The 117,081-nt window shown below is 40.0% G+C and overlaps 3 protein-coding genes and 1 long non-coding RNA gene across 4 annotated transcripts; 1 reads left to right on the forward strand and 3 right to left on the reverse strand.

Moving 5' to 3' along the window:
- Positions 1-5,863: 5,863 nt before the first annotated feature.
- On the reverse strand, positions 5,864-16,721 carry NUP43 (nucleoporin 43). The gene is made up of 8 exons (XM_090280691.1): positions 16,561-16,721; positions 16,142-16,264; positions 15,199-15,276; positions 13,646-13,826; positions 12,112-12,247; positions 11,208-11,359; positions 7,382-7,504; positions 5,864-6,867 (listed from the first exon to the last, which is right to left on the reverse strand). Exons 1-8 carry the CDS (start codon positions 16,678-16,680, stop codon positions 6,638-6,640), a joined length of 1,143 nt encoding a protein of 380 aa, XP_090136817.1. The 5' UTR covers positions 16,681-16,721; the 3' UTR covers positions 5,864-6,637.
- A 2,118-nt stretch (positions 16,722-18,839) lies between these two features.
- PCMT1 (protein-L-isoaspartate (D-aspartate) O-methyltransferase) lies at positions 18,840-68,490 on the forward strand. Its single transcript, XM_090279972.1, has 8 exons — positions 18,840-19,098; positions 37,311-37,415; positions 38,540-38,571; positions 48,150-48,254; positions 50,305-50,425; positions 52,482-52,567; positions 56,559-56,775; positions 67,694-68,490. The coding sequence occupies exons 1-7, from the start codon at positions 18,870-18,872 to the stop codon at positions 56,736-56,738; spliced, it is 858 nt and encodes a 285-aa protein (XP_090136098.1). The 5' UTR covers positions 18,840-18,869; the 3' UTR covers positions 56,739-56,775; positions 67,694-68,490.
- Positions 68,491-76,698: 8,208 nt separating this feature from the next.
- On the reverse strand, positions 76,699-107,153 carry LRP11 (LDL receptor related protein 11). The gene is made up of 7 exons (XM_090279971.1): positions 106,523-107,153; positions 101,697-101,854; positions 92,656-92,797; positions 88,827-88,952; positions 87,716-87,922; positions 81,961-82,056; positions 76,699-77,309 (listed from the first exon to the last, which is right to left on the reverse strand). The coding sequence occupies exons 1-7, from the start codon at positions 107,151-107,153 to the stop codon at positions 77,155-77,157; spliced, it is 1,515 nt and encodes a 504-aa protein (XP_090136097.1). The 3' UTR covers positions 76,699-77,154.
- A 4,957-nt stretch (positions 107,154-112,110) lies between these two features.
- On the reverse strand, positions 112,111-113,219 carry LOC150007944 (uncharacterized). Its single transcript, XR_016511659.1, has 3 exons — positions 112,773-113,219; positions 112,330-112,382; positions 112,111-112,177 (listed from the first exon to the last, which is right to left on the reverse strand). It is a non-coding gene; the product is annotated as an uncharacterized LOC150007944 (long non-coding RNA).
- Positions 113,220-117,081: the final 3,862 nt, after the last annotated feature.

The following is a 117,081-nucleotide window of genomic DNA, read 5'->3' on the forward strand; positions in this document are numbered from 1 at the left end:
TCCTCCCCTCCACACCCCCACTCTTATTAGGGATTTCTGGACCCCAAGGTAGATAGGATGACGACCATGACCAGCTTGAAGCAGCTAGAGAAGCACGAGTCCTTCACCCATGTCCTTTATAAGATTATAAAGGGTCTTAAGTCTGAGAGGGGGGGATTGTTATTTTTTATTGTTATAAAAAATTAATTAAAAAAATAATATAGGAAAGGGTGAAGCCAAAGAACTTATATGCATGACCCATGGATATGAACTAAGGGGGGGTGGATTGCTGGGGTAAGGGGGGTATTGGGCAGAGGGGAGCAAAGGAAAAATTGGAACTATTGTAACAATATAATCAATAAAATATACATTAAAAAAAAAGATTACATTCTAATGGTTGAAAATCTAGGTTCCACAAGCACAGAGTTTATACAAGATAGAGGATTTGACCCAAGGTGGGTCACTTAATAGCCTTAGTTTTTACTTTCTTCAACTGGAAGATTAACCTCTAGGGTCCCTTTCAGCCTTAAAGTTATATGAATCTCATGTTCACTGGCCTGCTTGCCCTTTCCAGAAAGATTCTGTGTTTGGAAGAGCATACTACCCAGAGTCTTGTCACCTCTGTCACCAACACATGGAACTACTTAAGTTTCTCAATGCTCTCAAATCATAAAGGCAAGTATCTCCATGGACTACTGTCTTTGGGACAATTCCTAGATAATTCAAGGAGCTGAATTGCTCTTTCTGAGACTAGGAGGTTGACACCTATGAAGTAGGGAGACAGAAGGGCAGGGAAAGGAGTGGGGTAACCCAGAGAGGACCTACAATAAAAGATTAAAAGCAATTTAGACTTCAGGTGGGACTGGAAGTGACAGACCAGGGAGCAGCTTACAAGGGGTGCTAGACAGTCTGAGGATGGCATTACCTGCCGTTCACTTGAAGGTATTTGGAAAACCCTTGATCCAGCTTCCATTTACTCAACTCTTCAATGCTTTATGGAAGTGGCGATTTTTTGTTTCATTTATATATATATATATATTTAGGGGCCAAATTTCATACTTGTGTGAATGTAGGAACGTGGGCAGTACACATGGAAGAACTCTGGAGACTAGAAGTCTGAGAGCATTACCCCTCCCAGGAATTCAGTGTTAGGAGAAGAAGGCTCTGGACTACAGCCAGCCCACACTTAAGGAGTAGAGTTGTATTCTATAATACCTCCTTGAGTGCAGAGAATCTATATAAAGTATTTGGACTTCTGATCAGATTTGTCTCTTCTCCCCACTTAGTCAAGCATTTTTTAATCAATGTGGACTCATGGATATTTCAAATTGTTCCAACTTTGGCTATTGGGAGCGTTTCCAGTTGGCTTGTGTCCCTTTGATGTACACCATTATGTGCTTTTATTTCTCTTTAGGACTTCCTTACTTTCTGGCACTGCAAGATGCTGCAAGCTACCTTGTCCGTTTCCCACCACTCCAAGGAGCCCTCCTTCTTTTTATTGGAGAATGGTACTAGAAACCAAATCTGGGGTTCATTGCTAGTATGACCTTTCTGGAAAAGAGATTTTAAAATTTGTTCATTCCATACTATGTGCAGGGATAAAAACTGTTCGGATTTGTTGCAGCTATTACTTTATAGTCCAGTGTTACTTTCAGTTCAGTTTCATACACCCATGACCTGAATAAAAATTTTCGACAGTAAACACATTTCTGATGGCTCTGTTAGGCTTGTCTGTCAGCTACTGTCCTCTGAAGTGGTTAAGATGGTTTGGAACGGAACATTCGTTTATTTATGGGCTCTGACCAGTGTGGCTGAGTTGGTTGGGCATCTTCGTGTAATGTGAAAGGTCACCGGTTCACTTCCTGGTCAGGGCACATGCCTGGGGTGTAGGTTTGGTCCCTAGTCAGGATGTGTAGGAGAGGCAACTGATAGACGTTTCTCTCCCTTTCTCCCTTCTTTCCCCTCTCTCTAAAAATAAATAAATAAAGTCTTTAAAAAATTCTATGTGATCAGCTAGATTCTAGTCTTTCTTCCTTGTCACCATGCCCATCCCTCCATGGTTTCTTCCCTCTGTGCACTTCTGATATAGTCAAATGTTTTCTGGAATTGTTTTGTTGCTAAGATGACTGCAGTCCAGAATGTAGCTGGTAGTTGTTCTACACTGCCACTTAACATTAGTCATGGTTGAGAATGATGTCAATGAAATAGTTTAAATACTTGCATGTCATAGTTTGGATTTCTGTAGATTTCATATCTGTAAAAAAAAAAAAATGGAAAAAGAGCATTGCTATTGCTTCAGACCATCTAATTAATTTGATCTAGGCAGCACATAAGCTTGATACCGTAAGCTTAAATAATACAAACTATACAGCAGTGAAATTAGTACACTTCTTGGACAAGATTCTGCAATGGATTATTAAGTGGATATTTCCACATTACTATGAAACAGAAGTGTTACAAAGGATAAGGAACTTTTCAATTATGCCAAATTTTTGATAGGTCAGCTAGAGCAGATATTTTCTCACAATAGTCTTGTGAACAAGAGAAACAGGGCAGAATGTCAACAAATTAGGTTGGTTTATAAATATTTCAGTGACTGTAGCCAAATACCAATGATTCACGTGTCACTGATAATTGACTCCAGGAGTGGGCCTAGGCACTTCAGTCCATTTAACCTATTTTCTAATAGGATGAGAAAGCATGCTGGGCAATTCTGAAAATAATTTGCTTCTCAAGAAGACTCAGAGGGGGTTGTTCATGCTTTCCTATACTGAAATAAAATTTATCGTCTCAGAACTAGAATGATGGGCCTATAGGAAAGATCAAAACCATTTGCATTAACTCAATATGGGGAAGTATGGCTTAGGATCACAGGTGAAAACTTAAGGGTTTAAATTCAACTACTCAACAGTCTAATTGAACAAATGTCAGAATTATTAAAATAAACTAAGACAACATTACAATAGAGTATGGCTCCCAAAATCAGGATAAGATTTCTTATATTCTCAAGTGAGGCAGATACCACCTAGAAACTGTTCATTTTGTAAGTCACATTTTAAAGATAGCCTCTGGGAAAGGGGAGTATTTTTTAAAGGGAAAACAAGTTCGTGACTTCAGTCTGCACTGAGTCAGTGCTTACCATGGATCAGACATTGTATTAAACGTTGTCAATGCAATGCCAAGACTAGGGCTCTGCTCTTAAGCTTGTGGTCCAGCAGAGGGAGACAGGGTGCTGGACACACTGCTCTAAGCACAGTACCAGCTGCTGCACAAAGGGCTTCTGAAGCAGAGAACAATTGAGCCCAGAGTGTAAGAGGCCAGGGAAGGCTCTCTTGAGAAAACGACACCTAAAAGCAGTCCAGAAGGGTGAGCAGGATTTAGCCAAGTAGGGCAAGAAAGGCTGGGAAGGGAACTCTGCCCACAAGAAACCACTGAAAGGGTGGATTAAGAAGTTTTATACCAAAGAAAACAATATGTGCTTTTGAATATGAAAATTAAGTGTGTCTCTGTCTCCTGAGAAAAGAAATGGAAGCACATTTCAATTTAGTATATAAAAACTCATTTATTTAGTGAAACTTTATAGTCACTACCCCAACAGAATGCAAATTCAGTAAATGGATTAGTGATGGGCTGTCTCCTAGCAGGTTCACATGATCATTTTATTGACCCACAGCAACATTTATTCAGCCTTTTTTTTTACAGGACTCTGCTGAGTCTCACTCAGACACTAAAACGCTGCCATCATGCTGGACAACTAGAGCTGTCCAAATGAGAGTATATTTTCAAATATATGGATGAGGATTTGTTGGGAATGAATGCTGTGGAAGGGCTGATTAAATTCAGGATGGAGATGCTCTCCAAGGTGCCTTCCACCTCTGAGATCTTGCAGCCCTCCAAAAAACTATTTGATAGTTCCATGAATAAAGGCAGTGACAATGAGCAAATTCATATATTAGATCTATCTATACCACATAAAGTTTATATTTCTTATTAAATGTACTGCATGTAACATTGAGGTACTGTCTTTTACACATGGTTATAAATACCCTTAAAGCAAAGCTTCAAACGTAAAACTTTCCAGTCCAAGTTAATATTCTAAGCCTAGAGGTCTGGGCCTTCCTCCTACCATGATTCACTATAATGATCGAGGGAAACTGTATACATTTCTGCTGGAAACTGAGATGGGTGGTAACATGAATGAAACCTTCAAACTTTTCAGCAGCAGGTACTGCAGCCGAAAGCGGAGACACAACAAGCTTGCCATCCACTGTAGATGGAAAATGTGCCATCAGGGATCTAGGGTCTTTGACTTAGAGCAAGGATGTTAGCCTGCGAACTATAACAGGAGGGTGCTTGTCCCGGGTGGAGAGGGACACTGTAGCTTGGGCTGCAGCAAGACATTCATACAAGGGAAATATAAAGCCAAAGGCAAATTCATAGCTATGTTTATATAATTAAACCCACATGTTTACTGGCAGGGAATGTGCATCTGTATATATTCACCTTTACAAAATAAATTATACACATTAATGAATAAAAAACATATGAAAGACTATTAATCGTTTTTCTGTAATGAATGTCTTAAAAATTGTCCCCTGAAGATAAGACCCAAAGCCGCCCGCTGGCTGTGAGTACCCAAACATGGGGATACAACACAAGGGTCCCAGAGGTTAATGAGCAAAGGAATCCCAAGGGCTAACTGATGTGGCCTCTGTGCAGGCCGTATGGGGTTCTTCATGCACAAACCAAGCCCCAGAGCTTTAAAATAAAAAAATTAATGGGCAGACACGGGCATGGATAAACAAAATGCGTTATATCAATAAAATGGAATATTATTCAGCCATAAATACAGGACTGGTAGTCTAAGTCAAGCTGCAACATGAATGAAACGTGAAAACATTATGCTAAAAGAAGCCAGATACGAAAGTCCACATATTATGTAATTTCATTTATAGGAAATCACCTCTAAGTCCAGAATAGGCAAATCCATAGAGACAGAAATTAGGTTTGTGATTGCTAGGACATTGGAGAAGGCCAAAATGGGGACCCACTGATAATGAGGGAGAGAATATTTGGGGGGATGAAGAATATATTCTGGATTTAGAAGTAACAGTTGCATAACTTTGTGAATGCTTTAAAACATGAACTACACACTTTAAAAGAGTGAACTTAATAATGTGATTTGTAGCTCAGTAAAAAATGAAATTATCATGAATTTTCCTGTATATTTCAATAGTTAAAATTTTTAAAATGTTTAAAAAAAACCAGATTGGTCCAAAAATAAACTATGAACAGATAAAAAATTCCTATTGCTGCCCTGGCTGGTGTGGCTCAGTGGACTGAGTACCAGTCTGTGGACCAAGAGGTCCCTGTTTGATTCCCAGTCAGGGCACATGCCTGGGTTGTGGCCAGGTCCCCAGTTGGGGACATGTGAGAGGCAACTGATGGATGTATCACTTGCACATTGATGTTTCTTCCTTCCCCTCTCGTTAAAAAATAAATAAATAAAATCTTTAAAAAAAAATTCCTATTGGCAATTTCCTTCTGATTCTTTGGAATTCAAAGTTACTAACTATCTTTAATAAAACATTTTTGAGCCAAATGTATACAAAAAAGGTATATATACATATTCCATTTTTAAATGTTGACCAAAAAAATCCTTGAGATAAGGTAGCAAAAAAATTGAAAATATTAGGAAAGAAAAGCAATACTTTACTATAACTACTATTATTGGAATTATAAAGTAATGAAAACACACTTCAATTATATAATAATTTGTCATTAAGGTCTTAATAATCCAATAATGCATTTAATCTAACAAACTATGAAAAGCAATGTCATTATGTTATCTTAAAATACTGTGGTAGATCATTAACATTTCAGATAAAGGCAAAACTCTTTATTCTTACCATACCGCCATACTAGTGTCATATATGTCACCTATCTAATTTTAGTTTGGGAGTAGGTACATTTATCAATGTCAAAATTATTATATTGCATAACGTCCAGCTTAGCAATTTCTGACTACAGTAAACAAAAGAAAAATGTATTTTCCATTTTTCTTTTCAAGAAAAATAAACTTGGATATAAGTAGTTGATAAAGAGTTCCACTCAAACATATTCTAATAAAGGAACCGGTGAAAACATTTTCACCTTTAAAAAATGTTGTTAGTTTCTTTGTTCTACTAAATTCTTTCTGAATAAGTTTATTAAAATTATTAAGGAAATAAAATAGGAAGGACTGAAGAAAATACTTGCAATGAAAAGAATAAACAACAGTGGCTAATGCTACATACTGTTGATAAAAAGAATTGGAACCCGCTGGTGGTTTGACAGCTTCACATAATCAAAAACGAAGAGCAGGATTCAGGAGCTGTCCAGGAGTCTGTTTGAAGGCAGTGTATTCATCAACACAAGGATCCCTCTGTCGTTCTTCCACACGTTCCAGTTCTTTTGCCATCAGTCACCTATCAGATTCTGCAACTGTTAGGGGAATATCCAACTAACACAATCCAAAACGGGACATTGCCATTAACAACAGTTTACCGATGCTACCCCTGCAAATTTCACATTTTTCAATAATAAAAATTTGTATAGAGGTTGGAATCTGAAATGTTAACTGTATGTTTTTATCTGAAATCTTATCATTAGAGCATTTTCATGAAAAAAGTTGTCTAGTAACATAAATTGATTCTGCATCAGTTCCACACACAAGACAAGGACCTAAAACATCCAAACTGTTGACAGACAAAGTCCTGTTGGGAAGCAAGCTTGTGATCTCAATTCGGTCTTTCGCAGGATCAGTGCTGAGCCAGGAGCTTATGAGAGACTGGTGAACATTAGCCTGGTTGCTAATGCTGTGAGATAAAAAAGTACTGTTTCTTCCTCCTGGGAGAAAAGAAAAGGTAGGGGTGATCTTTTTATTTATTTATTTTTTCTGGTCTTCCCTGGGGATTTTGAAAAAAATGGTTGACACCACGACAGATGTCGCCATTTCCCCCCCTCCACTCAGCTCCCACCCATCCCCTGCCTTCCCCGCATTGTGCCCATGTACTATGCATATCTATTTCACCCCTCACCCCTTGCCCATCCCCTCTGAGATCTGTCAGCCTGTTCCATGTGTCCGCACTTCTGATCCCATTTTGTCAGTCAGTTTAATTTGTTTATTCGATTCCACATGTAAGTGAGATCATACGGTATTTGTCTTTCTCTGACTGGCTTCCAGGTCCATCCACGCTGTCACAAAGGGTAAGTTTCTTCTTCTTCTTTCCTTTCTTTCCTACAGCTGTGTAGTATCCCATTGAGTAAATGGACCATATCTTTCTTACCCACTCCTCTACTGATGGGCACTTGAGCTGTTTCCAGATCTTGGCTCTCATAAATAATGCTGCTATGAACATACCTTGGTGAAAGAGGGATGACTTTTCAGGCACGTCTGTGGAGGCATCCCAATGCCACAGGGATCCATCTTCAGAACAGGTAAACAGATGATCTGGGTTGGATGGGTGAAAGTGAACTTCCCACACTAGAAGATAAGAACCAAGAAGCTTACACCATGCAGATTAGTTTAATAAAACATTAAAACCCTATCTCTAGGCATCATCTTCCATTAACCGCTATTACACACCTTCAAACCCCAAGACTGAGATAAAAAATCAAAGGCTTCAGAATTAAACCACACCATAACTCCAAATGGCTTTAGCATGTAAATAGGATAAAGAAGCCAAGTAAACCTACAAGTGTATTGGGCCAGCAAAAGAATGAAAATGAATGGCAATCATCTGACCTATAACATTTTTTAATGTAAAAGTATAATGGGATAATTCTGAAAAAAAAATTTTAATTGGTTTAAGTTATCTTATTTTCAGTTTCTGTGTCATTAACATATGCCAGTTATATTATTGGAAAGACTGAGAGAAAAGACCATAAAAGTAATATACAAATGAAATTCTAAGAGGCAGCATCCAATTTGGCTCATGCCAGGACTCTAGATATTTCTGTTCTGTATCACAGAAATAGCAACTAGCTCCTAGCAAACCAAAACCTGGAAATGCTCCAAGAATCTGGGGTCCAGTTTGGATGAAAGGCTTTTAAGAAGCCAATTTGGGACTGAGGACTCCTCAAAGCTCTAAACACGAAGGAAACATTATGTGCCAATAGACATCTGGGAGCCAATGACTGGCCAGGGCACCTTTGGAAGTTCTCTGGAGCATGCAGATAAAACAGGCAGCCTGTGATTCTGGGTTAGGTGACGTTAAAGATGTAGCACAGAAAGTGCCCAGTTTGTAATATAAAAAGTGCAAGGCACATGTTTGCAAGCTGGCAATGTTCATTCTGTACTACAACTAAACACTATGTCACAAAACATAGAAAGGTCACTTTCCTTCAGAGGACAGGAATGTGTTCTGGGTGAGTCCCTGTTACGGTGCATTCATAATGTCTCATTAAAACAAAGTGAAACAAAACAACCTACAGAGCTACAAGCAAATGCCCAAATCTAGATTAATCAGTACTTATTTCCAAATCAGAAAACAAACCTCTAATAAAAACACTTATTTCTAGCCAAAAGTCAGGATAACTACATCACAATCCACTACACTTGTGTTTACTGCATATGACAGGCTGGCAGTTAAAAAGGGGCTGCGAAGAAGAGATCTGAAAGTTTGTAAATCTACTACCACTGCGTTAGCCCACATCAGAGCATGAGGACATACCCTATTCCTTTTTATTCATTTATTTTCCTGGGCATAGCTGTAAATGGAAGAGGTAAAAAATTTTCTGTCCTTTTACTGTTTTATCTTAAAATTCATTTACCCTTCCAAGGTTATAATGTGAAACTTATTAAACAGAAGTTGTTAATACTGGTATGTTTGATCTTTTGTATTTTTTTTAAAGTATATTTTATTGATTATACTGTTACAGTTGTCCAAATTTCTTTTCCCTTTGCTCCTCTCCACCCAGTACCTCCCTTCCCTCCTGCAATCCCATCCCCCTTAGTTCATGTCCATGGGTCATGCATGTAAGGTCTTTGGCTTCACCCTTTCCTATATTATTCTTAACTTCCTCCTATTTTGTACCAACCAATTATGCTTCTTAACCCCTGCACCATTTCCCCATTTCCCTCCCTTCCGCCTCCCAGCTGATAATCATCCAAATGATCCCCATACCTATGATTCCGTTCCTAGTCTGGTTGTTTGCTTAGTTTTATTTTTAAGATTCTGTTGTTGATAGTTGTGAGTTTGTCATTTTAATATGCATAGTTTTGATCTTCTTTTTCTTAAATAAGTCTCTAACATTCCATACAGTAATGGATTCGTGATGATGAGCTCTTTTAGCTTTACCTTGTCTGAAAAGCACTTTCTCTACCCTTCTATTCTAAGTGAGAGCTTTGCTGGATAGAGTAATTGTGGTTGTAGGTCCTTGCTTTTCATAACTTTAAATATTTGTTGCCAGTCTCTTCTTGCCTGCAAAGTTTCTTTGAGAAATCAGCTGACAGTCTTATAGGGACCCCTTTGTAGGTTAACTCTCTTCTTTTGTGGCTTGTAAGATTCTCTCTTTATCTTGAAACTCTGGCATTTTAATTATAACGAGTCTTGGTGTGGTCCTCTTTGGGTCTAGCTTGTTTGGGAATCTCTGTGCTTCCTGGACTTGTATGTCTACTTCCTTCACCAAATTTGGGAAGTTTTCCTTCATTATTTTTTCACATAAGTTTTCAATTTCCTGCTCTTCCTCTTCTTCTGACACCACTATGATTCAGATGTTAGCACATTTAAAGTTGTCCCAGAGATTCCTAAGCTTTTCCTCATTATTTTCAATTCTTGTTTCTTCGTTCTGTGCTGGTTGACTGTTTATTTCTTCTGTATGGTCCAAACTGTTGATCTGAACCCCGGCTTCCTTCCCTTCATCATTGGTTTCACATGGATAGTCTCCATTTCTTCCCTATGCGTTTGTCATACTTAATCTTGACTGTCAAGTCTGTGAGCATCTTTACCATCAGTGTTTTAAAATCTGCATGTTAGGTTGGCATTCTCCTTGTCACTTGAACCTTGATCTGCTCCCTCTTTTGGGCCATACTTCCCTGGCTCAACTTTGACTGCCTCCTGTGTTAGCCTGTCTTAGGTAGAGCTGTTGAACCTGTTACATTGTAAAGAGCAGAGCCTTAGGTATTCATCAGTGCAGGGCGACCCATTTCACCATGTTGTGGCGCTGTATGTGGGGGAGGGGTCAGAGAGGCAAGAATGCTGCTTGCTCGGCACTTGCCCCTTTTTCAGGCTCTTCTCCCGCTTCTCATACGAACTGGCACCCCTCTAGCTGTTGCCCTGGCTATGGTTTCCAGAGTGGGTGGGTTTGCTGACATTCTAGAACCGTGGGGATCCTCTAAACCAACTGACTCTGCTGAGAGACCAGCAGTTTCTTCCTCTGCCCCAACCCCCACTGGTTTTCAGTCAGAAACAGTGAGGCTTTATTTCACTCACACACACACACACACCCCACCCCGCCGCACTGGAATCATGCACTGTGTGGCCTGGTCTTGGGCTGGGATCACTCCCCAGATGTCCGTCCAGACTTTTATAATGTGTGACTGCTCTTTCCCCTGGCCAGCCATAGCCACTGCCTTGCCGCCTCCACACCTCCTACCTGTCTGGATGAGTATTGCTTGTATATTGTCTTTATTTGTTGGACTTCCATGTAGTTCAATTTTCTGGTAGTTTTTAGTTTTGAGGTAGTTGTATTTCTTCTTATTGTTGTGGAGGGTGGCAAAGCGTGTCTACCTATGACTCCATCTTAGCCAGAAGTCCTAAAGTTCTTTGCTCTTCTGTACTTTTATGCAAGTATTAATACAAACTTCTCTTAAGTCACAATTTAAAACACTAATCCACTGTCATGATGGCAAAAACAGTGGTCATATAATGAAAAATTTCTGTCCAGCCAATAATTCCCCACCAATATCAGAAGACAAACACATAAAAAGAAAAGAACCAGTATCTATTGTTTCTGTTAAAAGAAAAAATGAACATACAGGCTAATCACTAGGACTTTGGATAGAATATTGAAACATGTTAAAGAGCTTAAATGTCAAATAAAAAGGGATTAAGTTAATTATTATAAATTTATACAATTCAGCTAAAGTTATGATGCAAGACAATCCATATACACTATTATGGAAAACTGCTTATAATATACAACTCAGCCAACACGAACTTATGTAATATCTCCATAACACTTACTTTCAGCTTCATGAGCCTTCAGTAGAGACACAGGCATAGTGCCTTGTCTAACATCCCAAATACTCAACATTCCATCCTGGCCACCAGTAGCTACAACATGCTGTTGGTTGGGATGTCTATCAACACAGTGGAGAGGCACTCGGTCACCAGTCCTTTCAAGGGAGATACAATGACATCAAATATGTTGTAAAATATACTTTATCTTTGTATAATCCATGAAACATGTTTTATTCTAGTAACTAAACGATAACTTTGAGGGTAGAGCTGTTGACTGAATTTAAATCATATTCAAAAATTGACATTAAATATACTTCTAAATATTGGAATGGGTTGGGGGCGATTTAAGGCTGAAGTTACTCATTCTCTCTTCAAACTGGGAGGCATAGAGAACAAGATAACCAGATGGTTTGATCTGCAAAACACATTTCCATTTCTTGGCTTTTAAAAAACATTATGGATCAACTAAACAGCATATTCTTTACTCCTACCTTATTTAATGCTTAGTTTATGTGATTATTTTTTTGGTTTGACACAGTCTTTTCTTCTTGTTAGAGAAGAGTAGGCCACACACACAAAAAGGGGATCTCTGCTCAAAAAAATAAATCTTAGATTTTATTTTTCTCCCAGTCATAGCTAGAGTGTATTATACCCACTATCAATAGAATCATCGATGAGTAAAATAAGTTCCCTATTAAAATTATATAAACTTCAAAGAAATAAAAGCTCTGAATCAAGACAGCAAATACTAAATGCAGCATGGTAGTATCAAACCTATCAAATTAATTTGTTTTATCAAATTTAAATACAGATTATTCTTTTAAAATGCAATATAGTTTAAAGTCAATTTCTATAAACGACTCATTAATTTTGCAATACACTGTTGAAATTAGAAATTAAAACTTACAGTGATAATATCTGAGAAGGCTCGTTTCCTTGTTGTCTGAAATCCCATATTTTTAACTGTCCAATTGAATTTACTGTAAGAATCTCAGGAGTTCGAAGGAAGGTTACAGCATGGAGTGTACTGCTGTCTGCATTGTCTACAAATTAAGGCAACAGTAGTGTGTGTTAACAGGTTTCCCTGTGCCATGCAAATTTTAAATTGCATTCCTTTTAATTGAAATATTACAAGGGAAATTTCAATAGGTCAGTGTAATTTCTATAAAAAATGTAAATATGCACGTTAAAATGAACTCTCCTTTGATAGAAAAATGGTATCACTCACAGGAAACCTGCACTGTTTTCTAAAGATAGGACTGAGTTTTCATACATACATTGCTTCATTTCTACTTAAGACTGTCATCCTCCGGTTCTGAGCTAGCCACTCAAGCTTTTCTATGTGCAATTTCATTTCTGGCTAGTGTTTAACCCTGAACGTCCATTCGTTCTATTGGGCCAAACCCCAGTGCTTTCTACAGAGCTCACTCTGATCTTGTATTATTCTGTTGGCTCACTTCCAATTTATCCTCAACTCTCTCCTCCATGAAGTCCTTCCTAATTGTTATAATAGTCCTCTCCTTCTTACAGTGTTTAAGTTTATGCCTCATAATTTAACATATACTCAGACTTCTGTTTGGTCACACTCCTTCAAACTGCCACCAGGCAACGGTCCTTAACCATTTCAGTGCCAACAATGCTGTGAGTGACACTGACAAATTTTCCCAAAAGTGTCAGCGTTGCTTCCAGCGACTCTTTTTTCAATGGCTATAAATGTAAATAACAATGGAATAATTCGTATTTTATGTTAGGTTCAGTGGATTGAGCGTCAGCTTGCGAACCAAAGGGTCGCCAGTTCGATTCCTAGTCAGGGCACATGGCTGGGCTGCAGGCCAGGTCCCCATTTGGGTACGCGAGAGAGGCAACCCTCTCTTTCTCCCTCCCTTCCCCTCTCTGTAAAAATAAACAAAATGTTGAAAAAAAATCTGCTCAGGAAAGTCTTTGTGAAACATAGTTTAGAACTACATTAGAATAATCCTTCTAAACCACATCAGTAAGTATATCACCCATTTACTCAAATATTTTCACCAGCTACTTATTCGTCCACAACCTGGCCCCAATTTACGTTCCTTGCTCATCTCTCACCTCCCCTATATAAGTAAGTATAACATCAGGTCAAACTACTCTCTGTCGCTCTCTAAATGGCATTATCCTGCTTCCATACCATTCCCTTTATCTGGTGTACCATTTTTTAGTTCTTTATGGTCTAGAACCTAGACTAAATTAATTCCACCTGCCACTCAATTCTTTATCCAATAAGCCACTCCAGCCAAATAAAAAGTTTCTCTTTCTTCTGTAGTCACTCAGTCAAACATGCCTTATCAACATACTGTCTTGATAAAGGGATTCTATATCCCTCAAACACCTCGCATTGTATCTACTTAGCACATGGTAGGTGCTCAATTACTACGTGATAGATGAAGAAAATACAATTTGCTTACCTATAGTTCTCACGGCTTCCTTGTGATCAACTCTGAAGAGATTTATTCGACCATCTTCTCCAACCGTGACCACCTCTGGGCTGTTGCACACAATGCCTGTGCACGGGGCACTGCTGCAGGACGGGCTGCCCGGGCCTGCGTGGGAGTGAGCCGCTGCCCACTGCTGGCTGGCTGTCAGCGTCTAGGCGAAAGAGAGGACAGACGAACCAAAGCCAAGCTCTGAAAAACTAGCACTTTTCCCTTATTAGAGAATGTTTTAAAATTCTGTCTTATACTCTTCTAGAAAAGGAACAACTCTCTTCTTCCTTTGTATTTACAAATACAAGTCTGGAACCTACTTCCATCAAAGCTCTGCATACACTGGATTAGATTAGAAGGGAACACTGTTCAAAAACATCCCAAACTTATCTCAAATTAAAGAAATGGTTTTTAGGTTATCAGGTAGTTGTGTGGTCAAAAGCAACTTTAAATTCTTAAGGGAATTAGCCAACAATTAAGAAATAAATCTCGCCCTGGCTGCTGTGGTTAAGTGGATTGAGCGTCGGCCTGCAAGCCAAGTGTCACTGGTTCGATTCCCAGTCAGGGCACATGACTAGGTTGCATGTCAGGTCCCCAGTTGGGGGCATGAGTGAGAGGCAACCATGCAGTGATGTTTCTCTCCCTCTCTCTCTCTCCTTTCCCCTCTCTCTAAAAATAAATAAATAAATATTTTTTTTTAAAAGAAGCAAAAAAGGTAAATAAAAAGAAAGAAAGAAAGAAAGAAATCTCTAGAGCACTTTCTATATGACTCCATTAAGAAAAACAGTAAGATCTTGGTCTTATATTTACTAGGCATGCTTATAAGCAAGGTAACGTTTATTAATTACAAAACCTAAATAAGCACTCTCTTCCAGCAACTTAAAACTGTTACAAGTGGGGCTACTGGAAAGGACTGCCTCGCCCCGAAGGTCAGCACTCTTGGGCTCTGGCACACAAGAAAGGCACTGGAAACGCGTCAATGGTGAAGGAAGGAGATTTGACTTGGGGTGGGGAACACATGATACAATGGACAGATGATGCATTGTAAAATCTGTACCCCTGATACATATATAATTTTACTAACTGATGTCATCCCAATAAATTTAATTTAAAAAAGGGAAAAAAAGAAGAAAAAGTCAAATCTTCATACAGAGTATCCTCTCTTTCAATTAAAACTGAGGTTGTAGCCACAGGTGCAAAGTAGCCATTCCTGTTCTCTCTCATGATACCTGAGCTAGAAGGTGCTCTTTCTTCAAAGACCAGAATAGAACTTAAAAGAGAGAATTAAAGAAAAATGACTAGTGGGAATAGTATATTGTTAGATCTAAACAACAGAATTTAAGATATATCCAATATCAATAAAAGTTCACACAAACATGGTTGTAGAATTAATCTACTACAAGATGGATTACATAACATTTTCTCTCTCCATGTTTTGAGACTATAAAATTTTATTATTTGTATCATTATTATCCTTTAAGCCTTCCTAAAAATAATTAAAATAAAAATTCAGTTTTTAAATAAAATTTCTTTACCTGGTTATTTGGATGGTGAAGGAACACTGTTACACATCCTGTTGATGAAGCTGCTACAATTCTTTCCTGATCAAAAAACTAAATAGAAAATCCCTGCTTGTTATATTCAAAATATCAGTATGAAGTTCATTTGTTTAACTTAATTAGCAGTAACAACAACTTTTTTAAAGGCTATAAATGCTAAGTAAGTAAAATGTGATGACAGATATGAAAGTCAAAGCTCCTATACAAATAAAAGTACTTTCGCTAAGAAAAAAATAATATTTTTTTCTCTAAACTCATTCATCTATAATTGACTTAGGTAATTTTGGTCCACTACCATAAAGCTTTAGAAAAGTATTCCCATGGTTAGGCAACTTTCTACAGAAGAAAATTTAGGGACTCTGAAGTCACACAGACCAGGTTTTGAGAACTTAATTGCGTCCCCATCACTTACTGGTGGCTTTGAGACCTTAGCCAAGTTAAAGTGTCTACGCCTAGGTAAACCTTTACAAGGGGAAAACTAATCACTACTTAGAAGGTTGTGAGAATTCAAAGAAAAAAAAAACCATGTACATTCCAAGTACTCCTCACATCGTATAGGCTCAAAAGATCTTACTGTCAGCTTTCTCATTGATCAATCAGATGACAATATTTGGTTCACAAGCATGTAATGAGAATTAAATTAATTTATGTAAAGTTTCCGAAACAGTGCTTCGTACACAGTAGATAGTCAATTAACTTTTTTAAAAACCCTGATTAAAAAACTAAGATTAAATTCACATTCCCTGTCCCAGTCTTGATTCTCTCATTAAGTGGCTATGTGTTCGAAAATCATAACAGATAGGGAACTGTTTCCTGCAACTCTGGAGTGAGACTACACATATTTTAAGGTCTTTTGCATCTCTAGATGTATTACTCTCCGGTTTTAAACAGTTGGCTTTCGGGTATTACACAGACGTACCTGTAAGTCCATAACATCACCATAGTGTCTGGCGCCGCACAGTAACTGATGGTCTCCTTCGAACCCTCCATCAGAGTCCAAGTTCCCCAAATCTCCAATAGACCACAATGAAACATAATTTTCCTGTAAAGCAAAAAGTTTTATCTTGAGGTGAAATTACGTTAAGCTCCCGAAAATTAACATTTGTGTTGCCTTCCAGCTACCTTGCTTTAAAAGCAGCTCAGAATAATGGTGATAAAGGGATTCGAGGCTCACGCACACACAGCACCTACGGCTCGAAGGTACCGGGCAACCGAGCCGGATACGGGGTCTCGAGGAACCGAGGAACACAAGACAATTGGCACGTAGGGGGCCGGGGCGGGGGGCCGGGAGGAAGGGAGGAAGGAGGGGAGGACTCCCCAGCCCGACAGCGGGGGTACCTCATTGTCCCAAGAGCCCGTAGCGAAGGTCTCCGGGTTCTGCAGACTCCCCGAAGGTACCGGTCGCCAGCGGGTTTTGCTGATTTTCTGAGACACAAACTTAGCATAAATTTCCTCCATGCCGAAATAGCCCGCAATTCACACGGCAAGAACCCCAGCGCGCGCCGCTGAGCCCCGCCCCTTCCCTCGGAGCCCTGATTGGACGGACCTCACGAGGCCGACGGTAGCTGCGGAGAGCCAATTCTCTTCTGCCGGCAGTGTGGGCACCACCAGTTCCCAGAGAAGGAAGTTGGAATGCTTTTCGTCTCCGAGGAATTTATGAGCATAGGCAATAGGGTCCTTGTAGTGTACGATCTGCTCCTAATCTGCAAAATCAGTATAGAAACATTGACACAATGCATCTGTGCAATAATTGTCTAATGTAAAACAAATTTAAGAGCAAAAACAAAACAAAATAAATTTAAGAAAAACCACCTAGTAGCCTCACCTAAGCTTTCAGTTTTGCATTTCACGAAGCATGGAAGAGTCCAAATCCTTAAATTATCACGCAAGTACAGCCCGTTGACGCATCAGCTTATTATTCTAAACCTCTCCTTTTTTTGTCTCCCAGACAAATCCTTTGCTTCAGATTTGTTAAAACACACTGCCAGAGCATGGAGTTGGAATTTTGAAGACTCCGGCTCTAGTTTTGACGACCATTGCCTAGCTGTGTAACCGTCCTTAATTCATTTATAATTAAGAATAAGTTTGATATATAACGTTGAGAGAGCCCAGGAATCCGTGCAGTAGGTCATTCTGTGCTTCTGATTATACCCTTTTATTCCTCTCTTCTAAGACTCCTACCTATCTTTCCAGGACTAGTTTCTTCCCATCTTTTCCTGATTACTCTAGCCCATGATCTAAATTAATATAGTACTGATATATAGGTCACTAATAGAACTTAAATTTTGCCGTTACTAGTTTTCTTTTGATGCAAATCCCCAATTAGAATGTATGTCCTATTGCATATGAGGTATGACTTATCTGTCAAAAGCAAATCTTTATAGGATATTTATAATGGTGTGTTGGTTGTCAGCTTTAGAGCGATATCAGGGGTTACTGAGGACCGAGACTGGTTTTGTTTTGCTTTAAATGGAAGACCATCAGGAAACTGCAGAGATTGGAAACTATTAGTCCCAAACTGACAATTTTATTCCTAACATTGAAGTAAAGAACACTGTTTTGAGTGTGGTTTTATTCATGGTCATAGAATCCCAGAAAATAGGTAAATGTATATTTTGGATGGAAGCAGGTTGAGGATCACACACAAGACAAAATCTCGTTAGAACTATAATTTAAAAATTGCTGCTGACGCAGTAGCATAGACGTCTTGACATAGCTTTGTTTCCTCCATTAAAAGTTGATTGGACTAAATGATGACTGGTGATTAGCAGTAAGTTGGATGCGACGGGCACGTGCCCTTTGTGTGCCTCGCTCATTGTTCAGCATAGCTGGCAGCAATAAAGCTGGTGTGCAGTCCAACGGTAGACTTTCGGAGGCTTAATTTGCTGAAAACGCACACTTGCGTTGGGAGAATTAACACATTCGACAGAGGTTAATGTGGTATTTTTAACCGTTTGCACCGTTCTAACAAGTGAAACATTCCCCACGTGCTCACCCCCGCCCCCATGTCATGGTATTCTTCCACTCTGAATTTGTGCTTTCGAGTTGAGAACACACCAGGCTCTCAAGAGTCTCTGCTAACGAAACACTGATGTACTTGTCATAAAGCCAGAGACTGGAGAACTCGGGTTAGAGCGGGCCGTTGCCCTCCCGTTTTTGTATGAAATTATTCCGGCTCCACCACAAGGAGCTCTGACTCTAACCAACCTAAATATTAGCTAACAGGGTTGGGTGAGGCAGAACGAAGGAAGCCCACCCTCTAACAATCTGGGCAGCTATAGGAGCAGACCCGCCACTCGGAACAGCTGACCCATCGGCGACTGCGGAGCCACCGGCAGCGTCGGAACGTTCCCGCCACCGCGCTGGGTGGCCAGAGCTGCGGCCAGGCACACGACCTACCGCGCCGGGGCCCATCCCGCCTGGCCGCAGGGCAAACTCAGCAAGGCGGCGGTGTGCTGCCCGAGGCCTCCTAAAGGGACACGCAGCGGCGGCGGCACCGCTTACTCTGCCGAGCCTTCCCGCCCGACCCCAGCAACCACAGCAGCAAGCCCCGCGGGTTGCGGGGCTCCAGGACACCCCCGCCTCCGGCCCCACCCAGCCGCACCCGAGGCCGCGCGGCATCATAGAGCGCATGCGTGCCGCGGGGGATGCCGGGAGCGCGCAGTGGCGGCAGCGGTGGCGACGGCAGTCACAGCGGCGGCAACGGTGGGGACGCGAGCGGGGCGGTGACCGTGTGGGAGGTGGTCTCACTCTTGGGGAAGCTGCTGGGCACCGTCGCCGCGCTGAAGGTGGTTCTGTACCTGCTCCGGGTGTGCTTAGCGATGGCCTGGAAATCCGGCGGCGCCAGCCACTCGGAGCTAATCCACAATCTCCGCAGTAAGTGCCACCCCCGCCGGGTGTGGGGCAACTGGGGCAGGCCAGGCCTGGACCGGGTCCCCCTGGGCCGTCCGGAACGTTGTCTGCGCCCCCGTGCCTGCTGGAGGGCTTCAGCGCAGGGTTGCACGAGCAGTCCCGAACCGTATGCGCTTGAGATCGCGTCCCCCGGGACCTGTCACTCATCGGCGACTCGGGCTGGAATGGGGAGAGAAAGAGCTCGTTGCCGTGGGGCAGGGGCAGGCGTTTCTCCAGGGGTCTGGGAGAATGGGAGCGCGGCACATGTGGTGTAGCTGTCACTCAAGTCTTCCGGCTGCTCGTTCGGGTCCGGAGGGCGAGGGGCGTGCACTCGGGGTGGGGAGATGTTTGCCAGGCCTCTGAAGACACTGGGTTGGGACTGTGGGAACTCCACCCTGGCCCCCCGGCTTCTCACCTTCCTCCTCCATAATCGACCTCGATGCAAGCTCTTTCTCCTAGTCTTCCTCCCCCGCCCTCCGTTTTTTCCTCTGGAGGGAGATGCCACCGTCTGATACAGGAGAGGGGAGGGAGGGGAAGATGAGAGTATTGTCATTGCGGATGCTGGGAGAAATTTCTGGGGCGGCTGTCCAGCGGAAAGCCTCGTAGGGGGCAGAGGAAGAAATAAACGGGATGCTGTTCCTGTGAGACTTGTATTTCACGAGCCTTTAGAGACCCTGGGATACATAAACTATTGTGTGTGTGGAATGTCCTAACTTCTTTCAGGACTGCCATGTGCTTTACAAGGCTTGTATGGAAGTTTCTTTGTATCGTTCTCTTTAGTTATGGTATTCCTTCCTCTGATGGTCATTTTAGGGTGGGGTGCGTGCTGTGTCACTTTCCTTTTTTAAATCGAAATTTAGTGTCGCCGTCTGGTCGGGAGACCAGGAGGACCACTGTCTGTAATACTTTCACTCTGGTCAGAATTTATTTCACTCTCTTTGGCACTAATTTTGCAAATATTCACAACCTGACACATAGTGTTTTTATTTTACTTTATTTAAATTTCAAGTGACATTTAATACTTTTAAAGAAAAATACACAATTTTTATTTGTGGCAAACATGACATAAGATATATAGCTCTCGTGGTGCATTTCATTAAAATTTTTTAAACTATATTTTATTGATTATGTTGTTACAGTAGTTCCAATTTTTTTTCCCCTTTGCTCCCCTCTGCCCAGTAACCCCCTTCCCTCCAGCAATCCCACCCGCCATAGTTTATGTCCATGGGTCGTGCCTATAAGTTCTTCGGCTTCACCCTTTCCTATATTATTCTTAACTTCCCCCTGACTATTTTGTACCAACCGGTTGTGCTTCTTAATCCCTGCACCATTTCCCCATTTCTCCCCCTTTCCCTCCCAGCTGGTAACCCTCCAAATGATTCTGTTCCTATTCTGGTTTGCTTAGTTGGATTTTGTTTTTATATTTTAGATTCAGTTGTTGATAGTTGTGTGTTTGTTGTCATTTTTCATTAAATATTTTTAATGGATGGGTTGTGTCCACTGCAATGGCTTCACTGAACTTAAGACCACAATTGTATCAGAATAGGCAGTACATTGTAAAGGGTATGCATTATTTAATAGATATTTTTCAAAGAGCATTTCTTTTCATCTTCATAACAGCCTAAAAAGAATATATGACATTTCCATTGTGCAAGCAAGAAAGTTCAAAATTTGAGGCAAGTTCCCGTACCTGGGCTCTGTCTCTAGACAATGAATTCAGGTCTACCTGTTCCAAAGTCCACACACTTCCCACTTTCCACTGCCCATTGGTGCATTAATCTAATAAATAGTACAGGAAACAGGAGAGAGGAATATAGACCTTTACCTTTCCTTCTAGGTTATTTAAATCCTGGAGGAGTTACTTGTTTTGGGTTTTTTTTTAACCACTTATTATTTTATTTCTCAGGTTTCAATTATAAATACAGACATCATATCTTTACTATGCAATTATAGACAGTTTGAGAGCAGAATCTTTGTTTAATTCTACTTTGTATCTTGTAGAATACCTAGAATTGAGATGATAAATGAACAAACTTGATATATTAATAAAGAAGGACTTCAAGGAATATGGGTGGAAGGGAAGAGGTAAAGATAAACTGGCCGGGTAAAGATGTCTTAAACAATTGGTCTTAAGTAGTATCATTAAAGTATCAGTTATTCATATGTTATTTTATACATTTTAGATACATGGTATTTTAAAAAATATTTTATTTATTTATTTTCTTAAGATTTTATATTAATTTATTTTTAGAGAGAGGGGAAGGGAAGGAGAAAGAGAGGGAGAGAAACATCAGTGTGTGGCTGGCTGCCTTTTGTGAGCCCCCAGCTGGGGACCTGGCCCACAACCCAGGCATGTGCCCTGACTGGGAATCGAACCAGCGACCTTTCTGTTTGCAGGTCCACGCTCAATCCACGGAGCCACACCAGCCAGGGCTTAATTGTAGTAGGTTACTTTTTGTGTGCTTGTCATGTTTCCTAATTCAATTTGTAACCTCTGGAACTTAAAAAAAAAAAAAAAAAAAAAATCAGAACCCACTCAAACTTAATACTTATTCCTTTTTTAAAAAAATAAATCCCAATTAAATTTTCATTATACTCTTGGATCTGTGCTAAGGATACCAAGATGAGTGAGAGAAATAAGTAACACTATCTGGCACACAGTAAGTACTTAACATTAGTCATTTGACTTTTTTAAAAAACAATACTTAAAACTTGGAAATTGTGGACTTAGTGTTTAGTAATGAAGACTGTTTAGATTTTTAAAATTCTGTCAAGCATTGTCAGTATTAACTTTATGGAAGGCTGTTTTATTGGAAATGGACATTTATATGCTGAGGCGGTATTAAAGTGTGACTTAAGTTCCTCATGGATTGTACATAAGCTCAATGTGTTGTAAATATTTTTATAAAATTTCTTAAAATGATCTGCTTGCTCTTACAATATACACACCTAAAGCATTCTATATACAGATTGTGGTTAAGTAATTTTCCACCGGTAGGTTATCTTAGTAGACACTTGGCTGTGGCAGAAATTTGTAATCGATCAGGCTTTTAACCTTCTCCTTTTTGAGCCAAATTTGTAGTAAGCCAAGACTAGATCTTTTCCCAGTGGGTTTATAATCACTTTAATGTATTGCATTACTATTCTTAGCTGAAATTTCTGAGGCTGTTGTTATTCTACAGCAAATGTGATAAATATTTGCTACACATGTTGATATTGCAAATATTTAGTTTATATTAGATCTATGGTAAGAGGAAATTAGAATACTGTAATAGCTTAGGGTTTTTTTTCTAACACTTGTGCAACTTTAGTTTCACCTGCTTGCTGAAGTAATTCCAGCTAAGAGAAGTCATTTTTATACATTAGTTCATTATAAAAATACTATTTGTTCATGTAAAAATTTTAGTTGGCACAAAATTTAGAAATTTCTTCCTTTTTCCTAATTATTCCACTACTGTGTATTCTTCCTAACTTAAGGGCTTCTAATTAAATCTTTAGAAAAAAGATTAAAGTGTGATTGTGTCAATAGGAAGTGAAAAGGGATCTGCAAAATAGAAGAGAAAGCAAATGACAGTGTTAATTTTTTTTTTTAAGAAATGAAGTTCATGATTATTTTTTTAATCCTCACCTGAGGATATGTTTTTTATTGATTTTTCTTTAGAGAGGGAGGAAGAGAAGAGAGAGAGTGAGGAGAGGAAGGAAGGAAGGGAGGAAGGAAGGAAAACATTGATGTGTGAGAGAAACACCTATCTGTTGCCTCCCATATGTGCCCCAACTGGGGAAACTGGACAATCTAGTTATGTGCCCTGACTGGGAATTGAACCTGCAACCTTTTGGTGTACAGCCGATGCTTCAACCAACTGAGCCATCTGGTCAGTGCCATGATTGGTTTTGAATATTATAATCATTGAAAGTACTGAGTTTTTCTTTTGTAAGACAAACTAGAAACATGACTGTGTATGAGTTTATAATTGATATACTATTTATAGGTTATCATAGGTTATAATATTTCTCTTAACGTCTCATAAGTTGTGTGACTTAAATAACAGAACAGTGGTCTAGAACTGAAGCATGCTTCAAAATCTCCTGCATCACCTCGAGAGCTCGTTAACAACTGATTATGACAGATTGCTGAGGCTCTCAAGAATCTGTACAGTTGGCCCTTGAACAACATGGGTTTGAACTTCATGGGTCAACTTACAAAGAGATTTTTTTCAATAACTATACAGACAGCCCTTCCTAACTCTGGTTTGGCACCTGCAGATCCCTGATTGAAAGCAGTATTTTCCATCCATGGTTGGGAATCCAAGGATGTGGGGGGCTGACTGTATGCACTATACGTTCTATGCCGTTTGACAGTATATAAGGGACTTGAGCAAAGCATCCCTGGATTTTGATATTTGAAGTGGTTTCTGGAATTAGTCCCCCATGGACACTGAGGGATAGCTGTAAAGTTTTGGGAGAGTCAAAAGCTATACACAGATTTTCAGTTGTGGGGGTGGTATAATATCAGCGCCCCTAACTGCCACCTTGTCGAAGGGTCCACTTTATTTCTAACGAGTTCCTAAGTAATGCTGCTGGTCCAGGGACCGGACTTTGTGAATCACTGATGTACAGAATTAAAAATTAAAAGGTTAAATCTGCCAGTATTTCTGCTGGCTCAGTTTTATGCTTTAAAATACATTTTTCGGAAAGAATTCTATAGCAGTCCCGCCCAATAAAAATCTTTGTACTGTTTGTATCTGTGCTGTTCAGTATGGTTGCCACTAACTGCCTGTGGCATTGAGCATTTGAAATGTGGTCAGTGTAATTGAATAACTGAATTTTGCTATTTAAATTATTAGTCACATGTAGTTAATGGTTACCATATTAGTGCAAGTCTGTAGAAACGAAAAATATAGTTATTTTATAATTATGGGCTGATAATGTGCTCATGAAACAAATTAATGTAAAACAACTCTGAGCCTGCTTAATTTAGGGAATGTGACAATTTAACGTTTACATTAGAGTTTATTTTCTATTTTTATGGGGATAATTTCAAGCTATGGTAAAATTGCGCAAAAGAGGGGGACAGGAGTGGATGAGATTCAGGGGTGTCCAAATCAGATGTTTGTGAAAGGTTAATTCTTAACTAACAGACTTCAATCGCTGTAATGGCCACATAAAACAATGGTTAACAATTGTTTTTTCACTTAAAAAATTTCAATCCACTGCCCTAACACATCATTTATTTCTACTTATATTTCCTTTGCATCCCTGATTGTGTCATTTTGTGCATATAATGTATATAGAATTTGTCACTCAGTCAACTGATTTACTGATATTTGACTACATATTATATGCCAGGCACTAGGCATGCAACAGTGAACAAATCAAACATCCATTCTGTCTCGGAGCTTTCTTCTAATCAGAGCAGACAGATAAAATATATATCACGTGATAAGGGATAAAGGGAAGGAGGATAGGGAGTGTGGGGTATTAAGTTAGCAGTTGTAGGAGAGGAGGCCTTACTAAGGTGTCATTTGAGCGAAGATTTGGTAGAGAGGGAGAAATTCTAGCCAAGCAGATAGAGCTGGGACATGAGCATTCCAGGCAGAGAAAAGAGCAAGTGCTGGATTTGGATTTGGGGTGTGGGAGAGCGATTGGAGTAAGGCTGTGACACCGGTGTGTTCGGCCTGGGCACCTTGGCGTGGGTAGCCATGTTCTGAGGTGGAAATAACGAGTGAGCGAGCAGCAGGGGCTTCATGTACGCATGTTGGGGCGGAGGAGGGAGTGCATGCAAGGGAGTATGGGAGAGCAGTTTGGGGAATGTTAGTTTTGAGATGCTCACAGGACATTTAAGTGGATACCTTTAGTAAGTATTTGAATATATAAGAATTAGTGTAATTTGCGTCCTTATTTATTTCTGCAAATAAATTGAAATTATTTAAAAATTCTACTTAGAGTGTCATTTGTTAGCCACTAGTAATGTACCTATGGAAAAGGGGATATTCTGTTAGTTTTATCATGTACATTCAAGGGCCAAATAGAACCAGCGATAAACATTTTTTTTAAAGAGTTTATTTACTTTTAGAGAGAGAAGAAGGGAGGGATAAAGAGAGGGAGAGAAACATCAATGTGCGAGAGATACATGGATCTGTTGTCTCTCATCCCCCAGCTGGGGACCTGACCCCCAACACAGGCATGTTCCCTGACTGGGAATCAATTTGGCGACTTTTTGGTGCACAGGCTGGCACTCAATCCACTGAGACACATCAGCAAGGGCAGCAATAAAATTCTAAAGGACTATTTTCAGAAATTGGGACCTCAATTTAAAATCCAGAAAATACCTCCTTATTTTACAGATACGTACAAGTAAACTTGTAGTGCATTGAATAAAATTTTATTTAATTTATATGATTGGGGGGGATGATAGATTTTAAGATCAATGTGTGCTTAAATTTAAATTAATTAAAATTAAATAAAATTTAAAAGAGTCACACTAACCACATTTCAAGAGCTCAGCAGCCACGCGAGGCTAGTGGCTAGTCTGTTGAACAGGGCAGACGTAGAACACCTCCACCATCATAAGAAATGCTGTTGGGCAGCACTAGATCTAGGCACTAGGCTGTATTACAATCTTTTTAATGTGATCTTAGTTCCATTGTGCTGCTTCACATATTTTTGTTAGTATTGCATTTAGGTCTGGCCAGTATTCGTTAAGGGTAGAAGTTAAATACCAAATATTATCAGACAAGAATGATCAAGATGACAAGGGTTTCAACATTTTGTATAATGATTTGATGGAATTGTGGTGGTTTGGTTTAGCAATGAGAAAGCTTAAGAGAGCACTAGTGTTTAAATATTTGAAAAAATGTCATGTCCTAGAGGGTCAAACCAGGACAAATGGGAGGCAGATTTTGGCTCACTCTGAAAGTAGTCACAAAACTATCTTAACAATCAAAGACTTGGCATCAAAACAGTGTTTTCTGTTACTGGATAAGTTAAAGCAAAGAATGGTTGTACTCTCACTGTAAGGGACATTGTGGAGGAGATTTGTCATCGGCTTTGACTATATACTAGATTTCTAAGGGTGCTTCCAAATCTGAGATTCTATAACTAATCGAATCAAGGATTGTATGAAATCACCTGTATAGGGTGTGTGTGTGTGCGTGTGTGTGTGTAGGAGAGAGTCACAGAAGTTAACATTTGGTTGTCTATATTTTAGCGTTCTGCATATTTTAGTTTGTGAGGAGTCCAAGGAACATTCTCTTTTGAAAATAGTGTCAAAATAGTTAACTTTATATTTACTTTTTCTCTTTTTTTAACTTACATTTTATTGACTATGCTATCACAGTTGTCCCGATCTCTCTCCCTTTGCCCTCCCTCCAACCAGCACCCCTACTCCATCAGGCAATGCCCCCACCACTGTTCACGTCCATGGGTCATGTGTGTAATAAGTTCTTTGGCTACTCCATTTCCTGCACTGCACTGTACATCCTCATTGCTGCTCTCTAACTACCTCTCTGGACTTCTTAACCCCCTCACCGTTTCACCCATTCTCTCACACTCCCCTCCCATCTGGCAGCCATCAAAACACTCTCCATATCCATGGTCTGTCTCTGTTCTTGTTTGCGTAGTTTGTTTTTTTTAGATTCAGTTATTGGTAGATTTGTATTTTTTTTTACCATTTTATTGTTCATAGTTTTGATCTTCTTTTTCTTATTTAAGACCTTTTAACATTTCATATAATAATGGTTTGGTGTTGATGAACTCTTAGTTTTTTCTTGTCTAGGAAGCTCTTTTATCTGCTTTTCAATTCTAAATGATACCTTTGCTGGGAAGAGCGGTCTTGGCTACAGGTCCCTGCTTTTCATGACTTTGGATATTTCTTGCCAATCCCTATTAGCCTGTAAAGTTTCTTTAGAGAAAGCAGGAGACAGTCTATGGGGACTCTCCTGTAGGTAACTAACTTCTTTTCTCTTGCTACTTTAGAGATTCTCTCTTTGGCATTTTAAGTATGATGTGTCTTGGAGTGGGCCTCTTTGCATACATCCTGTTTGGGACTCTGCTTCCTGGACTTGCAGGTCTATTTCCTTCACCAAATTAGAGAAGTTTTCTTTCATTATTTTTTTCAAATAGATTTCCAATTCCTTGCTCTTTCTCTTCTTCTGGCACCCCTATAATGCAAATGTTGGACCTCTTGAAGTTTGTCCAGAAGCTGCTTATACTAGCCTCATTTTTTTTTTTTTAATTCTCTTTTCTTCTTGTTGTTCTGGTTGGTTTTTTGCTTTCTTATGTTTCAAATCATTGATTTGATTCTCGGCTTCATTCACTCTACTGTTTCCCTGTAAATTGTTCTTTATTTCAGTTAGTGTATCCTTAGTTTCTGACTAGATCTTTTTTATGCTGCTGAGGTCCTCACTAAGCTCCTTGAGCATCCTTATCACCAGTGTTTTGAACTCTGCATCTGATAGATTGCTTATCTCCATTTTGTTTAGCTCTTTTTCTTGAGTTTTGACCTGTTCTTTCATCTGGGCCATGTTTCTTTGTCTCCTCATTTTGGCAGCCTCCCTATGCTTGTTTCTATGTATTAAGTAGAACTGCTTTGACTATGTCTTGGTAGTGTGTCCTAATGTAGTAGGTGTCCTATAGGGTCCATTGGCACAGCCTCCACTATCACTCAAGCTGGTTACTCGAGGTGTGCCTTTCATGTGGGCTCAGTGCACCCTCTTATAGTTGAGCCTTGGTTGCTGTTGGCAGGTCAAGGGGAGGGATTTACCCAGGCCAGTCAACTGCAAGGATTGGCTGTGACTACTTACCACCAACCTCCGCCCTCCTTGGAGGATCTCTGTGCAGGGGCAGCGTGGTGGCGCCCCGGCATGGTCTGTAGCCGTCCACTGGGTGCACTGGCCCTGGGGTTTCCCTGGTGGTGCATGCCAAGGTCAGCTCCCACCTGTGCTTTGCCCAGGGCCACCCTGCCTAAGCTATAAAGCAATCTGAGATGGCTGCTATGTGTACTTGGCTTGGAGATTCCCAGGTGAGGCCAAGCTGTGAATCTAGGCTGGCTGCTGCTAGTGCTGGGCCTGGGACTCACTGGGGCCAGCTGTTGCTTGCTGGATAGTATTTAGGAAGTTGTAAGCATGAACCAAGGCCAGCCATTTATATGGAAGAGCAGCTTGGGTGGGCTCTTAAGCTGGTTGGGGCGCAGTCTCTGGGTATCTCTTAAGGCTGATCAAACAGGTTGATGAAGTCTCAGATATGGCACCAGCTTGTTGGCTCTGTGAGGGGAGGGTTTAGAAAAGGGACAATGACCTCTGCTCGCCTTGATGCCAGATACTTCAGTTCCTCCCCGTATATCACTGGTGCCTTTCAATTGTTACCCAAGTGCTGGAGCTCAGAGGGTGAGTGGTTGAGTCCATGTTTGGGTTCTTTAAGGGGAGCTACTTGGGACTTCAGAAGTTTCTTCCACTGACTCAATTCCCACTGTTTCTGGCAGCAAGAAGTTGTGGGGACTTACCATCTTGGCACTGGAACCCTGGGTTCAGGGGCCTGGTGTGTGGCTGGGACTCCTTGCTCCCAAAATATCCCTCCCGAATTTGTATCCCCCACACGTGGGTGAGGTACCAGCCTGTCCCATGTCTGTGCCCCTCCTGCCAGTCTGGATGGATGTGGTTTCTTTAATTCTATTCAACTCTATTTCTGACGGTTCTGAGTGGTGGCTGTTCTATATTTTAGTTGTAAATTTACGTATGTTCTGGGACCATGTGGGCCCTCCAAAGGGACTCTTCTGAGAGATGGGCAGTTTCTTCTGCCACCCCAATCCCATCTGGTTTTACAGCCAGAAGCAACGAGGCTTTATTTTCCTGGTTCTGGAACCATGAGCTGCACAGTCTAGCCTGGGGCTGGGATTGCTCCCCAGGTGGTGTCCCTCCTGGCTTTTATGATGTGGGACCCCTTGTTCTGCTGGCCACAGCCACTGCCTTGCTGCCACTGCTACACAGCATCCTCTCAGCCTGGCTCCCCGGCTCTGCCCCTCCTACCTGTCTGGATGGATACTTCCTGTTTAAATCTTTGGTTGTTGGGCTTCCATACAGTTCAATTTTCTGGGAGTTCTGTTTGTTTTCTTTTTGGAGGGGTAGTTTTAATCTTAATAGTTGTGTGAGGAGGTGGAGCATGTCCATCTATGCCTCCATCTTGGCTGGAAGCCCTCTATATTTTAGTTGTAATTTAAAAAATTTTAATTTATTGATTGATTTTTACAGAGAGAGACGGGGGGGGGGGGGAGAGAGGCAAACATTGATTTGTTGTTCCACTTATTCATGCATTCATTGGTTGAATCTTGTGTGTTCCCTGACTGGATGGGGATTGAACTCACAATCTTGGCATCTCAGGATGATGCTCCAACCAACTGAGCTACCCAGCCAGGGCATTAGTTGTAATTTTGATGTGGTTATGCGAAGAGGCAGCCATGTCTGCCTAAGCCACCATCTTGACCGGAAGTCCTATATTCACTTTTGTACTAAGAATGATAGCAATTTAGAAAAAGATGCATTAAAAAAAAATAATATCTGGGACTTAGATGATATGCTTTATCATTACTTGCTGTCACATAAAAATTTTCTTTGATTATAGTGTGAATTTAAGACTTAGTGCCTTTCCAACTTTCTGTATTGAGTATCTCAAGCCTCCTCCACCTAATGGTTCTAGATGGGAAGTAAAATTGACTGTTTTGTTCCTTACTGTTTTTCCTCATATATTGATAGTTGAGAAGAAATGTAGACTAGACGTTTAACAACTGTTCAAGTCATACAAACTAATCTAATCTAATAAGGTAATATTTCTTTTACTGGGGTAACTTTGTAACAAGCGTAGAGGACGTTTCTCCACCTGTGTTTTTAGTGCATCATGCCACCACAGGCCCCTCCTTTTCGCCTCCGCCAGGGTTGCCTTCATCATTCTGTTCTCCCGCATCAAAAGTCTTGGAGTACGCGCCGATTCTTTCAGACTGTCACCAAATTAACTTAGTACAATAACTCCTCACTTAACATCATCCACAGGTTCTTGGAAACTGCAACTTTAAGTAAAACAACATATAATGAAACCAACTTTACCATAATTGATATAAACTAGAATGAAGTTCTGTGGAATATTTCTGTTCACAAAAACATCACCAAACTTCTAAATAAAGACTCAAAACACTTCCCTATTCAACATTGAGATAAATGTGAGCTATACATATATTTAAGAAAGATTCATAAAAACAAGATCATTATTTTATAGTGTGCTTCTTCCAGTTCAATGTCCTGGGTGGCTGGAGCCTCCCCTGGCAGCTCAGGGAGCAAGGCCAGACACCATCCTGGACGAGATGCCCTTCCGTCACAGGGTGCATACACGCCCACACCCACCAAGACTGGGACGATGGGCATGCCCGTGAACCTGATGTGCACATCTTTGGGATGTGGGGGGAAACCGGAGTACCCAGGAAAACCCATCCAAACATGGGGAGAACATGCAAACTCCACACAGACAGTGGCCTCAGCCAGGAATTGATTTTTTTTTTCTCATCAGTGTTACAATGGAATGATGTTTAATGAAATCATGGTATTCGAGGACCTGTTATAGTGTTCTTGCAGGTGGCCTTTCATAGCCATCCCTTTTACTGTATTTTCACTGATACTCTCCTAGCCTAGGTTTTTAGTGATATACCTGCAAGTTTCTGATTGGTCGTCACACTTTCAACTCTCCTCCCCTGAGATCCTTTCTACACATTATACTGCTTTTCCCAGTGTACTACTTTCTAGTATGTCACTTTCCTGCCCAGGCTTCTTATCACTTACTGTATAAAGCGTAAACACCTTTTGCTTAGTTTTCGGGCCTCTTTAAGGACTTACACAACCTACTCCCATGCTCCAACTCTAGTCCTGTTCTTCAGACTGATCTCATTTTCCTCTTCATATACTCTGTGCATTAGGGCACCTGTTTGGCTGCTAGAACAAAGACTAAAATAACAATAGCTTGCCCTGGCCAATAGCTCAATTGGTAAGAGTGTTGCCCCGCAAAGCCAGGGTTGTCGGTTCAATCCCCTGTCAGGGCACATCCACCAATGAATGCATAAATAAGTGGAACAACAAATCAATCTCTCTCTCTCTTCTCTCTCTCATCAATAAAAATAAATAACAATAGCCTGAACAAAATCCGTTTCTTTATCCTGTAACAATCCAAGTGTAAGCAGTTCAGGGCTAATATGATGGTTCCATGGTGTTGAGGACCAGGGCTGCATCTCTGCTGTTGCACTTCCTAAAGTCTTTCCCTCGTCTATAAGGTTGAAGGTGGTTTACTTCTCTCATTTTCATGTTTCAGCTGGTGGGGATAAAAGTGAGGAAAGAGAACAACCTCGTTTCTTTTAACAATGGTGTGATGTGGAAATTGCATACATAACTTCTGCATCAGTTCCATTGACAAGAACTTAATTGGAAGACAAATACGTAACTAGATAATGCACCCAATTAAAATTCTACCACCATGAAAGAAAGAAAAGGAGTCCCTGCCAGACATACATCTTGCTATTTACATACTATCTATGATAACGAGGTTAGGAAAATTGAAAAGATTAATTTTTATTTAAGTAATATATGTATACTGTTAGAAGATAAAATAGTACAGAGGGGCTTATGATGAAAAATAATGATTATGAGCTGTGTTCTTTCTCACCCCCAAACTCATTGTCTAGAATGAACCATTTTTTTATTATCTATTTTTTTATTGTTGTTTTTTTACAGTTGTCCCAATTTTTCCCCCCGTTGCTCTCTCCTGCCCTGCCCACCCCCCTAGAGTGAACTGTTTTTAACTCTGTTTTTGGTTCTTGTGATGATCTTTATATCTCTAAATCATAGGCTTAAGCTGCTTTTTTTTTTGTTTTATCAACTTTAGACATAATCTGCTGACCTACTAAGATGGATGAGTATTTATACCCTCCCCATATAGTTATACTCCTATCATAAGTTTTGCTTCCTCTTTTATGGTTATGTTTGTAACTCTCAGTAATATACTTTAACCTCAATATCCTGTTGCATAATTTATAAACTGACGCTTCGTCTTAACCCCTCCTCTTTGTAAGAAAGGATGTTAGGAAGCTCTCCCTCTCGTTTTCCAACTAATTAATTGACAGGTTTTACACTCTCAAAGTTAACATTTACTTTTTGTTCTGAGCAGTAAGTAAATCTTTTGCACTTTGTTGAAAATCAATAACCATCATTAATTATATGACTGTGTCAACACTGTTGAGCTATATACCCGGGTGTGCTATGAGTTTATATTCCCTGCTATCGTTGTTTAATATAACAGGCCCATCTACTGTTGAAGAGGAATAGTCAGATATTTTTTTCTCTTTTTACACTTCATCAGTTGCTTAAAATTATGCCATATTTTCATCACCTTTGTATCTAAATCATGACCGTTGTGTAGTATTTTTGTGAGTTTTTTGGAATTTGTTTCCTTCTGCACCCTTCCTCACCCCTCAAGATAAAATGAACGGATACCTTCTTAACATGGCTCTAATTTTTTTAGGTGTTTTATTATTTGGCTTATAGCCTGCATTCTGTTGCATTTTCCTTTTGACTCATACCAACTTCTCATTTGGATCAATTGCATATTTGGGCCAACATTAGCCATTCTTATAATTATTTAATTAGGATCCTTGGTCCCTCAGGCACAGGAAGATTCGGTATGAGTGGTTCCAAAGCTGTTCGCTCTTTCAGAAAGCCTAACGATAATTGCACGTTTACTCATAATTAAGGCTATACACATAACGTGAGACTGAAAATTACTTTGCTGTTTGCCAGAAATATTTCAGGGCACTCACTGGCTGTTATATATGTCAGATTACAAAAAATGGGAGAATTATTTCATAACTTAGTAAGTGTAGCTTGGTTTAGTCATCTTTCAAAATATGGAGTTGTGGGCAAAAATAAATAATAAGAACATTGTGGTGAAAATATTGGAAAACACCTGACAATGGCCTAATAGAGCTTATTCTGAGTCTTGATGTGTTCAGCTTTTTAGTAAATAACTAGTGACACGCTTTTAAAAACCATTTAGGGTTTTTAGTAAATTCCATATACCTCTATAGATTAAGAAAGCAGTAAAAGAAACTCCCATGAGTTTGATAGAAGTATATTATCTAGCTTAAAGGAAGTAATCTGTATAATTTACTTTGATTTTTAGAATATGCTTGAAGCAATATGTTTGCTTTTAGATATCAACTTCAAGTATCCATCTAGACAAGAATGAATGAATGAATGAATATTGGAATTGTTCAGAGAGACTGCTTCACCTGAAAAAGATAAGCCTCGAAGTGTTGGTGATATGTCTTTAGATGTGTAAAAAAGGTTGGCTGGATAGAAAATTCCATGTATTCTTTGTGGCTTCAGAGAGAGAGCAGCACTAAGGGTTCTTGGAAATGAGTTATAAAGAGGGAGATTTCATCTTAATACAGGGAGGTGGAAGCCTTCAAGTAGAGACCCTGGCACTGATGTATGAAGTTAGACTTCACGGCTTCTGAGGCCCCGGTGACAGGAATTACCTCTCTGGAATTTGAATTGGATTCAGGGCTAATGAACCACTCGAGAATTATTTTGGGAAATGGATTAGTAGAAGTCATTGAGCTATTTGAATGTCAGTAGCAGTACAGCGAAGTAGTCAGTAGGAATCTAATATCTCATTTTGAATGGCCCTTACCCCTTAATTTGCTCTGTCATTTTGAACAGCTTAATTGTTGTCTAAACTCAATTTCATCATCTGTAAAATGGAGTAATAATAATGCTTGCTTTATAACATTGTTAGAGACAACATAAGATTGTTTCATAGTTCATAGTCTGTAAGTTCATATCTTAAAAGAGATAGTATATGTAATAATATGCTTAGGATTTTGTCTGTCACATGGTTAATATTTAGTAAATGATATCTATTATTACTCTGATTTAAAACTTAAAAAAAATGTTTTCACTGTTTTATTTCAATAATCTTTCAGGTAGCTTGATGCTTCATGGTTAGGTAGATCAGTTGGAGTTGATAGTGATCAAATCAAGACATTAAATTGAAAACAATCAATGTTATACCACGCAGGAGAGAGCCAGCATACTCAGAATATCCAAATTAATAAAGTATTTGGACTTTTTGACGAACCCAATAACATTTTCTGTTTGGGTTACTTTATCTAAAACTTGTAATATTTAAAAATGGAAACATGATATGTTTATCTTTGCCAGCTTATGACTATTTATAATGTTTCTCTATTTGGTATGCCTGCCTTGTTTGCTGATTTTTAAAAATACTCTGTTATTTGCAGGGTTTGTATTTTTATCCTTTGTAGTGTCTTTCACCCACCTTTTTCTTAACTGTTTACCATCTAGTCAGTCAGTGTTAAATGGTGTCCTTTGATTAGAATGTGTATGACAGTGTTCTAATTCTACTTTTGTTCTTTTTCTCCTCCCATTGTTTATAGTTTCATTCTTTCGACTTTGTCAGAATCGATAACATTTCAGTATTACTATTCCAGCCATGTCTCCTCCCTTATTTTAGCCTTTGCTGTGCAATTGCATATGTGTCGTTCGCTGATGTATCTCCAGTTATCTGTTGGTTAGATGAAGCACATCCCCTGGAAGGTTCTTTAGGAAGAGCGCATGTGTACAGTATTCCTTTAGCTCTTAGACATGCAAAATGTGTTTTTTTCCTATAACCTTGACATTTGAAGGGCAGCTTGGCTGTATATAAAATCCTTGCTTTACACTTTAAAGAAATCAGCTTTATTCAGGTATAGTTTACATGAAGATTCAACAGCTTTTAACGGTACTATTTGAAAAATTTGACAAATGAGTATAGTCTTAACTACCACCCTAATAATAATGGAACAAGGGTCAACAGACTACATCCCGCAAGCTAAATCTGGTCTGCTGCCTACTTTTGGAAATAAAGGTTCATTTTAATGCAGCCACATCCTTTCATATAACATTGTCTATGGCTGTTCTTACACGTTGGAGAGTTGAGTAGTTGCAATGGAGACTATATGGCCTGCAAAGCCTAAACTATTTATTGTTTGGACCTTTACAGATGTTTGCTGATATCTGATACAGAACATTTCTTTCACCCATGAGTTCCCTCATACCCCTTTGCAATTAGTCTCCTATTTTTAATCCCTAACCCTTAGCAACGACAGATCAGCTTTCTTCCACTGTAGTTTTGACTTTTCTAGAATTTGATATGATTGGGGTCATACAAAGTGTAGTCTTCTTGTCTGGCTTCTTTCACCGAGATTAGTGCTCTTGAGATTCATCCCTATTGTTGGGTGTATCAGTAGTTTACTCCTTTTTATTGTTCACGTGCGCATTCCCTGAATTTCTTGAAAATTCAGTCATTCTTGCTTTTCTTTCAGTGTTGACTGTTGAAACCATAAGAAACCAGACTGCCTAATTTTTTTATCCCTAATTGGTAATTTAATCTTTGCCTTGAGACTCTGAAGAATTTTTTTTTTTGCCTTGAAAGTCTGATAGTTATATTGGTGGATGTCTTGAAGTTGATTATTTCTGGGAATACTGTTATTCAATACTTACTTTCTGCTAAGTTTTCTTAGAATATATTTTTAAATATTGGATTTTTTTAATCAGCTGAAATGTTTTTATTTGTCTTTTGTTTCTAGTAGTTTAATTTTTGTTTCTAGGAGTTTAATTTTTTTCTTCTTTTTCCTATTTTTACAGTTCAAGAGTAACTTTTGTCAGTACAGTGACTTGCAGTTTCTTTAATGGATGATGGAGGATAGTAGTGGCGGGAAAATGGGGGGAGCTGGCATATCTTCTTGCTCCTTGGTTTCTGCAGGACCCTTAATTTTCTTCCTTCTTTTACTTCATTGCTACGTCAAGAGGCACCATCCTTACCCTGTTTATTTGATTGTCCCCCATAAATAGTGCTTCTCTTGGTTGCTAGCTCTAATCCCACTAATTTTTTCTTTTTATAAAAAGCTTTTCTAAGGTATAGCTTCATACCATATCATTGACCCAATTATATTGTAAAAGGCAGTGATTTTACAAATCCTGTTTTGGTTTAAAAATTTATTTCTGGTTTGTTAAAGTCAAGTTGATACATTTAATCTTACAGGTCTTAGATCTGTGAATACAGGAACTATGCTATCTTGTTTATTCTTAGAATCCTTAGCATATAGCACTGTGTGGGGTATGTATTAGACAGTCAATAAATATATATTGAGTTAATAAGGGCTTTCTGAAAAACGAGCTATATGCATGGTCCCATGAGGGTTATTGAAGTTTAGCACACTCTGTTTAATCTTAAAGAATTGGTAGTTGGGAGAGCCAAATATATACGCTTGCTTTACTTTCTGAAAAACTGTTTGTCTTGAACTCTGTCAGTTTATCTGCTTGATTTTCATCCAACTCCGTGGTTGCTTCTTTTCGTAATCTTTAAAGGCTCTGCTTCCTTTGTGTATCTGTTAAATGCTTGTGTTTGCTTTTCTTCTCTATGCGATCTCCTCTGGCCACTTTAATTCGCTTCTGTTGCTCCAGGTGCCATCTGTGTAACTAGAAATCTGGATCTCTGTCCTACACCTCTTTCCTGAGCCCCAGATCCATGTGTCAGGTAACCACAGAATATCTCTACTTCCGTGGTCCATGGCCCCTGCGTATGTTACTTATCCTTTTGCTCCTTAACTTTGATGCTTCTCCAGTGTTTTTATTTTATCTTATTTATTTACTTTTAAAGAGGGGGCTGGGAAAGAGAGGGAGAGAAAATCAATGTGTGGTTGCCTCTCACACACCCACAACTGGGGACCTGGCCCGTAGTCCAGGCGTGTGCCCTGACGGAGAATCAATTCTATGACCTTTTGGTTTACAGGCTGGTGCTCCACCCAATGAACCAGGGCCCAGAGTTTATTCTTGTATTATTATTTATTAATTATTGTATTATTGTCCATACAAACAACTAGAAACCTACTTTTGCTTCACCCTATTACCTATCAAACATGTCTCAGATGCTCCTACTTCATTCTTACTGTCATTATTGAAGGTCAGATCGTGATTACCTGGGCCATTGCAACAACTTCCAGTCTTGTTCTCTTCCAGTCCAGTCTCCTCAGGCAGCCAGAATAATTGTCCTAAAATACATCTGATCATCTTACTCCCAGCTGAAAATATTTGCCTTATTCGTTTCAGAAAATGGAATCATCAAGACAGAAAAAGTATTTGAAGTAATGCTGGCTACTGACCGCTCCCATTATGCAAAGTGCAACCCTTATATGGATTCTCCACAATCAATAGGTAAGCTTTGGATTTCTGAAAATACTACATTTCTTACTCATTTATAATTTCTGTAAGTAAGAATTGACTGGGACACAGATATTTATTATTACCATGTTGATTTGAATTATATGCCTTCTAAATATAATGTTATATGTTAGAAGTATCTTTCATTTTCTCTAATATATAACTTAAAATTTTTTTCATGCAAATCTACAGTTTAACCTGAGTGCTGAGATGTTTTAGGGTCCTTAATGTTGACTAAGATTTTTTTGCATTAGCATCAATTTAAAAAATCAGTACTAAAGGGAGTAATTGTACTTCCGTTATTACCAACTTCTCTCCTCCACTTGCCATGAATTTTTTGACTTGTGCTTGATTTTAGAAAGTCCATATTTAACTCCTTCTCCTGAAGCAGGTTTTTTGCTGAACTGCTGAGCCTTGGCAGTGGGCGCCTTTGAGGCTTAGAAGTGCCTCAGGATTCTGTCGGCCAGCTGCCATGCTTTCTTCTTTTGAAGCACTATAACAGTCAGCAGAGAAGATCCCAGGGGGCTTCTGAACCCCGAAGGCACCTGCTACCACCGCTCAGTGAAAATTGCTTCAGATGCAGAAGCAGGTAAATAAATTTTGAGGAAGCAACCTTGGAAGAAAAAAATTAAAAGCTAAAAACTAAGAAAGGATTGTGTGAATTTCCATTAAGTGTTAGTATAAAGGGGAAATTGAAGTAGTTTATTAGTTTCTTAAGCTACTTTGATTGATGGTTGCTCTAGTTGTCAGGCATATGAAACAATTTAATTTTACAAAGATTTTGCATACCTATTAGATATGGAAGCTTATTTTTTTTTATAAGTCTGAAGTGAAAACAAGTCATATATTTACCAACTTATTGAAATTCTTCCTTTCTTAGCCAACTATACAGGAGAAGAAGTCTTTCAAAAGTAGTGGACCTGTTGTAGTAGATGAGCACAGGAGCCGTTGGCAGGATTGGATTTCCTGATTTAACCACTGCATGACATTACTCTAAAGTACAAATAAAGTTTTATTTTCTTGCGGTCATAAAAATGGATGTTAGAAAAGGAATTTCATGGAGTATTTGCTATGTTTTTATGGATGAGTATATTAGTAGTTCTCTTCTTCTTTTGCAGGTTTCCAAGCGACAATCAGTGCTCCACACATGGTAAGTTAACTTGTGTCATTTAGGTGTACTAATGGATCACAGGACCACACTTTCCCTTTAAGATCGTTTTCTTTACTAAAAATGGTTTAAAGAAATTTTTAAATTCTGGTTATATAGAAGGAACTCTTCTTGATAGAAACTGTCATTAAAGTTTTTGGTGGTTGTCATTAGTATCTAAATCATGTAAAAATTGGATATAAAAGGCTATACAGTGATGACTTAATTAAGGAAGAGAATACTTCAAGTAATGGACATGTATAGGAATTTCAATCTGAATATTAATTTCAGATTTTATGTGGAAAATTTACTAGGGATCGGTCAAGTATAGCAGCTCTGAAGCTGTATAATGTTCAGAGGGACCTATTTTAAGTTATCTAGTATTTTAATCTGCTGGAAATTTTTGTGTCATTTAAATGTTAGTTATTTGTATAAGTACTTTGTTGATTTTGGTGAAAAAATACTTTTCTGAATCTTTGCAAGTATTTTGGGTTGGAGAAGCTCTTATTTAAAACTTAGAGCTTTCTTTACACTAAAATACATTCTATATGTACATTCATAGTAAGTTGTTAATTATACTAGAAGAAAAAAATAGGAAAATTATTTATAAACGTTGAATAGAAATGACTTTTTAAAACATGAAAAAAGACTAAGAAGCGATTAAAAAATTGACATTAAAATAAAACTGATGTGTTTTGAAACATAAAAATTTGGGATTTATACAGAGAAAATAAACCAAATTAAAAGAAGAAAAACTAAGGGAAATATCTGTAATACCTAAGACAGCATAGTACAAATTCCTATATATACATATATATGTGTATATGTGATTCCTGAAGATTAAGAAATAAAAGATCAGTAAGCCCAAAAGAAAATGGGTAACATGCAATAAAATGAGATTGGCATTTACCCAAATGAAAAGATGTTATTTTCACTTCTCTTTAGTAAATTGCAAATTAGTGCTACAGGGAAATGCCATTTTTTAACTACCAGATAGATCGCCAGAGATTAAAAAGTTTGATACCTTGATATCGAGGGGATCACTTAATAAGTTATATAAATGTCTAACCACTATGCTCTATACCTGGAAGTAATATAATATTGAATGTCAACTGTATTTTTTTTTTAATTTGATACTTTGTATTGGAAGGGGGAAACTGTCAGTCACATACTTTTTTTGGTGGGAGAGTATGTTGATAGTGTTGGAAAGCAATTTGGCAATACCTATTAAATGGGAAATATACCTTAGACTCTCCAGTTTTATTTCAAGATACTTATACTACCATAGTATATTTGTACAAGTGTGAAATGACTTAAACATAGTCATTGGCACATTATTTATAATAATAAAAAAGAACAATACAATAATCACTAATCCACTAATAGTGGGTGGTTAATACATTATAGTCTATCCATACAGTGAAATATTGTGAAACTTTTAAAGGAGGAAGCTCTGTGAGTATAAATATAGCAGTATCTTCAGGAAACATTAAGTATAAAAGTAGAGCGCGGAAGTATATTTAGAGTATTTAATATACAAAAATCAAATATATGCAAATGAACACACGTGTGTCTTTCTATAGGCATAAACAATAAAAAAGATTTCTTCTAAGGGAGTTAGATGATGTATCATAGAGGAGGGCTAGGAGTGGAAGTGAGATCTACTTATACTCTCTAAATGTTATCATTTTCTTTGTTTTTTTTTTTTAAATCATGGAATAGAAATGGCTTTTTTCTGCATTACCTATTCAAAGAAATTAATGATTTTTTAAAAATGTTATAATCTTAAAATTCCTGCAGGCAGTTTGGACTACTACTTAAAATGAAAGACTTATGTAGAAACATTCCCTTAATCCTAAAAGTGTTTTTGAAGAATTGGTATGCAGCCTGTTTGGGGAATTGACTGGAGGAGTATATTTTTAGATGTCAAGGGAAATACTGCATGAGTTATAAATACAAGCTTTACTAATATATAATTCACATACTGTAAAATTCACCCACTTAAAGTATGCGGTTCTATGGATTTTAGTCTGTTCCAGAGTTGTGCCGACATCACTGCTATCTAATATCAGAACATTTTCATCACCTCAGGAAGGAACCCTGCACCCAGTAGCTGTCCGTTCTCATCCCTCATTCTGTCCAGGTCCTGATGACGACTAAGCTGTCTTTGTTTCTTTGTCAATTCTAGACATTTCACATAAATAGAATTATACACTAGATAGCCTTTTGTGACTGGCTTTTTATATTTTGCACAATATTTTCAAGGTTTATCTGTGTTGTGTCATGGATTATATTTAATTTCTATTGCCAAATGTTATTACATTTTATGGCTATACAACATTAATATTTACAGTAACATTAATCATAGTAGCTAGAATGTATGAACATAAATGTATAGGTTTTTGTATATGCATATAGTTTCAGTTCTCTTGGGTATACTTGTATACTTGAAATATGACATGGAATATGGTAATTCTGTGTTTAATGTTTTGAGGAGTTATCAAAGTGTTTCCCAAGGTTGCTGCACCTTTTTACAATCCCATCAACAATGCATAAAGGTTCTAATTTCTCTACTTCCTTGTCAACACCTGCTATTGTATGTTTTATTTGTTTTACCCATCGCTGTAGCTGTGAAGTGGTATTTCATTATGGTTTTGATTTGCATTTTCCTAATGATAATGATGCTGAGAATCTTTTCATGTGTTTTTGACCACTGGTATATCTCCTTTGGAGAAATGTCCAGATGTGTATGGGATGCTTCTCTCTTGCATCAGTGTTTTTCTCTCTTCCCCTCTTTCTTCCTTTCTCCCTAGAAGCAATGAAAAGATGTCCTCAGGCGAGGAAAATGTGTGTGTGTGTGTCTAGTCTATATCTATGCAAACACGTACAAACAAGAAACGTATGGTGTCCTTTGATGCCTGCTGAAGAAGAATGTTAGTAGAATAAAGTAGTATTAATTGTATTATATGGACAAGCAGTTATGATCTTATATCATTTATTGTGTAGATCTTAAAAGTATTCAAAGAGAAACAGAAATTGAGTGCCAAAGACAAATATCATCTACGTTTAATGAACCTTAAAATCACAGTCTTGGAAGTAACTATGACCCTGGGATATTTTCCAAAGTCTTAATTAGAATTGTGATCTATACAGTAGGCAAGAGATTAAAAGCAGACTGTTAAAACGGCATCCTGGTAGCAGTGAGCACACTCAGTATCCAGATATTGAATCCTAAGAACCATTTCTCTCCAAAGAGATTAGTGCTCCTTGAAGTGACCAAGTGTTGGAAAGTGAGGGAGCACTCAAAGGCTGATGGAGTAATGTTGGAAGGACATAGGAAAAGCTTTGCAGAGACTCCCAGAGGGCACGTTGGAAACAATTTGAGAATCAGAAAATGATAGATAATGACAACAATGGATTGCAACACAATGAATTGAGAAGCAAAAATCCATAAGGCCATAGAGATTTTAAAAAAAGGCAAGACAGGGCAAAAAAGAAAGAAGAGTGCCAGTTAATAAATGTGAAAGGAGCCCTGGCTGGTGGCTTAGCTGGTTAGTGTATCCTGCACACCAAAAGGTTGCAGGTTCGATCCCCGGTCGGGACACATACAGGAGGCAACCGATTGATGTTTCTCTCTCTCTCTCTCCGTTGCTCCCTTTCTCTCTTTAAAAAAGAAAAAAAATCAAATATATCCTCAGGTGAGGATTAAAAATAAATGTGAAAAGTAATAGAATTTTAATCACTGTTTTGTAATTTTCAATTAATCTAAAACAATTAAAAGGAAGGTTGTTGGGAAACCAAAATATCCATGTAGTTTCAAATTGTTGCTCTACATGTTACTTGTCAATTACAAAGAGAAAAATACACCTTGAAAAGAAAGTGATCTAGTGATCACCACATTTACTGAGTGGCTGAGCTTGGCAAATGCAGTAGTGAGATTGCCCAGCATTATGTGCTTCCTGATGTGACACAATGGGAGGTACCCAGCAAGCCCTTTGTGGTGCTTTTGCTAAAAGTCTTTGATCTGAATCTAACCACGAGGAAACTGATCCATCTAGAATGTAGGGTATGATGTAGGACAACCAGACAGGGCTCCTGAAAGGAGTCAGTATTCTGAAGAACAGAGAGAATTGGTTTATGGAGGAGAGCTGGTGGGGAAAATACTCTAGATCAGCAAATGCAGCGCATGAACTTTGAAGGATTGGGGGAAAAACAGCTGTAAAGGACCCACGGCAGGGGGTGGGGGGCAAAAGAGGAAGTTTGAGCATGGTACATGTGTTGGGTTATACTAAATTGATGATTTTCTTGAGCGTGATAATAATGGTGATGTGGCTGCAAAGGAAGATGTCCTAGTTTGGTTGGGGTTTTTTTGGAGATGCATGCTACAGTATTTAGTAATGAAATATATCTATAGCCTGTTTTTAGATGGTTTGATAAAGTGGTAGCACACTGTATAAACAGTTGGTGACTCTATATGAGGAGAATATAGTGTTCATTATAGTTCCAGTTTTTTTGTGAGTTTGAAATTTTTTATAATTTAAACATAAACTTTAAAAAAATTGTTAATTTTTAGATTTAGAAATGAGCATGGGTTATTCTGAAAAATACCTATAGTGATAAAAACATGAAAATACTAATAGTTATGATTGAACATTTTAAATCTAAATGATATTTTAATAACTTAATGTACCCTGTTTAAAAAACAAACAAATCTTAAACATAGTACTGAAAAAAAAATTCTTGAGTTTATTTTTTGAAATTAAGTTGGGACAGTATTGCCTATCGATTGGGAATTGCTACCTTAAAGAAGTTCCTTCTAGTCCTTTGATTTCTGGATTCACAAAAGTCAGGTATTATAGGAGTTATTTTGTGTGGTTTTTAAGTTACTTTTATTTTCTTATAGCATGAGACTTGTTTTCTTATTAATGGAAATTATTAACTTTTAGGGAATAATGATTGTTTTAAGAATTTGGTGAAAGCTGCAGATCTCACTTGGAAAACATACACAAACTCTCTCTCCATAGAAACTCCATCTTTCAGGTTAAGCCTCTTGTCTAAGAACAGTAAGTAAAATATCCCCAGCAATTTCCTCAGTAAAAGTTAATTAATCCAATGTGTCCCTTAGAAACCTCATTCGGAAATAGTATCCCACTATCATTTTGAAACATAAATGAAAGATAAAGTTAAAATTTTTTAAATTCAATATCTTTTTTTATTGATTAGAGAGGGGAAAAAAACAACATCAATTTGTTGTTCCACTTATTGATACATTCATTGATTGATTCTTGTATGTGCCCTGACTGGACATCGAACCCACAACCATGGTATGTTGGGATGATTCTCTGACCAACTGAGCTACCCGACCAGGGCGATAAAGTTAAACTTCTTAAAAATTTGAAACAATCTCAAACTTACAGAAAAGTTGCAAGTACAATAACAAGAAACTTTCTCTACTCCTTGAGAGTAAGTCGGTGACATGCTGCCCCTTCCACCACCCTTGATACGTAGGGTGCATGTCCTTCGAACAAGGCAGTGGGCAGTATAACCTGTAATAACCACAATATAACCACCAAAACTAGGCCATGAGCGTGGGCGCATTACTGCCATTTAATCCTCAGTCTCCTTTCTAGTTTTCCCGGTTGTCCCTATGCTGTCCTCAATGGAGTAAGGGTCACAGAACCACCCCTTTGGCTCCGTCAGCCTGGGACAGTTCCTTTGCTTTCTGTGACTTTCCTGGCCTGGGCCATTTGTAGATTCCAGGCCAGTCATGTTGGTGATGGCCTTCAGTGGGGGTTGTCTTAACTTTTCCTTATGATTAGATCAGGTTTGGCCACTTTGGTGGGAATATCAGAGAAGGGGTGCTGGGTGCTCATTACAGTCCTTTCAGACAGTGTACAATTTTGATTTGCCCCATTTCTAAAGATATACTCACTCGATTAGGGTGGTGTCTCCAGTCTTCTCGAGTGTAGAGTTACTTTTATCAGCTTCTGCAATTAATAATTACCTTGTGAGAGGTTACTTTGAGATCATAAATGTCCGTTCCTTATTTATTTATATCAGTATGTTTTTGTGGTTTCCTGTTCTCTCCCTTTCCATATTTAACTTTCTTTTTCTGACAGAAAACTGGTTCCATTTTCCTTGATGTGTTTATTGATTTGGTCAATCCTCTAGTTTGTAGCCAGTTTCCCGCTGCTATCATTTCTCCCCCACTCCCCATGCTCCCCCGACTCCACGTGTCATTTATGCTCTGACAGCGCGCAGGATTCCACCGGTAGAATCCAGTACTTTTCACAATTAATTCAAAACTGTTTTTCATAATGTTGGTGGTTTTTACTTTTTAGACAAGAATCTCTTTGCAAAAGAATCTATATGATTTCCTTTTGCTCAACAATTTTAAAGCAAATTTCAAATGTAGTATTTTGCCCCTAAATACTTCAGCATAAATCTAAAAGACTTCAAAAATACAACTACAATACCACATCATACCAAACAGTGTTTCTTAATATTATCTTATATCTAATCCATGTTCAGATTGCCAGGTGTTGAAAAAAAAACATTTTTACAGTTGACTTGCTTTTTCAGGATCCAAATAAGGTCCATACAGCTGCATCTTTCTAGTCTCTTTAATCTTTTAAAAATGTTAACAGTCCCTTTCTTTTTGTCATTTATTTATTGACAAAGCTCATTCATTATCCTATAGAATATCCTATATTCTGAATGTGTCCTTTTCAAGGACACTTCCTAATGGTGCTTACTGTTTTATCACATCAGAATCTATATATAATGAGCTATACTTTGAGTGATTGGAATAGTCTTTCTAAAATATTTTATTAAGTTATAATATACACACAGTAAAGTGCGCCGACTGTAAGTGTACAGTACAGCTTGATGAATGTTTACATCTGCACATATTTGTAAAGACTCCCCAAATCAAGGTAAAGAACATTTCCTGTGCCCTACAAAGTTCCCTCATGCCCTTTTCTAGTCAACTTCTATTGAGTAACTAGTATTCTGGCTTTTTTTTTTTTAATAATTTATTTATTTGTTTATTTATTTATTTTTAGAGAGAGGAGAAGAGAAAGAGAGGGAGAGAAACATTACTGTGTGTTTGCCTCTCACTTGCATCCCCAACTGGGGACCTGGCTTGCAACCTAGTCATGTGTCCTGACTGGGAATCGAACCAGCGACACTTGGCTCGCAGGCCAACGCTCAATCCACTGAGCCACAGCAGCCAGGGCCAGTATTCTGGCTTTTATCACCTAAATTAGTTTTCCAAATAGGGAGTTTTCAGTCTTTCCTCTATTTTGAACACATTACCTGTTTCTGATGATTAACTTTTTATTTATTTTAACAGAATTTTAGACTTACAGAATGTAAGAATACAAATAATTTTCATATACCTTTTACCGTATTCCCTGAATGTTATCATTTTGCTTTATTACTTTCTTTTTCTTATTTTATTTTGTTCTTTCTCCCTTTCCTCTCCCTCTTTCTCTTTCTCTCTACACACACACATAGACATATATACAAATATATGTGAAATATAATATTTCTTTGTGAACTTGGGGAGTAATTTGCAAGCAGAATGCTTTTTACCTTTAGAAATAGGGCATTCTCTTAAATAATCACAGTACAATTATCAAAATCAGAAAATTAACATTAATACAATGCTGTTGGCTAATTCACAGACCTTATTTAGATTTCATTAGTTGCTCTAGTAATGTCCTTTATAGGAAAAGAAAATTGCAGTTTTATTCAATTGTCATATCTTCTTAGTCTTCTTTAATCTGCAACAGTTCTTCAATCTTTTCTTTTATGGTCTTGAAGGTTTTTATGAATACGAGCCAGTTATTTTAAAGAGTGTCTCTAAATTTAGGTTTATTTGCTGTGTTCTAATGATTAGATATGGGCTATGCATTTTTGCCTGGAATGTCCTAGAAGTAATGTATTTCAGCTAATGTCATGTGATATCATTGTGTTCCATTGATGATGTTAACTTTGTCATCTGATTAAGGTAGTGTCGACTAGGATTCTCCACCGAGAATTTTTTTTCTGAACGCCATTGTAAAGTTAGAGTTTTCCCTTTGTAATAAGTATCTTGGGCAAACACTTTGAGATTACGTAAATATACTGTTATTCTTCAAATGATAATCCACTGGTTTTAGCATTCACTTATAATTTTTACCTGGCTCATTTGTTACTAAAATGGTTGCCAAATGGTGATTTTCTAAGTTTGTCATTTCATCTATGTTTATTATAATAGTTGGAAACAATTTCCCCTTATTCTCCATTTATATATGTATGGATGCATGTATGTATTTACTTATTACTATCGATTCATGAATGTGTAATTAAAAATTTTTTAAAAAATCCTCACCTGAGGACATGTTTTATTGATTTTAGAGAAAGACGAAGGGAGAGAGTGAGGGGGGAGGAGGAGGAGAGGGGAGAGAGAGAGAGAAAGAGGAAGAGAAACATTGATGTGAGAGAGAAACTTCACTGGGTTGCCTCCCATATGCACCCTGACTGGGGATTGAACCCACAGCCTAGGTATGTGCCCTTGACCAGGACTCAAACCAACAACCTTTTAGTGCACAGGATGATGCTCCAACCAACTGAGCCACCCAGCCAGGGCTTGGATGTGTATTTTTATCAACTAAATTCTGGGAGTGAATGTTTTATTGCTATAGGATTTGGTGATTTTTTAGTGAACATACCAGGACAGCTCTTAAGATAATATTTATTAGTTCTAACCTCATATTTTAGAAAAGCACTGAAATAAAAGTTTATAAAGAAGATAAAGTAGTGAAAGCTTTATTTCTTGGTTTAGTCCAAAGCATAACCGTTATGATTTATTTTATTTATTATTTATATGTACTGTAAACATAAAAATATATCCTTTGGCCCTCTCAATTCCACTTCTAGAAATTTATCCTGTAGATATATTTTATAAGACTATTATATTATTCTACAGATATCTTTTAAGTTTATTTCATCTCTTTTGTTATAGGAGATTGGATATAACTTAAATATCTCTCATTAGGGGTGTTTGTTACTATAGTACATCCATAAAAAAATATGCTCTTCAGCCATTAAAAAAAAAGAACAAGCTGTTTAGATATTGATAAGAAAGTTTCTTCAGGATATAATAAATGAAAGAGCACATATGCACTTGCTTGTAGGTACATGGAATGGATATGTTTGGAAGGAATCGTAAGAAACTGGTAATATTGGTGCCTTCAGGGAGTGAAACTGGCTGGGGATGGGAATGGTTGGAACAGGGGTGGGATAGAGACTTCTCACCGTAAATCCTTTTGTAACCTTTGACTTTGAATTTATTAAATTTTTAAAATCCACACACTGGAAATCAAAAATTACTGAAACATTTTAACTAAATGTAAGAACTTAATCAAACAATGAGAATTTTCTTATGTAATTCCTCTGTAGGTATAAGTACTATATAATATGTTTTCATTGTCTTGGTACATGACAATAGTAGTAACATTGGTATGAAGTTGACAACTTTATATGCCATGGTATATATAGTCTTGAAAAAAATTTTCCTTTGTTTTCTTTGGCAGCATGCATATGCACTAGAACTTCTATATGATCAGTTGCATGAAGGAGCTAAAGCTCTTGATGTAGGATCTGGCAGTGGAATCCTTACTGCATGTTTTGCACGAATGGTAAGACCTTTAGTTTTCATTGTGGCCCCAATAGAAGCATAGTTCTACATGTCCTACATATGATTTAGCTGTAAATTATTTTCATGAGAAGTTACTGAGGGTATTTTTTTTTTTTTTTTTAATTCTACCAAGGAAGCAGTTGAAGTATATATCACTAGGGTTTTTTATTGTTCTTGCAAGTGACAGAACATTCTATCCAAACTGGCAGAGCTAAAAGGGAATTTATTCGGTTTATATAATGGAAACATCTAAAGGTGTATCTGGCTTCTTGTGTGCCTGGATTCAGAAGATCACTTGTCATTGACAATGGGTTTCTCTGTGGTTTTTGGTTTGGCTTTGCTTATCTCCACATGTTGGCTTCATTATCAGATGGGCTCTTTTATGATCACAAGATGGTAGGCAGTAGCTCTCAGACTATATTTTTCTAAGTTCTCATCTGGCAGAAAATGATACAGTCTAGAGTCTAAATACTCCTGCAGCCTTATTAGGGAGGAGGGTAGCGATTCCTTTACATTAAGAAAAGTGCTCTTAGAAAAATGCCTTCTTTATTATACTTCAACTTAACATCACCAGAGGCTTATTTGGTAAGTGCCTACCAGAGTATAAGTCTGGAAGCTTACTCAAGCATGTTGAGGAAAGGTTCATCTGTGCTCAGATAATCAAATCAAGTTGATTATGAAAAATCTTGTCCTTGGAGACCAGGTTGGAAGGTTCTCGTTTAGCTAAGTTGGGATTTATGAATCCATCTTGGACTAGAATCCATTTACCAAGCTATAAATGTGTAATCAGCAAACCACTAGCATGTTAAGTTCCAGGAAGGTAGAAGTTTTGTCTGATTTTTTTCCTTGACATATCTTAAGCATCCAGAACAGTGTGGCACATGATAAGGATTCAGATAGTTCTGTTCAGTATTTTTTACTTATTTTGTAGAAGTTAAGCCCTTGTTGATGGGATGTCAGGGCATTTTTCCCCAGAGCTTAGAAATAATATTTAATGAGATTATTTTCTGTACTTGAGATATTTACGGTTTCAGAGAAAAATTTTATTTTTAAAAAAGTCATTAAATTTCTGAGTTTTCTTTTTAAAAGTTATAGTAATTTAAGTTAATGTTTTTCACACATTTAGCACATGCTAGTCAGTGTTCCGAATGCTTTTCATGTGTTCTCTTAGTTAAGCCTCACATCATTTACGAGGTACGTACCTTTCCCTCCTCACTTTCCAGCTGAGAAATGTGGGTCATAGAATAGCTGGCCATGGTTATACAGCTGTAAACAGTAATGAAACTTAGATGTGAGCCCAGCTAGTCTGATATCAAAGTCTTTACTGTGTTGTATTTTTAACATTAATATTTATGTCTGGGGCCATTTTATATTTTTATATATTTTATACTTTCCACAAAATGGCAGTAGAATCAGATATAGAAATCCCTATAAAATTATTTAAATCCCCATAAAATGTTGTTATGTAATATCATAATATTTAAAGTCACACTTCTAGGTTTAATTTAAGTAAAAAATGATTGCATTAACTACCACTTAATATTACTGGTAGTTAAGTTTTCCATCATGGTCCTGGATTTAAAAATTATAAATTAAAGAAGGAGAGCATTTTTCTTAGTATTACAGGTTTTTATAATTTTAGCGTTTTTTTTTTTTTTTTTAATCTTCACCCAAATATATGCTTTTTTATTGATTTTATAGAGGAAGGTAGAGAGAGAGAGAAAAACATCGATGGGTTGCTGTCGTATGCACCACAACTGGGGATCGAACCGGCAACCCTTTTGGTGCCTGGGACGGTGTTCCAACCAACTGAGCAACCCAGCCAGGGCTTATTCTAGCTTTTTAGTTACTTAAATATAATTATTCACTTGCGGGTTGTAGTTGAGGAAGTTGTATTTGTTAAATAATTTATAATAAACTGAATAATAATCTAATCGGAGGCTTTAGCTGTTTGTCTTTATTTCTCTTTTCAGAATATGACTTTACATAAGGAAGCACTTTAATGACACTTTAGAAAGACCAGTGAGCTATTGAATTATTCTCATTTCCAGGTTGGAGCTAGTGGAAAAGTCGTAGGAATTGACCATATTAAAGAGCTAGTAGACGACTCAATAAATAATGTCAGAAAGGACGATCCAATGCTTTTGTCTTCAGGGAGAGTGCAACTGGTCGGTGAGTATCAGAAAACTTTAAAAATTTCCTCTCTGGAGAATTTTTATTTTCAGAAGATTCCCATGCAGCTAAATAATACTCAGAGCTAATTACTGCATTTTTTTAAACATTCACTTTTAAGTACTAAGTTAGAAAACAATTACTTGAAAATGTTATGCTGGTTCTATCTTGACTTTGGGACCTTGGGTGATGTAACTGTTAACTGTCTCAGAAAGTGCCCATGTTGAGTTCTTTCTTCATTGCTTTTTAAAAAATTGTTGGGGTGAAATTAGTTAATAAAATTATATTGGTTTCAGGTGTACACTTCTCTGATGCCTCATCTGTATATTGTACTGTGTGTTCACCACCTCAGGTCAAGTCTGCTCCCATCACCATTCCCCCACCTCCCCACCCCCTGTCCTCCTTGTAATCACCGTACTGTTTGTTGTCTGTGTCTATGAGTTTTTCTTTCCTTTGCTTAAACCCCTCACCTTTTTCACCCAGGCCCCCAGCCCCCTTCCCCTTGTGACAGCTATTAGTGTGTTGTCTGTGTCTATGAGTCTGTTTGTTAGTTTATTTTGTTCATTAGATTCCACATATAAGTAATACCAAAGTAACAAGTATTCATCATAAAGAATTTAAACAGTGCAAAGGTGTGTGAGGTAAAAGCAAAAGCCTCTCCTTTCCCCTTTTAAGTTTTCTAAACATATAAATATATGTATGAATAAATTGCATACACATGAGAGTTTAACTCATACTATACATATTGTCCTGTAGTTTGCTTTTTTCTGCTCAGCAATATACAATGGTAATATTTCCATAGGAGCACATTTTGTATTGTGAAAAATAAGAAAACCTTAAAAATGCATAAAACATAAATGTGAGGCTTAATAAAATACCCATTTAATCACCACACTGATCAAGAAATGGAACATTATTAGTACCTTGGGAGTCCTCAGCTTCCCTTTTTCCTCGTCAAAGCACTGTCATTACTTCTGTGCATTCACTACCTAACTGTACTTCCAAAAATAGTGTTTAATTTTGAACTTTAGATGTATGGAGCCACACAGTATGCGTTCTATGATGAATGACTTTTTTCAATGTTATGTTTATAAGATTTTGCATATAGTTCGTTTTTATTGTTGTACAACATTCCATTGTAAGAACATCACCAAAATTTGTTAATTCTACTGCAGATGGGTATTTTTTAGTTATTTTTAATTTGGGGATATTCACAATGCTGCTGTGAACATATTTATACATTAGTTCAGATTCATACATATATTCACTCATTACGCAAGCACTTACTTCTGTAGGAGTGTTATTGTGGGTTCTAAGGGTTACCATAGATGCTGCAAAGCTGTTTTTTAAAGTGATTGAACCAATGTACATTCCCAGCAGCAATGTATCAGGAGTCCTATTACTCTGCACCTCTGCCAACATTTGGTATTATTAGATTTTTTCTTTGCCCACTTAGTGAGTATATAGTAATATCTCTTTGTGATTTTAATTTTGTATTTTCCTATTAACGAGTGAGGTTGAGCACTTTCTCATGTGTTTGGCCATTTAAATTTCCTCTTTTGTGAAACACCTGTTCAGATATCGAGTTGTTTATGTTTTCTTAGATTTGTAGGACTTCTAGAGGCTAGCCCTTGGTCTGTTAATGCATATCATAAATCTCTTCTCCCGCTCTGTGACATGCCTTTTCACTCTCATATTGGTACTTTTTTGATAAACAGAAATTCTTAATTTGAATGTAGCAAAACTTACTAATTTTTTCCAGTGCTTTCTGTGTCCTGCTTCAGGGTACTCTGAAGTCATGAAGATATTTCTCTATATTATTTCTCAGAAACTTTATTATTTTAGCTTTTCACATTTAGGTCTTTGATCTTCCTGACATTGATTTTTGTGTATGTATGAGGTAGGGGATCGGGGTCTGAGTATATATTTTTCCCATATGTAGGTTCAGTTGCCCCAGCATCATTTATTTTAAAAAAAAAAATCCTTTACCTGCTTTAAAGTCTTCACACTAACTTCTGTCTGAACAGGTATTGAAAGCATAATTTTTTTCTTTCAGTGGGGGACGGAAGAATGGGATACGCTGAGGAAGCCCCTTACGATGCTATTCACGTAGGCGCTGCAGCCCCGGTTGTGCCCCAGGCAGTGAGTTGTTTCTTTCCTGTGTTTGTTGCTTTATTCAAGGAAAACCCTCAAAGATTTATAAAGAAATGACTTCTAGATAATGTCCAAAGTATAATTAGACTTCTATGTTGTGCATTTTAGTTAGTAGGTGATTATTTTTTCCAGGTGCAAGCAGCTATATAAACAACATCAAGATTATTAAACTCCACCTCATGGCTGTCTTTTGAAGCAGTATTTGAACTAGCAACGAGCTAGTTTGCCAATAGAATTGGGAAAATCTCTCTAGAGTTCATGACCTGATAATCACTTGGTATTTCATTAGAATATGCATATTCATTAGAATATGTTAGGTGCCTGGGAGAGACCAGGAAGTATTTGTCATACATTTTACCCTCACAAAGCTTATATCCTAGAGGAGATGTGTCATACATATACCAGGGAAATTAGTGATGTGATACCATATCATTAGCATAAGATATATATTGAATAAAATGAAAATCCTCTAGGAGTTCAAGGTAACAAGAATTTTGCATAGAGTGATAAGGAGAATTCATACAGGAATGGAACTTGAATTGATCTTCAGAATAGGAGAATTTGCATTGTTTCAATGAGAAGGAAGGATATTCCAGTATTGTATATTATAGTATAGTCAGGGAAATATTTAAGTACACAATTGATTTTTCATTTTGTAAGGCTCTGATAAGCTTATGTCAGCACTTAATAATTCTTGGTTAAGTTTATTGAAATCGTAGGTTTCTATTATATATGAGTTTTACATAGTTCTTGACTAGATGACTAGTGACATTTTCTGCCCAGTCTGATCCACTCCCCATTGAGGAAAGGGTTCTTATTGTATGTTTAGATCCGTTATGAGAAGCTGAAAGTTGGGGAATTTGTTGTAATCATTGACATGCTACTTACTGGCTAAATGATTTTAGAAAAATCATTTATCCTCTCTGGCTCTGTTATCTGTTTTTTTCTCTTTTCTTTTCTCACTAAACCAGTGATTTTACACATATCCTCACTTGAGGATATGTTTATTGATTTTAGGGGCGGGAGGAGAGAGAGAGAACAAGAGAAACATCCATCAGTTGCCTCCCATACATGTCACAACCAGCGATTGAACCTGCAACCTAGGTCTGTGTCCTGCCCGGGAATAGAACCCACAACCTTTTGGTGTACAGAACGATGCTCCAGCCAACTGAACCACCCGGCCAGGGCTGCTTTTAACACATTTTAATTGACGTATTAACACAGTATGGAAAGGTATACAAGTCATATAAATAGCTCAAAGAATTTTCATATATGAACCCATGATCAGTTTTTTTTTAACTAAAAAAGATATGGCAGCCTAGCACAAACAATTAAAATCTGAAATAGAACTGTGTTTAAATGAAAGAACTTGGGTGCAGGACCCATTTTCTCCTCTGAGACCCCAAGATGATCTCAAAGGACACTTATAGCTTTGACTCAACATGATTTTAAACAGAGTAGCACTTGCAAGTATTATGGGGGTCTTTTATAATGCTGAAGGGGCTTCCCAGTTTTAAGATGAATAAAGATGTTTATGCTCCTCTTGGGTGTCACCCCCAAAACAACTAAAAAAACAAGAAACAGAAACACAAACTATGTTCAGCTGTCTAGGAGATTATACTTGCAATCCTGAATGTCAGTGTGTGAAGACAGAAAGCAGCTGGAGTGACCATTGACTCAGGAGGGTGGAGGAAACCAAACTGAAGAGACCACAGAGGGTACTGTCAGCGCAGAAGCGGTTTACCGTGCAGGCCTCTGAAAAAGCTTAAATGTTGGAGGCATCAGGACCCGGGGAGTCAGAGATGAGGCCTGGGTCTGAAAGGAGGGGCTACGGCTTGAAATTTTTATAAGGAACAGTTAAGGCCTAAGTCCTAAGTATGAAAATTTTCAAGGACTGAAGGACATGATTCTGTAGTATGAAAAAGTTCTATTGAGTGTCCAGTACAAAAAGTTTTTTTAAAAAAGAAAATAAAAGAAAAAAGAACCACAATATCACCATGAAATTTCAGAATACTAACTATAAAGAGAAGATCCTAAAAGTTTCCAGAAAAGCAAAAAAGAGAATGTGTTAAGGATTCATGATTAGAAAGGCATCCGGCTATAGAAGAGCAACGTTTAAATCAACCAGGCAGGGAACACACCGTCACAGTTCTGAACTGAAAATGATTTCCGTTCTGGAATTCTGTACCCACACATATAGCCAAGTATGTAGTATAGCTTTAGACTTGCAGTTCTCAACTGCTGGCTTTTGCAGTAATCCATGCATGTTTCCCAGAGTTCTTCTGGAGGAATTGCTTTAATAATACAGCAGAAAATGAGGGTGAAGAAAGACAGTAGGTAAAACAATAACCAGGAAGCCACGAGCTCTAGGGAGGTAGGACATCTGTTTAGGAGAGAGGTGTTGAGCGTTCCCAGCATTATTTCAAAGACAAGTCCCGGGATGAAAGCTGTACATGTTTGCAGCAGCCAGAGGAAGGCGCCAGAAGAGCCTTCCAAAAAAAAAGAAAAGGCACTAATTTGATAGGTTTGACCAAAGATTTCATCGCGAAGTTGTTGAACCGTTAAAAGGTTTAGAAACAGTTCCAAAGGAAATTGAGTGAAAAGAGAAAAAGCTCCAGTTTTTAACTGCGTGGAAACAACTGTTGTACAATATAAGAAAGGAAATGGTCATTGAATACCTCTTTGCCCAGCCAGAAATTATATTTACACGGTCACAACTGAAAACGGTTTAAATAAAAAATTAAGGTATTGGCTGGAGGGGGGGGAAAGGAGAAGAGTATATGTAAGAGAGCTCAGTCCTCATTTAGTATATAATCTGAAAGAAAATTAAACATTGTACAGCATGGTAACTGTAGGTAATTCTATATTGTTAATTTGGAAGTTGCTAAGAGGGTAAATCTTAAAAATTCTCATCACAAGGAAAAAAATTGTACCTATGTGTGGTGATGGATGTCAATTGAACTTAAAATGTCGCAATCATTTTGCAACATAATACCTAAGTTATTATGTTGTATACCTAAAACTAATACAATGTTATTTGTCATTTATATCTCAATTTAAAAAATAAAAGATGTGCTTTAGAAACAAGCCCTTTAAATAAAAAAGTAAGCCATGGAAGACACAGCTAAAAGGATTGAAATGACTGGATCTAGGAAGCAAGATTGGAGTAGAAGGAAACAGCCTGCTGTTTTCCATTATAAACCTTGACATTTAAAAAAACAACTCAATTCTTGCAAATATTACTTTATAAAAATTAAAATGGGAAAAAATACTTGCTGACAATCAAAAATTTAATTGAGACACCCTTTTGGGGGTAATACTATTCAACGTAAGGTTTCTTTCTTGCTGTTTTTGATGAGTGGTGATTTGTAAAGCTGCATTCACAGGGTAACATGTAATTTCAAACCTGCCTGAGCAGTCCTGGTTCTTCATTGACAGGGGAGTCCTCATTCTAAAGCTGCAGGGGCTCGCGCCCTCCCGCCAGCACCCTACGCTCAGTGTTACAGCTGAGGCTCCCTTAGCTTTGGCTAAGGGATGCCCTAAATTCCCCAATAGTAGGGATTCCTTGCAGAATTTCTACACTTGCTCTCTAAACCACAAAGATTCAAAACAAGCAGGCAGGCATTGGAACCTTCAGCTGGGCCTTTGGCCTTTCCGAGAAGATAAGTCCACATTCTGTGTTCAGCTCAAACATTTGAGCATCGCAGTTGTACCAGGTACTCTGTTAGAGGCTGGGGCACAGGGCTGAGGAAGACACCGTCCCTGTCCTCACAGGACTTGCAGTTTACGTAGGAGAGGTAGATAAGTAAGTGAGTGGGAATTGAGTGATAAGTTTAACAGAGTATGTGTGTACCAAATAAACTACATTTGTACTTTCTGCCCATGGACACTGAAGGCTGTTTATGAAGATGTAAAGTGACTGTTGATACAAAATCTGTAACTTGGGCTGTATGTGTGTTTCTTTCTTTCTTTCTTTTAGCTAATAGATCAGTTAAAGCCTGGCGGGAGATTGATATTGCCAGTCGGTCCTGCAGGTGGAAACCAGATGCTGGAGCAGTACGACAAGCTACAGGATGGCAGTGTCAAAATGAAGCCGCTGATGGGAGTGATATACGTGCCTTTAACAGATAAAGAAAAGCAGTGGTCCAGGTGGAAGTGATTTTATCTTCTGCTCTTTCTTCTTCCACACGTGCAAGGTGAAAGGGTGTGGATTTTAAGACATTAGACTGCAAGAGCTGCTTTTTGGTTATCACTTTTATGCTACTCCATTTTAACATCAGAAACTCACTACATTAAAAATGTAGACAAATTTTGCATGGTCTGCCCTTCTTTTGGTTGAACTCACATCTTTGGGAAAGGGAGGGTGAGACTTGGTTGGCACGAACGTGTTTTTTAAAGAGGCTTTCAGCCACAGCGTAGTCCTGTGTAGGGAGATTTTATCATCAGCCACTCTGTTTCCATATTTACAAATCATTTTTATAATTGCTGTGAGGCCACGGAGGTAAAGGCTTTGGTTTGAAGAGAAGGGGCTGTCACTTCCTGCCCCGTTCATTGTCATAAAGAGAAAGATGGGAGAAGATATTCTTGTCCCAGTTTTCCAAGGTGTCAGAGTCCCAGAGAGGACGTTCTTCCTCTCAGCTTGATTTTTCTTTCAGTCAAGTTCATAGCTGTCTGACGCCTGCGCCTCTTTTATGCTTGGCCGTTGTTTCAGTGCCACGGGAACAGATAAATGTACTGCCCTTCTGTAGAACGGGCCAGCCAGTTTTCAACCTTTAGCTACGTTCCTGGGAAGGGAAAGGATTCTGTAAGCTCAGAGTGAGTGCCCAGGTCTCACAAACCCACCCAGAGGTGCACCAGCATGTGGCACAGTCCTCAGCACAGCATGGCTCATTACGCCGCCCACTGTTGTACATCTCAGCGTGGTCTGACTGTGTTGTTTGAAGCCAAGATTTCTTCCTCTTCCTTCTTTCCCCGCTCCCTCCCATGGAGAGGGATCAGGGAGGAAAGGGGACATTAGCTGAGACCACTTGGAATTAAATGCCAAAATAAGAAAGGTTTTTACAGTTTCCTTGTTTTAGAATTTATTTTTATTTGACAGAGGTATTTATTTTAAGACAATTATTTTCTTAATAAGTAACATGGTGATTGTAAGTTTAATAGATCTCCTAATTTTGTTTGTGAATGAATGTTTAATTGCAAAAATTTTGTTTTTTTAATAAATTCATTGTAATGAATGTAATTCAGTTTAAAACTGAGTTTTACTTATTAACGAAATTCTGATTGTTAAAATGACATTTATGGGATATCTTACTAGGAATTGCATTTCATTCTTCACCTAATATAGTTACAAAGTTGTTTTCTTTGAATTCTAATCTGGAGCACAGGTACTTCTTTTAAAAAATGTAAAAGCTGTCAGTCTTGTCAGTTAGAATTATGTTATTATTAACAACTAATTACATTTTTCCTTCACTGCTTCCAGTATGGTTATACCATTACATAATTGTGTGATTGTTGTTGTATAAAGGAGGCAAACATATCACTGAAATTACTGAAATTTAGTATCAAGGAAGAGTTCAGATCTTTATAAGTTTATTTATTCATTTATTTTATAAGCTTTTATTTATTTTTAGAGATAAAAATAATTGAACCAGCAACACTTGGTTCACAGGCCAGCTCTCAATCCACTGAGCCACACCAGCCAGGGCTTATAAGTTTAAAGTATTCATTTATTTATTTATTTTTAGAGAGAGGGGAAGGGAGGGAGAAAAAGAGGGAGAGAAGTATCAATGTGTGGTTGCCTCTCGCACACCCCCAGCTCGGGACCTGTCCTGCAACCCAGACATGTGCCCTGACTGGGAATCAAACCAGCAACCCCTTTGGTTCGCAGGCCAGCACTCAATCCACTGAGCCACACCAGCCAGGGCTAAAATTTTTCTTTTTATTATTATATATAATAAATATCAGTATTAATAATTTAATGAAGGGAAAAATGTATTTTGTTTTGATAACCAGAAGTGGATTTTTAATGAAGTTCATGAAACTTAAGTTTCAGGGCCCTTACTTGCTTAGGATTCTTCCTGGCCTTATACCTAATATTATATGAATAGTCTTGTTTTTTAGTTTTCTATTGTTTTCCTCTCTTTGCAAAAAGGTTTCTGCTTCCCCCATTATATAAGCTTTAGGCTTCCACAATACTTTTATGTATTCACCCCTGATAAAACTATTTATATTAAATTTAGAATATTTATTTATTAGAATAATTTAAAAATTATGGATAATCAGTTAACTACCAAACATTTCAATGTATATATACTTGTTTTTCTTTCTGGCCTTCAGCTTTTTAAAGCATGGAGCAATTTTACATATATACATCATTGGAAAATTTTCTCTTTTACTAGGAGGACTCTTTAATTTTTTAAAAAAAATTTCTATTTGTTCAAGTACACTTTCCTACAACCAAAGGTATAGTCGTAATTACAAAGATAATCAGTTACTTAATTGTAAACCTTAAACCTTGAAGAATATAAGCTTAAATAATATAAAGGTGAAACAAAATTGGAAAAGGAACAACTGTTATATTTAAAAAATTTTTGTACTGTAAAAATTACTAGAAAATAGGATGTTTGAAAGGATAAACAGCAACAGTTATCTTAAAATCCTAAGAGACCTTAGTCTGCTATTTCTGTTTGTGTTCATAAACTATCAGTCAGGGTCCAAGAAGGAAACAGAAATATTCAGCCAAGATTTTGAATTGACTTTAATGAAGGGAATATTCAAAGAAATATGGGAAAGGTTATGGAAACCAGCAAGGGAAGTTGATTTAACCAGGGACCATGGACACCAAAGGTAATTTGTTTTCTTAAATATTTTTCAGTTTGAGGACCTTCTTAATACATTTATTAATTCAGTAAGTATATCTGTGCCTGCTATGCCAGACACTGTACTAGTTCAAGAACACACAGCTATGATTTTGAAACTGACCATTCTTGCGGAACTTACAGTCATGTGGGAGATCCAAAAAAATCCACAGACCGAGTCAAACAGACAATTACAGATATACATTGTTTTATTGCGATTCACTTTACTGCACTTTGCAAATACTGTGGATTTTTACAAAATGAAGGTTTATGGCAACCACGGGTCGAGCAAGTCTATCAGCACCATTTTTCCAACAGCATTTGCTCACTTGGTGTCTCTGTATCACACTTCAATAACTCTTGAAATATTTCAGACTTCTATTATTACTACAATATATTTTTTATGGTGATCTGTGATCAGTGATTTTTTATGTTGCTATTGTAATTTTTATGGGGAGCCATGAGCCACTTTCTTATAAGATGATTAACTTAATCACTAACTGTTGAGTGTATGTTCTGACTGCTCCACAGAGTAGCTCTTCCGCCATCTCTCTCCCTCTCCTTGAGACACGTGAATATGGAAATCAGGCCAGTTAATAATCCTGCAGTGGCCTCTTTAGTGTTCAAGTGAAAGGACGAGTTGCATGTCTCTCACTTTAAATCAAAAGCTAGAGATGGTCAAGCTTAGTGAAGAATGCTTGTCAAGAGCCGAGAGAGGCCAAAGGTGAGGCTTCTTGTGCCAACGGTTACCAAGTTGTGAATGCAAAGGAAAAGTTCTTGAAGGAAATTTAAAGTACTACTCCAGTAAACAAATGATAAGAAAGTAACACAGCCTATTGCTGATATGTAGGAAGTTTCAGTGGTCTGTATATTAAAGAACAGATCAGCCTCAACAGTCTCTTAAGCCAAAGCCTAATCCAGGAGGCGAAGGTTCTAACTCTTCAATTCTCTGAAGTCTGAGAGAGAAGAAGAAGCTGCAAAAGAAGTTTGAAGCTAGTAGATGTTGGTTTATGATGTTTAAGGAAAGAAGCCATCTCCATAACATAAAATGCAAGGCGAAGCAGCAAGTCCTGGTGTAGAAGCTGCAGCAAGTTATCTGGAAGATCTAGCTGGGATAATTAAGAAGGTGGCTACACTAAACCACAGATTTTCAGTGTAGACCAAACAACTTTCCTAATTCGGGAAGATGATACCATTTAAGATTTTCACAACTGGAGAGGAAACATCAATGTCTTGTTCCAAAGCTTCAAAGGACAAGCTGACTCTCCTGTTAGGGGCTAATGTAGCTGGTGCCTAACTTGAAGCCAGTGCTCCTTTACCATTCAGGAAATTCTAGGACCATTAATAATTATACTAAATCTACTCTGCCTATGCTCTATAAATGGAACAGCAAAGCCTGGATGATAGCACATCCATTTACAACCTGGTTTATTTAATATTTTAAGCTTACTCTTGAGACAAACTGCTCAGAAAAAAAGATTCCTATCAAAATATTACTGTTTACCAACAATGCCTCTGGTCACTCAAGAGCTCTGATAAAGATGTAACAGATTGATATTGTTTTTATGACTGTAACATAACATCTATGCTGCAGCTCATGGATTAAGGAATAATTTTAACTTGCAAGTCTTAATATTTAAGAAATACATTTTGTGCCTTGGCCAGTGTGACTGAGGGCAACCTCCCATAGACCAAAAGGTCATGGGTTTGATTTCCAGCCAGGACACATGCCTAGGTTGTGGGTTCGATTCCCAGTGAGGGTGCATACGAAAAGGCAATGAATGGATGTTTCTCTCTCACATTGATGTTTCTTTCTCTCTCCCCCTTCTTCCCTTTCTAAAAAGCAATGTCCTCACGTGAGGTTTTAGAAGGAATGGAGGAAAGAAGCAAGAAGGAACGAAGGGAGGGAGGAAGAGAGAGAAAGGAAGGGAGGGAGGAAGAGAGAGAAAGAAAAGGAAAAAAGAAAGAAATGTTGTAAGGTTATAGTGCTGGATCTGGGCAAAGTTAATGGGAAACCTGGAAAGGATTCATTGTTATAGGTGCCATTAAAAACATTCATGATTCATGGGAAGAGTTCTAAATGTTCACATAAACAGGAATTTGGAAGTAGTTGATTCCAAATCTCATGAATGACTTTGAGGGGTTCAGTACTTCAGTAGAATTGGAAGTGGAGCTTGAAGATGTGACTGAATTGCTGCAATCTCATGATAAAATTTTAATGGATTACGAGTTGTTTTTTATGGATGAGCAGACAGTGGTTTCATGAGATGCAATCTACTGGTGAAGATGCTGTAAAGATTGTTGAAATGTCAACAGAAGATTTGGAATGTTACGTAAACTTAGGTGATAAAAGTTGTGGCAGGGTTGAAGATGATTGACTCCAGTTTTGAAAAGTTCTGTGGGTAAAATGCTATCAAACAGCATCACGTGCTACAGAGAAATTGTTCGCGAAACAAAGAGTCAGTTGATCTTATTTTGAGAAGTTGCCACAGCCCCGTCAGTCTTCAGCACCCACCACCATAACCAGTCAGCAGTCATCAGCACTGAGGCAAGACCCTCCACCAGCAAAGAGATGATGATTCTCTGAAGGCCCAGTGATGGTTAGTTAGCATTTGTTAGCAATAAAATATTTTTAAATTAGGACATGTACATTGTTTTTAGACATAATGCTATTATTGTACACTTTAGGTAGACTACAGTATAAACATAACTATTGTATGCAATGGGAAAACAAACTCATGTGACTCATTTTATTGTGACTCGCTTTACTGTGGTTGTCTGGACCCAATCCTGCAATATCTCCGAGGTATACCTATAGAGCAGCAATTTTCAGCCTTTTCCATATCATGACACACATAAACTAATTACTAAAATTCTGTGGCACAACAAAAATATTTTTTCTGCCAATCTGACAAAAAAAAATTAGGTATAATTTTGATTTATTCACACCGGATAGCTATTGTGTTGGCTGTTATCTTTTTTTTTTTTTTTTTTTTTAGATTTTATTTATTTATTTTTAGAGAAAAGGGGAGGGAGAAAGAGGGGGAGAGAAACATCAATGTGTGGTTGCCTCTCACATGTCCCCAACTGGGGACCTGGCCTGCAATCAAGGCACGTGCCCTGACTGGGAATCAAACCAGCAACCCTTTGGTTCCCAGGCCAGCATTCAATCCACTGAGCCACACCAGCGAGGGTGGCTGTTGTCGTTTCTTAATTTGACAATCTAAGGGAAAAGAGGTCGGTGCCCCTCACTAAATAGGTATTAACATGTTTTAAAAATTCCTGTGGCATGCTGGTTGAAAATCGCTGCTGTTGAGTGTAGTATGTTTAGACTCTGCCTTGAGCGTGGTAGACAGCAGCTGAGGTCTTGAAGCTGGGCAGTGATCAGAATTTCATTTCAGAAAGATCACTGGCTGTGATGCTGAGTGGATTGGAAAGGAACAAAACTAGAGTCAGTAACGGCGTGGTTGTAGCAAGTCAGGGGTGAAATGATGGTGGCCTGAATTCAGGTGGTGGTTATAATAAGGATAGAATGTGGTTAAAAGAGACCCTTGAGATTTTCTAAGTGCCCATCCCAAATTGGGAGTCACTCTCTATAATTTTCCTTAGTTTCTTGTCAGACTAGATGATTTCTGTTCCTTCAGATTTTCTTTGGGATTAATTGAACAACCCATCTTAGTACTTTCTTATGAACCTTCTCTTGTTTCTCAGCAGCTTTCCATCTTACCGAGGAATTCAGTGCTAGTTGCAGCGCTCTGACAGCTTGAGATCTAGTATTTGCCAAGGAGATGTGATAGAAAGTATTTAGGAAGAAAGGGAATTAAGTGGACATGTCAAATTCTGCCAAATAAAGCCCCAAACCTGAATGTCAGCTTATGTCTCCTTATGCTTGGGAAAATGTCACTTTTAATTTGGTGGATTAATAATAGAAGAGAGAATGCCAGCTGTACAGGCCATAGACCTAGAATCTGTGGTATTATGTTCATGACTAAGGATGTGTAATGGTTGTATTTAGTTGCTTCATAAACTTAATGCTTTTTAAATTTTTATTTTTATTTTACATAAGTATATTTATTTTATATATGTAGAAACAATAGTTTGTTAATCTTCTGGTAATTTTATTTTATTTTTGTTTTTAATAGCCGTGAGAGTCAATGGAATAAGTTACCCTCTCATTTGTGAAACACGAATATTTCAGGGTTCTCGTTCTATTGTCTTCTTGAAGTGCCACGAACGCCTGAAAAAGATAGGAATCGATTGGGCATTTCTAAGATTGACAGTACAGGACCTAGGGTATTCAGCTGAGCATGTGTTCCATATTGTTCTGTATTGTCCCTTTTAAATTTCTCTACATGTTACAGCATTATGACATATTTTGCATCCTTAAAGGCATGGAAATATTCTGTTGCTTTGGAATTCTTTTTATGTCTCATGATGCTTTGTACAAAGCCTTTGTTACTTCAAAACCATTAACTAGAAAACATTCATGGATTTTAATTACTGGTTTATGGTAGTACATCTGTTTATTTGTTTTTGATAAAGAATATATAATACTAGCCCTGGTTGTGTGGCTCAGTGGACAGAGTGCTGGCCTGTGAACCGAAGGTTGCCAGTTTGATTCCTGGTCAGGGCACATGCCTGGATGGCGGGCCAAGTCCCCAGATGGGGGCATGAGAGGCAGCCGATCGATGTTTCTCTCCCTCTCTTTCTCTTTCTTCCCTAAGAAATAAATAAAATCTTAAAAAAATAAAATATATATATATATATAATACTAAATTTTAGGATATATAATACTAAATGCTAGTAGCTTAGAGTTATTAACCTAATAAATAATTAAATTGTGTATAATTTTATATTTTATAGCAAAGTAATAAATGTTACAGTTGTTAGCCTAATGAAAATATTTAGCACATACATGGATGGCAATTTTTTAAAAAGATTTTATTTATTTATTTTTAGAGAAAGGGGAAAGGAGGGAGAAAGAGGGAGAGAAACATCAATGTGTGGTTGCCTCTCGCACACCTCCAACCGGGGACCCAGCCCACACTCTAGGCGTGTGCCCTGCTGAAAACCAAATGGGTGACCCTCTGGTTTGCAGGCTGGCACTCAATCCACTAGGTCACATATGGCAATCTTAAAGACACTTTCTAGAAATTTAGGACATTTTGCTTTTTACTGTAAATGATTTATATAGTAAGTCAAAGAAAGATATGATGCAGAATTTTGAACATTAGTAAAAATTAATAACTTGAAAGTTATACACATTTTGGAGTATTAGGATGTGACAGTTATACATGCACAGGTAGCAAATTTTTGGTTTTCTCGGTACCCAGATGTTAAAATACAGGTGTGTAAACTTAATTTTTTTAATTTTAGTGTTATACATTTCCTTCTATTTGTTTTTAACAATACTGTTACTGACCCCAAAGTAATGCATATGGATTATCAAAATAGAGAAAAATACAATGAGTAAAGTAAAAATCACCCATAATCCCAGAACCCAGAGATAACCACTATTTAATATTTCAGTAATTTTTTTAACTTTTATTTATAGGTCTATGTATTGATACATCTCTTGCAACCCTGAGATTATACAGTAGCATTATTTTGTAATATTTTTCATTTCATAAAATGTTATCAACATTATTCCCATCATTAAATTTTTTTAATAATATGATTTTTCTCCCAGTTTTATTGAGAGATAATTGACAATATAGTGTTGTGTTAGTTTTAAGTGTACAAAACAATACTTTGATATATTTTATATTGCAAAATGGTTACCACAAAAAGTTTAGTTTTATGGTTTCAGGTCCTATATTTGTCTTTTTTCCATTCTGAGTTGAATTTTTTGTGTGGCGTAAGATAGGGGTCCAATTTCATTCTTTTTCGTGTGGCTGTTCAGTTTCCCCAGCATTGAAGTACTATTGTTTTTCCATTGTGTATTCTTGGCTTTTTAATTAATTGACCATATATGTATGGGTTTATTTCCATGCTCTATTCTGTCCCATTGATCCGTGTGTTTTATGTTCAAACCATATTGTTGTGATAACTATAGCTTTGTAATACAGTTTGAAATCAGGAAGTGTGATGTCTCCAGCATGTTCTTCTTTTAATATTATCGTTTGGGGTTTTTTGTGTTTCTGTACAAATTTTAGGAGTGCTTGTTTTATTTCTGTGAAAAAATGCTGTTGGAATTATGATGGGGACTACATTGAATCAGTAGATTGCTTTAGGTACTATGGATATTTTAACAATATTAATTCTTCCTGTCCATGAGTATGGAATATCTTATCATTTATTTTTGTTTTCTTTAATGTCTTTTATTAACGTCTTATAGTTTTCATCGTACAGATCTTTCACATCATTGGTTAAATTTATTCCTAGGTATTTTATTCTGCTGATGCAATTGTAAATGGGATTGTTTTCTTAACTTCTCTGATAGTTCATTATTAGTGTATAGAAACACAAGTGATTTTTATATATTCATTTAGCTTCCTGCAACTTTATTGAATTAGTTCATTCTAACATTTTTTTGGTAGAGGCTTTAGGGTTTTCTGTATATGATATGTCATCTGCAAAAAGAGACAGTTTTATTTCTTCTTTTCCGATTTTGATGCCTTTTATTTCTTTTTCTTGCCTAATTGCTCTGGCTAGGATTTCCAGTACTATGTTGAATAAAAGTGGCAAGAGTGGGCATCCTTGTCTTGTTCCTGATCTTAGAGGAAAAGCTTTCAGCTTTTCACCGTTGAGTATGATGTTAGCTGTGGGCTTGTCATATATGGCCTTTATTATGTTGAGGTACGTTCCCTCTATACCCAGTTTGTTGAGAGTATTTATCCTTTTTCTTTAAATTTTTTTTCTAAATGGAGAGGATATTTGGAAATGTTGTACTATGTTGTTGGCCAATAAGGATACTTATTTACAATGTCCTTAATACCTTGAAATAGGTAAATGAAATGTGGTAAATTGTTTTTAAAACAATCATAGTATCTTCAATTCATTTATGAAAAGCACAGTGAATTAGTTTATGAATAGAGCACTTTGCAAGTGCTGATGAATATTTTAATGCATGATTTTAAGTAAAAGTATCTATGAGAAATATAATACATCATTTAGAAGAATGTATTAAGTATGAATATATACTGTATGACCGAGGTAGTTTATGAGAGAAGTAATTTAAAAAAAATATTTTCTTGGACAATTTATAAAATTCAATTAAAAAAAAACATATTGTCTGATAACTCCTTAATTCACCACTTATCTGGGATATTTTAGCTCTTTATTTACCTTCCTTTCAAATTTATTTTAACAACTCTTAAAAATATCTTTTTTACAGAACAGTTGTAAAATACTTCAAAGAACTGAATCTCTTCATCTAGAGTTACCAATTATTAACATTTTTCCACATTTGCTTTCTCCTTCCCTCTCTATGTATCCATATATGTAATATTTTTTTCTGAATCATTTGAGATTTGTTGCAAACATCAAACTTTTTTTACCCCTGAAGTGCTTGAGTGTTTGTTTAATAGTGTTTTTGTCACTCAGATTACCCTGCAGCTTTTAGGCTTTTCAGGCAGCTTTATTTTTTCACTTCTGACAGCTTTATTGAGGTATAATTTACATACCATACCATTGATTTTAGATTGCGTTTTTATTCCTTCCTTCCTCTCACTGGCAGTTGCTGGTACAGTGCTACTCCTGGCTGAGCGCATGGTTTCTTTTGGAGCTGATAAAGCTGCCTTATGAAATCAGCTGACAGGTATATTATACCTACAGATGATGCTTTTTCTCCCAAAGAGCCTAGGTAGAGATTGACCCCCTCAGCAATTGCTAACAGATACTCTAAGCCAAAAGCTAAATTTTTGTCCAGCTTTGTGAATAACTGTAAAAATGTATTTGAATTCTTAAATCGTCAGTTTACAATAAGTAGTACTAGCAAGATTCTAGATCTAAAAGTAATCTCTCTGAATTTTTGGTCTTGAAGGAAGAAAGTTCTCTTTAGAATTAAAAAGGCGAATTCAAGTCTAGGTTTCATACTTCATTCTGGATGAGCATGAGAAATGTTTGAAGTGGCTGGTTTCCATTTGTGCTTGGACTTGGGACCATTTGCTTTTTCTTTTTTTAATGCTTGGGGATCAGTGTATTTTTTTTTTTTTTTTTTTTTACTGCTTTAATAGTTGTATCTAAACTATTAGAAAGCCAAGTTTCGCAGTATGTAACTCCTATTTACATATTTCTCTCTTCTTTTTCCCCCCAGGGACGAACTGTAAAAGCAACATCAGCTTGACCAGTATATAATATTACAGTGGATTGCTCATCTCAATCCTCAAAGCTTTTGAAAACCAACAGCATCACAGCTTGTTTTGGACTTTGTTACACTATTATTTTCAGCATGAAATGTGTGGTTTTATAGGGTTTCTAATTCTTCAAAGAGGCAGAAAAGCCAAATTGGTAGAGAAAGGCTGCAAAGCATACATTTGTTCTTACTTTAACATGCCCACATTTTACTTTAAAATAGTAAATGAAAGGGTTCTGCAAAATGGAAAAGTTTGTAAATTGATTTGAAGGAGTAGTTCTTCTTTTCCTAGACACTTAATTCTGTTCCAATATTAATTTTTCAGGTTGCTTTTGTGTGTCAGATAACATCCCCATTCACAAGTTAAGATTCTTGATTTTTGGATGTCTGTTAGATGCTAAGAAAATAGAGATGAGCTTCCTTTTTAAAGCTTTTGATGTGGTGTCATAGAATAGCATGTTGTAGATACAATCAGCTGCTTTGTTACCTTAAAACTAAGCAATTGTAAATATTAAAATTTAAGAAGATATGGAAGGTGATGTCCCTTAACATTCAGCAGTTCAGATTGGACATAACTGACATAGTTCTTCCTTTTTCTCTTTAAAAATTATAGGAGACTTGTAGCTCAGTATTATTTCCTCTGTCTCTAACTTGCTGCTGATAATGTATATGAATTTAACATGCTGTGTAAGCTGTGCCCTGGTTCCTGAACAGTTTATGCAGTGCTGCTTTGCCAAATAAAGTTAAAAGTAAAAGAGGCGTTGGTGGTGTTTGAATGCGGAAGGAGGGACAGCATGTCCACCAGGTACAGATGCTGACTGAGGCCGCAGAGAAGTTGTTTCTCTGATCCTCCATCTTGTGAAATACAAGTAGGTTAATGGCATCACTTCAGCTCTACTGTTGTAGAGTGAATGCGACCATGTTTCTTGTGGACAAGGACTACACCCCACTTAATATTTTTCTTTGCCTAACACAGGGTTTGTCCTCTTGTAGAGGTACAGTAAATGCCAAACGAGTGAGCCAATGAATTGACTGAATGTCAGGAAAGAGCTGGGCTGAGGATAAATGTACCCAAACCCACCTCTCACCTCTAAAGGATTTATTAATGTAATGACTGTGAGTTTCTAAGAAGTTAGTAGCACTTTGGAATCTTGCTTAAATATTGTGGCTTTATACCTTTAGTAGGGGGATCTTAGTTTTTCTCAGGGTTCTAGAACTCAAAGCAACATGAGCTCTAGAGCTAGCAGAACTAGTACTCGCAGCCAGCCCTTCTGTGCGCTGAGCACAAGGGCACGTGATTCTGGCAAGTGTGTGCTTAGGGTGCCGGGCACCTCTGCCCCACCCCTTCACATCTTAAGCATTACCTCTTTAAAAATGGCTTTAAAAATTAGGCATACATCTTCTCACTAGTGTGTATTCTGGGGCAGGCTCTGAGCACAGGAAACTAGCCGGAGTTGGTGGCAGAACTTGTCAGTTTCAGTTCATCACTGGCTTCAGTGTGCTGCTGTTGGTGTTGCTTCTGGACCTAGGCCATGAACCCTTTGTCCAGGTCTTGGTGTCATCTGAGTGAGTTTCAAAGGTTAAGTATTTTTTAGGACTTAAAATTAAATTAATGCTTAAACTTATCCACTAGCCTGTATCCTTTATAGCCATTATCAGCATTTTATTATATATAAATCTGTGTTAAGTCTTGCGATAGAAAAAGGCCCTTACTCTCAGTGAGTTCACAGTTTCGTTCAGGGGACAGTGTATAAATCTGATAGGACAAAGTGCCACCTGATTGGTATAGACAAATACTATGCCAAGCATTGCTCTTAGGCCTTTACACTTCTGTGAATTAAAATTTTAAAATATTGAATAAACAGTAATGGATGTTAAAGGAGCATATATAAATGGGTAGAGATGGAAATAATTTTAACTAGCTTTAAGAGCTTTTCTCTTTACAATTTTGAATTTATATATGTGTTGGTCAAAGATAAGAAATCTCTTTTATCTTTGCTATTCATAATTTCTAAAATATTTTAACGTTTTATTTTTCCTTAATAATATGAAGGGCAACAATGAAAATATATTTAAAAGTTCCAGTTTAGTGAGATCCTATTGAAACAAGACCTTTTTTACAGATCTGATTTTATTAAAGGCCTAATCTAGATCTTTAGATCTAAAGAACTAAAATTAAAAATTCAAGTTTTTAATGAGGGTTTTAGCTTTCTCAAGCAGTAACATTAGGAAAAAAAGTGACATTTAAGGGAAAATAATACACTGACGTTGTCCATGCAGACATTGAAATTTCCATTTCCTTAATTTAAAAAAATTCATTGTTCAAAAAACTGATTACACTTTTTAAATTGTATAATGTACCTATACTAAAGCATCTTAAAAATTCAATGTATTTAAAAATAGAACAACATTTTTTAGTAATAACTTAATACTCATGAATTCTTTGAAGACATTCTTGGCATATGATTGTTGGCCAAGAAATAAGGCTCCTTAATATTTTTTCATTAGAGAGGTCGGTGTTCTGGTTTTCTGCTGAATGTTAACAAATTTTCAATAGCTTCGTATAACATTAAAAGAATTCATGTCTATGGTAATTGAACTAGTATTGTAAATAAAATAAACATGGGTAATTTAAAACACATTCCAAATGGAGTTCAAAACATCAGTAGCTTATTTTAGGTAAGTGCTAAATTTTTTGTAGGGTATAAATTATCATTTTCTATAACTTACTGTAATGTTAAAGAACTATATGCAGTAAAACAAGTTCTGATTGATTTTAGGTTTACTTCTCTGGATTTCTCCTACCACATTTCAGGAAGTGACAGGGTTTTGTCCCTGTTGTACCTGAAGAGTGGCTCAAATACAATGCCAGTAAAAAAATCCTTCTTGAAGAAAAACGGCCAGTCCATGGGGCTCAAAGAAAATGTGTTTGTGTGTTATTACGTAATAAAAAGGAAAACAAGTCTTACAACTTCCTTATCCTTCATTCTTCTAATATTACTCCAACACTAGCTGCTGGTTCCTCATTTTGGGTTCATCTTTTTGACTGACTGACTGACTGTTGTTTGGGCCATCGCTCGAAAGCACCGTCTTGCTTAGAAAAGAAAATCTGACTTAGTTCTCATAGAGTGCTGTCTGGGCCAGCGAGTCCCTCCCTCCCTTTCTCTGGTCCCTTTTCCTTTCTTCCCCTTCTTTTCCCTTCCCTGCAGGAGAGGAAGTTCTAAGTTCTAAGGCTGCTGAATCTGAAGAACTCATTCTCACTCAGGTGTAGTGACCCCATAGAATGGGCATCACAGTTTTTTTTTTTTTTTTTTGGTCCAAAGAGCAACTGATGACGATACTGAGGACATTTTAAGTATAAGGAGACAGCAATCCAGAGGCGGCTGAGGACATTTGTGTTTGAATTCCCACACCTCGAACACTTTACCTCCTGAGGGATCACGTTGCTTGCAGTAATCTCTTGCCAGCACTATCTGTTTACTTAGGGTTTTGGAGATTATCCTGTCAGGATTTTGCCAGAAATTACATGATGAATCAAAGAGCTTGCCCAATTTCCATGTTAACCCTGTTGTGAGTTGCCTTTTCATTTTGTTGATGGTTTCCTTTGCTGTGCAAAAACTTTTTAGTTTGATGTAGTCCCATTTGTTTTATTTTTCTTTTGTTTCCCTTAGCCAGGAGATATGTCTGAAAAAATACAGCTAAGAGAAATGTCCAAGCCCTGACCAGCGTGGCTCAGTTGGGCAACACTGTCCTGGTTCGGTTCCCAATCAGGGCACGTGCCTGGGTTGCAGGTTCATCCCACCAGGCAACCAATTGATGTTCCTCTCACACGTCAACGTTTCTCTCCCTCCCTCCCTCCCTTCTCCTCTCTCTAAAAATAAATAAATTCTTTAAGAAAAAAAATGAGATTTTACTGCCTGTTTTCTTCCAGGAGTTTTATGGTTTCAGGTCTTACATTTAAGTCTGATCCATTTTGAGTTTATTCTTGTATATGGTGTGAGAAGGTGGTCTGGTTTCATTTTCCCGCCACCACTTAGTGACTAGACTGTCTTTACCCCATTGTATGTTCTTGCTTCCTTTGTCATAGGTTAACTGACCATATAGGCGTGGGTTTATTTCTTGGCTCTCCGGGGGTTTCAGTTGATCTGTGTGTCTGTTTTTATGCCAGTACCATGCTGTTTTCATTACTATGGCCTTGTAATATAGTTTGGTGTCAGGTGGTGTGATTCCTCTCACTTCGCTCATCTTTTTCAAGATTGCTGTCACTATTTGGGGTCTTTTGTGTTTCCATACAACTTTTGGATTCTATTTCAGTGAAAAATGCCATTAGAATTTTGATAGGACTTGTGTTGAATCTATAGACTGCTTTGGACATTTTAATGATATTAATTCTTTCTATCCATGTGCATAGTATAAGCTTCCATTTATTAGTATCTTCTCTGATTTCTTTTTTCAATGTCTTGTAATTTTTCAAGTACAGGTCTTTTATCTCATTGGTTAACTTTATTCCTAGGTATTTATTTATTTATTTATTTATTTATTTTTTGGTGCAATTGTAAGTGAGCTTGTTTTCTTAGTTTCCCTTTCTGATAGTTCATTATAGGTGTATAATAATGCCACCAATTTCTGGATGTTTATTTTGTATCCTGCTACTTGACTGAACTCATTTATCAGTTCTAGTAGCTTTTTGGTGAAAATTAGGGTTATCTGTGTACAGTATCATGTCATCTTCAAATGACAGTTTTATTTCTTTCCAATTTAGATGCCTTTTATTTCTTGTCTGATTGCTCAGCCTAGGACTTCCAGTACTATGTTGAATAGAGTGGTGAAAGACATCAAATCTTGTTCCTGATCTTAAGGGAAACACTTTGGTTTTTCCCTGTTGAGTATGATGTTAGCTGTGGATTTTGTCATATGTGGCTTTTATTATGTTGAGATATGTTCCTTCTGTTCCTATTGTTAAGTTTTTATCATAAATGGGTGCTGGATTTTGTTAAATGCTTTTCTGCATCTATTGATATGGTCATATGATTTCTACCCTTTTGTTTATGTAGTGTACCACATTAATTGATTTGCATATGTTTAACCATCCTTGCATCCTAGTAATAAATCCCACTTGATCATGGTATATGATCTTTTTAATGTATTGCTGAATTTAGTTTGCTAATATTTTGTTGAGGATTTTTGCATCTACATACATTAGGGATATTGGTCTATAATTTTCTTTCTTTGTAATGTCTTTATTTGGTTTTGCAATCAGGGTAATACTATCCTCATAAAATGAGCTTGAGAGTCTTCCCTCCTCTTGAATTTTTTGTAATGGTTTGAGACTGGGTATTAGTTCTTTGAATGTTTGGTAAAACTCACCTGTGAAGCCATTCAGTTCTACACTTTTTTTTATTAGTTTTTTATTATTGCTTCAATTTTGTTGTCACTGGTCTGTTCAGACTTTCTGTTTCCTCTTGATTCAATCTTGGGAGCTTATGTTTCTAGGATTTTATTTATTTCTACTTTTTTTTTCTTGATGAGTTTGATTAAAGGTTTATCAATCATCTTTTCAAAGAACTAGATCTTGGTTTCATTGTTTTTTTGTATTTTTTTAGTCTTATTTCATTTATTCCTGTTGTGATTTTTATTTTCTTCCTTCTACTACTCACTTTGGACTTTATTATTCTTTCTCTATTCCTTTAGGTGTAAAGTTAGACTGTTAATTTGTGATTTTCTTGTTTCTTAAGGTAGGCCTGTATTGCTGTGAATTTCCCTCTTAGGACGGCTTTCACAATTTGGGGCTGTTGTGTTTTTATTTTTATTTGTCTCAAGTTATCTTTTAATTTCTTCCTTGATCTTATTGTTAACCCATTCATTGTTTAGTAACATGTTTAGTCTCCCTATGTTTGTTTGTTTTCTGGTAATTGATTTCTAGTTTCATACTGTGTAGTCAGAGATGCTTGAAATTCTTTGTCTTAAATTTATGGAGGCTTGTTTTATGGCCTAACATATGGTCTATCCTGGAAAATGTTCCATGTACACTTGAAAAAAAATGTATATCCTGTAGTTTGGGGGTGTGATGCTCTGAAAATATCAAATCCACCTGGTCTAACATGTCTTTAAAGCTGTTGTTTTGTTGATTTTTTTTGGAAGGACATTTTTTTTTTTTTTAAGTCCATATACTCAACACAATTTTCCTTAGCTTTTGGTAAAAGTTAAAATAATTTTTTAAACCAAATGTTTTGAGAAACTTAAGTTTTAAAATGACTTTCTTTAAGCTGAGTGATATTTTAAGTTGATATCTTCCCATTTTACAGTGTAGTGGCATACAAGACTAAAAGACTGATATGATCTGAGAATTGAAATAAGTAGGAAGACATAGTTACACCTAAATAAAGTAAATGTAGGAGAAGGCTCAGTTCTGATCATTAAATTCATTCCTGAACACGTTTAGCTTTGGGGTGTCTAACATTTTTATCTTAGATGGTTTCATATTTAGCCAAAGAATCTGTAAAGGTTTGCTATTAAAGTAGCTACACCGGGAAAATACATTCATCTTTAGAATACTAGAATCTAGGCGGGCAAAAGAGCTGGGTAATGGGGCCAGTACCCAAGGATCAGTCAGCAACACAGCTGCTGAAAAAGCCAGGGAGATGAGAAAATTTGTGAACAGTAAACTGCAAACTAAGCTTTTCCCTTTTTTAATCTGGCTTGGGCAGTTTTTGTTCAGAATTCTCATTTAATTTTAATGCCAACAGTTATAGAAAACCTGGAGTTCTGGAAACAATTGGAGTAATTCTGCTAGGTAAAATAGCATAATCCTAAAGGAAGCAAAAACTGAAACATGAGATTTTGGGGGGAATATAATTTAATAGTGACTCCAAATTACCGAATCTCAGGCTTAGCTGCTCATGTGACACATCATCAATATGATGTTCATGGGACACATGAAGAGGATGGAACCTGTGTTTGGGGGCACACTGCACTGTAGTACATGTTGTACAGGTGAGATCCAGTTAATTCATTAGCAAGGCCTGCCTTGAACAGCAAAACCAAGGGACAAGTAGAAATACGCACTTGTGTTCACATCATGGGAAAACATGGTAAAGTGCAACATGAACGGCCCTCAGTGACTGACAGGAGGTGTTGGTGAGTGTGAAAGGAAATGGTAGAACATATATATTTTGAAAAGTCAGTGGGAGAAAGGTGAAAAAATTTATTTCCTATGGAAGAGAAGATATTTGATACTCGGTGACCTGAAACATTAAAATGCTTGTGGAAGGACGGAGATAGTAGCTGCAGTCTTGTACTGAGGACTGAGGGAAAGAAGTTTTAAGTTTTCAGAAAGATGGTGTTGGTGGGCCTTTTCTCAAGAAAAGATGTGAAACAAGAACATGTCGGAGAAATTATGGACAACTTATCCTTTAAAATTATTTTTAATTGTCTTAGGTGCAGAACTCCTTCAATCACATAATCAATAGGTAAGCTGACTTTAAAAAGTCCTGTTCAGTCCATCTGACAATATAAATATTTTGAAGATCTTGATTCTGTTTCTCTCATCCTTAATTTCCCTCTTTGTTAAATATGGTTGGTATGATTAAATCCAGGTAAGAGAGTACAGCTCAGTTAATATTGGCAACTTACGATTATATTAAAGAGCTGTAAAGGCTTAAGAATAAAATACAATTTATTAATGGACTATTGTACATGGGACACCTTTTCTCAAAGTATTTCCACATCACAACAATACTAAATTGTGTTTAATTTCTTCACGCATAAAAGATGTGCTGAAAGACATGCCTCGACCATTATTTTATTGGGTGTGGCTATTGGTGACATCCTTCCATTGAAAACAGGAAAGAGCATCAGAGAGACCACACACATCTGAAGTTCACTGACAGTCATTTCCCTTACTGCCTTGAGAAATTTAAGTTTTAGCTAAGTTCTAAACTTTCAACAAAATGCTTGAATTTTTTAGGAAATAAATAATTTGTTTTTCTCAAACTTTCCATTTGTTAATGTCTTTATTTGGTTATATCTCCTACCCAAGTTAAGCTTTTTGTTAAAGGAACAACCTGTCTCAGGTTCTGTCTGAAAATAATGTGTTCTAGAGTGTTTTCAAGAATTTTAAAACATTTGCCACTTAATGGTAAAAAAAAAAAAAAAAAAGCATATGAATAGGAACACCAAGTGAGTGTAGACAGGTACCACTTTATACAGTCCACTCAGAAGGACAATTTCTAGAAAATGTCTAATTCTGGCATTAGGTCATTATGGAACAATTTGCCTTTAAAATCCTACAAATTAAAAGATCTTAAACTAGAAGCCAGTTTTCTGTAGATGAATTTGTGCAAAACTGCTTTATGCTCTGGGAATACATAAGCCTGGCATTAGCTAACTGCACATTATAAAAATTTATAGCATTAAATAAATGGGGAAAACTTTTCATTCCACTGGATGAAAGAACCCGCCGATATGTAAACATGTGACACAAAAGTGGCACCCAGAAATCCACTCAATGTCCTTTCCAATTTCAATGCCTTTTTCTCTCCCATTGACACAGACAAATGCTGAAAACTGGTACCTATAAGAGTGAGTTGCTGTGCTCTGGACCACCAAGCAGTGCGGAGTGGGGTCAAGGGAGTACCAGTAGTCCTTGTACACTCTGCCCTCGGCTAAGACGCTGTTACAAATGTTTGACCTGCCAGCTTCCCCGCTTTCACCGTGATTTCGCTATCACTTCGTGACTGTTAGAGCTATTTATAGTTCAGTCTGAGCTGCTTCTCCCAAAGGTCAGCCTAGCAAGGCAGCCACCTACACAACATGTCAGAGGTGTTGGAAAGAACACACAGGCACCTTCCCCGAGACATCACGGGCCTGCTCGTAAAGTTCCTAATGTAGGTATTCCTGCCGTAGGTAACATCCATGGCTCTCACTTGAGATCCATTCTCAGAAACAGGTTTTGAAGGGAAGAAGAGAAAGGAGAGCTGTGGCAGCTTAACAGGAGGACGAGCAGGGCCATAGAACGAAGAGGGAGCCAGGCATGGGTGGTATGGGGCGGCCAGGGGCCCACGGGTGGCTTCCAACAAGTAAAGGGTCATTCACACTGCCATTCTAAGGCCACTTCTTGAGATACTAAATTTTCTGCCTTGGCTAACTACAAATTCCTGTTTTCAGGGACAGCTTACGTAAATCATGGTTAGATATGTAAAAGTCTTTAACCATAAGGACTCCTCTAAATTTAAATATTTCATACACTTCCCAAGGAAAATCTTTCTGTAATAAATAAGAGCAAAGGTTTTGTGGCTTGTAGAATCTTATGGGTTTTCTGCGCCTTCCTTAGCCTAGTTCAAAACAAGTTCTAAATATCCAAAACCCAATACATGTGCCAGCTGTAGGTGGAACGGTCCTTGTCCCAGCTACCGGAGCTACACTTATAGATACATCCCATTGATGAGGTAGTCCGATTCCTCAGATGTGATGGGCCGAGCTTTCTGAAGTTTCTGTTTCACCAGGCGCAGACGGCAGGCGGCCATGAGCAGCAGCAGCACAGTGACGGCCAGGCCCAGGGTCAGGGGCAGCACCGCGCCTGGGGGCAGGTGGAAGGGGAGAGGGCCGGTCAGCGGTTAAGAACAGTAACAACTACACCTTGCCGTTGATGAACACCTCGTGTGCTCTGGCATTCAATCCGAAGAACTCACTTAAGTAGACACCTGGATTATTACCACCATTCTGCAGATTAACTGAGGTGCCTAAGAGCACATAGCTTGTAAACGGCAGGTCTAGGTCTCAAACCCAGACTCCTTTAAAACCCAATTCTCTACAGGTTCCTACAGAATTTGATGGCGTCAGTGGGTACAAATTAGTCAGATCACCCTTCTACCCACTGTAATAGACACCCTGTAAATAGACAACTGTAAATACAATGACATTTTTTCATTGTACCCATAGGTTACATTTATAGATCCATGCATGATATTCTCTCAAAATAAATAGGGACTAACTCCTGACTTATTGTTCTGGTTAGGGCTTTAAATTTTTTATTTCCTTTTCTAAATCCAGGGAACCTACTTTCAGCCAGTAGAACCATTGCTGAAAACTAACTTCAAAATATGCTGATGTAATTTTGACTAAGGATAGTTGAAAGGGAAATAATCTAATTCTCCTTCACAGGGTTTTCCTGTCGGATTGGGCCTATACACCAGACCAGAAGCAGCCTTTAGAGGCTTGCAGGAGTCTGGAAGGAACAGGGTGGGCCCTGGATCAGTTGGGGGGTAGGTGGGGGGGTTGTTTTGTTTTTTAAGAAAAATTAGATAAATATGATGTTACATTTTTTTTCTTTTTAATCCTTGCTTGAGGACATATTCACTGATTTTGAGAGGGATGGGGGGGGGGGGGGAGAATCAACTTGAGAAACACTGATCAACGGTCTGCCATACGTGCCCAGCTGGGGATCGAATTGCCAACCTGGTGTACCAGACAACGTTCCAACCAACTGGGCCACCCAGCCAGGGAGGTATGTTACATTTTATAAATTAACTCTAGGTAGCCTGTTACTTTGATACATTACACTGTAGTGCAATATTGTCTACATTTGTTATACTGTATGAGCTCTCTGTGGCTTATTTACTAAGTCAGAGAGAGAAAGACCATTATTATATGATATCACTTATATGTGAAATCTAAAAAAGCCAAACCTGTAAAAAACCGTATCAGTCTTACCAAGCTCAGGGGGCTCTATTTTTAGTTTGACCTACTCTCTGGTCAGCCCAGTCTTACAGATGAGATGGTGGGGCTCTTTTTAGCTTGAAGAGCCTTGCCAACTGCTAGCACTGGAGGAGCAGAAGTCTCCATTGCAGAAGCCTATTCTGTAACATTTCCTTTCATTCACTCACTTATTCATTCCTTCTTCATCCATCAGCGGCCAGATGCTTGGCAAGGAGCCCAGTGCTGGTCATCAGAGATAATAAGCTAATGCTGATGAGTGTTGGCACTGTCCCCAGCGCTTTATCACCTCAGTCATCCCATTCTCACAAAGTACAGGTATAAGAGGAGTGGTCCGTGTATCTGGTTCACTGGGTTTTTGCTTGAGGGATCTGGATGTGTGATGGAGCTTTCGGGGTGGGTGGGAGAGAGATGTTTTGTTTTTTTCTATTTTCAAACTGAGATTCTAAGAGATGACCCAGGTAGAATTTTCTATTAGGCTCATGGATTATTTGGGCCTAAATATGTCGGAGCCTTTAGCATCCAGGTGGTGGTTGCAGCCACGGAAGTGGGTGAGATTGCCAGAGAGAAAGGAAGAAAGGGAGGTCAGGGACACGGCCCTAAGAAACACCAACACCTAAGAGGGCACGAAAAAGGAGAGAACCAAAAAAAAGAAGCTCAGAGAGATGGTAGGGGCAACCAAGAGGGAAGGGAGTCTTGGAAGCAGACAGAAGAAACTATTTCAAAAGGAAAGTGCTCAGCTGCAGCAGATGCTAAGGAGAAGCCAGGTGAGGGGAGGCCTAGGGAGGCCACTGGCCTTAGCAACCGGAAATTCATTTACAGGGAGAGTGGAGACTGGGGGACGCCACTGCAGCACGAGATGTGAGTGTGTCTGCAGCTGCTGGGGGACTGAGCCAGCAGAGAAGCACATTAAAACCAGGAAGGAGGGTCAGTAAGTGATGGAGCAATGTACCGGAGAAGGCAAGGGGCTCCGTCAGGGCTGGGGGAGAGACCTTGGAAAGGGGACGCCTCTTCCTTTGGTCCTGGAGGAAGAGAGGGTGGGTGCAGACAGACCAGGGTGTGTATTCGGGGGTAGGTCGCTGAGCAAATTCACTCCTGATCGCTTGATTTTCTGGGCTTAAAATTGGTTCCAGGTCGAGTGGCCTCCTCTTCAAGACAAGAGGACCTGGAGCCGAGGACATATTTAGGCATTTCAACTACTGGTGTATTTGTAGCATCCCAGGTAAAATTCCTGAAGAAGATTCTACCTGGAAGTGGACGCAGGAGGAGGGGATGTGGAAGATGCCTTAGTGACTGCTGAGTACCTAAGTTCTGGGTGAGGCTGGTATTCCCGTACAGAATTGTGAAAGATAAAAATCTGTGCTAAACCCGAATTTGACTCTAGAGCCGGCTCATACATCCCACACACGCACACACATTAGCTCCCCTGGAGGACTCAGGAATCACCGCACTTTCTCCATGCTGAGCCGGCTCATACATTACACACACACACACACACACACACACGCTCCCCTGGAGGACTCAGGAATCACCGCACTTTCTCCATTACACACACACACACACACACACACACACACACACACACACACACACACACACACACACGCTCCCCTGGAGGACTCAGGAATCACCGCACTTTCTCCATGCTGAGCCGGCTCATACATTACACACACACACACACACACACACACGCTCCCCTGGAGGACTCAGGAATCACCGCACTTTCTCCATTACACACACACACACACACACACACACACACACACACACACACACACACACACACACACACACACACGCTCCCCTGGAGGACTCAGGAATCACCGCACTTTCTCCATGCTGACATTTTGGGCTTTGGCTGCTAGTTTCTGAATGGTCACCCCTAGGAAGGCAGTTCTGAAATGGCTCAGGGCCCTGAGGGTGTCAGCTCCCCCTGCATCTTCCTGGACCAGCCACGCAGGAACGGAACAAAAGACAGGCTTGGGTCAACCCCTGCTTTTTCAGGGCAGGAAAATGGTAAAGGCTGCCCTTCTAAACACACTAGTGTTCAGGCTATATACAACAGGTGAGTTTTCTGAACTGCCAAATTGAATTCCCGTTTAATACTTTTATGACAAGGAAAATGGATGTCCCACAGAGTACTTGTTAGAACAGTGGTCCCCAACCTTTCTGGGACCAGGAATTGATTTCGTGGAAGACAATTTTTCCACCAGGGGTGGGGGAGGGCTGGAGGGGTTCAGGGAGGATTTGGGAGGCAGGGAGCTAAGGCAGTAATGATGCTTCGATCGCTTGTCACTCACCTCCTGCTGTGGGGCCGGGTTACTAACAGGCCACAGACCTGTACCAGTCCACGGCCCAGGGCTTGGGGACCCCTGTGCTAGAATACTAAACATTTTTTCTTGACTTTTAAGTACTTCTTCATGTTCTTAGTTCGGGTAATCTGAGATTTAAAATTTCTAACCCCTCTAAAACCACATCATGAGTGTTTTTCTCAGAAACCAATTAAGGGAGTGAACTGGATATTCTGTTCATGTGACTGGGATCTCTTGGGACCAGGTAAATTCAGCAGGACAGCAGACCAGGCAGCATCTAGGTGTTTGATTATCTGGAATATTTTAGCCATCTATTGTTTAAAAATTATACTTTAATATTGTCCATATATAAAGAACACTCTAAGGTAAAAAGAAAATTTTCTCAATTTAGATCTAGAACTTAAAAATCATATTTTGTCCCCTAAATTTTAACTAATTAGTTTGTGGGATTTTGAACTAAAACCTGACTTTCTACAAGATTATGTAGAAAGTGTTTTCTTTCTAGTTAAAAACAACCAAAATTATGGAATTAGGAAGTTAGAGGATACTTTTCTTCCATTTACTAAATATTCCCTCTACCTCCTACACAGCTTCCCCGTTCCTGTTGTCCTCTGTCTCTGTCACTAGAATACTTGGAGGCAGAACTGGGTACTCAAGGCCTTTATTCTTGTTGGATCATCAACAGTTCAAGCATAACAGCCATCATTTCTCTGGCTCAGCGTATGAGCCAAGCACTGTGCTAAATGCTTTATACCAACTGTTCCATTTATTCTCCCTAACAACTAACTCTGTGGGGCAGGTATAGTTATTACCTCCATCTTACTAAGAGGGAGTTGAGATCCAGGTGAATAAGATAACCTGCCCAAGGTCACAGAGTTTAGTGGTGGAACAAGGACCTGAACCATGACGTCTGATTCTAGAGCCCACGTAAGACCCACTATGCCATGAACATTACTCTCCACAGCATGTCACACCTGGAAGGGACTACTTATAAAAGAGGAGGCCGCAGTCCAAAGAGGCGAGGGGACTAGTGCAGGGTCCAAAGGTGAGGCCTGACACAGGAGATGAGAATACAGTTCTGATCCACAGGTCACTGCTCTTGGCATGAGCTGTTGTTGAAGCTTCATCTAATATCCTCAACCAGGGACTATGCGATTCTGCAACGCTTATACTCCGCTATGCATTTCCAAGGTTTATGTTTACCTATTTCTGGGGCTGGGTGTTCCGCTCCTCCTCGGTCGCTCTTGGACTCAAAAATGTAATTTTCCTCTTTTCCGTTCTTCCCCGAGGAACCGTTATCTGTGGAAAATATGTAGAACACATGCATACATACATAAGAAACTTCAGAAAACAGACATGAAAATATAGCCGTATTTTTTTTAAAGGATGGACTTAAAGAAAGGATGTATAGGATCTATTTCTCTAATAATCATAGGCCTATGTTGGATGCTACCAACGAGATAACTAATGTGACTGATTTAATAAAGCAGAGCGTGTGGCTAGTACAAAGTCCACAGGACTCCCAGCCCCAGCCCAGAGAAGGAAGGAAATGAAGCTGGAAAAGTCACGGGTGGTCTCTGAACGTCATATGGTGGAAAGCAGAAACAGTGCAGAAAGGCTTTTCTTAATAAAAAAGGAACAGAGTGCATACAAAAGGCACACAGACAAGCAATGTCACGGTGTCCCCTTGACGCTGCTCCGTTTTTTCTGGTTAGACTCAGAGAGGTTCAGCACTTGCCCAGGTTCCCTTGAGTGGTGAGTGGGCCGTCAGGCTGGGTTTAAACGCAGGCATGCCCGAGTGCTTGTTGGTGGGAACCAGCGCTTCTGATTTACTGACACGCTGTTCACTATTTAAGCATTCTCTTCTGTTACACTATTGAGAGGAAATACTAAGATAAAATTTTAGAATTTTTACCCCAAGTTCTGATGAGTAATGGCCATGCCATTCTATCACTTCTTCTCTAGTAATTTATAGCATTTGTGGCTTATTACATTGACAATATAATAATAACTGAGTTAGTAAAGTTAGCCTTATGCTGTGGTGTGATCTTAAGTGAGATTTTTGGGAAATAAAATGCTTAATGTCCATAAATTAGAAACGATCTGCTGCCCTGGCCAGTGTGGCTCAGTTGTCTGGATTGTAAACCAAAAGACTGCCGGTTCGAGTCCCGATCAGGGCACATGCCTGGGTTGCAGGTTCGGTGTCTGGCGGGCCACATATAAGAGACAACGGGTCGATGTTTCTATCCCTCTCTGTCTCTCCCTCCCTCTCTCTAAAATCAATAAACATGTCCTTGGGTGAGGATTTAAAAAAGAAGAAAAAAGGGGGAAAAAAAAGGAAATAATTTGCTGAGTGAGGAATTTTATGGAGAAATAACAAAAATTTAAAGCCTCTTTACTCATATGGCATCAACAAAAATGTTCAACTGAAATAAGACACTTTAAACATACCATAAAAATCTGTTTGGCGATTTGTACTAAGAAATAAATATACACGACTTTACTAAGGATCACAAATCAACCGCACAGTGGAAAATTGTTAAGTTAATCCCACCAAAAGTGCATGGGCCTTGCTTCTCTGTACTCTTTCAGGCATTAATTATTACACTTTTTCACCTCTGCCAATGTGGTTGATGAAAAGCTGCCCCTCATTGCTTTCTTTACTACATTACTAGTACTAAATTAATATTGTCTCTTCAGCATGTCTAAATGAGTTAAGGTTCTTTATCCTCAAAACATATCTGTCCTAGGGAGGAGGCAGCAGAGAATTTAACATGTCCATATTCAATGCACTAGCTAAGATCCTTGTAAAATTTAGACATAGGTCATGAACAATAATGCAGTTTTTAATTTATTTATGTTATGCTGACTGTAACATCACTTCAACTCACATGAAACTGGAAGCTGGGGATTCCTGTCTGGTGGTCTTAGGGATAAGGGGGGAGGGGGAGCAGTGCTGCTGTCGAAACAGAAGCATGTGCTGTAAAGGCCCTTTCTAACACTTTCAAAGTTCTGTTCTTCTCTTCCTACTTTCTTTCCCCTGCATTTTCAAACACTGTGGGCTTTTAAAATTTTATCTATTGATTGATTTGAGAGAGAGGAAAGGGGAAGAGAGACAGAGAGAGAGTACATCGATTTGTTGTCCCACTTTCTTGGGCATTCACTGGTGGCTTCCTCCTATGTGCCCTGTTGAACCCGCAACCTTGGCACACTGGGACGACGCGCTAACAACAGAGCTGCCTGCCTAGGGCCAAATGTTGTGTGTGTTTTGATGGATATTTAATAAGACATAAAAATGCTCATTAGAAAAATAAGTTCTGGAAAAATAACATCCTAATTTTGTTAAAAGTAAATAAATGTGTGAGTAGGCAGCCGTCCGTCTCAAGAGATGATGGTGTAGCTTCTTAAGAGTCTATCTGCACCGCCGAGAATGGCTGTGCAGTCCGACTCGGGAGTGACACGGTATCTGTCTCCTCCCGTGTTGAATCGACATCTTGCGATGACGCTGGAGTGTCCTCTCCAGTGAAGCTGAAGCTACAGAGCCTGGGCAGGGTGATATGGAGGGTCTGCTGTTGCCCATGCAGCAGACCCCCCCTCTCTTCGCAGCTGAAGGGTCCAAGGGAAAGACGGAGTCAATACAGCTTGGCTTCAGGTGCGTCGCAGGAGTTGCCAGTGTTGACTGCAACGTCAAACCGCCTTAGGGACTCCGGCTCCGGATTTTCTGTCGGGGTTTACTCCCTTAGCCTTTCCCCTGAAGAGGTATGCCGCAAGGCAGCGGAGGTTTTTTGGAGTCAGAGTTTTCCTTCTCTGATGTGCCCTGACTGGAAGATCGAACCAGCGACACTTAGCTCGCAGGCCGACGCTCAATCCACTGAGCCAAACCAGCCAGGGTTAAATGTGTGAGTACATGTACATAAATAAGTCACCAGAAGAAAATATAACAAAATAGTGAGTTTTGCTAGATGATTTAAATTTTTTTCTGTATCCCCCAAGTTTTCTACAGTAAATATTACTTTAATAATTAGGAAAACAATAAAACAACAATATAAAACAATATATATTATAAATATTGGACATCTAATATCTCTATGTCTCTGAAGTGCCATTCCTTACCTCTTCGTAACCCAAGTCAAAGGCTTAATTAAATCAAAATCAGAGGTCGCAAATATACTTCAAATTGGGGGCAACTCCCACCGACTGGTGGCAGCAGCCTGGAGCGTTATTTTCAAAATGAGTCTGAGGCTGAGTCCTCGGTCCCCAGGAGTCAGCACTGGCATTGGGGGAGGATAGTGAGAAGCTAGGAAATGCCTTGGCAAGTGGAATGAGGGAAACTAAGAAAATAGTTAAACGAGGCCGAGCAATTAATATCCTGCTTATAAACTGCAAGATTTCATCTTCCCTAACCAAGGTCACTTAGGAGCTGACGGTTTACATCTCTCCTCCCCAACAAGAGAGCGGTAGCTTAAGTAACCCTGGTCAGGGAGAGAGAGAACAGAGGCCCAGATGGTGCCATTAGTGCTGGCCAAACCCCAGAATAGATAGAAGTCAGGGGAATAAATACAGAAAACCCAACTAGATCCAGATAACTACAAGATAAAAGTAAAGCAGTGAAGCTGATCCAAGAATGATCCCAAACTCCCCTACACACTCATTTTGATGCATGAGCATATTAAAGGACACACCTAGAAAGGCTGAAGATTCTGTTGAGGCCCTCCCCTGAGAACTTCCCTAAAACTTCTGCCTTTAGAAAACAGATAAAAACCCTTAAGACAAAGGACCCAGTGAACTCCCTCTTGAGTAGGCCCCCACTCCCAACTCCCTCCCCCCAAGCTTTTCTCAGGCATGTATTTTTGCTTTTTTCTAAGCTCTAAGGACCCCCACAGGACTTGCAACCAGTGTGGCTCACTTTTGTTACCGTGACTTCCTTCCTGAGTTGAGGCAGCCAGGCTAGGCTCACTCCTGTTGCTGTGACCTTGCCTCTTATGTCTTAAGCCCTTCCTTTTTCTCACTGTCCCCAGCTTTAATAAGCATACTCTCAAGGTCACCTGGACTCGTGTTGTGAAATCTTTCCTGCACAAAGTCAAGAACCCACACGTTCCAGACTGTGCTGGGTCAGACCTGCCTCAGTACTGGTCCCTTGCAGGTGACAGGATCACTGAGCAATATCTAGCACACATTAGGGCTGATAGAGCACTGTATGTACCTCAGGCTACTTAGCATCCCTGAAACGGGCTCTCAGTGCTGGGTGGGGCCATAGGTGATCTGGTTGAAATCCCTTATTAACTGATGAGGAAACAGGTCTAGAGATACAAAGCAGCTTGTCTCTCAAGGTTCTAACAGCAGAGCTAAGACTGGAACCTAATTGAGAAGACCTGGCCTTTGGTCTCTGCTCTGCCTGCAGTGAATTCATTCATGCTCACGTGCGCCTCTCTACTACAGTGACGCACCCAGAGTTCACCCTCCCTGGCCTCTGAAAACTCGGTTCTCTCCATCAGCACTTCATCCTTCCTGACAAAAAGACTTGGTCTCCCTTGACTCTGTTTCATAGGTGTCTGTTACTCCATGTAGAGAAAATTGACTAAAATCCCAAGGCAGGGTTGGAGTGACAAATTTTCCCACTAGGTGGCAGTATCAACAAGGAATTGACCAAAGCAGGTGTCTGAAGTGCACTTAACCTGAAATGTCAAAGAGAAGGCCCTGTATGCAATTTTTGCAAATATATTTGTACAAAGGCACTTAAAACCTACAAAGTAGATAAACAAAATATTGGGAGCAAATACATCAAAACATTAAAATTTTTTTTCAGTAAAGGGTGATATTTTAAGTCATTTCCGTTTTTATTATTCGCATCTTCTATTTTCTATAATGAACAAAAATTTTCATAAAGAACTTATTAAAATAGTGACAAATTACTCCAGTTTAATGTATGCAGAGTTTGAGTACTAAAATAATATTTGCAAAAGCATACATAAATGTGATCATCTATATTTATTTCTCATATGTCATACAATTGTGCAAATATAAATATGTAAAAAATAAATTCAAAATGATACAATCCCGTAATCCTTCAGCAGTGTGAATGCATTTAAGAATCTTAAAAGCAGCAAGAGAAAAGCAGAGAGTTACCTACAAGGGGTTCCTATAAGACTCTCAGCTGATTTCTCAAAAGAAACTTTACAGGCAAGAAGGGACTGGCAAGATCTATTCAATGTGATGAAAAGGAAGGACCTACAACCAAGACTACTCTATCCAGCAAAGCTATCATTTGGAATGGAAGGGCAGATAAAGTGATTCCCAGACAAAGTAAAGCTAAAGGAGCTCATCATCACCAAGCCATTATTATATGAAATGTTAAAGGGACTTACTTAAGAAAAAGATCAAATTATAAAAACTAAAATGACAACAAACTCACACCTATCAACAACTGAATCTAAAAAATAAAAACAAAATCCAACTAAGCAAACCAGAATAGGAACAGAATCATAGGTATGGGGATCATTCTGAAGGTTATCAGCTGGGAGGGGGAAGGGGAAGAAATGGGGAAATGGTGCAGGGATTAAGAAGTATAATTGGTTGGTACAAAATAGACAGGGGGAAGTTAAGAATAATATGGGAAAGGGTGAAGCCAAAGAACGTATATGCACGACCCATGGACATGAACTGAGAGGCGGGACTGTTGGAGGCAAGGAGGGCACTGGGCAGAGGGGAGCAAAGGGGAAAAAAACTGGGACTAATGTAACAATAAAATAAATCAATAAATAAATATTTAAAAATGTATTTGTGTGTTTCTTACTACAAATAATCAGGGCAAATGTCAGGTGTTATTTTTTTTTCTTTTGGCTAATTCTTCATTTGACTTTCTTCTTTCCCTAACACTCTTCAAATATAACTCTAATTTTCAGCCAGTGTCATTACAGAAAATGAGGCTCTTTGTGGAGAACCTGCCTCAAGTCCTTACCGGGCATCTCAGGGTCAGTTAGAATCTTTGGTCCCCAGAAGGTGGAATGATTCCTCTTCTCCACGTCTGATGACGCAGGCGGCCTGTTCAGGGCAGTGGCTCTCTGAGACTTCTCCGACGCAAAGCCCCCTGCGGCACCTTGGCTTGGGCCTGTGGTTCGAGGTTGGGCCGTGGCCGTGTGAGGCACCATCTTCCGCTGCAGGCTCACTGAAGCACAGAAGAGCTAGTCACTTGTTGGGTTTCTTTCCTGAGCTTTAACTAAAACCACTAAATTTGCAGTAGCTTTGAAGCCTTGAGTATTGGGGAATGATACTCTATCAACTTAAGACATGTCAGAGCCCCCGTAAGAACCTCTTTCTCATTTTCAGATGATCTCCTCTCTCTCCTTCCAATAACTCACTTTCTAAATGTCACATGTAAGCTGACAGACAAAACTTTAAACATGAGGTTGTGAGATTCGTCACCTTTCCTCAAACCAGCGCTTGAACCTCCTGCTGCGTTTCCTCTCCTAGGGTGCACACTTACGTACACGACATAGACAGCTTTAGATGACTTAGCCATGCCCTAGCATGTCCAACTTGCTAAAAATATTTTATGAAAACAAAATGTTATTTAAGTTTCTTAAAAGCATATTCAGTGGAACCTCAGTTCTGGAACTTAATTCATTCCAGAAAACTGTTTGAGAAGTGATTTGTTTGCAAACCGAATCTCCTTTGTTGCCTGAGAGACAGGCATCAGCATGAGAGGGTTTTCGGCCTGAGAATCGAGAACCAGAATTTTGCTGGACCACTAAGACGTTTTTTCCCTGAACAGCCTGGTCAAGAACTGGATTGTTTGAGAGCCTAGGTGTCTAAGAACTGGGGTTTGACTGTATGATAGGGCATTTTTAGGATGGTGGATAATCTTTTGGAAAACTGAACACAATTTCTTAACAACATAAGCAATACAGAATATTTGACCTTTGTTACTAGCATTAGAGACTCATAATAAATGCTGCTTAATTTAAGGCAAAGCTTGTTCACCGTGCAGAAAAAAGAGCAACAGTTACTTTGCATTTTATTAAGAGAATACAGTCAGTCTTCTACCCCCAAATGCCATGCAGCTGACTCACAGTTCCGACAGAAAGCTTCATCAGACCCGTCCGGACACTGCTCTGCTCCATCGCAAGCCAGTGTGATGTCAATGCAGCAGCCGTCGTCACAGAAGAAGTGGTAGCGTGAGCAAACCTTCGAGCACCCTGGTGACGAACAAGGCTCAAGTCACAGGAGCACAGGAAAGCTGACCTCGGTCGCATGTGAGGAAACGCACGTGGGTAAAGGGAGGCAGATCATGAGGAAGCACCCACAGTCGGAGCTGGAGCAACAGGTTCTGGAAAACTAGGGGGGTCTCTTCTTGACCCCCGACTTAATTCTCAGGAACCGCCACGGGCCTCATTTCGGGGCTGTCCTGCAGGGCGACACTGCCTCCGAGGTGGGGGGAGAGCGGCCGAAGCTCTGCCCTCCCCCCTCCTGACCCAGGCTTCCTCCCTCAGGTGCCTCCTCTGCATTCGCTCCTTCATCATCCCCCCAGTGACACCCTGCCCGGCCCTTGGGTGGCCGGCCGTGTTTCATGCAATCCACGTTGTATACATGGTGTGTCTTACATTCTCGTGTCCTAAGGAATGCTTTTTGCTGAGATTAACTTTTTACTCTTGAACCCTATTTGTTGACTACCGTATCTCCTTGGTGTAGTAAAGAATAAACAATCTTTAGACACTAGCTGGTATGAATTTATTTTCTTTAAATAATGGAACGGTCTCCTTTTTGGAGCTCTTAGGAGTTTTTAATCCACAGTGCAATTCATAGGAGCTACAATATGTTTTCTTAAAAGGCATTCTCCACTCCAGATCAAGCCAACTTTACTACACTCAGCCACATAACAACTGGGGGACTTCCTGAGACCGGGAATGCAGATGAAAGCATTCAGGCTAAAGTACATCATAAGGAGCGCTATCATTTTCCAGGGACAGGATAGACTAGAAAATTCTCTCAGGACATGGGACAGTAGTAACTGACATTACTCCACTGAGCACAGCATAGCATAGCACAGTACAGGTGCTCAAGCAAAATCCCGGCTACACAGTCCATCAGGAAGCAGTTAAACACTGGCAAAGGAGTCCAAGAGGAAGAGGAGGGTAAAGAAAAGAGAGATGGTTAAAGCTCAGGAGAAAGAAGAGGAAGCAAAGAGCCCACAGCTGTGGCAGAGAGCTTGGGTCTAAAAAGGAGTCTGCTTCCATCGCAGGGAAGGAGCGAGGAGCAAAAGTGAGTGGGGCTCTGTGAACCCCAAGCAGGACACAGCTACCGCTCACACTCCCTGAGTTCATGATGTCAAATTCCTAGATCCATTAAGGTTTCACTCATCCCTTGGCAGTTTTAGAGATTGATCCATATTTATAATTTATCCATCTATTTCCAGATTGGTGGTCTCCAAACTTTTGACCATGCATCCTGATCAATAGTGTGCTGGTGAACATACATCTCCAATCCATAAATAACATGTATGTATTACTGTGCTAACATACTGTGCATGTTATAAAATATACTGAGAACTTAAAAAAGAAGATTAAAAATTCATAAAACATAAATCCTGGTGTCTTCTTTTCCGTCCTAAAAATGTCTTCACCATTTGTGAGGGATCCTATTTGGAAACCATTGATCTAGATCATATTTGAAGTGCTGGTTGGTTTGCTCTTCGAATGGATTATTTCCCCCACAGCTTGAAACCATGCAGCCTCTGTATCTAAAAATGTGCCAAGTTATTCTCACATAAGCAGGGGTATGTGCTTGTCTGTGTGCCCCAGAGGATGCCACCCTTGGTTAATTACAGCTGGGTCACTAACCAGAAGATCAATATCTGCAATAGAGGGGAGACGAACACCTCTTCATCCCCATCTCTGGCTTTCAATGCCTCAGCGTGGTGTTTTATTAACTTTAATTCATCGTATGTTATTCCAATCCACCGTGTGTGGCTCCAAAGGGCAGTTAGTAGTACAGCATTCTTTTTTATTTCCTGTATAAAGTTACACACATTAGACCTATACCCAAGAGGCCTTTCAGTAACCAAAAGTGACTCCAATAACTCTGCCACTTCAGATACATTTTATTATCGTCTTGGAGAAAGGCCAGAAATGTACAACTTGGCAATTTACCTCTGGAGCCTGGAAAATTGGCCTGAGGAGTAGCTGGTGAGGTCCAGCCACCTGCGTGTCTCAGCCCAGGCCCTTTCTCCCTCGCCTGCCTGTGTGCCCTCACCCCTCACCCCTGGCTGGACAGAGTCAGCCACCCAAATTCTGAAGCTGCTCATGCTCTGATTCCCTGGGGAAGGCAAATTACCAAGGTTGCCAGGTCCTTGGGATTCTAAAATCTGCTTCGTTCCTTTCTTTTCCCCCCAGTTCAGCAGTTTACTCAGTAAACATATGGGTACAGAGGTTTGCTTCTCAAATACAGCACACAGAGAAGGGTCAGGGGTGGGTCTGAGCAGGCGCAGCCCCCAGGCACCCTGATTTCTAGATGCACCGGGCGGTGGGAACAAACGTCAGCAGCTCATTAGCCATTTTCCCCATCCTCGGACGGAAGCACAGCTGGTTCCAGACCTGGGCTATCATCATCAGTTTGCACATTCTCTTCATAGAAACAGTACACACAACAGGATAAATGTATGGGACCTGCTTATGCCCTATGAGCTGCCCTGTGACCACGGTTTGGGGACACACCCGCACCACCACTTGGATGGCTGCGGTGGCAGCACTCTGTCGGTTTGAATGTCCCCTTCAATGATCACTAACAAACACCAGAAAGTTAATCTGCTTCCCCCTTCTTTTTTTGAGTCTCAGCTCAATGTTTCTTTTTAAAATACATAATTGTAATGATCGTAATGTTGAAATAAGAACTTCAAGTCTCACGTTACAAATACTGCTTGCATTTCTCTATGTCTTTGAGGGAAGACAAGATCAGCAAAAGTACAAGTAAATCACGATCATATTCCAATCTTTCTTTCCTATTCTTCTAACTGCTGGCTTAATTACCATCTAAGTACTGAGCAGTCAAGGATGCCAGAGATGTGCTGCAAGTTCACCGGAGCCAAGGCTAGCGACGGTGCAGGTTCAGTGCACGGGACGGACCGGGTCTCTGGGACCAGGTCTCTAGAGCCACGTCCTGCGCCACGTCCAGCATTGCACCCTGCAGACTCTGCCATGTATCTGCGGACTGACAAGAGCCTCAGATACACAGCGTCTCAGCCCTTCTCCACCAGTGAACGGCAGGGGGTTCACTCTGCAGCGCCTGTAGGCCTTCACTGCGTCCATGCTTCAGGTACGTTTTAACTTGATAAACTAATCTTAGAAATGTCAATGTTTGGGGAAAGTAAGACACATCCATAAATGAGATAAATGAGTTTACGTTGTGCAACGAAACGTGAGCCCCAAGATAGGCACAGAAAGCTACATTATCAGTGTACCTGTGCATCTGCATAAAGTGTCCATGAAAGTTCTTAAACACTCCTTTTAAACGGACACATGCACTTCATATGTTTTAATTTGTCTTAAATGTACTCCTGGCTGCCCTCTTGAATGTACATATCAGACAGGCCACCCAGCTCTAAACGAGATTCTTCCTGGAAAAGCCCTGTGAGAAAATGAGTCAAGCGGGGATGGATCCTCTGTGGCTCACACAGCCCGTTCCCACCCCAGTCCAGCGGCGTTGCTCTGCCCAAGGCAGTGTATACTGCAGCCTCCGTCTGCTATCACACTTTAGTAGACGTTTCTCATTCAACAACACCAAAAATAAGAAGAGCCCACGGAATGCATGGTTAGACCGTAAAAAGCCAATCTGATACCCTCCTTCCCTACAAGTCTGGCTTCTGTTGGCCACATTGTGAATGCAAGGAAAGGACCTTCTTCTCACCTCCCGTGGAGAAGGCCAGGGGCAGCACTGTCACGGAGATGTTGTCAGAGCTCCTCTGCCCAGCAGTGTCTGTCACAGTGAGCTGGAAGGTGTACGTCCCTTCCTGCAAGTGGGACAGCTTCAGGGTTCCTGACTCCGGCACCTGCCACGCAAACAGCAAACATCACATTTGGTTAGGAGACGTGAGGCATGCAGTCCAATGCCGTCCTGGACTGGAAATCAGCATCATCCTCGTGGCCGTCCCACGACCTGCCTCGCCACTCCTGTCCAAGGCTGCAGGATGCTAAGTCAAACACTATTTGGGCAGGTTGGCGTGACTTTGAATTCACAATTTCCAGTTTTATCTGGGCTGATAATGCCCTTGACTGACAATCCTTCACTTGTCCTCAAGAGCCACTGTTCCAAACTTGTGCCTCTTCCCAGCTCCACACCCAATACCTAGTCTTTCTTTCTCAGCAGGTGGCCTCATGTACTTCAAGAACAAAATCGGGGCCACAATTATGGTTATGATTATGGCTCCACCACCCACCACCATGGTACCTGCATCTGTACCACTGTTACCTCCTTTCCTCCACTCATTAGGTGAGCTGTCACCTTCTTACACTCCACCCTCCTTTGGTCCTTGACCCCTTCCCCTCTGTGACCTCTCTGCTCAAGTTTCTCTTGACTTAACAAACAAAACACCAACAAATAAAAACTCCCCAGATCTTCTCTAGCCACAGAATTATTTCCTTTCCATTTCAGCTCAACTTCTTGAGAGGGCTGTCTGTCCATGCCGACATGCTGTTTCCACTTGCTCATTTTCCATGTATTGTTTATCCCACCTTCTGGCTTCTTTCCCATTTCCCAGAAACTATGCTGGTAAAACTCATTACCTGACATTGCAAAGGTCACCTAGCATCAAGGTCAACAATACGTATTAGTCTTGTCTTAAAAACAAACACACAAAAAGCATTGGCCCTCTTACTGTATTTAACAATGCTGGCCACTCCTATCTTCTGAGCTCCCTACCCCCCTGGCTTCCGTTTCTATATCCGAGTTCCCCAAACATTCGTTGCTGATTACCCTAAACCCAGGGCACCACCTTGCATCTCTGCTCTCCTCACAACAAAGCAGCTTTCTGGTCATGGAAAGAGCAATAGCTTCTGAGGCCCAGTTTTGTGGGGTGATTTGGGAATCATTTTTACATGCTCAATCTAAAGACCGTTCCTTTTAGCCTCCCCTATGATACTATTAACTGCTTAATATGCTATAATACTTTTTAAAAGATTCCTTTCCACTTAAATGAATTAGTTTGAAAGTTATTCTCTACCATTGAACTCTGACCTTATATATTTTATTACATTGACGCAATAATGAACTTGAAATAACTCACCTGCTTGTTTTTACTTATGAAATCCTAGATTTTGGACTTCTACACATAACCTTAGAGGATTTTTCAGTTGTATATACACACATACAGAATGCTTAACAATCATTTAGAGGCAATATAATGAGACAGTGGTGGTCACTTTCTAGGCTGCTCAAATATCACCCAGGCAGATTTCCAGGCTCCAGCCTCAGAGTCTGAGTCAGTGGTCTGGAGAGAGGGACCTGGGAGCCTACACGTAACAAGCACACCCAGTGACCCAGTGATCACACTGGAAGAACTGCAGGTGAAATGGTTAAACATGGAGCCCGGTGTCTAGCAGACCTGGGTCGGAACATCAGCCCTACCACGTGACCTTGTGCACATCACTTAACGGATCTAAATCTCAGCGTCTTCATGCAAGTATTGTAATAACACCTACCTCATGAGGATCAAATGAGATAACCATGTAAAAAAAAAAAGCTTAACACAGGGCTTAAATATATTCTATAAAATTATTTTTTTAATATAAAAAGAGCTTAGTATAGTAAATGTTTAAATATACTCACTCTCTCCATTGGTTTGATTCTCATCTCAAGTTGAATGACTTTACCCTCATTTTACAGACAGAGACCTGAAACCTAGCAAAGTGACTTTCAATGATTATCAGAAGAAAGAGAATAAATGTTCTAATGGTTAAAAAAAAAAAAAAAAGAGTTGGGAATTTCTCATATAAAATCCTCTACTAAGAGGATCATTTTCAAAAGAATAGGAACACAGCAAGCAGTAATTAAGACAAAATTAAATTGAACAGATGGCAAAAATCATGAAAGAGGATGGAGAGAGTTGGAAGGGAGAGAAAAAGAGAAAAGTTCTCTTTGCTCCCACCAAGAGCAGCACAACAGTCCCTGAGAACATGAGCCAATTTTCTCAACACTGCGCCATAATGCAGAGTTTCTACACAGACCAGCACGGCTTCCCTTCATTTCTTCTCCTGCTGCCTTTCCCTCCTTTCTGAACCAGAGAAGTCTGTAAAAGTACGTTACCGCACAGACCAGTGGGTCAATGGCCAGCTGTCCTCTGGGCAAAGCCACACCCAATTCTCATTCCATATGGCTGCTGATTTCATGGCTGTAGGTGCTGTTATCACCTTCAATATACATTGAATGGAACACTCAGGCATTCCAAAATTTCTGCAGGATAGCATGTGGATCTTTTCAACCTGAAATTTTCAAATTAATATAATTACAAGTCCTAGTGTCAAAATATTAAGATTAGACATGTACCTACAGGGCCCTCCCCTGAAAGTCTTCTCTGACCCCCTTTGGCTAGAATTTAATCTCCACCTCCTCTGAATTCCAGTAACACTTTACCGACCTTCTCCGACAGCCTTGCCATTTTCTACGTGGTACTGTTATTTGGTGCATGTCTAATCTCAACTAGAGTCAAGCTACTTGAGAGTAATATCCCCTAAAAGTTCTTCATAGTGTCTTATTTCCCTGCTCCTTGCCATTAGAAGGTTCTTGTTTATATACAAGTGAATAAATCTATTCTGATTGTAGTTAGTTAAACCATTGGCCAAAAAGACCCCACAAGTATTTTATATCCCAAGATGTTTAGAATGAACCATAATAGTTACCTGGAGTGCCCATGTTATGCTCTGCAATGCTTTATCTGCATTTTTCATGTTAGCACCCACTGGCCCCTATCAGGTAGTATTGATAGTATCCTTTACAACTGAGAAAGTTGAGAGACCAACTTTCACTCTTGAAGTGAGATACTTACAAAAAAATCCCCCAAGCAACAGAATATTCATTCATGTGCACCAATATATCCTCGCGTGTGACTTAGGAAATCTGCAGCCCTGGGAATGTCTTTTGTCCCTAAAATGTCTTGTGGGCTGCCATTACTTTCTTTCCTTTCTTAAAAGGTTTGGGAGGACAGAAATTACTGAATTGCAAGGATACTGAGGAAATATTTAGGGTCAGGTTTTGGTACCATGGGATGTGGTGTTTTTTACTTTCTCCCTTTCCTTTTGCTTTTACTCTCACTCCTGGAACCTCTGGCTTTTTTGTGTGTCAAAAACTGCACTTGTTTTAGCCCTGACCAGTGTGGGTCAGTTGGTTGGGTGTCCAACGGTCACCGGTTCGATTCCTGGTCAGGGCACATGCCTGGGGTGTGGTTAGGTCCCTGGGCAGGGTGCATAGCAACCAACTAAAAATCTTTTTTTTCCCCCCAAAATAATCAATCAATTAGCAAGCATTAGAATCCTAGTAGGTACAGGGTACAATTCTAGGCTTTAGAGAAAAAGGGAAAAAATATCAAGAAAGGAAGAAAGAAGAGGTGGAGGAAGGAAAGAAAGAAAAAAGGAATGGTAGATTGAGGGAGGGGGAGAAAAAGCCTCTGGCAGCATCCATAGGCAATTGAAATAGTTTTCAGCTCATCATACTTGCCTCACTGAAAATCATTTTAAAGAAATTCTTCCTTATCCTTTAAAATTCTGTCATGGTATTATATTATTCGTTTGTTTGTTTTTTAATTTTCGTCCGAGTGTATGTTCATTGATTTTAGAGAGAGGAAGGGAAAGAGAGAAATATTGATTAGTTGCTTCATGTACATGCCCCTACAAGGGATCAAACCTGCAACCTAGGTATGTGCCTTGACCAGGAATCGAACCCACAGCCTTTTGGTGTATGGGAAGACTCTCCAACCAACTGAGCCACCTGGCCAAGGCCTGTCACGATATTATAAATTTTACGTAGTTCTTTGGCCTGTTATCAGTGAAGACAGGTAGAAAACAGAAGACAACAGAGGCAGTGAGCCTTTACTCTTTAAAGGTCACTGTATGTTCTGTGGAACCTTATGTATCGGTTAAAGAATCACAGGCTACCTTGAAAATCCTGCTCACTAATTTTTTATAAAGTTTTTCAATTTTAATCATCTCCTTTCCTTTGGTGGGCATTTTCAGTATTGACCCAAATTATAGCCCAGGTAATCTGACTGAGGAGCAAATGACAAGGTATCTCTCACCCACAGAGACAGGATGCAATTTGAAATTCAACAATTATTTTGTGCTCTTTGCCCTAGACAAAGAAGTCAGTATTCTTGCTTCTATTTAAGTTTGTTCCCAAAACCTTTCTCTCAGGTTCAGTTTTAAAATACTATTTTAATCTGAGGGTAGTCTAAAAGCAAGATTGCTTGGGAAATCTCAGACCGTCCAGTCTCATAAAACCTGGATTTTATCAAGAAGGACCCATGTTCCTGTTTGCTCAAGATAGTCCTAGTTCATCTCTGTGGTCCTGGTGTCATTACTGAAACCACATCCTTTCACTCTCAGACACATCCCAATTTAGATGATATTATACCCATTTACTTTAAAAAATTAATTATGTATAGCAGTCAAGCCAGTACGCAATTGGCTTGAGTTTAATAATTAACTTATTGGTATAAACAACATCCACCCTTTGGCAAGCTCCTATTACATGTGGTACTCTAAAATCATGCGGTTAGAAATTTTTCCAAATCTGATGAATATCCTTGTGCTCTGTATCATGTTTTACATTCTGAATTCAGATGTAAATGTAGTCTGTTGAATAATCATGAAACTCAGTGTCATCTAATGGACTGCCAGGAAAAAAATGTGTCTTCTTGCATTTAAGAAATGTATTCTAGAATAATATTCAGTTAAGTGGATGTAGAATATCTTTTAAAATCTAGTTGTCAGCCCTGGCTGGTGTGGCTCAGTGGATTGAGCACCGGCCTGTAAACTGAAAGGTGGCTGGTTCAGTTTGCGGTCAGGGCACATGCCTGGGTTGCAGGCCACGTCCCCAGTTGGGGGTGTGTGAGAGGCAACCGACTGCACATTGGTGTTTCTCTCCCTCCCTTCCGCCTCTCTAAAAATGAGTAAAATTTTAAAAAATAATAATAATAATAAAACAAAAATCTAGTAGTTGGCCTCTTGGTTCTCACCAATCGTCTCTCCTATTCTTCCTTCACAAACGAAGAAACCAAGTCAGGGACTCGAGCTGTCCCAAAACGAAGTATTTAGCACAGTGCTGGACATGCACTAGACGCTAAAACAGATTAGCTATGAATTTTATTGTCATTAAGGCGGCAGCATCATTCCTCTTCGGGTGAGAACCTCGTTGGTCTTTGCTGGTTTCTGAGTGCCTGAATTGGTCATTTGGCCGTGGAAAGACAGGTCCTATAACCTGGTCATAAACTGTTGCAAGACAAGGCGGGGGCAGGGGCCTGACTATTCTACTGCAGGAGATGAGAGAATGGGGAGGGGAGTCTGTGCAGATGGCGGACCATGGGAGACGAGAGAGGAGGACTAAGAGGGGGCTGGGGTAGGCGCTCAGGGGAAAGTCTGAACGACGAGAGCTCCTAAGAGGCAGGGATAGTTACTGGCCTTCAGAGCAAGAGCATTCAACGCTGGGTTTTAACTTAATCACGGCGCTACATTAGACTACCACTGCCCTTCCTCCATCCCCAGCCACCTTCCAGTTAGCCCAACTTGTGGGGGGGGTGGGGGTGCATTAACATTTCAAGTCAGCTGGAGCCCCTTCTCAGAAAAAAGGTGACTTGGTTTGAGAATCCCAATTCTCCTGTCAGAAATTCTGGAAAATCAGGCTGCCCCGGTAAAAGGGACCAGAGGGGGGCAGCCCTTGAAGGCTGTTAATTACTGTCCAGGAAAATTCTCAAAATCTAAAAACCTCACACGCATATAATATGCACATGCATCAATGACTTTAACTCATTAACTGAAGAGCCAACAAGGTGTTGTGCTAATCCAAAGGAGAACCTGGACAGACAGAAGCAGTCACGAGTGACAACGTGGCGTTGCTAGTAAACGCAAAACTGAGCCAAGTCTGCTGTGAGTACCTATTAGGTACTGAAATGAGTGTGTGAACAGATTAATACCTATGAGTGCTAAAATGTCTCATTTGAAATCCACTTTTCTACAGTGTGGAAATAAACTGCATTTCTATTTGAAAAGATAGTATTTGCATTTCTATGGACAAGAATCATTTGCATTACTGCATTTTATAATTAATAAATGTTAACCTTGAAAAAAGCTGCTCCACAATCCCCAGAATTTCGCTGAAAGACGCTCAGTAAGCTCGTGCTGTTTCAGCCTTTCACAGCTTTATATGGTGATCTCAACCCAAAAAATGGGAAGGCCCCTCCTGGCAAGTTTGCTCTGAGGATTACAGATCTATCTAAACTGCCTGCCACTGCGTGGATGCTCAATCAATGATGCTTCATTATGATGACGTCATAGAAGGATGCACTTACTCCTGGGGGCATTCGTGAATACACATTATTAAAGACAGTCACAGTTTAGCTGCAAATGTTTCTCTTACAACAGATGTTGCCACGTAGATAATGGTTTTATAACTTTAGATCTATCTGCTGTGACTGTTAAAATAGTTGGCTAGGAAACTGGTCCAGGTTTTCCTCTTGACGGCACAGCAGTCAGCCCTAAAAGCCTGTAAGAAATGTCTAACTTTGTTGCCCCTTTATAAATATCCTCAATAAATTAAATACTGGACCATTAGCATTATTTTTACTTAGCACTCCTATATGTGATTCATCATGTACAGAATAAAGCTTTTAGTAGTACAGATGAAAAGCTAGTTGACAATAGAGGCAGGCTTGTAATTGCTTGAACAAATATACCCCAGAAGTGCCAATTAAGTCAGTGTCCCTCTCTGGTGGTATGACCGCCTTGTCCATGAACCTTTCCTAATCAACCTTAGTTCTCTAAGATTTCAGTATAGATATAATAGTTTCACAGCTGACATAAGGCATAGAAGGGTAATAAATATGATGGATGACACTCTAAATTCAAAATGATTCCTACTGTAGATGGAAACCCAAAAGCTGATATGTGAAAAGGAGAAATGTAAGGTCCTTCCCTCGGGTTCAATAAATCAATTACACAAACAAGGTGGGGAGGCCATCAGGGCAGCCGTTTACATAAAAGATGAAGCAGATTTCAGGGAATCCAGCTCATGGAAAATGCCATATGACTCTCCCATGTGATGTAGCTACTAAATAGTAAATTAAATTTCATGAATAGAAGTAGAGACAACATCTGGATCACAGGAGGTAATATCTGTGTCAGGAAAACACACACATTTTCAGGTGACATAGGGGGTCCAATCAGGGGTGTCAGGTTTTACAAGAGCATGGATGAATCTGAGAAAATCCAGAAGAGGCTGGAGGGTGGATGGTCTGGAAACCAATTCATGTGAAGAACATCTGAAAGAAGTGGGAGTATGATGTTCCAAGAGCATTCCAAGGGGTGACGTTCATTTTTTTTTTTCAAAGACTTAAGGAACTGTCACCTAAAATAAAGAAAGATGTGTCCCAGCCAGATAGCTCAGTTGGGTGGAGCATCATCCCGATATGCCAAGGTTGTGGGTTCAATCCCCAGTCAGGACACATATAAGAATCAACCAATGACTGGAACAACAAATCAATGTTTGTTTCTCTCTCACAATCTCTCGCACCCCACTCCCACCCTCTCTTTTAAAAAAAATCAATAAATAAAGTCTTTTAAAAAGAAAGATGTGTTCAATGCTTTTTCAAAAAGACGACTCAGCACTAATGCACCTAAGTTAACAGGAAGACATATCCTGTTTGCCTAATATTACAGCTGTTTAAAGATGTCATAGGACATGATGTGAAGTAGTGAGTGTTCATCTCTGGAACAATCAAGGCAGGGAGTGGGAGACCCCCAGAAGGATGTCATAGAAGGGGCTCATATGGATGGGAGGCCGGGTATCATGCTGAACAAGGGTCCAGCCTAATTCTAAGACTATATAACCATTGAGTAAATCAGTGCATGAAAATCAGTCTTGAGGGACTAGGTGATTGTTTTTGTTTTTGTTTTTGTTTCAAGAGAATAAAAATCAGTGTTTCTCCACAGACGGAAGATCATATGAAGACACAGGAACCTTGATCTTGGATTTCTCCCCTCCAGAAGTGTGAGAAGATAAATATCTGTTGTTTAAGTTTCCCACTTCCTCTAACTAAAGTGGTTTGGATGAAGTTTATCTGCCCAAGCCAGGAAATACTCTAATCAGAAGCAGTCCTGATGAGATTAACAACAGGCTGCTTGCCTCAGGACTCAGGACTCCAGGTGTCTACCAGTGCGTTAAGTGACTCATTCCTGGCCCAGAGGAGCCTGAAGAGAATCAGGGTGGAGCAACTCACTTATTCATTCAATTATCTCGAGCAGGCCTGACTGCTAAGTGAGAGGATTGCTTCCTGGAGCATGCAAAGAATGAGTTCATTATAATGTTATCTTCCTCTTTATGCTCCTCTGTATTTTTCAGTTTTTCTATCTGGATCTTGAACTAAGAAAAGAAGAAATACAAATGTTAATCAGTAATCTGAATCATTAAAACAAAGCAGGAGTCTTTTTCCTCAAAGCTTTTTTTGTATTCTGGAGAAGTCAACAAAAAAGCAGCAAGAACAAAGTAAGTTTCAAAACAAATGATGAGTCACTGTTTACTCAGTGGAAAAGTGAATTCATAGACCAAACCATTTTTTTGACAATTGCTTTTATACTTTCTCCATTTTTTACCTTTTCTGCTAGCAGAAACGTAAGTGGAAGGGCATTACCAAAGACCACTTCACTGAAACATCAGTTTTCATGACAATGAAGAAAGACAATGATTACCTTCATGTCCACTGATGGGTCACCCTGCAGCAGCGTCCACTCATACCGGACAATGGCGTGGTCATCTGTGCTCTCACGACCATCCAAAGTCACCTCGTCTGTGGGCCGACGCAAAACCATATCCCGCCCGGCCTTGCTAAGCGGAGGCTCATCCTTTTCTGGGAAAGAAAACAATTTACAGGCGAGATGATTCCCTATGTTTTCTAATTAACTGAGAGGTAACTTGTTTAGGGAGTTCAGCAAAGAACTGCTAAGAAAAAGTCTAGCAACTGGAAGTTATTTCCTTAATGGTTTTCATTGTACAATATCTCTTTACATAATAAATAATAACAATAAATTAACACAGAATTTAGCTGCAATACATGTGGAAGAAAAAGTGTGGAGTGTCAGCTATGAGCAGCAAAAGAACAGACTTGTGGGTATACGACCGTGAACTAGGCCCTCCAATGTGTAAATCTGAAGAAGTTTTATTCTCCAGAGTGAAATTTTCACTTAATTTATAAACTACTTATGTTCAAAGTTCTATTAAGTGAATTTATAACAAAAATTCTTGAAACAAACCTTAAAAAAACCAAATTCACCTCTGATATAGATTTTCTTATCCTCAAGTTTTTAAAACAGGAATGATATAGTGTTCAATGGGTGGGAAATAAATTAAATTGGAAAGTTAAGGCAAGTTCTTAGACCCTACAAAATAAAGTCCACATGACATTTTCTAGAGTCTAATTTTTCACCTAGGAAAGCAGAAGTTCACAGCTTCTAATTACTAATTTTCATAACAGAAGCCAGCACACCAAGTTTTCAGTTGTCCCAAAGCAGCAAAACAAGTTATGTGTAATATCTACCTGTGACCTAGACTGGAACGAAATAGTTTAAGGCTACTTATAGTCACTCAAATATGAATAATTAACTGACAGCTGCTTCAGTGATGACTGATGGGAGAAGCTGCATTTCTAAGAGCAGAGCTGTGACCATCTCAATAGATTTAAGCTTATTAGTAAGTTTGCCCAAATGAACATATATTTTAAAGAAACTTAGTAGTATCACGTGAAACACAAATTCTACGGGATGGTATACACCGTTTTTGGTATCTACTGTTTCCTCCATCCTCTGGTGCCAAAGTTCTGGTCCAAATGCTGGCCTGGACTAGTTAGTTCCTCCTTTACTCAGTCTGACCAATGTTGTAAGGAAGACACTGCCTTTCTTCTTCTGCAGGGAAAGCTGTATCCTAAGCAAACTTCTGCGGGTCCCAGATGCCCCAGTGCCAGAGGTTTGAGGTTAGCTGCAATCCCAGTAGTTTCTCAAGAGACAGCAACAGGTAGTTAAGTTACTCTTAACACACCCCAGCTAGAATGAAGCTTCCGGAATGCTAATCTAAAAATCCTCTAACCAGTTACCATTCCCTTCGGGATGTTTAGAGACCTCCTGTCCAGCCTTATCTTCTCAACAAGCGATTCTCTCCTTTCTGTGAGAGGCCTGAAGCTCTTTGAGCTGAGACATTTTTTCTGAAAGAGAATGCCGCCACCGCCAGTCTCATGACTCATTTAGTGAGCACATTATTACAAGGAATCAGCGCACTGGAACGTCAGATTTCGATAAGCCACGTAAGCAACCTGTGCTTAAGAAGAAACGTGTTCTGACTTTTTCCACCTGAGCAAAGATCCACACCTGATGTCTTTATTCTGCTTTTCCAGATAAAGAGAGGTGTAACAATTGCATGAGTAATGTCCCCTTTTATAGAGATTTATAGAGAACCCTCCTTTGGTTCTGGCTTTCCACACAGCAGTTTACCACTTTATAATTTTGGAATGCATCATATAATTCTGCAGTAATATTATGGTTAGCTGCTACTTGCATTGAAGTGTATCTTAAAATACTATTTGTAAGTAGAGAAGCTGAAATATAACTATATGCTAAAAATAAAGATATGATTTATGAATACAGTGAAATTCTCATGTCCTCTAAATTGGTCACTGTTGTATTTGAAATAACAGACATTTCCTCCTCAGTTCAAGTTCAGGCAATTACATTGTACAATGTATTTTAAAGTAAGCCAGAGCTTATCTACCCAGTCACAAGGCCTTACAAAATAAACAAATGATGATAAGAGGAAAGGAGCCTGCTACACTTAAAAATATTTGACTTGCCAATGAAGCAGAAGAGAAATGTAATTTTGAATTTGTGTCATAAAAATGTAATAAACCAATGTTAAGTACTATGGTAATATTGATTTCTTTTAAAAACAAAACATTTGGTAAGATCTACAGAGGTAAGACATACCAGTTTTGGTGGGGCAGATCAAGGTGGCATTTTATACAGAGAATAATAATACTGTTAACTAATCTGATTTATAACCCACTGTTGAAAACACAGCCTTAATGACAAGGAAGAGGTTCTGGATCTGGACCCGTGCTGTGTGGGCACAAATGACAGAGCTGAGGCTGAGGCCTCAGTAGGGCCTCCTTAAGTCCAGTGACAGAAGCAGGGCCAGACTAAAAAAAGAGGCTTAGATCAGCGGTTCTCAACCTGTGGGTTGCGACCCCTTTGGGGGTTGAGTGACCCTTTTACAGGGGTCACCTAAGACCATCAGAAAACACATATATAATTCCATATTGTTTTTGTGATTAATCACTATGCTTTAATTATGTTCAATTTTAACAATGAAAATACATCCTGCATATCAGATATTTATACTACTATTCATAACAGTAGCAAAATTACAGTTATGAAGTAGCAACAAAAATAATTTTATGGTTGGGGGTCACCACAACATGAGGAACTGTATTAAAGGGTTGGGGCATTAGGAAGGTTGAGAACCACTGGCTTAGATAGTGCAGGTTAAAATCCATCATTTTTTAAATTGTGTTTTTTAAAATTGCAACATGTTAGGAAAAAAAGATCCACAACCTCAATATGATTATCATCATTTTTAGTGAGTACTGTTCTAGTCTTTCTCCACATGAGCTGATGATGATGTCAGTTTCTTCCAAACGTGCATAGAGAACAAGGAAAAAGGATTTCAGTTTTCTACTCTTGGGCTTTTAGGTCTGTGTTTCAGCAGAGAGGAAGGATATATGTGTATCGGCCATAGGCCACATTCAGGGATGCTGGTGGAGGGCCAAGTAAAAGTGCCTCTTGCCCCCACTTAAGGGAAAAAGTTTGGGGGGTCCTTCCCAGTGTCTGCCTCCAGGATGAGGAAGTCACTGGGTGACCTTCGATGTCTGCTCCCCGACAAGGGTTTTGAGCCTCCTCTTTGGTAGAGGTGGGTAAGGTATTGTGCACACAGATTTCCAGACTCTGCTCATTGGCCCCGCAGGTCACGGAGACTCCAGACTTCCAAACCAACTGAGTCTGCTCCTCTAATCTTGTGATCCGACACTGAGCTGACCACATCCAGGCTTTAGTCCCTCAGTGACCTTAATTTTAATCTCCAACTACTACGTTTTGTGCTTTCTTTACTGTGTCTTGATTCTCTCATTCTGAACACCTGCAGAAAGTAAAACCATCCCCTGAAAAGCATCCTTTTGCCTCTTTTTAAAAAGGGGATGTGCCCTAAATTTTCTGCTTTTCAACTAAAATCAAGTCCCTTCTTTTCGCTCTATGAAAGGGAACAGTAGTCCACGGAAATCGGTTGGACCCACCTCAAAAATACCGGACACGCGCTTTCCCCCATTTTTGTCTGATGACAGCAACTACAGCTGGAACGACCAGGAGAGCCACCCACGCTAAGAAACCCTGAGATTGAAACAGAACCCACCCGCTGCTCAGTTATGAGGGGCCCGATTGCCTGCCACCAAAAGCGTAACTCTGAATACAATACCAGAGTTTGGTGGAAAGAAAAGGATTTATTTAAAGGTTATACAGATTTAGATTAATGGCAGATTTCTGCCGTTAAGTCCTACTTTCTTTAAAACACCCACAAACACAGAGTTCTGCCTCCCCCTGCCAAACCAGGCTAGTTTTAGAAAAGTCAGAGGTAACCTTTCCCTCTAGGAAAACAGAAGTCTGTGGATTTGCCAGGCACAGTTCAGCTTTACCTGCAGCTCCCAATCACTCGTGCCTGATTGGGGAGGTTCTGCCTGTGTCGCCGCGTTCTCCAGCTCTTAATCCAGAACCACGCGTGGTGCTCTTCCACCCTGGGTGGAAGCCCCAGCCTCCTTGCCAGCCACGTGGCCTTCCCGTTTCAAACCGCATGCTTCTCTCTCTGCAAATGGCCGCCGCCTTATTTTTAAATCCCTGACGGTGGCCTGTGACGCAGTGGGCGTGGTAACGGGTTCTGACCATTCGCAGAACCTTGCGCAGGCCCCGTACGCGCTTTTGTCACCATCCCACGGTCATAGCCCCTCCCATCCGCCTTGGGGACGGGCCCTGTAAGATTTTGAGTAATCTGGGATGTAATTATATTTTGCTCTTGCAATTACTTGACACAAGCCATGCCCTATTAAAACCTGAGACTGAAATAAACGGTTTGGGTTTTTTCCTTCTCTGAACTTTTCTCCTTTAAATTGAATTTCCGTGAAGCCTCTCAGATCAGCCTCCAGCGCCCAGCCTTGAAAAATTGCAAAACCAGCCCACCGTGCCTGCTTCCGCCCCTCCTACTGGCGTTTTTCAGAAACCATCCCTAAGACTGAGAAATCAGAGCCATTCCTCCGGATGCCCGCAACTAACATACGTTGGAACAGGGGTGTCCCGTTTCTGAGCTGGCTGAGGAGGGAGGGCCCAGCGGTCCTGCCCAGGAGAGTCTTCCCGGATGCAGGAGCCGAGCTGGTGCCAGGCCAGCAGAGCCCAGGCGGTCCGGCCCCAGCCTCTCTCAGTGGCAAGCTTACCCAGCCGAGGCGAGGCCCGCGCGGTAGCCGCGTCCCCGGCTTCCAGGTCTTGCTGCCCTTCCGGGGCGCGGCTGAGGCTGTAGCTGCGGTAGCCGCGGTGCAGCGCGAACCTGCAGACGCTGCGGCCGCTCGCCGTGCAGTTGAAGAGGTAGCATCCGAGCGCTGGTGCGGGGTGCGCGGGCCGCCGGGGCAGCTCCACCACGGCCACGGAGCAGCGCGGCTCGGAGCAGCAGGCCGCCACGCACTGCCGCCAGTCCCGCACGGCCGCCGGCGCCCTCAGGAAGCTGGCGCCCGCCGCGATGGAGTCCTTGGTGCGGATGATGGCGTCGGACATGGCACTGTAGCGGCTGCCGCCCGGGCCCGGACAGCTCTGCTGTGGGCCGCCACCCGCGCGCAGCTCCAGCTCCAGCTCCCCCTGCGGCCGCTCCTGCTGCAGCTGCCGGCGGAAGTCCTCCAGGAGCTGCTCCACGCCCGAGAGCTGCGCGTGCAGCTCGGACAGCGGCGCGGGGGGCGGCCCGGTCGCGCGACCACTCGGCAGCCACAAGCAGAGCAGCAGCAGCCCGCGCAGCGCCGGGTGCCGCGGCGATTGCCGGCGCTTCGAGCCCGCGCTCTGCGCGGTGGCAAAGGCCATGGCGGCCGGCAGCCGAGGACGTGAGCAGAGGTTAGCCGTAGAGCGTGACGCGGGAGGGAGGGCAAGCGCGGGCGCTGTGCTCCTCTGGCTCGGCAGCGGGGTGCGGAGGCCCTGGATCCTCAAAGCGCGACCCCCTCCGGGCCTGGCTGCGACCCCAAGGCCGCGGGCGCACGGTCGCCGGTGGGAGCTGCGGTAGGAGGAATCATAGCGGGCACCACCTGGCCGCGCTCTTCGTCCTCTCCGGAGGTTTCCCCGCGGCGCCTCTCTGCCGAACCAGGCACCGTTCGGTGGCCACAAGCCGCCTCTACGCGGATCAGCACCAGGAACGCGAACAGCGGATGCAGTCAGCCCCGCCCGCCGCTCCGCCTTTGCTCCGCCCCTGCCCCGCCCCTGCCCCGCCCCCCCACCTGCATCCGGTCTGTGTTCACTTCCAGTCTCTACCCGGGGCAGGGAAAGTAATGCTGGGAGGTAAGCTTAAGGGAGTGCTGAACAGCATACCTGGCTGCTGTGGCTCAGTGGATTGAGTGCCGGCCTGTGAACCAAAGGGTTACCGGTTCGATTCTGGGTCAGGGCAGATGTCTGGGTTGTGCGTCAGATACCCCCGTGGTGGTACCCAAGGCTGAAGCCAGATCAGCGGTGGAACTATCAGCAAAGCTTCTCCTATTGCTGGCGCAGAACGTCAGTGGAGCACCGTGGTGGGGAATTTGCTGTCTCTGTGGACTCTGAAGTCCACCCACCTCACTTATACCAAAAATCTTGGCACCTAATAAATACGTAAATAGTGCCCTTAAAATCTTGGCACCTAATAAATACGTAAATAGTGACCTTATAAGTAGGTGTGCCCTCCCCTGCCGCCTGGCATGACTTACATAGTTTCCTTCCTGAACCAGTGTCATGACTGACCAGCAGCCATCCTGGTTGACATGAGTGACTCCATATATACTTTATCCTGTCTTTACCGGTGGGTGTGGGTCTCAAGCCACAAGTCAGGTGACTGCAGTGGCACTTGTCTGGTGGAGTGGAAGTTCAGCAGGGCTTAGAGCTTGGAGGAGTTACCCCTGGTACAGCCAGGCTCCTGCATTGGTGGTCGGAGCACTGAGTTCCTACAGCCCACCAGGAGTGGAGGTCCCACTCATATCAGTGTCCAGATGGAGTCCTTATCCCAGTGTTGGACTTGTGGTTTTGTACATTCCATTATACCTTATTACCTCAGTCTTGACATAGCACTTGACATAACTGTCATGGCTGACAGTGACTCCGTGTTAGATTATCAGTGTCCAGAAAGTCCACTCTGCTCTTGCTCTGTATGGTGATTCTGTGCCAGCCACACATGAGTCAGGGCAGGGTTTATATCAAACTCAAACTTTCTTTCTTTTTTAAAAGTAACTTATTCTATTTTATTTCTCCATTTCACAACCTTTATGAGTTAATATGGTGACTGACTAGTACCATCAACCTATGAGGGCTTCTCAATTTCATTTAAAAAAAAAAATCCTCCTCAGAGAGAGGAAGGAAGAGAAAGAAACATCGACATGAGAGAGAAACACTGATTGGTTGCCTCCCGTGTGTGCCTGGACAGGGGATCAAACCCACAACCTAGGTATGTGCCCTGACAAGGAATTGAACCTGAAACCCTTTGCTTATAGGACAATGCTTCAACCAACTGAGCCACACTGGCCAGGGCCAATTTTACTTCTGAATTCTTCTCACTCAAAACAATAGACTGCTCCACTGCTCTAGTCTGGGAAATAAACCTACTGGATACCTTTTAAAAATTATGGCATGTAAAATTGTGCATCAGTTCACCATTGGTTTTTCATATATTCATGGTGGCAGTTCCACTAACCAGAATGTATGCTGCCTCTCGCTACAACTTCCTATGGAAAACAGCAGGTGGCATAAAGGAGTCACTCGTGTTCATTTTGCAGCTTCAGTATTCTAGGATCCAAGGTGAGAAAACAAGGTTTGGTGGGAAATAAAGGTTATATCAGTGTAGAAATGAGACAAGATAGCAGAAAATTCTGGAAATCTTATTGTCTTAACAATACTATGCTGTAGTCTCCAATTAGCCACTGCCTGGCACAATCGATAAAGCCAAACTTTTTTTTTTTTTTTTTTTTTTTTTTTTTAAATAACCAGCCAGACCTGCTCAGGGTATCAGTTCAAAGGGGCATGAGTTCTTGGGGAGAAGGAGCTCTCCATGAATCCTTGCAACTTCAGGGACTGCTCCAGACACATCAACTAGCTCAACTGGGAAGCCACCAGACACCGTATTCAGTTCTTCACCTCCTACGTCCCTGATTGTTTCCACATTAGGTCCCTGAGGTGTTGTACTTGAGCAACACAGTGCTGTTCAAAAATATTTTAAAAAGTAGTCACATTTACTCAGGTTTCTACAAACAACTAGAAATGTGAACACAGTTAAATACGGGGACCTGATGAATTATCTCTACAGCCTGTGGAGGGGCCTTCAACAGGAGGTGTGTTTTAACACATAGTAAGGTATATGAAAATGTCCAACCCAGGGGAGGCTATACTGGAGAGTTCTAGCTGCCTGTGAGCAGCTTCTGCATCTTATTTATTTCTGCATCAGTTTCTATTAACTCCTTTTTCTCCTGATTATGGATCACATTTTGTTGCCTTCTAGCATGTCTGAATATTTTTTGATTACAAGCTTGGACATTATGAATTTTATATTTTTAAATGTCTACATATTTTTAGGAGGGCAAAAATAAATAACTGGATAGAAAAATGCAGTCTACTATAATGTTTTATTTTCAGGACTGACATTTAAGAACCTATAGCTTTCAGATCCAGAACAGAGTGGAAGGTAGAACTAGAAGGTAAAATAGAGAAAAAAAAAAAAAAAAAAAGGAAAAAATAAGCTCAGTATTTCTTGCCATTCCCTGAAAAGGCGAAACTTTATAAAGTTTTTCAGGGTCCATCTCCTAGTGAATTTGAGGCAGAAAAAAGTGGTCTCTTCGCCCAGGCTGTCTGGAGTGTACCACCATGGGCTGCAGGTTCTTCTGTCTATGAGCTGTCTACCCCACACAGGCAGTCAAGGGCAGTAAGATGCCCTTGAAGCAGCGTCAAGATTTCTCCTTGCCTTAGGCTTCAGAGAGCTAAAGTAGGCTTGTAATGAGAAGAAACTTTCACTTGTGATAAAAATAGCCCTGAAGGTATCATCAAACCTTTTAAATACTAGTTATTATACTAACTATGACTATTAAAAATAAGCAGGTATGATAAAGTGATATAATGTTAACCAACAATTGTGTATGATTTCAAAGTCTGCCGAACATTTTCCTATCCATGATTTCAAATGGCTACAGTGGAGTGTGGGAATTCAGTCCTACCAAGAGCATCATTTGTATGTTGAGATGCATCAGGGAGACCATGGCTCACCTCTCCCAAGCCCTTACCAGACTATGTCCTGCCCAAGAACCAGAGGCCAGCCTGCTACTTACCTTCCATGCTGCCTGATATCCACACTCAAATAGCTGCTAAGAGGATGAAGCTAAAGATGGCTGCTCCCATAATCAATGAGACCTTTCTCTGCATACTTGACAAAAGTTCTGAGGGCTGTCATGGTGGTACTAAAATAAACAAAAAAGGGAAAGCCCTGTCAAATCTAAGACACCTCCCTCAGCACCTATTTTCCCAGGAAGTACATGTCACCCCATATTTACTGACTCATTACGTGACACACACTCTATTAAGTCCAGGAATATAAGGATGAAAAGGGGTTGTGCCTTGTTCCAAAGGGTTGCATAGTCTACTGAGGGAGACAGTAAATGTCCATCTGATTATTATACATTTTGACATGTACTGGGTGTGTGGGTAGACCTTTTTGAGGCAGACAGAATTGAGGATGCTTAATTTTGTCCGAGGAAAGAGGCAAAGGCTTTATAAGAAAGAAGTGACCTTTGACCTCATTAAAGGATAATCAAAACACAGGAACAGTAGGCCTGGAAGCATTGATACATCAGTCCCTGATGACTGAATCATTGCTTAGCGAAGGTGGGAACTTCTGCACTGAGGGAGAAGGGATGGGAAAGGAGGGTGGTGGGAAATCCCACGGCAGTCACTGACTCTCCAGACGTGAAGTCCACCAGAAAAGCAACCCATACATCCATTCGTCAACTTTTCCATTATACACACACATACTCGCACCCACACAAGGAAGGCATTAGACCCTTAACAAAAGCTACCACATCCTCCCCGCCCTGCTAACTTACATGTGGGTTCCAGCACTTGCTCCCAGTGGTCTAAGAATTCCCTAATTCAGCGACTGCAATCTGCCATTGAGATCCTCCTGAAATACCTCACCAGTCCCTTGTCCTCCCAGGCTTCCTCGATCCCTCTGGCTCCAGGACCAACGAGTGTCAAGTTCATGTTCATCGTGTCAAAGAGGAAGGCGGTCTCTCCATTGAAGCTGCACGTCCAGGACGCACCAGTGCGCTGCTCTGCCTCGCGTTGGCAGGACAGCGTGGCCTGCAGGGTGAGGGGACCTGCAGTGCACACACACACGGATGTCATCCTGCCTCTGAGAGCCCCACCGTCTCCCACAGTCAGGCGTTCTCTGCACATGTAGGGGCTGTAATCTCTGCACACCTTGCCCTTGTCTTGCCCTTAGGTCCGCGGTGGCCCTGAGGCCGGACCAGGGCTCAGTTCCCCTCCACAAAGCACCCTTCCTGCCGGTGCCTGCTCCTTCCCCTCCTGCTCACTGTCTCCATCTGCCCTCCCTGTCCCTCACTTACCCCTGGTCTTGTTTCTCTCCCGTCTGATGACAGACAGGGTCATCCTGAGCTCTCGCCCCACTTCTCCCAGCGTGTGAGGCAACTCTATCCATGCTCTGGTGGCCTTTACCTTCTCTCCCAGGAGACCCAAAGGTCTGACCTCATAGCTGTCGCTGTCATACTGAAGGAGAGGGTTTTTATCCACTGAGCCCTGGACATCACACCAGGGCTCTCCGGGACTGGGCGGTGATTGGACAGTGAGGTCGAGGTAAAGAGAGTGAGCACCTGTGAGGAAACAGCGTAGGTGTGGCCTGGGGGCCCCCTCTAGAGGGCCTGGCTGCTGAGACAGGGGTCTCCACCCCAGCTCCCCCCAGCTCTGGCCCCTTAGTCCTGTCTCACCTTTAACTCTCTGAGGTAGTAAAATACTTTGATATCACCACAGACCCTGTTACCAGAGGATTCATGTGACAGATGTGACTTCTACCAAGTTCTGAATACAAAAAATACAAGACATTATCTATCCTCCCGGGACTTAAAATCTAGGTGACCAGACAGGAATTAGAACAGAAAAGGAAGAAAGACCCCCACAGGACAGGTGATAAATTCATGATGGGTCCTGGGTATTCAGGAAAGGCTTCCTGAAGGAGGAGGTGGGACCTGGCAGGAGAGAGTGAGTGCAGTTCCAAGAGTGGTGCCATAGGCTGTGGTCCCCAGGGAAGTGGGTGTAAGTAACCTGGGGAGCTGGTCCGCTCTGCCACACCATTACCCACTCTTCAGAGGACCCTCTCTCCTGAAACCTGGAGGGAGCCCCTTCCCTTCAACACTACTTCCTCACTCGCTTTTCCCCCCAAGCCAGGTCTGGAGATTTAAGAACACTCACATAGGGCTCAGCATCTTCCAGGCTTCTACCAGGAGCCGTTGTTGCAATAGGAGAATTGAGAAATGCTGCAAACATTCTTGCTGAGCCTGCTCTAGAGGGTCAGTATAAGTACCTCACCAGGGTGTGTCCCAAATCCTCACCCCTAAACGGGCGAGGACATGCCAAAACCTTACTGATACATCATTTTGCCTGGGGCTCGTCTTGCACGTGCACACTATTCCATTACTGATTTTTAGAAAAGGTTGAAAAAGAATTCACCTGAATAACCTCTCTCCAGTCACCTGAAGACTGCTACAGGTGAGCAGGATTGTTAGAGGCTATGTGAGCTCTTCTCTCTCCCCACCTTCCATTGACTTCCTCTGTTCTTCTCCTCCATGCTACTTCTTTTAAAAAAGATTTTATTATTTATTTTTTAGAGAGGGGGAAGAAGGGAGAGAGAGAAAGGGAGGGCAACATTACCCAGAATCAAATTGGTGACCTTTCACTTGACGGTATGATGCCCAACCAACTGAGCCACACCGGTCAGGGTCTCCCTGCCTCTATTGTCCTCCCCTTTCTTCCCATCTGCCACTCTGTCTTCCTTAATTTTCTCCATTTTCCCCATCTCAACCCCAAACCCTCCAAATTCTTTTCTCCTAACTGACTGAGATTCCCTCTCACTAAGTACACCAAGCTGTTTAAACGACCTGAAGACGCACAGTAGCTGGTCTATCAGCAAGGACGGGTTTATGATAGAGTCCAGTGATCCTTTCGGAGCCAAGATCAAGGAAAAGCCAAGTGTAGCTATCTCCCAGTTTTTGCACGTTTGAATTACACCAAGCTCTTTCCTGGGAACCACAGTCGGCATCTCAGGATCAAGACCTGGAGTCTGACCTGTGTTTGTGAGCATCTGGGCTTCGTCCAGATTTATTCTTCCACCTGTGATTGCTTCTTTGCTCTATGTCATTTTGGCTTACAAAAGATTTCACAGAAATGCTCTACTTTGAGAGAGTGGAAGAAGTCTATAGTTTATGAATAGAAAAAGTTTGGGGGCTCTGAGCTTTTTTTGAGATATAATTCACATATACCATTACACTAGTTAGGTGAAAAACATAATAATTTGATATAGGTATAATTGTGAAATGATTATCACAGTAAATTTAGTTAACATCCATTACCTTACAAAAAAAAATTTTTTTAATTGTGTTGAGAACTCTTAAGATCTACTCTCTTGGCAACTTTCAAAAACACAATACAGTACTGTTAACTACAGTCACCACGGTGTGCATGACATCCCCAGAACATTCTAGATATTAACCCATTAGTGTATATTATTTCCAAATATTTTCTTTCCTTGGTGTCCTCTTTACTCTATTGATACTGTCTTTTGATGCACAAAAGTTTTAAAATTTTCATGCAGTTCAATTTATCTGTTATTTCTTTTGTTACCTATTCCTTTAGTGTCATAGCCAAGAAACCATTGCCAAAATGAAAGTTGTGAAGTTTTGTCCTATGTTTTCTTTTAAGAGTTTCATAGTTTCAAGTCTTCCATTCGGGTATTTGATCCATTTTGAATTAAGTTTTATATATATATTGTGTCAGGTAAGGGTCCAGCGCAATTGGCACATGAAACTCGCTTTTCTTTCAGGTGCTGATGCTCCCTGCGATGACAAGACCTATGACACACAATGGAGAGGCTCCTCCCAAGTTGGATTCTCTTTTTACTCTTAAATCTAACACATCCTCCCCTGGGCCCACCTTGCCCCCTACTTCTGGTAATCTCAGCAATGTGAACCAGTACTTACCAGCAGCAGAGCCCTGCCCTGTTCCTGCTTAGACAGGTAGCTCTTCAGCAGCAGGCTCTGTCAGGTAGCAAGAAAGAAGCTGGGTGAATCATGACCTCCAGGTGTCCATGGAGGCCCAGCCTCCTTTAATTCCTCACCACTGACACCTGGTCCCTAAAGCTGGTCTCTGCCTTCCTCCCGCTCCCCAACCCCCTTGGCTACTGGGAATGCAGCCTAATCCCAGCCTCTGTGGCTGGGGCAGTTTCGTCCTCAGTCACCTTGCAGCAGGGGTTAAGCCAGACCCCTGTGCCTGCAGCTCTGTGGGTGGGATCCCTTCCTTGTGACAGATCATCTGCACCCACCATGCTACTGTCCCGCCCACCTCTAGGTTATACATTCCTGTGTTCCTGCTGCCACCGCACCATCCACTGGGTGGGCCATTAAGGCCGTGTTCTGACTTATGCCATATCTTTCAAGCTCACTTTTCACTTAAGGGTCCTGCTTTAAAACAGAAGCCTGAACCCTGTTACAACTTCCTGCTTCTCCTACTGCTCTAAGACAGTGAGGCTTCAACATGGCTTAGAGCTGAGTTGTCCAGGTCAAGATTACTCTGCTGTAAGAGGGTCTTACTTTTTTATCGGGAGAAGCTTGTAAAGGGACAGGATGTTGTGCCCAGATCATGCTGTCTTCTCTTTAATAAAAACATTTAATGCTTTCCAGATTTACTGATCCTCTACCATACATAGCCACTAACCCTTTTCTGGGACACAAAGGTGAGTAAGGGTTGTGTCCTGTCCTCGGGGAGCTCATGAATCTACTTGAGGAGACAGACACATAACTGATTAGGGCACAATGGGATACTCTTTGTGTGGTCAGAGCTTTCAAAGCATAGAAGGAAGAGGTGGAAAGTCTTTGTAGAAGGTGGTTTTGCACTGGGTCTTGAAGGATTATTGCAACCTGATCAGGTGGTACTAATGGGAAAGGAAATTCTAGGTAGAGGGGTGAGCATGAATAAAATGTACAGACACATAACAGCGCACTTAGATTGCAAGAGCTCCAGGTGACTTGATCATTGGTTAGTGGCGTAGGGGACCTGCTTACACTGAGAAAGTAATATGGGACAAGCTGGATCTATGGGAAATTCCTTTGGCAGTCAGATTCCCCTGGCAAAATCTCCCAGGAAATCTCTCTCTCTGTCTCTCTCTCTCTCATAAATATCCCAGGGAAAGCATTAGAGCTCTTCTCAAAACAGCCACCATATCCTTCCCACCTCCTCAGTTACCAGTCAGCTCCAGAATTTTCTTCCAGTGCTGCTAGAATCCCCCTTTTGAGTCAACTCTCTGATATTCTCCTACTTCTCTTTAATCCATCTGGCTAAAGTTTGCACCAATATCCAGTGGATTTTAATCTAGTCGAAGATGAGAGACATCTGTCCATAAAAGCTGAACTCCCAGCATCCACTGGTGTGTTCGTCTGCTCGAGTCCACAAAGCATCTTTACTTAGAAATGGGAGGGTCTTCCCCTGACACCCATAAAGAGATCACCCGACAGAATCCTCATGGCCCAATGTGCCCGTATGCTTTCTGCGCTCTGTACAGCTTAGGTGCTTGCTGCTGTGAGCATTTCAAGATTCTGCTCTGTCGCCTAAGTTCTGCCATTATTGCCGGTTGGGTTTCCTGGGCCCCAGGAGAGCAACAAAAGCCAACTGTCCTCCCAGTGACGACACTGTCCTTCCCTCAACGGTTGTTAGACCCTGGTTCCCACCATGTTTATCCGCTGGCCCACAATTCTCCAGCTTAATGTCAGTCATCTCATCCTAAGTCCTTGCTCCCTTTCTTCCTCAGAATTTGGGTTTGCTCTGATCACGCTTTTGTGGGAGTTCCCTTCCCCTCCAGGAGAACCAAGGATTAGGGTGGTTGCTGCCACTGTCCTAGTGAAGGAGAGGCTTTGAGGCCGCTGAACGCTGTGAAGCCCTCCACCTCCCAACAGGGCTGAACTGGGATGTGACAGTGAAATTGTAGTGAAGACAGAAAGAGTCTATGAGAGAAAAAGCGAGGTGATAGCTGGGATGGGCATCACTACAGACATAATCTTTTTGTCCCTGCCAAATTTGTGTGTGGGAATCCTATTGCCCCCCGCCACCCCCCGCAATGTGATGGTATCCGAGGATGGTGCCTGTGAGGGGTGACTGATGGCATGAGTGCCCTGACTGAAAAGGCCCCCAATTCCGTAGACCCTTCCACAGTGTGGTGGCACAGCAAGAAGATAGCCGTCTATGAACCAAGAAGCAGCCTCTTACCAGATACCTGCCACAGCCTTGATCTTGTCCTGCAAAGACTCCAGAATTGTGGGAAATAAATTTGTGTTTTTATAAGCCAGCAAGTCTATCTATGGTAATTTGTTGTAGCAACAGACTAAGGATGGGAGCTATCAGAATCCTAGTCTGTGTGATACCAGATACAGGTCCTCTGAAAGTCAGGACTAGCAGAGGGGGGTCCCCAGTCTTGGCGTCCTTCCCCCCAAACCTCTCTGATGTCTCCATTTAA

The sequence above is a fragment of the Furipterus horrens genome, unplaced genomic scaffold (assembly GCF_987537825.1).
Source record: "Furipterus horrens unplaced genomic scaffold, mFurHor1.1.pri manual_scaffold_6, whole genome shotgun sequence".
Taxonomy (NCBI): Eukaryota; Metazoa; Chordata; class Mammalia; order Chiroptera; family Furipteridae; genus Furipterus; species Furipterus horrens.

What these genes read in the sequence shown, in the direction of transcription:
- NUP43 (XM_090280691.1), bottom strand. Translation starts at nt 16,680, where the DNA reads ATGGAGGAAATTTATGCTAAGTTTGTGTCTCAGAAAATCAGCAAAACC. An exon ending in GTGATGTTATGGACTTACAG is followed by an intron (nt 15,277 to 16,141) that starts GTACGTCTGTGT and finishes TTTTCTATTTAG; the next exon opens with TTTTTTGATCAGGAAAGAAT. An exon ending in TTCACCATCCAAATAACCAG is followed by an intron (nt 13,827 to 15,198) that starts GTAAAGAAATTT and finishes TCTTTCGCCTAG; the next exon opens with ACGCTGACAGCCAGCCAGCA.
- LRP11 (XM_090279971.1), bottom strand. Translation starts at nt 107,153, where the DNA reads ATGGCCTTTGCCACCGCGCAGAGCGCGGGCTCGAAGCGCCGGCAATCG. An exon ending in ACCCATCAGTGGACATGAAG is followed by an intron (nt 92,798 to 101,696) that starts GTAATCATTGTC and finishes TTTGCGTGGCAG; the next exon opens with GTGCCGGAGTCAGGAACCCT. An exon ending in ACACCCAGCCCCAGAAATAG is followed by an intron (nt 77,310 to 81,960) that starts GTAAACATAAAC and finishes ACCTGCCCCCAG; the next exon opens with GCGCGGTGCTGCCCCTGACC.
- PCMT1 (XM_090279972.1), top strand. Translation starts at nt 18,870, where the DNA reads ATGCCGGGAGCGCGCAGTGGCGGCAGCGGTGGCGACGGCAGTCACAGC. An exon ending in GCTAATCCACAATCTCCGCA is followed by an intron (nt 19,099 to 37,310) that starts GTAAGTGCCACC and finishes TATTCGTTTCAG; the next exon opens with AAAATGGAATCATCAAGACA. An exon ending in GGATTCTCCACAATCAATAG is followed by an intron (nt 37,416 to 38,539) that starts GTAAGCTTTGGA and finishes CTTCTTTTGCAG; the next exon opens with GTTTCCAAGCGACAATCAGT.